This window comes from Photinus pyralis, unplaced genomic scaffold (genome assembly GCF_008802855.1).
Source record: "Photinus pyralis isolate 1611_PpyrPB1 unplaced genomic scaffold, Ppyr1.3 Ppyr1.4_LG7, whole genome shotgun sequence".
Taxonomy (NCBI): Eukaryota; Metazoa; Arthropoda; class Insecta; order Coleoptera; family Lampyridae; genus Photinus; species Photinus pyralis.
In genome coordinates, this window is record NW_022170738.1 from 39,061,030 (window position 1) to 39,166,925 (window position 105,896).

Below are 105,896 nucleotides of genomic sequence, written 5' to 3' on the forward strand. Positions count from 1 at the left end.
TGTTTCGTACCTAGACAGCTTAACACCTAGGACCATTCATATCTCGGACAATTCATTCCCTTATTTAAAAAAGTTCTAAATTTCCAAACACTTTCAACTGAACGTTTCAGCTCCTTGTTCCTGAATATTCTAGAATGTCCAATAGTCTGAGGATATTGTCTGACACATCTAGGCGAGACATGTCGTGATATGAACAGTAGCGAGTATTGGAGACTCAAACCCTCCTTTAAAATGACAACTTTGAAATCTGTGATGGATATTTCGAAGGAGCAGGGATCAGAATTTCGTTTAATTTAGGTACTTACGCCGCTTCGTTAACGAACATTTTGTTTAAAGAGGAAGCCAAACAGATGGGAATGCATCCAAACCTTTCCAACGCAACTAATTAAGATTGAAACTGGAGACCAATTAGTTTTCCTCCATCCTTCATACATTTTTGCATGGCGCATCCCTGTCTCCATAATTAGCACATATCTCGTTTCTAATTACTTATTTATCGAGGTTAAATACACACATTATGTGCCGGGGAAATTGCCGCGATCCACTTTTGAACTCGGCATTTAATTGTATCGCGTTTATAGGGCGTAACTCCCTCGAGAAGCAAGGGCTTCTATACCTGTAGATACAGAATGCGATTGGCTGTTTGGTATAACAATAAACGAGTAATCTAATTAAGATTGTATTTCCCTACGGCAATTTCGCGGAAGAATAAGATCGATTGGTACAATGGGGGTGAAATGCGGATAACTGCACTTAGAAAATCATTATCTAAAAAATCGTTTGCAGCTTAGGTAATTAAGGTGATTTGAACGTTACTTCAATTACAAGTTCTAAAATAATCTTTGCTTTGATCACAAGCCCGTCCGACACGTATTATTATTATTATACTGAGTTTTTACGAAAAAGGATATTTGTATGATTCGCGAAATTCTCCCTATAGCTTCATTAACGCGTGTGGTTTCACACATTACAAGAAGAATGGAAGGAGAAACCGTAGCTTGGAGTAATAAAATAGGTACGTGATGTAAATGCAGCATGAAAATGCAGCAAAAGCTTCAGAATTAGCAAACATTGCGCTTATAGAGGAAATGTAAAACAACAACATATTGATGGGGCAAGTGTTCCATTGCTCGTCCCCTTCACTATGACCTAGTAGGTTTAATTTACACCATTAAAGTGACACATTTCCCCATATCAATAGAACGTACGCCACTGTATAAGTCAAGCCTCTGTACCTGCCGAATGAATTTTATTGTCGATGACACCGTTCATCCATCGAGTTCCAGAAATCTGAAATACCCGACTACCACGAAATTTCGAACTCAATAGCTTCAAGACTGCATCTTATAAAGTCAAGATACTTACCGTACATGTTTCCCGATACACAGTGATATTTATTAAGAAGTAGACATAGGGAATTACATGTATTACTTTCCCCTGTCTACTTTTCAATGACAAAATCCTTTCTGGAAGCCCCTAATAAACTTAATTACATAAACATTACATAAAAGTCCGGAAAATGACACATTAGTGACGAGGAAATATTGAAGTGCAAGGGTACTTTAATTTCCGAGTCAAGTAATGTCAGTTTACTGACGAGTTTTGTATTAAATTTTACCCGAAATCGTATTGTATTATAAAATTTTAATTTTTATATAGAACTTTTGATTAATGTCAATCTGTCAGTAATGACAGGAGACGTTTAGCAATGTCACAGATGCGGCCGGTAAAGTGACAGATGCGGCCAGTAGAGTGACAAGTGGTAGGAAATGTAGTCTGCTCTGTCTCTGTCATGGAAACTAAAATTTCCTGACAGAAAGTAGGCATTAAAATGAAGGTTTCAGGACGATTTTGGGTAAAACAAATAAAGATCTACACTGCCAAATTAATTTGAATATTGCTGCTTTCGTTCCACAGAAAATAAATCTCTTAGGCTCCTTTTTCTTCAGTTGAACACATCGCAAAACGACCGAAAATAAATATAATAATAATAATAATAAATGCCTTTATTTCATTACCTTGCATAAATATATAAAGTAAATGTAAAACAAAATGTAAAACAAAAATTTTAATTAAGGTAAAGAAACCTAGTGGCGAGGTTCAGCATTGGGAGACAGCTCCTCTTGCTGATCTTCCACCTAACCACGAAAACATAACTAACCAAAAAGAAAAGAAAAAGATGACAAGTTGTAACGTTTACTTAGACAATGTAAATTACGTATAATATGCCCTGGCGAGAGGATGAAAGAAAAATTATGAAGAACAATACAGAAACACACAGTGGGAATAAAGAAAAATGCTATTAAGGGTAAAAAAAATAAAACTGGAACCAAACGAAACTTGGCAATTATCCCCTAGAGCGACAGTTTAATGTTTGCTTGAATATTCTTTTAAACGGTTTCATGTAAAGCGATGTAAGCGAACTCGGAAGACTATTACAAAGATTGGCAATTTGATAACTGAACAATCTTTTAAAAAGAGACGTTCTGTGTTTAGTAATTGATAGGCTTCCTTTGAACCTAATATTCACATTATGTACAGGGGTTTTAAACAATATACTGTGGAATAAACAGGCTTTATGTAACTCTCTCCTATCTTTCATAGTCAGCCATTTAATTTCTTTAATTTGATCTCCACAGCTATTAAATTTTTTCATACCAAATATGAGACGCACGCAGGAGTTTTGCAATGTTTGTGTTCTCTTATTATCTTTTATAGTAATACAAGCATCATAAAGTGTATCGCAGTAGTTTAAGGGCCGATTCTACAATGAAGGCATATACTGAGAATAAGCTATACCTAGAATAAATGTAGACAGTTGCGTTGGTTACCATTTTGTCAACCAATGGCATACATGTTGCTATGGCAGTTATTCCAAGAATATCTTATTCTCCGTAAAAGTGTAATTGTAAAACCGGCCCTAAATGAGATAATACTAGAGATTCACATAGTAAGGTTTTGATCTTCTTATTCAGTACGTGGCGATTCATAAATATAATTTTTAAGTTACAATATGCATTTTGTAAGACCTTAAAAATATGGTAGTTAAACCTTAAACCTTCATCCATGAGCAATCCTAAATTCCTAACGCGGGTAGATAACGGGATACGCGTGCCGTTAATATCTATCACACCCTTTCACATGCATATCTAGGACCAAATAAGATTGCACAAGATTTGTTAGGATTAACAAACAAAGAGTGCTTCTGAGAAAAACTAAATACATTATTAAGGTCTTCTTTAATCTTGTCACAAGCTGTAAGAACCTCTTTCTCATCAAACGTTAAATAAATCTGCAGATCATCTGCGTATTTATGATAATTACAGAACTTTAAACAAGAGAAGTCGCGAGGAATATAATAAGAAATAGCAGAGGGCCTAAATTCGACCCCTGCGGTACACCTCTCCCGGAAACAAACCTTTTGTTTGACAATTTGTTATGCAATTGCACAATTTGCGACCGGTGCAATAAATATGATTAAAAAATGTTGTGCAATCAAACCCAATATGTTTAAAGATAGCAAAAAGTACTTGGTGATCAATAGTGTCAAACGCACGTGTAAAATCGAGCAAAACCAAAATAGTCAATTTATTGTCATCAATCCCCTTAAAAATATTATCAGTTACGTCTAATAACGCAGTTTGACAACTGTGCAATTTACGAAATCCCGATTGGAACTTGGGCAAAATGTTTTGCCTATTCAAATAATCTTTTATTTGAACTTCAATTAATTTCTCAAAAATTTTAGACAAAAATGATAAAATACTTATAGGCATCAATTCATTGTAGCTAGTTACATGATTCTTTTTTGGTATAGGTATAACTAAGGCGTCCTTCCAGGCGTTGGGAAATATTGATCTAGATAGGCAATAATTAAATATGTGGGCTAAATGAGGTAAGATATAGGGTGTACATAGTTTAACCATTTGAGCCCCAATCCCGTCTACTCCCGGTCTCGAGTCTCTAAGTTTCCTAATCACTTCAAAGATCTCATCTGTAATATTTGAGAATACAAACTGTGTGGAATTAGGACACAACCTATTAGCATTATAATAAAAAAGTATCTCGTCCAAATCAATTACATTTGGTAATGTAGGTATATTACAAAAATGTTTGTTAATCATATTAACATCCGAAAGTTGTTAAAGGATTACTGACATATTCTTGTTCTGCGTGACTCCAGGAAGCCAAAGCAACAATATTCAAATTAATTAATATGTCAGCCGCATCTTTATTTGTTTTAAGAAGTTATTTTGGTTGCATAAAATTAGGTACCCTTTAGAAGAGATTTTGTCATTTAAAAGTCGACATACAATACACGTAAATCCCTATGTCTACTTCTTAATAAATATCACTGTACATTCGAGTGCTTCTTTGATCGAATATAGTTCGGAAATGTACACATTCAAGTTTACCAGATAATCCAAAAGATCCGATTGTATTGCACTAACGTTCCACCATCCAATTTTCTGAATGTCGGCTACCTTTCAATAGAAAAAAAATCGACTGCCATTTACGGAAAACTATCACTCATCTATAAATGTACCATCCTTTTGTGCGGTTTAAAATTTTATTTGGTATCCAGAGGTTTTTGAATAGCATCAGACTATTGTAATTAATTGCGCTCAATTAGTTACGTCGATCTAAAATACTAAGCCCCAGTTGCACCAACAAAATTAAGCCTTGCTTAAAGTTAAGTCGAAGCTATGGCAACGATTATTAGGACAAACGTTGCTATGGTATTTAAGTTATGCTTAACTTTAAGGGATACTTAATTTTGACAATACAATTGGCCCTTAGTTTATTATTTTATTTGACTTGCACCTACACGGTACATTATTACGGAGAGTTGGTTCGGTTGTAAACAAAAAATAATAAAAAAAATTGTTAAACTTAATTCAAACCATTCCTTTTGGATCGCAAGTGAAAATGTAAATGCAAATAGTGTAGGATTGTTATTATAACGTTAACTCAACGTTTGCTGCCTTTATTCCGTTACGTATGTAATAAAAGTAACCATTAACAAATATATGGAACTTACACAGATAACGGAAACAAATCTATGCCTATAGTAGAAGTTAATATCGTGTGGTATGGAGACGTTATATGGTAACAGAATTATTATTAACGACGTTTTCAGTGCGCTTTTTGGCATCATACGCGCGTAAAGCTTGCATAAGACTGATATTAAAAGTATAAAGAAACATCGTAAATCCTCTAGTTAAATTTCGGTCGAATTCTGTGTAGGTAATACGCGAAAAGTGTTGTATTCGTAAATCCTACTGTAAGGCAAAGATGGTGGGTAATTATCTATAATTCCGAAGTGAAATTACGTTAAAAAAATAAAACTATTAGCTCTATAGGTATAACTCAATTAGCGGGTGGCCAAAATGAATTAGCGTTTGGAGTATACGTACGGTAAATATTAACACAGCCGCGAAGATGATTGATCGCTGTCATAACTGGGACGGGTATTTAAAGATAAATCACGGACGTATATTTTTAACCGAACTTCACCCGCTGGCAAAGAAACGCGCCGAAAAAAGCGAGCGTGAGCTAAAAACGAATTCGGCACCCATTGAAATTTTAGTAGCGCGCCGTTCGTAATTAAATTTCATTATTAATACTTATTTTTACTTATTCTGTTTGGAAGAAAAAGGTTTTGTAAAAATATACAATGATTCGATTAATTTTATTTTGAATTTTGTATTTTCAGTTTCAATTAGGAAACGGCTCCCCTTTCTGAAGGATCCCTCCATTACTGCATTATTCTTTTTTTTTAAATTGCCAGATTTCTTTATTACGAGTGTAATTATAATCCGTTGAATTTTAAATTAAAAACATTTAATTCAAGAAGGCGAAGAGAACGAAAAGAGGAGAAGTCAACCAGTTAGTTTAGAAAAGTTGAATGAGGTAGCAGAGTCAGAAGTTAAAAGTTTTTAGCAACGAGACAAATTTCAAGACGTGAACATCAAGTATGGAAACGAATGAAGAGATTAGCCGGGAAATCGAAGTAAAGAGAAAATGAAGATTTATACTACATGATTTTTTAAGCAAAAGGTAGACAGAGAGAAGAACAAACTAGTGATAACTATAAGAAGGATAAAAGTTGATTATGAAGATAAGGAAGTGAAATTTTTTTAAAGAATTTCAAGAAAAGAGAAATATTTGAAGACCTAGTTGATGAGATAAGCTGGAACCTTATTAACAACTGAAGAAAAGGAAGAAAATATAATATTTTGACAACAAATGAACATTGAAAAGCAAAAAATTGAGTGTAAATAGTTTGCTTTTTATATATAGTTTTTGGTGAAGTTAAGGGAGGTTAAGTGAAGTTATTTGATACAGTTAATGAAGATATTGAAGATTTTTAAGGAAAAGTAATGAAGTGAAATGAAGGGAAGTGCACATAATTTATTTTTTTGTCTTTTTATTGGTTAGGTTTAGGATTTTTTAGATTTGCATATGTTCGAATTTTAGAATTTTTTGACCTTTTGGGAAATCATGATTTTCCCTAGTGGAAAAAATTAGGAGCATTCCAAAAAAATGAATTATAGTTCCGCGACACTCAGCGTAAATTACGTGCATAAATCCTGACGAATAGTTAACCAAAGAAGTGCCAGTTTACGAGAGATTAAATTGTTAAAAACCTATATCAAAGGATATTTACGCATTCCAGTGTGGGAGTTGAAGAAACTCGTGGTCATGTCGATTTCAGTTAGTAAAGAACACAGTCCGACTTTAAAAACAAAGGCTTTCATCAGACAATTCCTCAAAAATATTTACCGGGTTTTGGGATTGTAATAAAGTAAAAGGGAGATGAATTTATTTCATGTGTTAAACGAAATTACAACAAAGAAAACTGATAGTAAAATCAAATAATCGTATTTTTGCAGCTAAGAAAAAGGCAGTTAGTATAAAAGAGATTTCCTAAACACAAATTCAATCGACAGCTTTACCATCCGTTGTAAAAAGTTAAATTTTGACCTAGCGGACCTGTAAAATCAAATTTTAAGCTAATTAGGAAACAAGGCGAAGTAGGTATGTTAAATTCAATTTGCAATAGCTAATAAGCTAATAAGCTAATTTATCTTCTTTGCACTTTCAAATCGGAAGTTAGAGTTCGGCATAGACATTTTCATAGCAATTAAGAAAGAGAGAAATTTTATTGGCGAACTCGAAACACAATCGGACGCGATACTCCAGAAAACCGGAAACATGAAACCTTTTTGGACGGACGTCCGGAACAGGAGACGGCCATTACTTACGTAGCTAATTGCGAATTTCGCAAGAGATCGTCGATGTGCTTTTTTAGTCGTGAAATTGCATTCGCAGCTACTGTATGTGAATAGGGCCACAAAGGCGGAGATAAGTAAGTGTGACGGACATGAAATCGATTGACTGCATTGCTATCACTATTTTATACGCCTCGTGAAAGTACGCGAGGAAATCTAGGTCAGGAGTAAAAATTGCACATGCAAGCGCAAGTTCAGTTGGCAGTTTTCACGGTCTGAAGTGAACTGGAAATTGTTTTACGTTGTTCTTTTGATGTTACAAGTTTCATTGGCATGAGAAATAACTTCAAAAAGATGTTATGTATGACTAAATAATTACAAAAAACGGGTATAATTTGAATTTGTTGTTATAGTGGGTCTTTACCTTTATGAAAGCATCCCTGACAAAACCCTAGATCGACGAATTTCTGTGAAACAATATACCCCAAATGTGTAGATATAGTCGGTGGGCTTACAGAAATAGTGAACCGATAAGTTTTGTTTCTCCAGAGTTGATTAGATAACTTTACATAAAGTTAGCGAACTAGCCATTTTGAAAAAATAACTGAGCAACAAGAATCCTATCATCTCGATAAAATTAAACAGGAATTTCCATTTGGTGGGGAGGGGGGGGATTCCACTAAATTCTCTAGTTGGGTTCGTTGGTATTCCGCCAGAGGTCTCCCATACATAATTTTAATTATGATTGTTTTTACTTATTTTATTAGATTAACTCGTTCACGTTAATGTAACATAATTACTACGCTTGGAACGGTACTGAAGATGCAAATTGTGCAAACTAGCAAACCCCAAGCATTTTCTTCTTAATATATTAATATACCTAAATTGTACAGGGTGGAAATTTTGTCTGAAACACTGAATATATCGTCAAAACAACATTTTTTTAAAAAGCTTTTCATGGTATCCAAAATTATAAAAGGTTTGCTAATGGGATTTAAATTTGTGATTAGTGGCGTACGTCTATATGGTCAAGGGGGTGCATTTTTTTGTAATTGCAACTATAATATATTTATTACATATTCTTAAAGATTACACTTTTTTTTAAATATAGCAGCATACAAAATTTATATTCACAATCAAATTTAAGGAGACAACTCAAATTTAGGAAAATAGTTCTGTTAATTGATTTTATAATTTATGATGCTTTTTCTGTTGTCATTAAAAAGAAAACGTTCATTATTTAATAATACATAATAATAAATAGTGATCCTCTTAGTTAGTACACGCCCTTGTGAATTATTTTAAGCGTGCAGATTTACAGAAAAATTACTTTTGATACAATAAATTGATTTGACATACATGATACATGCATAAAGTACGCCACTGACCACAAATCTAAAGCACGTAGATTGGCAGTAAACTTTTTATAATTTTGTGCTTATACCATCAAAAGCATTTTTTTAAACATTTGGTTTTGCAGATATAGTCAGTGTTGCTGACAACATTTTCACCCTATATAATTATATAATATATTAATGGCGAAAGGGGAAAAACGGTTGAGCGTCGGATTATTGGCACATTCTACAAAAGTGCAAAATACCACTTTTTTGCAATAGCCTGTATATTTGTAAAGATCATCTACAATTAGCCCTCTTATTTAAGAGGTATGTAAACTTTAGGTTATCAAGGAAGTGGGTTACCTTTGATTTCTTTTAGGGTTTTAAGTACCAGTTTAAGGACCGGTTCAATTTTAATTTGTAAGTATCAGTATTAATTCCGGATACGTTTTACTATACCGACAATTCCCGTTCGACATACGAGTTTGATAACCTTGGCTTAAATTCACCGATACCTGCCAGCGCAGACACCTTTGACAGATCCTTCCACATACTGATAACGAGCGGCCATTTTCCTGTGAAATGGGCCAACGGGGCTAAAAGGAGATTTAATATCAAGATCCGATCCTCAGCAAAGGAGCAACTTCCGTAACCCTTTAGCGTCTTAGTTCAGAGCGTACTTATAAAAACAACGTCTCATTCAGTCCTTAGGTATGCTACATATTGGATACAGATAGTTGCGAATAATCCCACCTCACCTTATGCTAAAAAAATCGGAAATTTGATGGAAATGGACAGTAACCGCCACCACTGTAATTGTGGAGAAAAACCGACGACCGCACTTTTTTGTCTTGTGGCCAAATTGAGTAGTCGATTTTAGATAAAATATGTGGACAAAAGGTTGTACTTCTGAATAGAGCAAAAGCTTAAACGAGAGCATGTGGCGTTGATGGGGTCAAACGAATTGTGTAATACAAGGACCGAAGTCTCTTTACACTTGCAGATCCACCACTCGAGAGTACTACAACCCTAACCTACGCAAAAGAAACAAATATAACGCGATTTTTAACTTTGCAATATCCAGACAGGCATTTCAATTTGTAATTTAAAAGTTATTTAATTTCTCCGAAAGGCTGGAAATAATTTCCATACAGGTATTGCGGGAGACAAGGGAATTGACTTTTCAATTTGCATTTATATGAAAGTTGCATTAAATTTACATTTATCTACGTAAATTTTGTCGTCGCATAAATATTATGTTACAAATTGACGAAAATAAGAGTGATCTAAACGAGGTTAAATAATGCAAAACACGTAACCAATCGCAAGATGATTTGATGTAAGACGTATTTTTGGTTTGTCAGTTTTCCGTCGAGAAAATGGATTTTTCCCGTCGATATGTGTCATACGTTACAAATTAGAAAATGTCATCTTACGGTTCAACAAGCTGAAATATTTTGACAGGGGAAGGTACAACATGTAAATTTTTGGTGTTTTTCGCAAGAAATGTAACTAATTTTCTTTTGGCCTCATTGGATGTTTCCTTGACATGATACCTATTCAAGGGCAATTCTTCCGCCCATAATGGATGAGTTATTGATTAAACATATTCCATGTTGGAATGCCAACGAAATTCTTTGTATTAAAAAAAGTCCCCAGAATTAAACGTTTACCGATCTAACTAATAAGTAAATTTAATTTAAAACGCATTTCACAAATAATTTCAATAACAATATTTAAAGTAAATAAAAAATGTCTTCTAGCCTGAAAGAATTGCTGAAAGTTCCCATAATGCAACTTGCATTCCCTCTTTGAATTGCAATACTAATTTTCTGTTTTAAGAATAACGTTGAACGACTGTCGTAGGTTTTATGTTTAATTAACTCTCCTATAGCTTCAATAAATGATATTGCTTCATTACACCATGGTCCAAGGGTTTCGACAGCAAAGGGATGGGATCGAATAAGTAATTATCTGTGACAAGGTCCTTATATTTGTTTAGTTTTCTTTTAGCAGCTTGTTTTGCAATTGTACCCGCTTCTTTGGAAGAGGAGTGAATATATGATGGTGTAAGAGTGTCTGGTACTGTAGCATCCCAGATCAGGATTTTTCCTTTACTCCATGGAATAAGAGTTGAACCATCTACTCGTCTACCATCACTTCTACAGAGACCTGGGGTTCTAAAATAGAAGGAATGTTGGCGGATTGCAGACTTCGGCATATAATGTTATTTAATTCATTATGTCTTACTTGTCTTCCGTTGCTTTTCTTACAACTAAGTCCATGAATCCGATTCCTAGATACTGGTGCACCGCAGATGCATTGGTGTTCACGGCAAATGTCACATCCTATCATTAGGGCAATTGAGATTCTGAAAGAGTTATTATCTAATAGTGTTCCTAGGCATCTGGATGGTAAGGTGTTTAGCCAAAGACTTGACTCTCTTGATTTGGAGGCTAAATGACGGGCTTTATCAGTGTCACTTATAAAAGATAACTCATTGGAAATTCTTTTAGTAGAAATTATATCCCAATTCTTCTGTTTATCAGGAATGGTAGGTGTGCTACTCTCAGATATATTCCAACAATCCAGAGCTTCGTTGTAAAGAGCAATTTCAGCTTCATCAGGGTTATTAAGAATCAGGTTGATGAGAGCCTTATTTGCATTTACTGAACTAAGGAAAGCTGGAAGACTGATATCGGAACATCTTCGAATTCCAATACCTCCCTGGGATACGGGGAGAGACGCCTTTATCCACTGTTCGGGTGAAAGATTGCAGTTGAAAATATGTTCCATTGCGTTTTTTATTTGTGCATCAAAACTATTTGTAATATCTGTTAAAGAAAACAGATCACTGGTCCTAAGTAGATATGTTAACTTAGGTATTGCGAAGCAATTTTTAAGTAAGAAGTATCCTACATGTAACGATAGTTGATTTAAATTCGTGCAGAGTGTCATAATATCGTCAAGTTTCTTGGAGAAAAGGTTTGCATTATTTCGGGTGAGAGGACATCCAAGTAATTCAAGGTTTTCGTTAATAACCTTAATACCAGGAGACAGTTGGTTAAAATTAGTAACTATTGAATCCTTGTCCGGGTTGTCTTCGTTCAAAAAGTACAGCTCGCATTTACTTGAATTTATGTAGAGACCAATTTTAGCGCATTCATGTATTATTTTTTCAAAGTCAGATAATAAAGTGTTTGGGTCTCCTCCTAGTGTTCCATCGTCCAAAAACCAAGCATTAAGCTCAGATTCAAGGGAGCTGATTATTTCCTGAATTACTAGACTAAATATCATTGGGCCGCATGGATCTCCTTGTTGTGCACCTACCTCTGAATGGATAATGTAGTGTCCACAAGAAAGATTAGATGGAGTTCCATAACATTGAAACAAAAAAGGGTATAACGAAGGGACGATTTTCTTTACTACTGAAAGTATTTCAACCCGATCCACTGAGTTAAAGGTATTTCTGAAATCGATCTTTAGGAGTACTTTGTTTGATTTTGAATTTAAATGGATGAAAGATCTAACTGAATGTACTGCAGCTTCGCATCCTCCTTTGGTATTTACTCCTATTTGAATAGGTTGCAAGAATTCAGCAACTGGTTGATAACAGGAAATGCAGGATATTTTGGCACATAATCTTCTAAGCGTCATTCCTATTGCAATCGGTCTTTAACCACCTCCTTTTTTATTAAGGGCACATAGGTTTGCTCCATAGAGAATTGGCGTGATAGCTGAATTTACTTTTCCAAGAAGCATCAGATTCATAATGTCGCATAAAGAGGAAAGTAGTCGGCTAGCTGCGTTATCATTTGAAGGCGCCGTCAAATCACGTAGATGTTGAGGACGTAGTGAGTCTAGTCCCGAAGCAGAGCCAGGTGCGAATGACTTGATGGCTGAAGTTATTTCCTTAACATTGGTTTGGTGAGCAAGGAGTTGGTCATCCAAAGATAAAGTTGGTTTTATTTTGTTTTCGATAGCTGAAGGATGCTTGTCCAACAGAATTTTATAAATTTCTTCATTAATGGGAGCTATTTGGTCCGAAGAAGAAAGCAATTTGACAGCACCCCTGATGTCACCATCTGAGACTTTGGATTCAACTCGCATTTTGAGAGAGGTAATATTGTGAGTAAGAGGAGAGTCAATAGTCTCCTCTAAATAAGGACTTGATAGATTTTCTTTTACAAGTTTGTGAAGAGATTGTTTCGTATTATTCGACTTGGGAGGGATTTTGAAGGCTTGGTAAGGAAAAGTGAGCAAAGTCTTCCAGGAATTAAAGTCATTTTGGTTGGTACAAGAATCCAATATCTCTGCTAATTTATAAGCAGCGATTGATCTGGCTCCTTTTGGTATACGTTTTAAGATTTTTGTATTTTTCTTATATTTTGTAAGCTGTTGAAATAGTTTATTTGGGTTCTCATAGGTTTGTTTGGCACTATCACATATGGATGAAGGAATTATGTCATCCCGGTGTATACGAGCCAAATGGATTTTTAAACCATGATCGTTCTTGTAATTCTTGTTACATATTGGGCAAGTAACATGGGACTCATTTGAAGAATTATCCTGTGAAGAAGATTGCGTAACGTTCACGAAGAGACATTGATTACAGAACCATTTTTCGGTAGAGGAGCCTAAGCGTAAGATGTCCACATCAGAAAGGGCGACACACCTTCCATGAAACCAATTGTGGCAGTTATCGCAGGAAATCCACTGGCAAAGATTGTCAAAATGTTCGTTATTGCAGGGACAGGCCATTAATTAATAATAATTATTAATTATTAATAATTTTTGATTGGTTTGCAAATAACCCAAATCTTTGTGGAAGCTGTAACGGTATCTCTAAATTTGCTTTTATTTCGAATTTTATAGAGATAGATACAGTTAATTTCTTTTTTAATTTCAAGGATTAAAGATATACAACATATAGAAAATGTACAGGTTGCCGAAATTTAGAGAGCCGATTTTCCAATAAATTAATGGCTAGTAGAATTTCAAGAATAAATCTGTAATATTTGGTGGAATTGAAATTGTCCTTTCTGCGTCTTTTAATTTCTGTGGAGCATTGTTTTCATAATCGGTACCGGATGTCTGCAGACGAGATGTCGGTGTAACTAGAGTTATCCTCCCTAAACAACGGAATGAAATCATTTAGATATCGTGGAAAATGGAACGCGGTATATGTTGGTCGTACGTGCGATTTGATTTTATTTCCTCAGCTTTTATTTAATTGGTAGTTAAGATGATCGTGTTAATGAGAAAGGATAATAGGGGTCCTTACGAGACGAAAGTATAAAGATAATAATTGGATGGAAATGCAAATCATCGGACGCAAATTGATTTTAGTTAAATAGTGTTGTACAGAACACCGCAAATTATCCCTAGGATTTCTGTACAAGCGCTCGTTAATTAGCTACATTTCATTTCATCCTAGGGTGGGCGAAATGCATTAAAACACAAAACGACATCCTACGAGTTTCGCGCTTTGTGTATTTCGCACGCGTGAGTGATGAATCTACTTTGCAGGATACATTTCGCGGAAGCTTAAACTTAAACAAAAGCGTAGAATTTACATTGCAGCTCAATTTGCTTCCAAATTAGCTTAACGAGTACCTGTTGATTCCCAAAAATAACACGGAGATCTGGAAGGAAAACGCATCTACCTAATAGGTTTATGTGTTTCATTGTTTGAGAAACAAAGACACTTTGCGTCAGGATGAACGCTTTATCTTTTGAAAACAATATTTCGACACGTTTCATGTACCTTATGAGAAGGGCTCGTCAGATACAACTATCATAAACCGATTTGAAACGTGATCTGAAAATTTTAGAAGCAAACTTTGTGCAAGAATATGTTTGTAAATACGTGACTCCCACAGGTGCTAACAAGATCGCTTTTAAAAGAGATTCAATTCAGCAGAATTCTAAAATGTTTATTTTATAGTTCAGAATGAATTTTCCATGTGCCTGTTATTTTCTGCGTGTGTCAGTTATATAGAAAGCTTTTTAACTTCTAAATTTTAAAGTTTAATTCGATTGCGAGGGTTTCACGCAAATTGAAAAGGGAAATAATAGCAGGAGATTCAGAAGCTTTGGAAATGACACATGCTGTATTTATAAAGTAGCCGACAAGTCTTATTCTCTTTCTTTAATTTTCCTACTACTTGGATGGTAGATGAAAGTGGTAATTCTCAAAAACTATGCATAAGATCAATGGTACTCTTCAGCCGATAGTTTTCTGGATGGTCAGATCACATTCCAGAATCTCTGAAAATATTTGTAAATAGCGTACTTCTAACCCACAAGGAGGGCAACTTTGAAAAATTAAAAAAAAAGGCTTTTGCTTTAAGGCGAGTAACTTTAGCGAAGTGCAGTACTTACCGAAAGGTCATATAACGGACTATTTACGTGTACAAAGGAAAATAAGTTATGGCAAATTACAAATAGAAAAATTCTGCGCAAGCACACAGCTCATGTGTAAAATATGCGATATGTTTGCCTTTACTACAAAAATATTTAGTTAAAATTTCAAAAAAATGTCACTATAAATTACAAACATTTTTCTTGGTTGACGTGCTAGAGCTATTAGGTAGTGAATGCAAAGAGAAGGAACTAAATATCTTGAAAACTGTAGTAGGTACGTTAACACAGCAACATTAGGCTCACCAGCTCAGTTTCTTATTTTTTCTATTTAAGGTACACCATCAACACCATTACTCAATCAAACTCCTACTTCCACCAATTTCAAATCAACAAAACAGGATGCGATGGAATTAATGCCCAAAAGAATCGTACACCTGTTTTTTCGTAATCTCGTCTAAAGGCGGTAAAGAACACGTGCGTTAATTAAATTTGGTCCGATATCATTTTTTACCGAAAAACGACCAGATGTTACTTACATTCTAACGCACAATTTTTAGATCTTATAATTTAAATTAACAAATTGGTACGAAGAATAAAATTTATAAACAAAGTTGAAATGAACAACCAATTCCGATGAAATAAACTAATTCCATGCTTATTCCTAATAAAATTCTCCAGATTTAAACTAAATTAAAACATTCATATAAGCCAATAGAAAATATCTTCACCGCACCCTAATTGTTAGCATCCATAAGCACACATTCATTGATAAATCCAATAACCGCGTGCCAATAACAGATTCCTATATATGCGGCCTCCGGAAGTAACTGGTATTGGCATAGCTCATCATGGATACAGCAGATAATTGCTTTAACGTATCAGAAATCTACTTTATATGACTAAGGTTGCTTGGTCGGCTGATCGCAATATAAAAGCAATTAGATAATCCAGAATAATAAATTCTGCGCTCTTAAAAGCAACCCCTAATGATATTTCAACATGCGCACTTTACAGAAGTTAAACGAAACGGCTTCGACAGGATGTGCTAGTAATATTTCAGCACAAAAAGGATCGGGAAGGATGCACTTACACAAGGAAATCTGCTTCAATAAATAAACCTATCGTACTTCCTCAATTTCATACCACTTCAGCTAGTTACAAATAGATTGAGTGAGAGGATCTCTCGTTCGCAAAACTTCCCTCGCGCGTAGGCGAGGGCCAAGTCAATATTACCATTTTTACGACGCGTTTTATTACGAAATAAATAGATTATACATAACGGGATCGAAACGAAACTGAATCTTTATTTTTGAAATTGTATATCCCAATTGAACGAATTTGGGAAAAATGCTCTATAAGGATATCGTTTCGCACAAATAATTGGATATAAAGAATTCATTTTCAGTCTTTTAACGTATATGCTGACATTATTAATTCTTTCTGATTACTTCTTCATCTCGAATCGCATTTACTAAATTTCAGTGGGGTCATTACAATATTCTATTAAATTAGTAACCATTTCTTGCTTCTGTACAAATTTATTGTAAAAATAAAGAACTTGCTACCCCTAATTAATGTAAACAGATGACACGCTCTTTTAACCGCCGTTATCTTCAGTATTCAAGGAAACGCCACTTCCACCATCAAATGAACTCCTTTAAAATTGTCAAATAAATCGCCTATCACCGACGGAACGCACCAAACGTCCCCCACGTCTCTAATATTAAAAGCGTAATTCTTTGTCAAATCTCCTTATCAGTACCGCGACACGTGCGTTAATTAAATTTCGCCTGATAAGACTCCTTATGATAACGACCAGATGTGTCTTACTTCTAACACCCTCTCCAAATTGAATAAATTCCAAATCGAAAAAATCCAAACAGAATTACGCATATAGGTACAAAATTTCTAAAATGGAAAATCAACACTCGGATAGAAATTCTGATGAAACGAACTAACTCTGTACTCATTTCGAAACTAGTACCCCAGATTCGCTTCATAAATTGAAATATTCTCATATACAGGGCGTCCCCGGTCCCGTGATTATTTTTGGTGTTTAGACCGATAGAACTCAGCACGGAAAGGTCCTTCTTACGACTACAATAATGTACAAAATAAAATCTTGGAAATTTTTCGCAATTTAATTTTTTCGAAGGGCTAATCATTCGCGTTTAACCTCGCCCGAATCTTAATGACCGCCTACAACATGGCGAATTGTTAACTCGAGCGGCCATCTTTAATTTATAACTAGTTGCTTAATTTCAAATTTTCTAACTTTACAACGAAAAACACAGGTGAAGTCGCAGTCGGAAATGAAAAAGAAGTGAATGAGGAAGTCGAAGAAATGTTGGGAGGAGGTGCGTGCAAAAAATTCACGTCAATAATTTTTATTGGAGACCTGGTGAAGAAACTGTAAGCAACTTTTATTTCAAGGCGTCGTGAAAACTATCGTTCTTACGGCCTTCACTCGAGAAGCTAGCCGATTGGATGGCCTACCGAAGGAACCTACGATTCATGTAATTTTCTACAGGCGAGACTCTCAGCAAGATTCCAGACCTTGAAAACGCCTATCCCCAGATTCATTGCCTAGCCTTTGTGTATAACCGGAACAAGTCGACGAAAAATCAATAAAACTCCTAATCGAGATAGTGAGGTCCTACGCATTGTAACGAGCAGTCGCTTTAGCTGTTTTTGGAGACAAAAGTAATTTTTACAAATTTGTATTTTGGTAAGCATAGGAAGATTTGTACATGTACCGCTTTATAGGCGAACAGACGCAAAATTAAGTCTGAAATCAAAGGCGATAACAACGCGTATTTTTGGTGTGGTGTGAGAATTAATAATTGCGATAATTTTTCGCAGCTAATTGCGCAAACAGATACTTACTATCTCAGCTGTACTAATTTTTTGTTGGAAAAAACTAAACCAAGTCGAAATAATGCTCGCACTTCACGCAGAAATGTAATTAAAGGTCCGTTCAAATCGACACGGGATTGCAGGAATGGGGGCGGGTGCGAGATGGACGGGGGTATATTTGTACAGCGGGATATGCGAGTATGCATACCGACGCGGCGGTTTGTACGCATATCACGCTGTAGAAATATACCCCGCATCCGTCTCGCTCCCACTCCCGTCCCGCATTCCCGCGTCGGCTTAAGTGCACCTTTAATTGGGACGTACTCACACCATAAAGATTAATTAATTGGACAACATTTTTATATTAACACAGCGGAAAATTGGCGTTTTAACCAGTGGATAATAATAATCGACCCTGTGATGTATCAGAAACGTCAAACAAAGAGAGGATCAATAACTGAAAGAAATCTCATCCACATCAGTTACTGTAAGTAGCGGCTGGTTATTTTTAAAAATTTTTCATATTGATTTTGATATTCCTGAAGAAATCGACCTATGCGAACCATTTACATAAAAACATTTTGTATTATATTTCATTCATTGATAAGAATGAGATCCAAGCAAAGGATTTTTGGTTATTTTATTTCAGCGATTGGGACTTTTATTTGCATTTAATTTCAGTATTACAATTCCTTTCGTTTAAATTAGCATTGAGGAGCTGTATATTTCGTGGCCAAACTTTATCAAGGTAAGGGATATAAAAACACTGAGCAGGCCGAGGGTAAGTCAAAAATTAATTGTTGTATCGGGATTTCTGCCAGTGCCGTAGAGGTTCAATTTTAATTTATGCAAAATTTAGTCAGTTACAGTATCCCTCCCAAATAAACTATCAACTTATTCATTTAGCCACCCTAAATCATTCTACTACCTAAACCCTTTTCCTTCTCTCCCCCAAATCGCGTAAATAGCAAAGGCAAAAATATGTACGGACGAAACCAAAGCTTGACCTTGTAAACGATACAACATACCGAAAGGAAATAGGTCAGAGTTTGTTTGATATAGTGCTAGACTAGCAAAGCTGTGCAGAATTAGAGCTTTTGATTCTTTCTCTAGTTTTGAACTCTTCCTTTGAATGTATGAGAATTAGGTTTTCTAATCATTTTGTAGGATTCACTTGAAAGGGCTCTGATCCGATGCATTGGTCAAATTTACACTCTTTATCCTTCAAATTGGCAATCCTTTTCCGTTATCCTATAAGTATTTTCACAAAGCTTCGGAAGGTAATTTATTAACGTCACCGCCGCCGCGGGTAATCCCTACAACCGCCAGGACCTCATTATTTTTCTACCAACACGCACGTGTCACAAGCATAATCCAGCTAAATTCCGCGATGGAGATAGATACCGGATTTCGCATGCAGAACGCCCTTCATGAGTGTGTCAACAACCACAGCACCAACTTTTTCGCATTCGATCCCTACTGCTATAATAATAGACGACCCTATAAATCTGCCATCAATCACTCTTACATAAAGATGAAAAATTTGTTTTAATTTTGTTCGGTATAGCATCACAGGGATTGCATTCTTATTTAATGAAGATCCGTTTACGGTTACAGGGCTCCCTATAAATCCACTTTGAGCTTTTACAAGTTTTATTACCTCATCCGTTTCAGCGTAGCAGTTTCGCTTAAAAAATATTCGAATACCTAAAAACTTAAATAATGTGCTGCTTTGAAGTGATTTTAATATCCACGATCTAGTTCTTAGTCTGAAATTCCCGGCGGGGATAGTGAGGATTTTTGTTGGAAACTTGGTTTATTAATTATCTACCGAAATGTGCTATGGAAAGGTAAGGGCCCGTCGAGTGCAGACCAGTGTAGATCTGAGCTGTGATATTAACTCGAGTATTCAGTTTTAGAATAATTTCAGTTTCATGTATATGAAATAAAGGATTCGCAGGATGCTTGGTTGGATATTTGACGTATTTAGAGAGGCTTCGTAAAACAATTCCCTTTCAAACCTTTACCTCCTTAAACATTCGGAGAAAATGAAGAAAGAATAATAGGTAACGTCAAGTATAAGAGTCTGAAGTCGCAATTGCTATGATGTTTTAGAAATAAGCTGACAATGTCCAAAATCGTGACAAGACTGGTCCGGGGTTTGGGTGGTTTAATTAATTATGGGCGGAAAATTAATCCGGGAAAGTTTTGGAAAAGAATCGGTATCTGCGAACTCTACCAGTTAGATGCATTAATACACAGAAGCATCTTACACTACAAGAAAGGATTATTGTGCAATGGGACAAAATAAAGACTATCGCGAAATGCGTACGTTTAGTACTATATAATTTAAACAACCGTATTTCGACCAAGGACAAACTAATTTAACGCGCTAGTATATTGTTAAAAATTAAGTGTAGTTCTTTTACTGCTAGTGAAACCAAAAAGGGGCCTGATTTGTGTATATATCTAATACAAAAATTGATCTAAACATTTGCATCCAAAAAACATTCATGAACAGGTAATGTGTAACAATTGGATTTCGTAAAAATTTCTCCTTTGGCGGTGGAAAAGGTTCATAATAATCTATGAAATCCGTTAACAATAAACTTTCATTAATAAAAATGGTGCTTGCTTACATTCTAAACACCGAAGTTTTTCGTTAAAAAACTAGAGAACAATAAAATTGATTCCCCTGAGAATTTGATGGGGTGTCATTTCCCAACCGGAATTTCCGACCTACAGTTCCATTCTTTAGTTTTCCCGAAATATTGTCGAGCTTGTTTCATGTCGCCATTGTCATCAGAAGGACATTTTTCATATGAGGTACTGTATTTTATTTTTGTAAAAATTAAGGGTTGTATATTTTTAAAAAATCGTCGTAAACTGAAAGTTAAAATTTATTAAGAAAAATTGTATGCGTGTTTTTTCCTCTGGGCAAATTTCAAACCCCTTGTATTGCATTTGCTTTTACTATTTGCAGACAGAAATAGACACAATACATTGAATTGTCTTATATCTAATAAACAATTTTTTTTAAGGAAGGTCCCTCTATCTTCGTGTACCTTAGGAGAAACTTGAGTAATCGGGTTATGGGGAAATTTAGAGAAGCGTAGGAGGCAAACTAATCAATTGTAGGCATAAATGATGGAAATTCGAGCAAATTTGACAGTAAATTATGATGTTGAGGAAATTGTAACGAAGCACCCGTTTTCGTACAGGAACTATATCAGAATTAATGGACGCTACCAGCTTTAATGAACACTCGGTACTTCGATGAACTCAAACGGGCACTTCCTGTAGTTTCGGGCCTGTGTATTTATTTTGTAGGAGTGAACCATCTGCCGAACATAATTGAGAAGTTTCTAATTGTTCCAATAGAGGTACGTAAATTATCCTTGCTCTCGGTATGGAAAAGCAGGAGGCTAATATTTCCGTTAATTAGGTATTATCCGATTCTTCCTTGAACCCAGGATTCCAGGACGCGTTTGGTGCTAATTGAACTACTACCGAATTTCGGAATTGAGACCCGATCATTTAGTTGCGTTGTAGTAAACCTCGTGTGATTAGATTGCGTATAGTGTCAAAAAAGGCGCGCTTAATTGACACGAATTTTTTGGACGCTTCCTTACGAATTCGTAGGGCGAGTTGAAAATTCAGATATTCCCTTTCTCTATTTTGGGCATTTAATAAAAGGCAAGAGCTTGGTTCTTTCGATATTTTGTCGTCTTGCACAGGGCATAAGTGTGCATTTAATTTTTGGTAACCGTTTCAGTATCAAGGTAAGCTTTTGATACGTTCCATTCCGTGAATTATAAAGGGGTTTTTGGGTTGTTTTCCTGCATTTTATTTCCTTACCATTAAGGATTTATGCTTCCGTTCTCGCTTAAAAATTTTAAAATTTTGTTTTAGATTCTTCGCCAGTGACCGACCGCCCGGGCCCGTTCCCCCCGTCTGATTACTTGAGGCTTCCCCAACCGTCTAGCGGACCTCGACCAGAAGCAGGGTTTCCCAATCTCCTGGAGGAGCTCGAGTACCGTCCCGCCGACTGACGACGTGCCCACCGAAAGCTCCAAATGCGTACGAAATATCTGGTCTGCTGATTTGTGATGCATATATTAGACAGCCAATTGTCTCTTGATGAGGTGTTTCCTTTTTCTTACTATTAATTTCTTCTTCCGTAGATGGTGAAAACTCCTTGGTTAATTTGTGATTGACAACAATCGGAATATCAAAACTCTTACATTCACAACGGTCAATCTCACCTGTTGAATCTCGCTTAATCTTGAAGCACCATTTACTTTAGAGTTTCCTCTCCAGGTCATCTACCAGATTTTCGTCAGCAACGTTGTCAAATTCATCTGCATTTTAAATCTAATCTGAATTCTGTTCAACAATGTCTGAGAAACTTAGTTACTGGAACTACAACATTGACTTTAGGCTTAGGCTTAGACATTTTTATGAGAAACATGTGTAATAACAGAGTTCTTTTCACCATTTCAACTTATGATTCGGGAAAAAGATTGAATATAGGTAGTCTCCTTCTTAATCCGCATCATTTCCATAAAAGTGATTTACAAGAAAAGGGACGCTTCTACTTACATCAACTTTCTTGGTGATTGGATCGAAGCCTTTTCACGTTTACGCTTTTTTCCCTCACCGATTGGAATTCCGCTTAAGTAACTATTTGACTGCTCTTATTTTATCCTTACACCATCTGGGATATTTTCTTTGTAATCCACTAGCTTAGATATAAATTGTTCTGTAGTCAATTATTCTTGTAGTAGAGCTCTTTTGCCTAGTTCTTTGTTGTTGCCGTTAGAGACCTTTTTAGAGTTATAGGTTTCTCATACGATAGTTCTTTGTCTTGTTGCTAGAGTACACACTTTGTACCTTTCTGCCCTTTGGTCTTACGCATTCGTTGTGCTTCTTCCTCTTCAGTCAAGTTTCTGATTTCGCATATATGCAAATGTTTTCTTTTGGTACGCTATACTTTACTGACTTCGTTTTTTACCTTTAATGGGATTAGTGTTTTGCCTTTATGATATTATCTTTGAAGTGGTTTCTCTCTTTCTTCTGACGTCTGTGGTGGCTCCATTGAATCGATTTTACGAATCTAATATAGTTATCAAGACCCGATTTAAGCTACATTCCCTACGATTACTTTTGTGCGACCCCGGGAATTCATTTGTATTAGTTTAACTATGTTTGATATCCTTTATATTAGTCTGATTACCGATATTAGTTATCGTGGCTTTGAATGTTAATTTTTCTGAATTTTGAATGAAGGATCATCTAAAAGAGTTCCCAAAGAAGCAAACGGAAAGGTGTAAATCCGACGATTGATCAACATTTGGATATTGCTAGTGTAAAGTCATTCGAATGATTGCTTCTTATTGAGTATTAATTACAGTTTTTATTGCCTCCGTGTCAGACGTTACGCAATACTTTATGTGGCGCGCTATTCACTACGCCTTGTGAAATGACTTGATCTAATTGAAAAAGAAACAACGTTCTTTCTTCGACAGTTTCACACTTTTTAAAACATCTGGGGGAACCGAGGCAGGTTTTAGGTTGTAGCACAGACAGAATAGGTAATGCCGATTATAAGTACTGATCGAAGGTTACGTAATATGACTCTTTTGATATGGCCTTTCACTAAAGCCGATCGAAGAAACTCGGGAGGAGGGGGGGAGGCTTTCAACTGCCTATTGCACGTAAGCTGCCCCACATATTCGAAAACGCTGAAATAGTCCGAAAAACCTCTTGAGAAACAGGTTCGGATTTAGGATTCGATGTATAATAAAAGACGTTCAGAAGAAAAAGATTTTTAAAATTCCCAACCCTTTTTAAAATGCACCGATACTACGCTAGCACACATACCAAACGATGGCTAAAGGCTGATTTAATTCCCCTAATAAACGAAAAGCAAAAATCGTTTACGTCCAGTAAACGACACTAAACAAAATTTCAAATGGCAAGATGGAATCATAAAAGAAAACAGTCAGAAAATAAAGTCGGTATTACAATCGTCATCAAGTGTATTACTGACACAAAAATATGAAAAAAATGATCAAAGTCCTCGTGTGAGATCGAAGGGACTTCAGCGCATTTTTGTGTGGCAGATCAGTGTTTTATTAGCCAATATTGACGCCACCATCAATAAGATCTTGCCGAAAGCTACCACGTTCACTTTGTCGGTACCATTTTCTTACTTACCGTGCACTTGCAATTCGCGTTTGAAGTTTTGACTCCACCATCAGTAAAATCCTTTGGGGGTTACCATATTCCCTTTGTCGACACCCACTTCTGATCACCCGCAACAATTCGGATTTGAAGTTTCGACTCCACCATCAGTAAGATCTCGTCGGGGGTTACCACATTCCCTTTGTCGATACACAGTTCCGACGTCCCGTTCATTCGTAATTCACATTTTGGTAGATTTCGCTAAAATCCCGGCATAAAATCGTATTCAACTTTTGGGTACTTCACATAGCTCGACCTTCTATTAGTGACACGAGAAAGAGAGACCGCGATTCGCGCTGTAAGAAACTTTTGGGCGCCCAAAGTCGACTACCCCTCGAAGCGCGCCGCGCAAAAGGTGGTTTATTTCGCCCCTAGGAAAAAAAACAAAATTCCGCCACGCAGGAGTTGTGCGCGTTGACAAGATCTTCCCGACGACACCAATTTGAAAACAATCGGAGAAAAACTGTAGAAGAAGATAGATAAAAACTGAAAAATCTCCAGGTTAGTATAATACGCTCGGGGATGGCGTCCAGATGTCGTCGACTCCAAATCTTGTAGCCCCATCCCTAACGTTCTTAATTACACGGCCCCGATAGTTACATGTACACTCCTTGTCTTTTTACAAGCGTTTTTCTACGGGCGCGCATTTACTGCAAGCCAGCCAGCCAGCCGACCAGCCAGCCAGCCAGCCAGCCAGCCAAAGTGAGATTAAAAGCTACTTTTTACAAAAAAAAATTTTTGCAAAAATGCGCTAAAAAGGTCGTGAGGACGTAATGAAAACGGTAAAATACGAAAGAATGGTTGCTATAGGAATCATTAAAGTGCAATGGAAAGCATTGCCATTCCTTTAACTGTTCCATTCGGACAAAGCAGGGGGTGATGTTGACTTTCACGGTGAGGAATTTATGTAAAATTGCCCGTATAGCAACGAAATTCAAATTTAAATTTGCGACCATGCAAAAATTCAAACGATTCCTGAAAATATGCATGTGTGAATAAAATATCGCCGGCTGATGGAATTTAAAATAATGTTATTGCCTTTTTTGTTTTCATGCAATTAAACTACACAAATTACCACTTCAATTAGATTTGATGCCGCTCTGCTATTTTTATTTAAAGCAAAATTTTCCAACAGAGCAAATGATATAAATGTCGAATACCGCTTAAACCAATTTAACAAGAATCGCATTAGGATAACCTTTAAGGTCCTTCCTTCCAATCAAATTTCGACGAGAATAATCCGAAATTGAACAGTTAATAATAGATATTACGAAAATCCCATGTGATCGAAGAGATTTGGAATCGAAATCCTGCAAGCTGTTCTCGAAGATCCGCTTTACGAGCGGTTTGTCTAAACAATATTACAGGTACTCCGAAATGAGGGAGGCTAAATTAGGGGCTCAACGCGATATCACACAGATCATCAGGAAGGAGGATGTAAGGTCGAATTGTACCCCGCAACCAGTCGAAAAATCTATATTTAATTTTATATTTATTGTTTAAATTAACTTCGCACATATTTTCCGATTTTACGACGATTTTGAGTTACGCCCGTAATAAAAGTCAACTGAATTTATTTTCAAACTCGGCTTTTAAATTTATTTCCTACTAGCAGTCAGTTTATCTGTCAAGTTTTGAGCTGAAACATTTGCCCCGTGTAATTGTTATTTGGATCCCTTGCGCGTTAAGGGAGGTCGCAAACTTTGTTTCAAATTAACATGTCGCAAGGTATTTCATATCGCAATATTAAGCTCGTAAAAGTTTCACAATCTGACATACGTCTGACGTTCCTAAACGTGGGAAATGGGACGGAAGGAGACTAGACGTAAACGGCGTAAAATCCTATTGTCCCACATTGAGGTGTTTGTTTCGTATGTTGGCAGACGTATCCCTTAACGCAAATCCTTTGCCAGGTTTTCAGGCGACGACAAATCATGGTCGTATTTACATAGATTACTAAATTGTTTGAAACTGCTTTGATCCTTTATCATTTTGTTATTAACGAATTTTAGTGAAAATCACTGTAATCTCTCATTTCTCATTGTCACTAATCCTCCCGTTCTCTGTTTCGGTGCGTACCAATTCAATCAATACGCTCTGAAAGTGTTGATATCAGTTCCCTGGTTGATGACTTGCTTGACGATGACAATACACAGTGTCACATATAGATAATAATCGGCGTTATAGATACTCAGAAAAATGCGTTTTGGACCATTGATTTAAAAATAAGTTTGCTGCATAAATCTAAGGGCCAAATGGCAACAAAGTGGCAAGAGGGACAACCCACTGTGGAATTCTAGTGCACAATCTTTTGGAATTCATGGAATTCTTATGGAATTCATGGAACCCTTTTGGAATTATCTTGGAATTTAAGATATTATTTTTTATCTTTTTACAAGCTACGGTTTAGATTGTGGCTTAATTGAGTTTTACATAATTACCTGGAATTCAGCTAGATAACATTTTTAAAGTGAGTATTTCTTATCGCTCGGTATGACTGTATGTTTTGCACGGGACTAAATTCATTTCATCTGTCATGACTCGCTTCAAGTATAATATACTTACTCATCGACTTATTTTTATAATACAACGCGGCAACAATAAGGGAACAAAGGGGAGAGACAGAAGTAGTCACTTCTGTCGGCACTCAACAAATCAACCTTTAAGTTCACAAACAATTGAATACTTTTTCTTTGTACATGTTTGGCATCCACTATAAACAAAAATCCGAATGTTCACTTTATTAATTTAAAAGACACAGTAGCCTCGATCAACTCCCGACAATTCCAAAGAATTAACTAAACAAATTTTAATTAACACCTTACATAACAATCAGGCGCGAATAAAAAAATCTGACGTGAAAACTCTATCTGGATCGCACTTTGGGTTCGATTTAATTGACAAAGGCAAAAATTTACTCCGCAAAACATAAAAAAAAATTGTTGATTTACAACAATGCTGGAAGAAAGGAACGCGATCGGGGTCTATTTTTACATATACCACGCTGGAATTGTGGAATTCAATGGGACAGTTTTGGAATTTTGGTGTAGTTTACCCCTAGCTGCAACTGATGCTGTTTTTCTTCGACTGCACTCTTTCACATGATTTGATTGTATTACTGTAATCAATGAATAAAAGTTGGGCTTTTATTCAATCACCTAATTGAATGTAGGAAGGCTATTTGAAGTAGGCCCCGGAGACAAAGGCCCCGGAAAAAATGTTTCAAATTCCGATGTTTGTTATAACGTTAAAGTCCATTTTTGCGATGAAATACGCCTCTAAAGTATAAAAAGTTCGTTTAGCACCCACAACAAAAAGATTCCAATTACCACGTTTAATAAAAGATTAATATTCACCTTTAATACTAACAAAGAAATTAGCATTCACTTAGCGACCCCACGAGGGGGTGAAATTCGCCACTAAAAAAATTCGTTTAACCTCCAAAAGGTTTCAAGTTCTTATGGTGCGCATAAACAACAGTTCGAGAGGGTGAAATCTGCATATTATGATGTACAGAAAAATTCGGGTAACACCTACGAAAAGAAGGTTTCAAAATTCTCATGGTCAGCATTCAAACTTTCCCAGAGACTTCGCCAACTCGTATGGGGTTCTTTAGGAGATCTTGAGAGACCGCTCAGACGTTTTTTGAGCTTATTCGGGCATTATTCAAAAATTTTGCAGAAACTACTCAGGGGTTTTTAAAGATTCCTCCGAATATTTTCTAAATATTCTTTGTAAGACCTTACTAAATTACTAATAGAGTGTTATTAACCCAATGAGATTATTCATAAGATTCTGCTTAAGCTTGATTCATAAAAAAACTGTAAGCAATTTAATTGTTATTTATTTGTCTGTCGAATGCTTGCGTGCGGAGTAATATGTCCAAACAATCTGCAACATTTTCTTTCTTTCATGGGTTTTGTTTTAATTTTTTTCATTGTGTTTCGGAATAAATGTTTGTCATTGTCATTCAATTAATTATGTGTTTATTCGAATCCAGTATGCGACCCGGATAAGAATTTTCATGTCAGATTTTATGGGACTCTTGCAAGATCCTTAGAGTTTTTCAGAGATAATTCAAGGGTGCTTCAGGGATTCTTGTAACGTTAAGGTTGTAAATCTTAATGCCCACCCAAGCAAATCATACACGAGATAGAATTCGGTCGGGGATTATCGTATATTTCAAACCCGGTACGTTACCGACAATTCGCAGATTGTTAACTGATAATATTTATTGTAAGTGTTTACATGCTATTTATATCACAGATTTAGTTTCCTTAACCTGCGTCAATTGCGCTGGTATGCAGGAAATGCTGATACGTCATCCTTCCCAATAATGTGCTTAGTATTGTTTTACTAGCTCTGCAGTTTACTTTCTTGTAGTAAAGTAGTACGCACATTTCCCTATTAATTGTTCAGTATTTCCTTGTTATTCTAAAAGAATATGTTTCCTTAATTTGCATTATTTTTTGAGATTACATTAACATCGTATTTCTCAAAAACTTCTTCTTTGAGGGGTGCTTTGTGTAGGAGAAATTTTATTTGGTGTATTTACGAGGATTTTCGCGAAAGAATTTAAGAAGCGCGAGGGATTGGTGACAAAGTGCGAGTTAACTGCAAGCTTAACCATTGTGACGGTAGTTTTAGTTTAATTGGTAACAAGGCCGTTCATGAACCCGCGAGTAAGTAAACTGATATCGTGATAAACAGAAGATTCTTTTTCGAAATGCTAACGGTAACGGCTGATTAAAGTGTTCGATTACTCTTAGCAATTTGCATATTAATTTTGTTTGAAGTAATTTAATATTCCTAAAGGAATTGGCCTATGAGAACCATGCATGAACAGATTTTGTATTAGTATTGATACTGTTATTTTATTGGAAAATTTTCAAATAATTTCAGTGACACCATTCCTTTGGTTGGATGAGAATTTTGTTTAGTATTCAGAGGTGGGTGTATATTTTTAAACACGAGAATGTACCGGGAATTCATTATGTGGTAAAGATAAAATATTTAAGTAAGCATCAAATTTAGCATGGGCACGTGATCACGGAATAGGCATTGTCTTTTTTTTATTTATCAAAACGGTATTTGTAATCATCTAAAGTCGCAGGCGTATTTATTCAAGCCAAAGCACCAGATTTTAAATTTCAGGTTTTAATAGAAGATACATTTTTATTACTGAGCTAGCTGTGGGTAAAATAAAAATTAATGGTCATATTGAAAGTTTAATTTTATTGTATGCAAGTATGGTCTTTGACCCTTGTAAATGTGACTACTTCGTTACAAGATAATCCTCGACCAGCTTGAGATTCAAAAATGTATTAAATTGTTTCTGGAATATTTTTAAAAATTGTAAGGTTAGTTAGAGAGTAACTGAGGACCTTTTTATGAGTCATGGAAAATTGTAATGAAAAATATCTTCTTTGAAATGCCTTGGATATCTGTAAAAATTTGTAAATAATCTCTTAAGAACCTCTTTAGCAAACATCTTATCCCTAGGGATAAAAAAAATTGTGGAAAATCAGCTGAAAAGTGTGTAAATACTTCCGCAAAAATTGACACTCACTTAGCGACCTCCGAGGAGGTAATGTATAAAACAATTCGTTTAAGACTCACAAATAGACGTTTCAAATTCGTTACAGAAAAACTGCATTCATTTATTTAGCATTGTCCGAAAGATAAAATCCTTCTCTATGTAATGTATTTTATAGTAGATGTTAATTTGCCTTTTTAATGGGTTTGAACAGCTAAGCTAAGTATCCTTTTATCGGTACGGGTAGATAAAGTTATCACTTTAACCGCAAGTGAGACAAATCATTGTAAAATCCAATGACATCTGTCATTTTTATTAAAGATGGGACACGGAACACGATTATAAATGAAGTTCAGAACAGAACAAAACAGACCCTAAGCTTGCTGTTTTGGACATCTAAATTAAATACCTACAGAATTTTTAGAAGTTCTATGATTTCCACGGCTTCTGCTATAAAATAAAGTGTTGTACTATCCACGAAGGGAAACACACCATCCCTTCATCGTCTTGTATAATAAATATCTATTACTTTGCGTTCACGAAATAAAGGTTTCAAATTCTTGCATCTTTTGCGTCAAAGAGAAAAAGATGCGAAGCGGATTTCAATTACGTAACAATTTTAAACAACACAATTTAAAGAATCCGCGTTTTCGCTTTGAAATACTACCTTACCTCAGATGTCTCTGAAGTTACCCTAAATTACGTGGGACACTGTTTCACTCTGCGCGATTACATTCGTCTTTTTGTATAAAAATCTGGAGCACAGCAAGCGAAATCTGCTGTTTATTTATACATGATACCCGTATGATATTTGTTTTTGCAATATACATCACGTGGTTAAATGCAAAAATGAACTACTCACCCCGATCATCGTATTTATATCCCAAAAATTCGGAAAAGCACTTCAAGTAGGCCGTAGTGTTGGCAGGGGTTGGAGGCCAGCAAAGGACCAGATCCGACGACGCGTTGCAATACTTTCCCTCGCCTAAATTTGTGAAGTTCTCGTTGTCTTTATGCTTTATTTTACAGTACAAATCGAAGAGGTCCTTCTTGTCACTACTATTAAAATCGGGAAACTCCACGTTTATTAAATGGCTGTTGTTATTCAAACCCATCTCGATTAGGAGGTCGCGCGAATCCTGCGGGAGATTCGCCAGTTCCAACTCCAAATCCATAATAAAGTTCGCGCACTTTTTACTAATTATTCACATAACTGAACTTTAATTAAGACACTTATCTTTACAAGCTCCATTGTACTTCTACAACATTCAGATTGTTGTACGTTTGCCATGGCCTTTATCACTTATTTGCTTAGATGTTTAACCAACCGCTGGTGTATCTCAGTATATTGTTGAGCCCTAAAAGTACTAATAATAGTTTATCTTAATTACCACAATGAAAACTAAGTCCTTGATTTGAAAATCATCGCTAACATCAGATTAAAACGTTTCGTTTTAGTGGTCGCTGTATTTTATCAAGGAGGTGGAAAAGGATTGCCTGGAACCCCTAAATTAAGCTCTAAATTTTACATAATTCGGTTAGAAGCAAAATGGATGTGTAACAAGGTTTGTCGCTTACGTTTTTTTGTCGTCTATATTTAAAAGACACTATTTACTTTACATCTACGATAAGATTTGTTGATGTTTAGCATGACTATCTGTATCACACCAAAGATTAATGATCCGCTACCGTTTAACGTAGGTATGTAGTAACTACAACTTTCCCAATAGTATATCTTAAACACCATTATCTTTTAATTAAACCTGACTTCCAGCATTTTTCATCTTGTAGGAGGTATAAGGAAGCTTGTTTGAGTTCAAAAAAGAACTTGATAACTTTATTTCGGGTTAATTAACTTCGAAATGTTTCAAGACATTTAGTGCATAGCTAATGGCCTCTTTAAAATAGAACGTTAATCTTGTAAGATTGTTGAATTTTCGGAAGAGGGAACAAAGCGATCTTTTGTGGGGATGAAATATATTTTTGTTAGCATTGCTACCAGATTCGTACTTTATCCTGATGAAATTGCTCTTAATCTCGTCTCTAATTCTTCTAGTAACTACATAACAGTAATTGACTATAGTGACATGGCACAACCCTCTAAAAGACGGATCAACAACTAGTCATTGGTAAAGGATGCAGAGGTAATGGCCGCACGGGGAACCATTGAATTAAAGATCTGTTCATATCCCTAGTTGGCAGTGGCGGAAATGAGAAATGAAAAAACAAGATACGAAGAATCGCATACGATTTTCAGTAGGGGAATTTTTCGCCAATCGGCTCGTGTTCGAAAACCAGACTTTTGATCCGGCTCACTGATCCTTGAACTTGTAGAAATCGATTGCCATCGTTATCTTTTTTCGTTCTCGAGGTAGAAGAGGAACAGACGGACAGCGGACAAAACCATCAGTTACGGAGAATTTTTTTTCTTTCGAAAAATTTCCCTGAATAGGATACTTTTTATATTAATTAAAGTTAATATCGGAAGAAAAAATATCTGCTCAATCGGATTTCGTGTGCATCCACGAATAAAGAGAGGAATAGGATTGGATTCGAAACGTTGAACCCTTTTTCAAAGCGAAAAACTAGAAAACCTAAACGCTCAGAACTGATTTGGACTTTATTGGTGTCAGAGAAGTGAGATGGAGTGGATGTGGAATAGAAACAGTAGAACATTTCACCTTCTACTAGTGGGAATCAAAAGTATAAATTGTGCACAACTCTTGTGCACATAAAGCGCATGTTTTAAACCAAAATAGCTAAATGGTTGGGTTATAAGGTAGTAGTATGCTATCGATGTGTACTTTCTTGGTAGATGATTAATGAGGAGGAAGCTCTTTACACATATAAAGTTTTAAAGGCCGCCTGGCATACATTCACAATCCTCCGACACTCTATTCTGCACCAATAGATTGCCTTTTATAAGTACCCCCTTCAGACACTTCGTTGTCAAGGTATTTGCTTCGACTTCACCAGCAGATATGTCTCGTCCAGTCGATTCATTTAGTCTTTGAGAGTACTTTCCTCCGACGAACAGTTTTCGAGATATTCCCTCTTAAAGTTTTGACATCACCCCCCTCCCTTTAAGACAGCCAAATTTGATGGCTGTTTGGCACAGCTTCGAGGTATAGCCCTATTACAAAAAATTCCAGGACTCTAGAATCATTCCTAGCCTAGAAGTAGTTCAAAATGGCCGGACGGACAAAAAGCAAACAATAGGTAGCCCATTTTTTTTTCTTAAAAAAATGCGCTAAAAATAGAACAAGATACAAAGAATCGCATATGATTTTCAGTAGGAGACATTTTTTCCACTCAGCTCGCATTCGGAAAGCAGACTCTTAATCCGGCTCATATTCACCAGCACTGATCCTTGAACTCATAGAAATCGATTGGCGAAGGTTTGATATCGGTGTCACTTTACTTTTTTCGAGTTATACGAGGAACAGACAGACAGTCAGACAGAGGAACAGACGGACAAAACCACCACATAAAGGAAATTGTTTTTCTTTCGCAAAATTCCCCTAAAAACTGTACGGAAGAATTAGGACAGAGGAAGGACAGAGATGCTGTAATATTGTGATTCAAAAATGCCAGTATGGGTAAGGAGGAGGTTGCGGGAGTGGTTGGAAAATACGGACTTGAAAAAAGAAGCTGATTGAGTGCAAAGAAAATAACTTGATTGCTTCGAACACATGGTTTGAGAACCATAGAGAAGGCGCTACACCTGGGAAGCACCTTTTTAGCACATTTTATATTGGTTTTATAACTATTTTGATACGAGGCCGGAATTCCGGTAGAGCCCTTAACGTTCGCGACACGATTAAAAACTATAAATTCACAATTTTGCAAAATCAAAAGAACGCCATGAGAGTACTTTCCAACTCTAAAAATTGGTGCAGTGAGAGAGAGTGCGAAAAAATCAAGAAACAATGCACCCTTAAAGTTCGTTGTGACAAATGGGAGGCTCAAAAAGTGAATGAGTGTATCTGGTTCTGAATTCAATATACCATTTTCTTTCTTGGAAAACATAGTTTCGAAAAATTACAGCCAACACGAACAGTCGATAATGATAGCATACAACTTAGCCCATAAAGATTGGTTAGAAAGGCTCCCCAACCGCATTAATCGTTCATTGATTTATTCTAAATCCTTTCAAAAAGTTGGCCGTGGTCTTTTGTAGCAGGATTTTCCGAAGAGGGTATGTGCACAACAAAAACGGCTTATACTACATTAACGTACATTAAATCCTGAAGACAAGATACATTAAACGATTTTTGAACATTTGTAGGCTGGAAAATGTAGAACTTTTTTTTACTTTCTTAACTGCGGTTTTGAAATTCTTTGTACTTCCCTTCCCTTTTGCATTAAACATCCCTCCTTCTCCATTCCTTGTAGCATAAAAATTCTAACCGTTTGCTAGCAAATTTTTGAAAATTTTACCCAAAAAAGAAGGATCAACCCCAATGTGAATAGTTAACGATAATTTTCAAAATCAAGTCTACGACATATTTAAGGTATACTTACATAGCACTAACGGGCACTCCAATACTGAGGTACAAGGTAGCCATCTGAAAAAAAACAAGAATATTAATAGATTAAATGATTAAGGTGATGATGAATTAAATGATTTTGCTTATAAGTTTCCAAAACTTTGAAAATGCAATTCTACACTGGTTACTTCAAATGGCCCGACTTCGTATTATGCTAAATTCGATAAAGATTATTCCCCAAAAACAGAAATTCAGACTCATCAAACGCTGTTCGTCAAAAATAAGTTTTTTTTAAATTCGGAAACTTTCACAATTGCCCTTTCTGTCAAAGCTCACCTTTTTCAGGTGTGTCAGGAACCATCAATGAATTATTTTGACATTTTGTGAACGCTTACTACACCAAATTTAATAACAAGACTTTTTTTTCAAACTTAAATAAACAATTTTTAGCATTTTGGAGTGGTAGAGGTGAGAAAATGTCAAAATAACCAAATGACAAAAAAAGCTTTATTTAGGTTATTTACTGCATTTATTTATCATTTAATTGTGTTCTGTATACATTTTATAGTTTTTTTTTATAATTTTTTAAATCGTTTTCATTTTTAGTGTAAATGTTTGCTGAATTTATGGTAATGTTTGGATTACATGGTCTTGGTCTGAAGTTCATATTTATATATTTGGTCATTCGTTTAAATATGTGGAATTTATCGAATTGTTGCTAACGAAAACCCTTTGGTTTAGACCACATATTTTGTTGTTAACTTTGAATTTGCCTTACAAGGCCATGTAATTTTCCACGTGTCTTTTAACGAAGGAAAGATGGAAGGAAGGCAGTGACCAACCACCACACCTGTCTGTGTTGGTCATGCCCTCCCACTTTGGGACTAGGTCAAGAATAGGAAAATTTCAGGAGTAATATCTCCAAGGTTACAGTATGGTGCGTAAGGATCGCCTACCTTTAGGCTTATCCCCATAAGTAAGGGTAAAAATCCAAGATGAGAGGATTGGAATTGTAACTAAAGTTAGGCAGGAATTACCGTAGTAGCTTAAAGAGGAAACTGAACTAAAATTAAAATATGTTCTAAATATATGCAAATAAACTGTTTCAAACCAATATAGAAAGCGAGCGACAAAGACGGACGGACAGAAAGTTCAAATGACAAATTTAACAGTTACTCCCATGACCATTGTGCACCTATCCCTAAAAACACAATTCAAAAATTAATTCGAAACCGTTCGCGAGTTCATTAATGATTCAAAACAGCACAAATTAGGGTTCAAAACACCGTTGGTAACAATTATAATGATTCAATTACACAATTTAGTGTATTTAAAATCGCTTCAAACCAAAACGGGCGCGATTTCTAAGAATGTATACCTGTAAATAGGATTAATTATTGTAATTCAATGGCATAATTTAATTTATTATTGTATTCCATATTTATTAGATTTAGCGCCCCCTCTGATACATGAGATTCAGTGCAAACAGCAACCTCGTAAATATAATAGGACGGTTACATTATCGGAAAAATAAACCCACGAAAGGATATAAGCGAGTTGAGCGAGCATAGGTTTTGTGTCGCCTGCCTTAGGGGGTTAATCCACGAAGCCCGAAATTTAATCAATGTCATGACCTATCTGTGTATCAATTATACGGAGAAACAAGACAATGTAAGGGGGTGCTACGCCAGTCGTAAGAAACTTAACACCGCTAAAACAAAAAAAAGTTTACATAAATCTGAAGAATCGAAGACTAAGAAGTGGATGCGTCTCTTCTTCACCTGGTGTTCCAAATTTGTGTTTATTTTATGTTTTTCTTTTTACGCACTCTCGTAATATTAACATTTAATCCAAAACCCAAAAAGTGAAGTAAAGATTTCTCGCGAAGAACGTTTTTCGAAATTGAAGTTCGAATCTCTTCGAAAACTTTCGTCTTAATTACCCGCAAGGATGTCTCTCGCTTTCTCGCTGCCCAAACTTCAACATTTTTCCCCAGATTCATTTCTACTTATTATTTTTGAATTAATTAACACCCACAAAATGGCATCATATGAATGAAAAGGGAAAAGAACTAACGTTTCATGTATATGGTTCACGTTGCGTTCCAATATAATAATATAATAAAATCACTTAAGATACTCCTGTCGTCAGATTTTCTAAAGATATTAAAAGCTCAACACACTATAGAGTTCAAATGAGGCAGAAAAACAATCGCTAAATTTTAATTAAAAGCTTCTAACTTCCCTACAATTTGAAATTACCAACCCTATACTTCGACACCCTGTACACATTCAAATGTTATGATAGCGAATAAACGTTCACATTATTGCTTCCTTCCTTTCGGCCCGTTACGTGGTTTTTTCGAATGAAATAAGAACGCTTTCAGAAAGTTTTAAATTATTCTGCCAGTACGAGAAGTGCTTTTTCAAAATGCAGTGTCTTCTTATTTTGCTTGAAACATTATCCTGGTTCGTTCCTATTGATTGATAGTGCATTACTAGTTTTAAATAAGTGAGTAGTTGGTATGGCTTTAGAAAATTTGTAGGTTTGTTTGTTTCAAAAGATCAGATTTCTCATATTTATTTATTAAATTTTGGAGGTTTCCGGAATGGAAACTCATCTCAATGTAACGAATTCTGATTTAGTCTCATCCCATTTGATTCCTTCGATGCCACAAAATTGATTAAAGCCAAATTGCGCGTAAACGTCTCGTCTACATTATTTATTCCTTCCAATTAACCGCTTTTATATCGTTTGGGACGTAAGCGTAAAGTAGAGTTACCGTCTTTCAAGTTCGTTAACGAAATTACTTTATAGGCGTAGTTTGTTCAACTTTTTAAATTTTAGAGCAATATCAATTTGTGAACATTACGAAAACCGTGGAAACTTTCCCGTTGCTTGATATTGAACCTAAACTCTCACTTCATATTGCAAAGTTAAGGTTACATAAAGTACTAAGGATTCTTGTTAGAAGTTGGCCAAAACAGGATTTGTAGAAATAAAGTCAAGTAAAATATTGCTTCATACATAACGTATTCTTAATTTCAGTTTAAGTACGCATAGAATTTGCTACAAATTGCAAATAGTCTGCTTGATACATGCCAGACATACATTTTGTGCAAATTAGTCGAACACATTTCTATTTCAAGTTCTTGTTAAAATTTACAGTAGATTACGAGTTAATTTTAATGCCGCTCGTTTATTCTTAATTTAAAACTTATCTATTATAGTTGAACGAGTACAAATATTTGCAAACAGTAGAGCTTAGATTCATGCCAAAAAGATCAAGAACAATCCGATTACCGTCTTTATTTTTTTTCAGATATAAACGATTGTAGTTTTTTACAATGGCTAGAAATAGGTAGTATATACAACACGTGTTTTTTACTTACCTATTTTAGTAAGCTATACATACATTTCCATTTCTGATATATATAATAGCTATTTATATATCAAGTACATAAACTGGGTCTTTATGGACGAGCCGTTTATTTAGCCGAGCGAGCTTGCGAGCGAGGCACAAAAAAACAAGGCGAGTCCCCATAAAGCCTATTTATGGACGCGATATATACAAAGATTTATGTACGACTGCAACAACCCCAAATGAAAATTTCATGGAATTCAATAAACGATAAAATCTATATATCATTGACAACAGATGTCAAGTATTTCTAAAATTCTTGAATTTACCTTGGATTGACACCTAAGTACGACTGTCACATTGACAGGCGGCCGTTTTACTTTATCCTTATGGACTAAGCCATAATATTACAAATTATGGCCACTAATTGCGACTGTAATCACCGCATTATCAAGCAGTCGTACATAAAGTTTGTTTTAGAAACACTTGACAAGAAGAATTGTAACCAAGGTTAGTTGAATTTAGTTAACTCATCATAGTAAACATTGAATATCTTTAAGATCCGCTGTCAGAAAAAATATTAATCTGTATAAAAAATGGGATGTAAACTTGGAATTAACGACACTTGGATGCAATTTGCAATTTTGGTATTTGAATGTATTTAGCCAGTCATAGAGGCCGTTGAATATTTCATTTCTGTCAGGAATCAGGGGATTCCGTAACACTTTTATTGAATGTAACCAAATTCAATGTTTTTACTTATATCGTGATATTAATAACGAATACAAAAAGAGTGTAACCGTATTTACCTGTATTAGTACAAGTCAAATACAGTGTGTCCCAGGTAGAACCACGCGGACTCCCTGGGACACACTGTATAAAAAGTTAAGGTATTTAAACGTAAAAAATGAGATGCAAAAAAGAAGGTGATGGAATCTTTTCTAATGATAAACTGCTTTATACACAAATTCGAGAGATTTCGAGTTTGTACTTACCATTTTAAATATTCATTGCGTGTTCCCTTACTAGAACGATTTCATATTTACGAATGTGTAGTAATTAACAAAACCGATGTTTTATATCACAATGAATAAAATCGGATATAAAACAAATACACACGATCAGGGTTGCCAATAAAGATTTTACAATCCCTTAGTCGTACTGGTTTGACCCTACTCGATGTACGTAGTAACCACGCTAGCGCTCTCTTTAATAATTGATTCCGACACCCTTTAGAAACTAACATTTGGACTTCTTTGTTTTTTACCTGAAAATTTAGAAATCTGACTGTCCGTTTTCAGACACCATGATGAAAGTTAGATAGGTACTCGTAGATACACTGAATTGAAAGTAGCTGGGGGTAAAATAAACATTTTTTCACAAATAAACTAAGATTTAAAAGTGTTTTTCGTTTTAAAGCTCCGGAAGAAAAAGTGTCTATACACAGCAACGATAATCCATAGAAGGATACACTAACCCCTTACTTACGATTTTGCGTATGCCCTCTTCGAAAATTATTCTAAATGCTGGCCCCAAACCCCCCTAAACTTTGCAATTGTAGTGTACAGATTATGCTCATTTAACCCTAGAAGATTAAATAAATTATTTCCGCTTTGTAAGTTCGCTCATGAGCACCCTATATTTTTCCTTAACATTTTCTGTGCGCCCAGTTGTCCCAGCGCCCAGTTGGCCGCCCCCAATGGTCTTACACTGTGCCTGCTACCCGATCATAGACCCTTTTTTGTGTTAACTTTTCTCTCTCAGTGGAGGGGACCAGCCAAAATTGTAAAAATCGCGAAGAGAAATCTCCTGCTTGTCCCTTATAACATAATGTAAACTGGTGTCCCATACCTCATCCCAAAGAAAGAGTTAATTCACTTTCTAATGGTTCGTTTGCGGTACGTAACGTTGAAGATGAGCATGAGAAGGTACAAATTTGCATTAAAAGGTTGGGAAAAAGAGATAAAACCTAAATCCAAGACTTGCACAATTTTGTATTTCTTGCAACAATTATTTGCCGGTTTTGGGTTTAGTTATATTTTGTCACACTGTACTATGGTACTTTTTTTAATCGTATAAGTTATTCAATAAATTCACTTACCCTACTGAACCGTATTCGTAGTGTAAATTCAGCCATAAAACAGCTAAAACAGTCAGATCGCACAAGCACGGGTACTGTTCGACATTTAAATTAATACTAATATTTCTCTTTTGGAAATGCATTGTTCAAATCATGCGCGTGCCTAAATGAATCATGATCTAGTAACTAGTTATTGACCTTCAAGAGTATAAACGATATCAAACGTTTAAGCGATAAAGATTTTAATTTGCGGGGTATTTTTCTACCATCTACAAATATTCTAACCGGGGAGATGCAGATAATTAAACATTATTGTTATTATAGTCCAGTACAAATTTAGAGCACAATTTGGGACAAAAGTTTAGTTTACATAATGTCGACCACATTAAATAGACAGGGTACAAATACACAGCGTCCGGCAACAGTGCGTCGGTCTTTCCTAGCTCCTAGATCCTTGCGCAAGCACTTTAACAAAAGTAAAATCGGAATCGGAATGCCTTGAAACAAAAACTAGATTATTTAAAGCCGTTGTGTCCTTAGTACTACTGTATGGTGCAGAGATATAGTTCAGGCTATATATTTTTTGACAAAAAAAAATTAGTCGCCGATTCAAACCGGGTTTTTCATGCAGGCGAAATGATTAGAAATTGGGAAAAAATAATTAAAACAGCTGAATTTTTCCGCGGGTGAAATCCCGGGGATCGAAAGGGGTGGAAAGTGATATTTTGCAATTTGTGACAAAACTATTAATTTTAGGCGAAAATGTTCAATGTAAAAGTTATAGAGAATAAAACCTCTTTTTCAAGGAGATGAAAAACCTATTTTTTTCGTCGTACAGCGGTGCGCGGGGTAGCAAAATTTTCGGGAAGACTTAAATTTTAATAAACAAAAATAAAAAAAATATTATTCCTATAGAAAAACTTCAAGAAAATCGCCAAAAACTGGAAAAACATATTTAAGATATACACGGTTTTTAACATGATAAATCAACGTGTTGGATGTGAATAAAGATTTTTTTGAAATCTGTCTTCTCGCTTCTCGTTAATGTTTGTTTAAATATTCTCTTTTGTTTCCTATGCCCAACTGTTTTAGTTAAAACATCTTTATTATTTCTTTTTTCCGCCTTTTTACCGCAATAAAAGCAAAGTAAAATCGAACTATCTTGCTTCCTGAACAATTTGTTTTTGGTCATTTACTCTTCTTCCTGACTGTTTTACGGCTGATGCAATTGCGTTGGGCCTGTTGATAAACTTACAAAATCTGCAATAATAAGGATGTCAGTTTTACCGGCCAAATCAATAAATGATTTGAGATACAAATCCTGGAATAAACTTCATGAGGATTTTATTCATAATTCCTGTAAATTAACGATCAACAGGCCAAGCGCAATCGCATCAGGTGTAAAACAGGCAGGGAGAAGAGTTAGTGAATAAAAACAATTGTTTAGGAAACAAAAGAATTCGATTTTACTGCGAATTGCTATTATTGCGGTAAAAATGCAGAAAAAACAAATAATGAAGATGTTTTAATTAAGGCACTTGGGCACTAGGAAACAAACAGAAAATATTTTAGCAACATTAAAGAGAAAAGAGAAGACAGATATCAAAAACTCTTTATTAGCGGGGATCCAATACGTTAATTTTGTTGCAGAAAAAGCTAGTTATTTCCTATGTCAAAAACCGTGTATGTCTTAAAACTCTTCACCCAGTTTTTTCTGCTTTTCTTGAAATGTTTCTATTAGAATAATATTTTTTATTTTTGATTATTAAAATATAAGTCCTTACGAAAATTTTGCTCCCTGGAACGATGGACGATGAAAAAAAAATAGATTTTCATTGCCTTGAAAAAGAGGTAGTTTTTTCTGAAATCTTCAGATCTCGGAAACGGTTATGCGAAAATAGTCCACATACAAAAGTTGTTCATTTTTAGCGCATTTCCACAAAAATAAAAAAAAAATGCGCTATTGTGGCCACTTTGTCCGTCCGTCCGTCCGTCCGTCCGTCCGCTAATTTTGCGACGCTACTAGTTTTTTATCTTAAGAGCTATTGTTCTACTTTTTTCGCTATTTGGTTCGTTATGGTGTCGAGTCTTGTACCAAGGAAGGAATTTTTTCTGTACCGCTTACAAAAAAAGTTATTGTAAAAAAAACAAAAAACCGTTTTTTACATGTTCCATAATTTTACACTTTTGCCGTTTATTAACGATCCTAGAGATCGTTTATAATTTTGCATTGCTATCTGTCGCCTGCCGGTTGGTCTGTCCGTCTGTTCCTTTGTTGTCTGTCCATCTATCTGTCCGTGTGAACGATAACTTTGTTTAGAAATGTTCGATCGCTTTTACATCTCCGTTAGTTATGAACTGAATTGCATGAAATTCAATATGGGCATAGATTTAGCCATATAATACGCAATGCCAAAAGTTGAATCGAATCGATTCAAAATTCACAGTGCCCTTTTCGCATCTCGACCATTTATAAGCCGAATTGCAAACTTTTTTACTTATAAAAGTATTTGAATGAAATTTGATACATAGGCACTTGGGATAAAGGAAAATCAAACGCCAATTTCAAAATTTGGTTTTGCGCATGCGCAGTGCCAACTTTTTTATTTATGGAAGAATTTAAACGAAATTTGATACATAAGCACTTCGAATAAAGGAAAATCAAACGCCAATTTCAAAATTTGGTTTTGCGCATGCGCAGTGCCAACTTTTTTTATTTATGGAAGAATTTAAACGAAATTTGATACATAGGCACTTGGGATAAAGGAAAATCAAACGCCAATTTCAAAATTTGGTTTTGCGCATGCGCAGTGCCAACTTTTTTATTTATGGAAGAATTTAAACGAAATTTGATACATAGGCACTTGGGATAAAGGAAAATCAAACGCCAATTTCAAAATTTGGTTTTGCGCATGCGCAGTGCCAACTTTTTTATTTATGGAAGAATTTAAACGAAATTTGATACATAGGCACTTGGGATAAGGGAAAATCAAACGCCAATTTCAAAATTTGGTTTTGCGCATGCGCAGTGCCAACTTTTTTATTTATGGAAGAATTTAAATGAAATGTGATACATAGGCACAATAAAGGAAAATCTAGCGCTAGTTTCAAAATTTTATTTTGCGAATGCGCAGTGCCAACTTTTTTATCTATGGAACTATTTAAGTGAAATTTGATACTTAGGCGCTTGGAACAAAGGAAAAGCTAACATTAGTTTTAAAATTTAGGTTTGCGCATGCGCAGTTCCAACTTTCTTATTTAGAAAAGCATTGAAATGAAATTCTTCTCATAAACTGAAATTGAAGTTGCACGTCAACAATGGATTGCCCATGAGCAACGCTATCTTTCATATTTGTGGCCGGATTTTTACGATTTTAACAGAAGTTGCATCTTACAAATGTGAAATGAATGCAAGTGGAAATGCGCTTTATGTAAATCGTTTACGATTACTTTTTAACTTGTTTTATTCGCTATAACCTTTACATTGACCATCAACCCTCGGGACTTCACCCGCGGAAAAATTCAACTGTTTTAATTATTTTCCCCCAATTTCAAATCATTTTACCTGCCTGAAAAATAAATTATTTTAGAACTATTTAGCCTGAACTAATATGGGCGCTGAGATATTTAGAGATGGCGGAGAGAGTTCAAGTTAAATATTATCAGAGCTGGGCAGTATTCGATTTTGTAAATACTTTTTAGTATTCAAATCCTATAAAGTATTCAAATACTTTGTAATTAAATACTTTTTTTCACTACTAGCGTCTGATGACATGATTATTAACCTTTTTTCCACTTGTAAAGTAGGCTTTCTCGGCATTTGTTCAAAGTGGTTAATAATTTTTTATTATTAACTAGTAGTCAATAATGAGAACTGTCTCGCTGTCACTTTTAGAAAACACAACCCGAAATTTCGCTCAATGAACGTTTAGACAAGTTCTCTAAAACGAATAATTGCCACCATTCGCAATTTCCAGAGAAATTACATACCTAAAATTATCACATTTTGAAAAAATTCGAACAAAATTACTCTTTGAAAAATCTCAATGACAGAACAAAATACGGCCTGTTTGACTTGTACTTCCACGTACTTGATTGACATGTTAAATTAAGAAACAAACAATTCTGTCCAACCGTTAACTCTCTTATCAATATAATATGTTAATTTAGAGGATTTCAAGTGCTAGTATAGTGAAAAAAATAGTATATATACCACGGTAGAGAAGTCTATTATTGCCTTCGCACCTTACACCCCTCGGCGCAAGCGCCTCGAGATGTAATCTTGGTGCTCAGGCAATAATAGTGGACTTCTCTACCTTGATATATAATGTACTATTTTCGTCGACCTCTCGATAACAAAATAAATTACACCTTAGTTACAGGTGTAACAATGAAGCTCATTAATGGTTAGAAACCATTATACGTTAGCAACCATTAATTGTTAGCAACCACTTATATATAACCATTATGCATTAGCAACCATTAATCGTTAGCAACAACTTATACATAACAACCATTTTATTAAAGGGAATGACATTTATATAACAATTCACTTTCGGCATCAGCTGAGAACCTAACTATTTTAATCTCGCTTTTAATGTAGTGAGATCAGTAGTCAGTATGGTCACCAACGATCTCAGCAAAGCATATCCTGATGTGTAGCTTCTCGGATAAGGTATTGTTAAGGTATTCAGTTACTTTACCTTCAACAGTGAGTACGTCGACCACACGATTTTGTAAATACTTTTTAGTATTCAAATCCTATAAAGTATTCAAATACTTTGTAATTAAATACTTTTATGGAAGCAGTATTTGTATTTGTAACTCAAATACTTTCACAAATATTTAGTATTCGAATACTTCGCAAGGTATTTGAATACTTTGAGAAGTATTCAAATACTTCGCATAGTATTTGAATACTTAACCTTCCTTTTTTTTACCAAAAATCGACTGCACCAAAATTTCTCGGGAAAACACTTTTTCTTATTAATTTTGGTGCGTAGAATCCAAAACAATTCGTACTTTTTCGATGAGACTTCTCAATCAAAAGTTATAGACTAGAAACCAATTTCGAAAGAAAATTCAAAGGGCTGTAACTTTTGAACTAGTAGCTCAATCTTGGAACTGTTTGAAATTATGGATTCTACGGGCCACATTCTATAAGAAAATGTTTTTTCCCGGTCGATCTCAGACAATTTTTTTTCCGGCCTCAAAAAAAGGCAGTACTTTTAAGTTATTCAAATATTTGAGGACAATTTAGATATGTTTAGGGAAAGTTTCCATTGTCACAAAATCAAATATAAACATCCGATACATCTGAATACCGAACTCGATAGTCTACGTAACTTAAAAGCAATAGGGACCTTTTAAGACCATGTGTACCGATTTTCAAAGCGATCGCACGTTTCTAAACAAGTTATCATGCACACGGACAAACGGATGGTCAAAAATTGATCTGTTCCAAAATCGCTAGGATTAATTTCAGAAAGGCGTATGTATCATGTGCACGACGTACGATCGCTTTGAAAACTGGTACACGTATTCTTAAGGATATAACTGGTATAAGAAAGGTCCTGGTAGGTACCTCCTATATAATAATATAATAATAATAATACGCTTTTACTCCCCTTAAATTTGTATATAACAATAGAAATATAAAAAAAGCTAACCCCATACAAAGTATAACTTGATTTTTTAAGTAGTATTAAGCCTTTCATCTAGAATACTATTTAAATTTTTAATGTATTTGAGTGACAAGTATACTTTTTATTGTATTCGAATACTTTTCAAAGTATTCGAATACTTATTTTTTTAAGAATTTGAATACTTTTCAATGTATCTGTATCTAGTATTCGCTTGTGCTGGACGTAAAAGTATTTAGTATTCAAATACCTTTGATTTGTGTAAAGTATATTTACTATTTAGTATTCAAATACATTTTGAAAGTATTCTGTCCAGCTCTGAATATTATCAACAAATATTTCATTGGCCAAGCAAGAGCGTAGTGTGTGTAACGATAGTTGCAAATGTGCATTTAATTAAATTATTTCGAATTCTTGTTGCGAAGTTAGACATTTAGGGGTTTTAAAAGATTTATAGGTTCGAGATTATTTTCCAAATGGAAACTTTACAGAATAAATTGTTCAAATGCAGTAAAATAGTCGTGGATTTATTCCTGCGTTGTTTCTTTTCTATGAAGCTTTGTTGCTTAATTTTAGGAAACCGGTAGATTGATCATGATGAAAATTGGCATATTTAGGGAACGATTTATAGTCATTCAATTTGATTCGTAACGCGAGATTTAAACGAACGAATTAACAATTATAAACGTCCAATCAGTCATTTTAATTGGTGTTAATTAACCACAAAGTGAGAAGAAGATCATTCCGGAAGATCAACATCGCAACTCAATATTTTATTTTTTCCGTTGAGGTTGAGAACTAACAAGGTGGTTTATTTTCATTGTAAAATTTGGGCAAAGAGTCGTGTTCCGAGTGCCGCTGTTACGAGTACGAAACCACAATGCAAATTGGAATGCGTGCACCTTTTGATTTTTTTAAATACACTCAAAACGTAGTGCTAATGTGGTGCTTAAATTTGCAAGCAAACTATAAACAGTCAAATTTTGAAGTTAATTTCGTTGACGAAGAACTCCATTGTGTTTTGAGTAAATTTAAAAACACATAGAAAAAATCGACATTCAAAAATTTAATTTTTATATAAATATTATATAAATTTTTGAGTCTCGATTTTTCCTATTCGTTTATTGAAGTTAAATATCAGAAAATTGGAGAAAAGGAGAAATTTTCAATACATCAATTAATCATACCAAAATTGCCTATAGACCTAGCAAATAATTATTACAGTAAAGAATCTGCGAGTTCCTTTAGAAACCCCAAAATTTGATTTCGAACAATAAAAGAAGTTCAACCCCGTTTTATTGAAAAAGGCTATTTCATGTAGAAATGGTTAAATTTTGCCTCTGAATATTTTCTCAATTTGTCAATTTTCCTAGCCTTCAGATACCAATACAAGGTTTTTGACAGTTTTTTTTAATAAAACGAGGCAAGATTTAAGGGTGATCAAGGGAACTAAAGATGATTATGGACCATTTTAGGAGCGCATCTCCCAAAAACAATTTAAATCCTAGGTTTACTTATATGGAAATAATGTTTGTTTTATCTTCTCTGCCGTCCAATTTTCATTCGCATTTCCATAATAATTCCACTAATTCTGAAGAGCTACACACTAAAATTCTATTGAGGTTCCCCCCAACAATGTATAATTTCTACAACTCCTCGAAAAGTACACAACGTCCTTGGCAGGTGAATAAAAGCTGGCCTTTACACCGTTCGTTAATTACTGAGCATCACGATGACACTTAAATTGAACGCTTCGCCGAAGAAAAGATTATCCTCGGTTCATCTAAGTCTACGACACGTAGGATCATAAATGCTTAATTCGCAGATGAAGGACATTGCCAAGATTAAATCTAGCAATAAGGACGCATTTTACGAGCCGTCTTCCTTGCGACATTTACACTAAACAAACTACTTCAAAACGTCTGGACAAACGCTAGGCAAATGTTGCATTTTAAATCGGGAAAGCTTCGTTACTAACACAAAGGGCACGTAAGCTCTCGTCTATGCGATTTGTAGGATAGGTAAGCTCTCTTTATTTCGTTTTTTAATGTAATTGCATTCCTCTCGATCCTTTGTGTAGATACTTTCTCATGTAAAGATAGTAGTAATTGAAAGGTATAAGGGTTTTCTCTTTTCTTTAATTCTTTCAGGTTGTTTTCAGTTAAGCACTCAAACGCGCATAACGTGTAATTATAATCTCGGTTTAAATGAGTATTGTACCCGTTTCCTTGCGCAGTTTATTGAAGTTTGCTTTTAAATGTAAAGTTGGGAAACGCTCCCCTTTCGCATGAATACGTAATTTTTCCATTAACGCAAGATTTGCTAAGGCTGCCAATTTTTAAGAAATTATTGGGATTATGCCGAAATTAGAAGAACCTCGATGAGTAAATCGCAATTATTTTGTATCCTTTCTTGGGCGAATTGTTTATATTGTTGGTTTACACCGTCGGCGTTGTGTTTCTTCTTCTTCTTCTTTCATTCATGGCGCCTCGATGCCTATCAGAACTTCTGGAATATTCAAGCCAACAGTAGTCCCTAATATAAATTATGATCTTGAATCTTGATTTTTCCTAGTTTAGAACACAATCCGTTGCTAAGGAATTATCGTCAAACCATCACTATCTCCTAATTACAGTGTCATGTTGAGTGCCTTAATTTACCTAAGCGAATATCTTAATGTTGTGTATCAGTGTATCTATAATTAGCCGTCCAACTTCTCAAACCAAATTACGTCCCCTTCCGGCACATCTCCCAGAGATTGAGCGTAGAAATTTCGATGGTGTTTACTCACGAAAAATAAACAAATTTCTATTTACTTCTCTGTTGTTTGTTCCAGTTTGCCAATTTGTATTCGAAAACTCAACTTATTTCGTTTAACTAAATTGAGGAAAGAGACGATGTAAAAACGACTATTGAAAAACGCCACCCGTTCCGTTACGCGTTTCGCAGCAAGTAGAATATAATGATAGGGGTATGAGTGAATACCAAAAGTTTAAATTCGCTTTGAAGTTTCGAAAATGCAATCGTAATTACAATGAGTTTCACAACGAAACAAAATTGCTGTTTTAATTGTAACTACCCACCGAAAGATTTGTTTTTTGTAGTTTGAACAATGTGTCGGTAGGAAATTGAACATTTTGCTCCAATATGAATCCCTGAGGGGCTGTTTGCTCTCCTTTCAGTTTATTTCGAAACAATGTGGCTTTAATTCAATTTGAAGTAACGGAATATTGTGCTGCGAACGTACTTTGAACTTTTTACGGTTGCGATAAAGGCCATAATAAAAATGAAGTGGATTAGTACTAGGGTTACGTACTCGTTTTATCCTTTAACGTCTTTGAAAAGTCACGTTTCTAAATCAGACAAGATGGGAGCGGTGTAGTATGTTGAAGGGTTTCTTAGGCTAAAGATTAATTGCAGGTTCTTACAATGTAAGTTCCGCGATTGTAAATCCAGTCTTCGGTTAACCCAAAGATTAAATGTAACTTCCAAACCTATTAAGTGCGCCTGTTGATGTTGTGTTAAACAAGATGCCAAGAACCGGAAATGGAGTTATATTTTCAAATATTAACTATCAGTGCAATAATGGGCAAAATTTAATGTTCGAAGTTGGAGGAAATGAAGTACACGCTTGGATATTTTCCAATCAGATCTGGGCAAATAGAAGCAGTCTCCGCACTTCTTTGTACCACGTTTCTGATTTATATTAAAAGCTGTCATTTCTCTGAAAGTATGTTAAGTGAATCTAATATGACTTGATGAAATCAATCTCTTAAATGATTTGGGTAGAAGCCCAATCTTGGAACTGTTTGAAATTATGGATTCTACAGGCCACATTCTATAAGAAAATTTTTTTCCGGGTCGATCTGAGACATTTTTTTTTAGGGGCTCAAAAAAAGGCAGTGTATAACCTTCCTTTTTTACCAAAAATCGACTACACCAAAATTTCTCGGGAAAACACTTTTTCTTATTAATTTTGGTGCGTGGAATCCAAAACAATTCGTACTTTTTCGATCAGACTTCTCAATCAAAAGTTATAGACTAGAAACCAATTTCGAAAGAACATTCAAAGGGCTGTAACTTTTGAACTAGTAGCCCAATCTTGGAACTGTTTGAAATTATGGATTCTACAGGCCACATTCTATAAGAAAAATTTTTTTCCGGGTCGATCTGAGACAATTTTTTTGCGGGCCTCAAAAAAAGGCAGTGTATAACCTTCCTTTTTTACCAAAAATCGACTACACCAAAATTTCTCGGGAAAACACTTTTTCTGATTAATTTTGGTGCGTAGAATCCAAAACAATTCGTACGTTTTCGATTAGACCTCTCAATAAAAAGTTATGGACAAAAAACAAATTTCGAAAAAAAATTCAAAGGGCTGTAACTTTTGATCTAGTAGCCCAATCTTCAAACTGTATGAAATTATGGATTCTACAGGTCAAATTCTATAAGAAAATGTTTTTTCCCGGTCGATCTCAGACAATTTTTTCCGGCCTCAAAAAAAGGCAGTACTTTTAAGTTATTAAAATATTGGAAAACAAGTTAGAAATGTTTAGGGAAAGTTTCCATTGTCACAAAATCAAATATGAAAATCCGATACAACAGAATACCGAACGATCCTGGAGTGAAACTTTTTGACCCGATAGTCTACGTAACTTAAAAACAATAGGGACCTTTCTTATATCCTTAAGACCATGTGTACCAATTTTCAAAGCGATCGCACGTTTCTAAACAAGTTATCATGCACACGGACAAACGGATGGTCAAAAATGGATCTGCTCCAAAATCGCTAGGATTAATTTCAGAAAGGCGTACGTATATCAGTGCACGACGTACGATCGCTTTGAAAACTGGTACACGTATTCTTAAGGATATAACTGGTATAAGAAAGGTCCTGGTAGGTACCTCCTATATAATAATATAATAATAATAATACGCTTTTATTCCCCTTAAATTTGTATATAACAATAGAAATATAAAAAAAGCTAACCCCATACAAAGTATAACTTGATTTTTTAAGTAGTATTAAGACTTTTATCTAGTATACTATTTTACATTTTTAATGTATTTGAGTCACAAGTATTTGAATACTTTTTACTGTATTCGAATACTTTTTATAGTATTCGAATACCTTTGATAGTATTAGAATACTTTTGAAAGTATTCGAATACCTTTGAAAGTATTCGAATACTTTTGAAAGTATTCGAATACATTCTAAAGTATTTGAATACTTATTTTTTAAAGTATTTGAATACTTTTCAATGTATCTGTATCTAGTATTCGCTTGTGTTGGACGTAAAAGTATTTAGTATTCAAATACCTTTGATTTGTGTAAAGTATTTACCATTTAGTATTCAAATACTTTTTGAAAGTATTCTGTCCAGCTCTGGGTATAGTTAACATTATATAACAAAAGTAAAGCCGACCCCTACAATGTGTTTACATTCAATTACTTGGATTCTTTATTTGCCTACCACCAGCGAAACAATAAAAAGTAATTGATTTCATACAAAGGAAGGATAAAATGTCAAGGAGAACCGAATTAGCATATTATTGGGTTGATTCCTCAGTGCTTACATGGAAATTTACTACTTTTATAAGGAACGCGTGATAATATCATGTAAATTTTCTGAAATATTTACCTAAACGTTCTGTGGCAGTAGGTACCTTTTACTACTTCACTAAACATTTCTCATGTTGGCTGATCTGATCAATTATTTGTGTTCCAAATTCTGGTAGTAGGTACCAAAAACAATCATAAAATCTCTGATATGAGCAGTGAGTTAGGGCAAAAAATTGCAAGTGTAATTCCCTATTTAATCGTGTTTTTATGTCTAGCTATGTACAACATGTAAATGGGTGTAACGCGATACTGAAATTACACGTGTACTGAACCCCGTAAGCGAGCGGCGTTATCTATTATAAATGGAAACGATCGGCAAGGGTGCATTAATAAATACTTGTCGTTCCGGGAAAAGTATGGAACGAAAATGTATATGACATTTTTTCAATTCTCATCTGATCAATCGAAAAAAAAGAAGTGCGTACAATTTAATTTTGCAATTACCCCATTTATTCAGCCACCTACGATTTAAGTCCAAGCGGCACTTGTCGGCCGAAACTAAAGCATAACTTTTAATTAAAAAAATATTTATGGAAGTTTTATACGTATAATAGTACAAGCGTGCTTCAGAATTAAATAACTTGGTTTGGCGTAATGAGCGGTTTCACTTTCATGTATTTAGCGGGTAACTTTTAAAGGCGGGAAATAAATCGGAAAAGCAAGATGTTTTGCAATGTAGTAGAGAGTGTCTTAATTAACAAACATGTATAGCAGTGTAGGCTACTTTCAAATGTTTGCCGGCAAAACAAGAATGAAGGTCCTATTTACAATTTACATTCATCCTTTTCGAGTTTAACATTTGCCGTTGTGCTTTTTTCAGATTGTCAGACCGACCGTAAATTTACATGTCTGTACCTATTTTATTAGACACAAACACAACCGTTGCTTTGATACACATGTACGAGATCAAACAGAATTTAAGGTTTATTTGTAGTAAAAGCGGTTATTATCAAGTTTGGTTCTATAAAGACTTTATTCCTATCAAAAGACACAAGCGTTTCTCGCATGGAGACTTTTTTTGTATGTTGTTGGAAATTTTATACAATAGTTCCACACTAATTAAGTTGAGAGAGTTATTCTTCACAAACAAATTTGGTTGTGATGATAAAGAATTTATGTGGATGATTGCGGTCAACGAAATATGTGTCATTTCTAACTAGTAATTTCCAATGGGTTTTTGTTCTTTAATTACTTGAGGCGTCAAGACAGCGGTGATCGGTTTGCAGATTCAGTCATTTGCATTAGTAAACTCATCATGAGATAAAGTCAATGTTGAAATTTTTGAGTCAGCTTGTTTTAGTAAAGAGATGGGATTTATTAACGGCTCTGAAAATCAACTAGGATTGGTAGTAGAAAAACACAAAACCAATTAAAAAATTAAACGTCGCCATTTTGTAAGATAATTCGCCATTTATGGGCTCAGTAAATAAAGAGGGGAGCATTCGGAATTGGAAAAATGAACAGATGAAGTCTCTTCGTAGTCAGAGAGAGAGAGAGAGGGAGATCTTTTTCATTAAAAATGGGAATTAAACAAAAATATTTCGGTGTGAAGTTGAGTTTAGTTAGGCGTAGAATTATATTTTTCGAAGAAGATCAGTTTCGGGAACGTTATGGTGTGTAAAATTTAATTCGAAGAATAACCTAAGTAAATGATACTTCCTTTGAACACGGAAGTACATGTGCTGACCGAAAGAGTTTATCATTACGTGTTAAAGAAACACTTTGCGTTGTATTTCGTACGTATTTAAAAAATCGCGAAAGATTTAAATTAACTCGTACAGAGTGGCGAAATTATAACACTGTCAACATTTCAACAATAAACTTACTTCAATCGCTCCCCTTGTTGGAGACGTATTTTTTGCAACTGCTTACTGAGGATTTTTTCCAATTATGTTAAACCGTAACAAACTTCAGTAAAAGTGAGTAGTGTATTGAAATGACGTTCTGGGAAGTTAAATTTCCGCTTACCAAAACACCGAAAGTGGAGTCCATTGCAATAAAAAATGGCCCAATTGGAGAACCTATTACCAGAATTCATTATCGGCGGGTTATTCGAAAGGAAACATCTCATAACGACCCGATTCCACTATCTAGCTGCACTAATGCTAAGAACTTCCACGAAGAGAAAGTCGGAGTCGAAGGTTAGCTTTATTTATTTCAATTTAAGCTGTCAAAAGTTATCGAACACCTTTGTAGAAAAGTTAACGTAAAAACTTTCTTTCGCACATCACATCAAAGACGTTTTTGTTTATATTTACGTTTGGTATTGAAGTTTTAGGTATGTTTTTTTAATGATTTTTTACTATGCGTTTCCATGACGTTTCTTCGTATCTATGACCAATAGCTCAATTGTTGAGTGACAGAAAATGGTGAATGTCAATGATATTATGCAATTATGGGTATTAAGGATCACTATGCAAAAAAAATTCGTATACAACACTTGTTGAACGTGTCTTTTTTTCGTGAATTTGCTTGATTAACTCGGCCTTCGCCCTCATTAATCAAACTGCAAATTCATGAAAAAAAAAACTATTTCTATTCTAATGCCAAGGCAACCCAAAACATTCCTAAAACTTCAATACCAAACGTAAATATAAACAAAAACGTCTTTGATGTGAAAAAATACATATCAGGTCTTGATACTGGACTTTCAAATTATGATATTAATATTAATGTGTAAATTTAAGATTCGTGTTTGGTTCAAGAATTTAATTTTTATTCCATAATTTCAAGAATCAATCTGCCAAATTCTAGGGTTCATTGATTGTTAGTATTTTATCTTTTATAAAGAAGGGAATAAAAAATTGTTTAGGTGCGCATATAAATATATGTTTTTTTCAAATTTGAGAATTTTTAAAAAAATAAAGAGACCATTACAATTGAAATTACGTTAAAAGGTTATAACAAAAAATTGATTGTACAAATTGAAGTGCATGTGGAAATATTTTAATTTTGAAGTCATTTCATTATACAGTTATATGGCCATTTGGTGTTTCTTTTTGCTGACAAGTGGAATGAAGTAACAAATTTTTGTAGCACATTTACAAAAAGTTAAGGGATCAATTTCTACAGTAAACAAGAGGTAAAATTTTGGAAAGCTTTGGGCTGTCCGAAGGACAAATAACAATGCATTTAATTTTTGTATACAGTTTCAGTTCAGAATTTCAAAACTTGGTTCAATTTCGTGAAATACCCTCATTTTTTTAAGAAGTTTCATGCAACACCCCCATTGTTGTTGCTATGTAATTCAAGCGACATCTACTTGCACAGTACCTACAATTTAAATGGAATCTTTATAATTAAATAATAATAATAAATGTATTATGAACCCGTATAATGCAAAAAAGTTAAAGTAATACTTCAATGAAACTATAAGATTCAATAGAAGTTAATCCAGGCAAAAATAAATCACATTCATGTTAAAAATTATTATGGTTGCAAAAATAGAGATGATGATGAGGTTTTGATTCCATAAAAATCCTTGGTAATCGCGGTATTGATAAAAGTGCAAGTCCCTTATAGGTAGGTAACAGTTATATGACAAGGAAAAATGAAGACTAATAACAATAACCCTAATGATCTAAGAAAATTGGTCTCTAAAAAAATCGTTAATGTAAAATTGGAGGGAATATCAAAAATTTTCCAGCGAATTTTGCCTAATACTGTTAAGAGCTCGATCAGTATGTTATCGTACGGTAACAAGAAAAGTGTTTATACATAGTTTTACATTTTACTAATTCGTGAAATGGTTAACAAACACTAGTAAAATTTACCAGAAAAATCACGTACAATTGTCCCGTAGGGCAATTCCACGTATCCGCTAGCCTGCGTTAATTTCAGCATAGGTAGCAACCCCAAACGTTGTTTTTAGTTCTGTTAATAAAAGCACAATAAAACTTACACGGCTGTACTGAGCGGGCTTTTTCTAACGTTTATGTTAAATTAACTTTCCGGTTCAATTAAAAGCGAATAACAAAAAATAACCGCGGCCGCAGTTCTGGTTCCCGACCTAGATGTGTGGGGGTTTAACCGTTCCGTCGCAATTTATTTTGGTCAAAAAAAGAAACAGCCGAGTCGAAAACTTCACAGATTTATTTCAAAGTAAATGTTTGACATGTCCGTTTCATTTGTATATTTGTATAATCTAAATAAAGATTACCGAAAGATTTACTTATAGTTTACGATGCGTTGAATAGAAAGTCTGGAATTAGGTTACGGCTTAATAATTTAATTGAGTTTGCTATTAGTCACTAAATTTAAGATGCTAGGAATAGCGCCCGTCATTCTCTTTCTCTAAGAGATACATTTTAAAAACGAGACAATTGTGCAACAAATTCTTTCCATCACTTAGGACACGTCAATTTGGTAATGTGCCATATGACACATGTAATGACTTGTAACACACGGTGTTTGTATGATCCCAGTTTCGGGATTTTACTAGGATAAATTTTCGTAGGTTTAAAACTTTGACTTCAACCTTAGGCAAGGTACAGTCCAAATAACCAAACACAGTTCGATTTAGGTGTACTACCACTTATAGTCCATTGTCCATTTAATTTATTTATGTATTGTAGATCTAAACATAATAACGCGTATGAAGCAGTACCTAATGAATAAGCGAAAATCGTTACTTCCAATGAAAGTTAGTGAGGAAAAGTTGATCAGGATTTAACAGATACGAATTGAATGATACTCGAGGAAAATGTAATCACATTTTAATAACACCTCTTATGTAGCGTCCCGTTGTTCGTTGAATGCACTCTTAGTTCACTAACTGACTGGCTGCGCTTTTAGTGTGAGGAATAGTTGACAAAATTGGGATTGGGGGGACATCACTTTTGCTTTTTCGTTGAAATCACAGGATCTTTAAGGGAATGCTTAAATAAAAAAAGAAGTGAAGTTCACGAAGGAGTCAGTTTGTGGGAAACCTAATTTTTGCGGTTCCCCTAATTAAGAAATTGATAGCATACACATCGGATACAGAACACTTTTAGTGAAGAAGACGCAAAATAAGTTGAAACCGTCCTCGTTCAAAGTTTACTTAGTTTCTAACGAGACATTGGAGTAACGAAAGAATGTGCTTGAAGCTTAACTTTCAATATGAAACCTTAAATGGGATAGATATAGATGCTGCTTTTATTACGGCAATTAGCCCGACACATACTTCGCCTCCGTCGTAAATGATAATCACATACATTTAGGAAACCTTTTTATTGAGCAACCTTTTGTTGACTTGATTAAGTCTTTCAATGATCTAGGAAACTTCACCTTTCCTTAATTATATTTCAATAACATACAATATTTACTGTACTATACTGTACTTATTGCCCTGTAGAGATATTTATGGGGTAGAATTTAATGTGATAGTTAAAGAAATAATTAGATTGTAATAGAATGAATCAGGTTTTTTTTGTTACAATCAGAGCTGGGCAGAATACTTTCAAAAAGTATTTGAATACTAAATAGTAAATACTTTACACAAATCAAAGGTATTTGAATACTAAATACTTTTACGTCCAGCACAAGCGAATACTAGATACAGATACATTGAAAAGTATTCAAATACTTTAAAAAATAAGTATTCAAATACTTTAGAATGTATTCAAATACTTTCAAAAGTATTCTAATACTATCAAAGGTATTCGAATACTTTGAAAAGTATTTCATTAACTTACTTTGAAAAGTATTCGAATACAGTAAAAAGTATTCAAATACTTGTCACTCAAATACATTAAAAATTTAAAATAGTATACTAGATAAAAGTCTTAATACTACTTAAAAAATCAAGTTATACTTTGTATGGGGTTAGCTTTTTTATATTTCTATTGTTATATACAAATTTAAGGGGAGTAAAAGCGTATTATTGTTATTATATTATTATATAGGAGGTACCTGCCAGGACCTTTCTTATACCAGAATACGTGTACCAGTTTTCAAAGCGTCGTGCACATGATACGTACGCCTTTCTGAAATGAATCCTAGCGATTTTGGAACAGTTCCATTTTTGACGATCCGTTTGTCCGTGTGCATGATAACTTGTTTAGAAACGTGCGATCGCTTTCAAAAATTGGTACACATCGCTTTGAAAATTGGTACACAATGGTCTTAAGGATATAAGAAAGGTTATTGTTTTTAAGTTACGTGGACTATCGAGTCAAAAAGTTTCACTCCAGGATCGTTCGGTATTCAGTTGTATCGGATTTTTATATTTGATTTTGTGACAATGGAAACTTTCCCTAAACATTTCTAAATTGTTCTCAAATCTTTGAATAACTTAAAAGTACTGCCTTTTTTGAGGCCGGAAAAAAAATTTGTCTGATATCGACGGGGAAAAATCATTTTCCCATAGAATTTGGCCCGTAGAATCCATATTTTCAAACAGCTTGAAGATTGGGCTACTAGTTCAAAAGTTACAGCCCTTTGAATTTTTTTTCGAAATTGGTTTCTATTCTATAACTTTTGATTGAGAAGTTCTGATCGGAAAAAGTACGAATTGTTTTAGATTCGTACGCACCAAAATTAATTAGAAAAAGTGATTTCCAGAAATTTTGGTGCAGTCGATTTTTGGTAAAAAAGGAAGCTTATTACACTGCCTTTTTTTTGAGCCCCGAAGAAAAAAAATTGTCTCAGATCGACCGGAAAAAAAATTTACATTTCTTATCGAATGTGGCCTGTAGATCCATAATAATCTACAATTTCAAACAGTTCCAAGATTGGGCTACTAGTTCAAAAGTTACAGCCCTTTGAATTTTCTTTCGAAATTGGTTTCTAGTCTCTAACTTTTGATTGAGAAGTCTGATCGAAAAAGTACGAATTGTTTTGGATTCTACGCACCAAAATTAATAAGAAAAAGTGTTTTCCCGAGAAATTTTGGAGTAGTCGATTTTTGATAAAAATAGAAAGGTTAAGTATTCAAATACTATGCGAAGTATTCGAATACTTCTCAAAGTATTCAAATACCTTGCGAAGTATTCGAATACTAAATATTTGTGAAAGTATTTGAGTTACAAATACAAATACTGCTTCCATAAAAGTATTTCATTACAAAGTATTTGAATACTTTAAAGGATTTGAATACTAAAAAGTATTTACAAAATCGAATACTGCCCAACTCTGGTTATAACAACTTTTTCCCTGAAAAAAGCACTAAACCTTATTTTGACTAATATCGTGAAAAAATCCTTACGCATCGTTGGCAACGTCGGTATCATCATCTCAAATATTATATTTTAAAGTAATTCTTATGCGATGATGCGATGATTAGCTATTCTTCTAAGAGATTTAGTGAACTGCAATAGCATATGCAATACCTGATCTTGTACCTGCCATGAGATACATCGGTGCTCCAACTTCCTGTCTATATGGAAAGTCAATTTCTTAATTCGACTCTTCCATTTCCTTTCCTGGTTCATTTTGTATACCCACTTTCAGGGAATTGCTTCCTTACCTTTTGGTAATTTCTCAAGAACCTAAGTTTCGATATCTTTGTTCGAGTACTTGTAACCATTGAAGCCGCTGATTACTTCTCATGGATTCATTATAATCCCGTGGTTCTTTGATTTCCAATATATCTGTGGATAAATTCATTACTAAATCATCAAGCTTTGATTTTGATTTGAAATCGATCTCTCAATCTCTTTCACTACCAGAGTAGGATCGGGACTGACTTGACGTAGGTTGCTGCCTGGATTTATTGCTGAGGTCTTCAGCCAGACTGTGCGCTTAATCAGAAGCGAAAACGATTTCGAGCGTGGTCCATGCTGAGAATATTCTAGAGCTATTTTCTTTCCAGTTGGATGGGGAATGTCTTGGACTCTTCATTTTTATGTAACTATTTTAAACATGAGGTGCAGGGGGTTTGAGGAAAAGTACTCGGTCGATAAAAAAAATCGTCCATCCGCTTTAGGAGAAAGTAGCGTAACATTAGAGTTGCGACTACTCAAGACAAAAGGTCAATCAAATTAAAACTAAGTAGAAAATTTCCCTTTAAACTCGCGTCTTTGTAAGAGAAAGAAGATTTAATTGAATCCTCGAACGTTTTATCTTTACTTGTAGTACTTTTGAATTTATATTCATTCCCGTTTAATTACTACCTACACCGCCGTCCGGTGTGTTGAACGTGAAATTAAGTCATTTGTTTCTAACATTTTAGTTTCTTTTTCACAAACTAATTTTCACCCTCAAACAGCGCTCTGTATGGACCGTTCGCAATTATTTTACTATTTAATCTGCTAAGGGTTGCATAATCGTAATTAAAATTCATGGCTGGATGATTGCAGAAAAAGGGTTTAATTTAATACTGCCCTTGTAAGCATTTCATTTTATTTTTCAGGGTACCTACACCTAATTATGAATTACCATTTATAGTTAAAAAGTTTACTAAACTATGGTTTTCTGATTATCCACTATCGTCTCTGTAGCTTATGAGGAAGCGAAAAGCTGAAAAGCTTTATAATGGAATCATATTTTCTGTCCGTCAAGAATTGTTAAAACGATAACTGGAAAAAGGGAGAGAGATTTTTTTAATTCTGTCATTCCACGTGCCCTCTTGATGTTAGCCTTCACGCCTACAAATCTCCCTCACGCTTTGTTATCCTCTTTCTTGTTTTTTTCTATGCTCATTCACGTTTACTACACGACTACTTTCACGCTTGCGGTTTTTCCACCTTCTTTGAAAATAAAATAAAGTTTATTTTGTATTATTTGCAATTTTATGCAATTCTGTAAATTTACGTTTATGTATTCACTGAAAATTCTCGGTTTTTATGCTTTCTCTGAAATATATAACTTTAAAATTGATTTTTTATATTCTGAATTGCTTGCTTGTAAACAATCAAACACCAAATTACCGTAAAATTGTTGATATACTGACGAAAAGTTATACCAAAGATGCGCCTCTAAAGTACCTACGTTTCCATTTTACACTAGATGAATTTCTACAATTTACCTAAAATAATTCGGTAGAATTTGGAGATTCTCTTTAATTGAAATCAGAACAAAATAACTTAAAAGGAAAAAATCACTTTTGTTTGAACTACCAAATCCAATTCGAGTGACTTTTAAATGGAAAAATAAACATCGATCACAGCGGCTTAAATTACCAATAGGCCTGAATCTCTTTACGAAAATATAAATAGCTGTGATGTGAAGTTACGCCACTGTCCCGTACATAATTTTCTTCTTGGAGTGTACGAAAAATTGATTTAGGTTGATTTTCTATGATTTCAACCTTTGATACCTTATACAGGCTGTTTCGCGTAAACTGTAAGCTAACCGAATTTAGGAATTCATTGATAAATTTTCATAACAACATAGTTTTTCATGATCCATTGAAAGAAAATATCATAATCGTTTCACTACCGCTTTTACAGGATAGCAACTTTCTTATTTTAGATAGAACACCCTATATTTTATTGCATTTTCGAAATATACATGAAAATTTACATCGTTTGATACCACACTTTCCTATAGCCAGCATCAAAGGTTTTCAAGTTCTATACAAGGTTTTTCAAAATTTTCGACGTTTAACTGCTGTTCTTGCCGTTGACTTGAATTTCAAAAAATCTTTCAAAAGCTACAATACTGACCTGATTCTACATGAGAATGTTTTACATTTTGATCACCCTTCTACAGGGTGTTTTAAAGTAATAGTTCATTTTAATAACTTCAAACCTTAAAAATTAGATTCCTTCATGCTTTATTTTTTTTGCACTTTCGAATGTCGTAGAAATACATCGACCAAATATTAGATTTCGTATACCTATCTGTTATGCTTTCCGTTTTATTTTAGGTTTTCTAAATTTGTGACCGTTATGTATAGCTAGGAAATAAATCGGTGGCTAAAAAGAATACTTGCAGAGACTGTTAGGATTTGCACTGACATTCAGGATTTTCAGAAGTATCTAAGGTTAAAGTTTAAAGTTCAAGTTTCGCATTTCTTTTTACACACGAAGACGATTCTGCGGATATAAAAGAAAGACGAATGAAATAAGTACTATTTCAGTCTTTGTGCGCCTGAATATTGCAAACCTTTCACGACCAGATTGTTTGGATTAGTAGAGAAAAAAAACTGTAAATAATTTAAGATTTCTTTAATTTTAATTATCGAGCGCCTGCGTGCGAGGTATTATGTCCAAACAAGCTTTGTAAGTTTGTCTTTCTTTTAGGAATTTTGTTTTAATTGTTTCATGTATTTCGGAATAAATGTCAAACAATTAATTGTGTGTTTACTCGATTTTTCTATTTGTGCCTAAGATTTATTTCAGGTGTCGATTTGAGAATTTTTAAATCACTATTGGGATTCTTTCTTCTGGCAGATATCGGATGTGAACGAGGAGAGATTATAAAATTCTAAGTTTCAAATTTGTGATATGCTTTGAGCTAGCTGGATAGGTGTTTTGTGGGTGGCGTAGCGATAGCACGCCATTGCATACAGTACTATATAACAATAGCTAACAAAAATCATGATAACGACTTACAGATAATCTTCAGATTTCAATTTTACAGGGAGAAAATGGTTCACATATTCAAAATTACGCTTGCGTGACACGTTCTCAATGCACCTACCCCCGGAGCCCGTTTACAAAAGGAAAAGAAAACTCTCATTAGCTAAAAAATCAACAACGTCCAGTGATTCCGTTGTATAATCGCAATTCCGATAGGGTTGCGAGTTGTTACACCCACCCTTTTCAGTTCAGAGTATCAAGTTAAGAGAACGTTTTGTAATAAAAATTAATTATTTCATTTAACATTAGGATACTACGTAACTAAGGGTTAAGCACACTAATAAAGATAACGACAAGTAGGAAATTCAGAAAGGTAATTAGCATCGCTAAAGGTAGGTTTTCATTACAATCCGCAATTAGAAAGGAACTAGGAAGTGTTATCAGAAACTGGATAATGACGTTCCGCAACCCCGTTTCGTATATGAAAGGTATAAATGGACTATAGAGGTATCCAATGTCTCCATATACCACAAGGAAAAAATTAATATAGTATCAAATTTCAATTACCTCGGCGCTATGAGATTTGTATTAGAGACGGCTGTCCCTTTCGCAAGGTCATCCTTACTTGGTTCAAGGATCGTAATGTTCTCTAATTTGTTTCATTGCGAGGGTTTATCTATACTAACTAACCTACGCACTTATCTATAAAACCGACTCGCGTAACTTCCCATTAATAGCTTTGTCTTTCACCCAGTCTCGCGTTTTTCCCTTCGAACACGAGAGCAGTAGCTAAAAAATGTATACAGTGCTATTTATTAAGAAGTAGACATAGGGATTTATGGGTATTTTCCCTGTGTGTTTCTAAATGACAAAATTTCTTCTGAAGCAATTTTATGCAACAAAAATACTTCTTAAAACAATCTGGCTGTCAAATTAATTAATATTGTTGTTTTGGCTAAAGACTTTGACTAAAGAAATAGATATTGTCAATTGGTATAGTGCCGGTAACAGTTTAAGGAGCATAAGAGTATTCAAACTAATTAATATGACAGTCAGATGTTATTTTGGATGCATAAAATTAGGCGCCCTTCAGAAGAGATTTCGTCTTTTGAAAGTAGACTTAGGAAAAAACAATATACGTAAATCCCTATGTCTACTTCTAAATAAACGTCAATGTATATTGCTTACCTGCTTGTACGGTAAAAATCCCGAATCGGTATAATTACCCGTTTTCTCAAATTTGCGATAAGTCCCCCTACTAACAAAATGGGCATGTTCCTGGTACCGGTTTTATTATTAGTGGGGAGATTTATTTTCATCAACATTGAAATAAAGGCCTTGCAAGTTGTGTAAAAATGAAAACGTACGCCCGAAAGTACAATCATTACATTTATATCCATAAAAGAAAAAAAGTAATAGCAACAGTGAAAAATGCCCCTATTTTTCTAATCTCTGTGTAATAAACCGCACTTCACACGGTTTATCTAGCTTTCGCACCTTCATAATTGAGTATGGGAAGTGCTTTTAATACACTAGATTTTCCTAGAAAATGTTACATTTAATCGTTTTGATATCCATCTTAATCTTTAATTTCTTTGATAACTAGTGGTGTATATTAAGAGAACTCTTTCGCATTAGCAGTTAGATTCACAAAATTATTTTGTAAGGTAAATTTAAATCAACATACAGTTCAAGGAAATTGTTTTATTTGTAAGAAATCAGGTCACTCAGCTTCAAATTGTTTTTTATAAAAACTATAGTGTTAAATCTAATGATTCGTGTGTTGAAAATTATGCCATAACTATACAGATGTTAATTAATTTGCAATAGGTGGTTATTATCTCAAGGAGATATTGGAGCCCATAAATTTCCTGTATCCGCGCAAAAACCACCCGCTGAAGAAATTCGTTTTTCTTGGAAAATATACTTCGCATAATTTGATAGCTAACGTTTAATTGAATTTAATAAATAAAAAAAAGAGCACATTTTGAAAAACTTTTCAGTTTTTTATCCTTTCGCCTGAGAACAGGTGACTTTCGGTTCAGTGGTTTGGCAGGAAATGAGTACACACACAGACTGACAATCATTGAGATCTGGATTCATAGGGATCCAAAACGCAAATGTGTGTTACAAAAATAAAGTTGTAAGTAAGTAAGTTGTTGGTAGTAAAAATGATAATAATCTATGTATATCATTTATGCCCCCACTCCTTGGGTTAACAGGAAAATACACAATAAACCTTACTCATTTAATAACAAACTATTAAACTCCATCTTTCATCATAAACACTTTCTTGATTAATATCGCCACTTAAAGTAGTTGGCGTTCTTTTGCTAATTTTTTGAAGAAATCCAAAGGCTAAAAAGATCAAATCGGCCATTCCTTTGTAAGACATCGAAAACCTTTGTAGATTTTTGATTCGCCTCATTGTGGAAAATGAAAATCATTCACAGCAGTCGAACAACTGCAACTGTTGCATATACCTCGTACTTTTTTTTTAAAAAAAGCTTCATTTTGAGCATATAACTTTTGAAAACATTCTGACAAAAACTCGATGTTGAAAATGAAATTGGCCTATACAATCTTTTAAAATCATTATACGGGGTCAGGTAAAGGAATTATCGCACCTAACCTCATCTTTTAAAGGATTTAATTTAAAAAATATTAGAAAGAAGTTTTTAAAGAGATTATTTGAACATTTTTATCTTTAAAATTTTTTTAAAATTCTTTTTGAATCTTTTCCATTTTTTTTAATCACGTGAACCTTTTTTTTAATAGAAGAATTTAATATGCAGACTGTGTGGATTAAAATATATAGGGTGTTTCATTTAAAAAACGATAACATTTTTAATTGACCCCGAGTACTTATTTTGAAAACGGTAGATTTTGCAACAATCATTTGTAATAAACACATTTCCAATAACTTATTCAACAATGAAATTATAGGCTTTTATTTAAGGAATGGAAAAATGCACCAGTATATAACACAAAAACAAAAAAACTGTTTGATTTTCAACATCGAGTTTAACTCAAAAAATACATCGAGATTGCAATGTCAATTTTTCTATTATATACTTATCATTTACAAGTTACCCCATACAAACAACCAAATTTGGCCACCCTGTACAGAGAAAATAATTTATAGACAATCGTGAATGTAATCCAATTAAAATTGGATATTTGACATAATTTCGAATGCACATTTCTTTATATCTGATTATTTATGAGCATGCTTTATTAATTTTCAAGAGCGAACAAAGTGAGTTCCAAGAGCGAGTAGCCAGGGGGCAAGAGCGGGCTCAAAACTGGACTAGAACTTCCCCCATTTGACCACCCTACATTGTGTTACCAGTACCTAGTGCTGAGAGGAATAAAAATGTTCGTACACTATTTAGAATGAAAAAAATTCAGTATTCAGCATTTAATCCAGTTAAATTGTATTTTTACCAGGAAAGTTGTGGGGTAGTTTTGATTTCTTTGATTCTATATGTTTTTTGGGGTGCTGAATCCGAATCTGAGCTTTGCCAACAAAATTTCTTGACGCAACATTGAAAAAAACACAAAAGAAGTTGAAAAAGATATTTTTTTGGCAGTTTTGTGCTTACAACTTGAAAACTATCAACTATTCGAAAATAACCTTTCCTATTCAAAATGAAAGTACATAAAATTTCCTACAGACCCCACTATTTAGTTTTTTTCCTCGATGAACCGTTCGGGCTCGAGCGCCAGTTGAAAATTGGCGTATTTTGGCTGTCTCCAGTTCTCCACAAAACATAGTTTTTTCGCACTAAAACCCTAAATTAATATTAAGCGTTGTCAATAAGTCAATTCCTTGCATTTACCTACTAATATTTGAATTTCATATGTGAGGGTGGTTTTTTCTCATTTTCATAACGTTCAAGGTGTTTATTGTAGTCCAGAATTGTATGAAAAGTTAATTTCTAAAGAACAACAGTATATCATATTATTATATTATTTATAATATATGTAATACTTATACTGTGCTATCTAAAACTATTCCCACTCTCTTCCGAACCAGATAAAGAAATCACAAAACCCTACCGTAGCATGTTTGGATAATTATTGTTGAATTTGGGAAAGTGGCGCTGTGGTCATTATTAATTTAAAAAATTCAAATGGCAAAAGGGGTATATTGATTTCCTATTCAACGGCATTATCCCTCTTGCTCCGGTGTTCTGAAGAATCACGTACTTCTACTCCTCGGAGTGCGTTACCCCAGCTTAAATTTGTCTGCTATCAACTGAACCCGATTTAATTCTTTTCTGTTTACTAACCAGCGACAAAAAGCGAGTTCATGATTTTGGACTGTCCGTCCGTCCATCTGTGTAACTGTGAGGGTGTGTATGTATGTGTATGCGAGGAGAGCCTCGAGACTGCAAACGTAGGTCAAAGAGTAACGTACTCTTTGCGTAGGTACACGGTGACGTAATGGGCCTTGGCTCATCTGTGAAGGAGTGGGAGAGTTTTATACCAGACGGAACTGTTATAAAATCTTTTGAGGAGACCGATAGACAATGAAAAGTACGGATTTATATTTGCACAGAATAATAATAAAACAATAATAAAAGATGAGTATTTGCGGATACAGCCGAAATACGCCAATTTTCAACTGGCGCTCGAGCCCGAACGGTTCATCGAGGAAAAAACTAAATAGTGGGGTCTGTAGGAAATTTTATGTACTTTCATTTTGAATAGAAAAGTTGATAGTTTTCAAGTTGTAAGCACAAAACTGCCAAACAAATATCTTTTTCAACTTCTTTTGTATTTTTTTCAATGTTGCGTCATGAAATTTTGTTGGCAAAGCTCAGATTCGGATTCAGCACCCCAAAAAACATATAGAATCAAAGAAATCAAAACTACCCCACAACTTTCCCGCTAGATGCCCGTTTGAGCACAAATGGTCTGTATTAATTTCATTCAGAATAAAAGTGCAATTAGTTTTTGGGATTTTACCAGAAAACTACACTCTATCAAAAAAGGGAATGGTTATCTTTTTTGTAGAGCATACAATCCTTTATCGATTAAGTGTATCAACTTTTGTTCTATCGCCATTCTAACCACTAAAACAAATCCATAAATCCGTTAACATTTTTAGATTTGAAAAAAACCCGTTTGAGGATAATTTTATTTGAATATTTTACTCAAAAAGATATTCAGGCAAAATAATTATTGTTATCAAATACGTTTGACTAAAAAAGGTACGTTCCCCCCCTCCACTCTCATCGCCGGAGCCGTCTACATCAGAATCTTTAATTATGTCAAACAATTAACTATGACACCAAGACATTGGAAGGAGGAATTGTAAAATAATCTTTGAGTTAACCATTTTTTGAGTTGATTTTATGCAAACTGTACGTACACTTCACTTCAAATATGGTTACCAAGCCAGCAGTGTATGAAGCAATCAAAGAAATGACTTAGAGCCAATTGCACCGTCAAAATTAAGTATCCCTTAAAGTTAAGCATACCATAGCAACGATTGTCTTAATAATCGTTGCCATAGATTTTAAGTTCGACTTAACTTTAAGCAAGGCTTAATTTTGTTGGTGCAACTGGGGCTTAAGGCAAGTATACAGACGAGGTTATTCTTGTGTAAATCCTCAAATTTAAGTGTACCTATCTTTTTCCTGCACGATATGCAAGTATTTTCATATCTCTATTGTCAAATAAAGAGGAGCTATCGATTTTGATGAAGAAATATACATAATGTATTTGCGCCATCTAGACCTTCCCTATTTTAACATCGAATAACTCCGCTATATCTCAGCCGATTTTGACAGATGAGCAAGATTCTGAAACGTCATTCAGTGCTATTTTAGACATGAATCAATTCACGCCGAAACAGCCCGCTGAAATTGTACATTGAAATCAATCGTCCCTTGTCACTTTGTTCGGAAATGCGTAAACACGTTCTGGAGAACTTCTATTTTCAACAAGACGGCGCACCTTGCCACACCGCTATAGTATGAAGTTTTTGCAGAGCAAGTTCCCGAATTTGATGGAACCGGATTAATTGAATTTATTTTCAATAAATGGCTTTGTCTCCAAATAAATTTTGTTCATTTGTCAAAATTGGCAGAGAGCGGAATTATTCAATGTATAAATGGTGCACTCTGTACAGACTCCCACTTTTAGTTAATTTGTTAATGTTTTATAAATTATTTCATCTAAAAATTGGTTATCAAATGTAAGCTGAAGATCGATGCAAAACACAAATTTTGGAGAGACAGATGCCCAAACCGAGCACCAACAACGTAGTGTTTAAATTTCTTGGAAGTGAAAGGATTCCCAGCTTAGGTATCACTGTAAGCCATTAATAGGTACGTAATCCGTAACTCTCCTGAATTCAGCAAAAACCAAACAGAGCTTACGAAATTATCAAAATTCAAAGAAAAGCACCAGAACTTAAGCTGTTTCCTACTATATGTTAGATCCTATTTAGACGAATGTATCAAATCACCGAAGACTTCTTCCACGCAAAAGTACTTAGTGGATTGAAGTCTTACATAAAAATATAATTAAACTTTACGATACTGCAATATTTCGGGGGTAATACATCTTGAATAGAAATGTCTTTCCTCCTTCTCGAAAACTTTGCCTGACTGATCTCGACTCGTTTCTAACGCGTCTCCGTGAGTCCCTTTTTTCCCTGCAGAATTGTGATTGTTAGTCGACGAATTTTCAATTGCAAATTGAATATCGAACTCGCATTTCCAATATTCACAGGATTAAACTTTAAATTTGTCTTGATTTCGGCAAACACGCTTATTTACATTTACTCAAGCGGTGCTTAACACATGGAAGTATTTTAAACATTCGCAAAAGACTTTATTGTGCAGATAAGCCACCGTGTATAGAAGATTGTACACTTTGCGCTTATTCAAAACTCTACTTATTTATTCATTTGAATTCAGTGCTTATATTGCCCTCTGAAGTACCTACTTTACATTGCTTTGAATTCCTACGACACAATCTGCCTATTTAATCTCTTTATTCACTCTCTTTTTTGACACTCGACGCGAATTAATCAAAGACTAAATGAAAGATATAATTATTATCGAGGCGAGTGAATTGTACTCGAAAAATCAATTGCAATTACAGTGAAATTTGCATTAGATTGAGGCAATCATTTTCCCTTCCCTTCACACTTTTCCGCCTGAAATCAATCTTCTTCCATCCACTCGACGTTTTATCCTCAAAATTTGTCCCAATTAAGAATATTTCCACTAAACCAATTTAAATAAAAATCTCGCCGGCTTACGTACCTATAAAGAACTCCTCGGAGAGCTTAAATGGCGTTTGTTATGCCCGGCCTGAGATCGCTAATGTCCGGATTACAGCTCAATCCTCGTGTTTTTAAGTTAATTAAAAACGTGAAATGAGTTGAAATTTGAAAATCTCGGCCTCGTGAGAAACTTTCCCTTAAGAGTTAATGGAATGCGAAACGGGGAACTTGTATCTGCTGCATAAATCGAAATTGGGAGTTACTTAATTACTGCTTATTAATTTATCGCTCAATAAAGTATTTTAACCATTTTCCCTAGAAATTGTATTGGGAGATGTTTGTCCAATGGTCAAAAATAAACGAGAACGAAATTCTTAAGGGGAGATTCCAGTAGGTTCACTTCATATTTCTAGGAAAGTTTACGTCGTGACATCTGTCTTCGTTCTTTAACGCCAATGACTAATCGTTCATGGCGCCTCAATGTCTATCGGGATTTCTGGAATATTCGCTACATTTAGGTACGTTATTATACGAGGGCTGTGTAAAAATTAAGGTTCCCAACGCTGGACCGTTTCCGCACGAGATACTAGGTGAAATCCCGCGACACCTCCGTGTTCGCCAATTCCCTGACGCCAGATCCCGCCGTGGTAGAGCTCGCTGCGACGCTCAGTATTCGTGCAGTGATCCGATTTTTGAACGCTAAAAGGTTACGTGACGTTATTAGGCCCCCCTCCCACGGTACGATCATGAAATTGATAAAAATGTCTAGAAGGCCTGAATTAAGCGTTTTCAACAAAAAAATTTACGGGGGAAATCCTACATTTTCAACAATCTTAATACAAAGTTCACATAATTTCATCGAAATGTGAGGTTATGTTATTTATATTTCATGATTACTTTTATGTTGGAAAGATTGTGAGCAACATTTCAACTTCAATTTCTTAAGAGGTTATGATATTTTCCACGATTCGATAAACGTTAATGTGTTTCTAATTAGTAAGTACACATGTTTTACATAATTCATGCGTGTACATTAAAATGTCCCTTCCTTTCGAGTGATGAGGCTGGTACAAAAAAGGAGTTCGAAGTTAATCGGCGGGATGTAACAAAAAGGACGTCTATGGAAGATGCGAAAGATGTCCCTTCCCCTTTCGGGTAATAAGGCGGTCGATGCTAGTCACAGGTTGATACAGAAAATGCGTTCGAAGTTAATCGGCAGGATGGAAGATGCGAAAGATGCCTCTATCTCTTTTGACTCGGTAGTCGGTATGGAAAAGGCAATCCTTGCCAGATGCAAAATGTAACCCTCTCTACGACATTCTTCTTTCTTTAGATAATTTAAGTGCACTTCCAAAAGTGGTTTTATTAAAGTGTATCCTTATTGAACATAGAAGGGTCGCTTATTTTGTGTATAAGTCGAATTGAACCTAAAACTGTACTGTGTATTGTACCTATTATACTACTTTTATTACATTAACTGTAGTAAAGAAAGAAGTTAACGTAACCTTTTACAAATGTCACTTAAACAATCACATTTTAGGGTTTTACCAACCTAAGAAACGAAATATAAGTAGCATTTATTACTCTTTTAGTATTGAAATTATTATTTGTTTTTAATTCCATGTGACTTTTTTTACGTTTACATCTGACGAACTTAAAATTTCTAAGAAAAGAGTGATCAGCGTTTCACAATTCGATTCACGATTTCCACAATTTACCCAAAAGGTTGCCACAAAATCAAATCTAATTAAAATGTTGGTTTTCCCGAACGTATTCACTTCATCGGAGCGTTTCCAATTAATTTTCCTAAATACGGTTACTCGCTCATTTTTTTTCCTAATGTATACAATCCAATGTAAATAAAAGAAGTTGCGATCTCGTAAATGTTCTTAAAAACCTTTGCCTCTTCAAGTCAAATTTAAAAAAATTGTGCATAAACTTGTGGATTTTCGCCACTAAGCCAAGCAAAAACTAGATAAGAAATGTGGAAAGGAATTATAAAAGCTTGTGGGTAGCAATAATTTATCGGAAATGGAATCCATGTGAAAGTATAAAATGAAAGTGGAAAGAGTTTCTAATGAATAAATTTAAGCCCTTCGGTATAGGTTTTCGGTTGATGTAGTAGTAACCAAGCAATTTCCATTAATTTTGCGGAAACGGTAACCGCGTACATGTTATTTATTAAAATTTATATTGAATGCTAACTGCCTTACAGTTTTCGGAAAAATAGCTTGTCAAGATTTTCTTTAATTTGCTCCTTTGATTTTTTAGGTTGGTATTAGCAAAATTTCAGTTAAAAGTGAAATAGAATATCAGCATTTAAAGCACATTTGTCACTTTTTCGACATGTAAAACGGAATTTATTAAATTATGTGCACAACAAAAAATTAAAACGCGGACCCAACTTCCATCTGTAGATATTCGCAAGAGCATATCCGAAAAAATATAGGTTCAATATGAAACAAAATTTATAAGTGGGAAGCTACAATCCTCACTTTCGATATGTAGGTAGAAATATACGGATTTATGTAAGTTGAAGGATCAATTTTCTTAAAATGATTGACGGTGTTGATGCTTTGGCATAAACTTCCCCATCCAAAATGACAGACGGTCTTTTCGTTTCCTGAATTTGATCTATAGAATAAAGCTGTCACGGCGGTATTGTTTCAGTTTGAACAGATTGTAGGTAATTGTAGCGTTGTATCTAGCTAGCGTGTTTCTTGATAATTATTCTTATGCGTTTTACGTCCATTAAATCTTATGTCTCAGTACAGTTGGCCCACTTTCAATTAATGTCAAAATTTCTTGTACAGCATAATATGTTTAAATAAACAGTTGAAATCAAGTACCTAATCCTATATGATTTTGGATTTACCCTAACGTTAATTAATTTTTTTTGCTACATTCGTGATAGCTAAATTTTAATCAAATATGGCAATGTTGCCATTGATAAACTTAAAAGATTTGGACTTGAAACTGAATCCCTTACGACAGGTAGGTAATCAATATGTCTTTCGTAATGCATTGTAAAGCCGCATTTGCTATACGTATTTGGAACATCCAAAGTGTTACCTGAATCTGGGAAAATTGGTTCAAGCGTTCTTAAGCCTGTTTGATATTATTCCTGCTTCCAACTTGACATTTAAACTACCTACTTCATTAAGTTGTGTGTACCTACTTATTTATTCGCTAAGAATTTATCCGAATCGGACACATTAAAGTCCCGCATTTATGAAGAAGCTGATGAGAGTCGAAGCAAAGAGCCAGTTAGTACTCGAAAAGAAAAGTATAAAGGAACTTTTAAAACACACCGCGATACGAGATTTTGATGTATTAGAAGATATTGAAATTCAAATTATTTAATATCGGCCTTTCTCTACAGCCTTCAAAGTCGGTTTGTTTTACACACAAATTGAAAATCTTAAATTTTATAATTTACTCCGGCTCTTAATACTGATGCTTCTGGCCGAGTTCATACGCAAACATGAATTACAATTGAAAAAATCCCTTTTACGCAACCGCAGGGAAATTTAGTTCCAAAATTATGAGATCGTAAGGAAATACAAGATATAAGTTATCAGTTTACCTTATTTACATGGCGTCTGAATCTACCCGTGGAGCAGTTCGATTTGGATAACTGGAACACTCTCCAATTTTAGCGTTGGTGAACCTGAAACAAAACAGATGTCGCGTTAATTTCTCATCTCGAGTAAATCACTGTTTTTTACCTGTATTTTAATCTTGAAAAATACAACCAAAGTTATTTTTGGTGTGCTTTTAGTGCTACACTGCATTTAATGTTATCAACCTGACTGCAGTTGCTTCCTCTCTACTGAACTCAGAACCCACTTACACAAATGCCATACTTCTATAAACACCCTACCAGCCCTAGCAATCGTCCTTTCGACAGTATAAGGGGAAAAAGTCCATGATTACATTATAGCTACAGGAAATGTAATCCTACCGAAAATGTTCTCTGCGCTTCCAGAATTGCAAAAAGTACATTTTGCTTTTACTTATGATCCAAAGGTACGGTGGACAACTTACTTAATACCCACAAACTCGTCCACCGTCAATGGAACAAATATCGAAATCAGAAGATTATCATATCTGCAAAGGCACAGAAAGGACACAAAAGTTGTAAATTTCCAGAGGCTTAGAGCAAAAACTAGACGTCTAATCGAAAAAATCAAAAAAGATTCGTGGTCAACTTACACCTCTTCTATCCCAATAAAAGTATATGGAACAAAATTCGAAAAAACGTAACGCAAATTATAAACACGCTCTCAGATAACAACAAACTCATATCGTGTAAAATGAAAATCCCCGAAATCTTAGCGAATACTTACGAAAAGAATTCCAGCGACGATAACTTAAATACCTCCTTCCTAAAACACAAAAAAATCTCAGAATTTAACAATCTCTCAATTACTGAATCCGAATGCCACCTAAACTCCTCCCTCACACAGCCAAACTAATTATAACATTTTCCAGAAACATTTTTCCTAGGCCAATTTAATAGTAATACCAGTCCTCAAACCCAAAAAACCAAAAACAACCCCACCTCTTACCGCCCAATGTCTCTAACATGTAATATGAGCAAACTATTAGAAAAGATCATAAACCACAGGCTAATATGGCATCTAGAAAGCAAAAAACTATTTCTAATCTTTACGCCCACGACCTTGCCATATACATCAAAACCAAAAACGTCGAAAATACTGCAAGATTTCTTAGACGAACTGGAAAAATGATGACTCAAAACAGGATTTGTCTTCTCCACTGAAAAAACACGCTACATTTTGTAAAAGAAGAAATATGCCTTCTTTCAAGCTCACTTAGAACGGCTCATCTCACACATGTGTAAGAAATCAACTTCAAAGGACTCGCTGGCGATTCTGCCCTGACATGGAAATCCCTAACGGACAGGCCGACAGACCGATCGACATCATCGAGATTTTGTTTCAGATTCCTAGTACTTCAAAGCGTGCATTTCCGTAAAAAAAGGAGGGGGTCATTTTTTACCCCAATGCAATACCCCCCTTACTAACCGTGTGGGGTCAAATGCATGGTACCATGATACTTTGATGCTAATAACAAAATTAAAGGTTAATATCTAACCCTAATTTGACATTAGATAATCAAGTTATTGTTTCCATAGCAGACGCAGATTATCATTTAAAACAAATTCGTGTATTTGCCTATTTTAGCCATCTATTCCATGCATTTGATCCGTTTTTACCACAATTAGTAAGGGACGCATTGCAATGAGGTAAAAAATTACTCCCCACTTTTTTTACTGAAATATGTACACGTTTTGAAGCACTAGGAATCCGAATCAAACAAAATCTCGTTGATGTCGGTCTGTGCTCTCATTTTCGGCTAAAGGACTGAATAGAATAACCCACTGTCTAATAGAACCACTCTGCATAAACACTGATCCACTTTCACCATCCACCTTCGAGAAGGGGTACTAACAGTGATACAATGTTTGTTCGTGGAGAGGAAACCGAACCCACTACATTTCGCATCAGGTTTAGTGGCTATAATTTGCTGGAGATGTGGGAGTGTGATTTTCGGGCATTACACCAATTGTATCATCGTGCCAAACAGGGTAAATCAATTCGATAAGTTGACGTTTGTTCGCTTTATCCATATGTTAATAAGTATGAGAAATGCCCTATCTGACACCCTTACGTGTTTGCAACACCCGAAGATCTGCGTGCCGTCAATTTGGAAACCCGATTTATACCAGATCAAATCCAACCCCATTAAAAGCTCACGTTGCAATGCGTTATATCAAATTAATAATTAAAATCAGCCAGCGTTAGCCTCCAGCTGTGTATTTTATTTTTCGTTTTTCTGTGTTACTTTGAAGTACAACATACCACTTTAACCTAATCTATGCTAATTTATTATTGAGGGTAAAGTAAAATGCTGTTGATGCGACCCGAAAACGTCTGTACCCAGGGAGTGCCGACCATACAATACGATACGATTATAAAAATAATGTTTATCAAAGGTATAAGATTGCAATAAACGAAATATGTAAATTACATTTTAAACTCACAAGTACAACGATACCTTCTTTTCCTATTGGAATAATGCGTATAAAGGAAAAAGGAATTGATACATAATCTCCTCCTCTATGACGCATTTCAAGCAAAATTGGATGAGATGCGCCACTGTTCGTCTGTAATTACTACCTTCAAATTGTGTCGAGCCAAATGTCAGACAGCGCCTCCCCTTTAAGCCCTCATTAAGATCCATAGCGGTCCCATAGAAGGTGGAGAAAGGGGTAGAGGGTAAAGTTTTCGAGATCTTCGAGCCTTTTTATTGCGAAGCTCATACCTGAAGTACGTAAACTACGAACTATTTGAACAATTACATCAATATGTGCCCTGCAATTTCAGATTAGTTCTACGCTAAACAAGTGGATTTAATGGATTTTTTCTTGACGACATGCGTTTTAGTCAAATTGAATGAATATGAATATTCTGGTAATCCACGGGTTTAGATGTAAATTATTCCTCTACTAAATTGGTTATTATCATAGTATAGATTTCTTATTACAATAGTTCCTTGTTTCGTCGTTCGAGGTCGTGCAGATTTTCTTTAATTTCTTGGGCGCACGCACGTCTTTGTACAAAGACGAGATTGGATCATTACTTGTAGAAAAATACCATTACGGTTACTCGACATTTTTTGGCAGCCTTTTTGGGATTTATTGGTGCTGTATAAGTTTAGTGAAGTTTTAAACTTGTCATTTTGCTTTCAACACTTCGCTGATGCATTTATGGATATATTTTGCAAGTTTTAAGGTCGTTTCTTACTTCTGGTTTATTCTTTTTTTCATTATTATTTATTCCCTACCGGATTGTGCTTTCTACATCGATATTCCGTCGAATTTTGGATTTTGTCAATATTGCGCAAGTAAAACAGAATCCCTTGAAATTAATCTCGTAATACCGCCGTTTGAGTTTCATTTATAGTTATTTATTATACAAGACGATAAAGGGATATTTTAACCATTGAGTGAACGATATTAATTCACAAGATGGTTAGTTTCCGTTTATCGTCGTGTATAATACAAAACTTTATTTTATTGCAGAAGCCATATAAATCATTGTAAAGTTTCTGACAATTCTGAATTTAATTTAGAGATGTCAAAAATAGCAAGCTTAAGTTCTGTCGCCGCGATCGTTTCTGTAGAAACTAAATTGTCATATCTGAACGTCATTTTATATCGTGCATTTGAAATAAGAATGACAGATGTCATTAGAATGCACAATCATTTTTTTCACTTTATCTACCTTTACGGTTAAAGTGATCTCTTTTTCTATCCTTACGGTTAAAGAACGACTTAGCCTACTCATTCAAACCTACTAAAATGTCATTTTAACATAATATGCTATAAAATAAACAATTATAGCTCCGTTGTCCGCATTTAAATATTGACATAGCAGATACAGGGTGTAGCACCTAAGACCCCTCACATCTTAATTCGTTTACCATAAAAGATACCGAAAAAAAGTTTTAGAGCAAAATTCTACACATTTACCGTCGCCATATTTCTGAATATTTTTGATCACCAGGGGCGTGCTGTATTCCAGTGGCGTATCAAACGCGTTTTTTTTAAATGGAACACCTCATATTTTATTACTGATTTGGAACGTACTTGAAAAATACTTATTTTTTTCAGTAACATTTTATACCCCTAACTTTCCCGATTTCGCTGTTATAACTTTTTTCGTCAAAATTTGACAGTTTCGCCATTTGACAATTTTGACACTTGGGTTTAGAAAAGAACCTTTTTTTACAAATTGGCGTTTCGACTTGGTTTTTCTCTGAAATTTTCTTATAGAATGTTTTTGTTTATATCAGTGGAAAATTTATAGTTTTGGCTACCCAGAGGTGAGGTATAATTTATTGAGGAGGGTGCCATTTGAAATTTTTAAAAAAGATGCCATTTGGTGAAGGTCAATCAAAAATTTAATTTTTTCGATAAAGTACCTAAAAAATGATGTAACAGTGGAGGGGGTTTTAACCTGTGGCTTAATTAAAAAATTAGCCGCCTGCACGATTGTTTCTCTCAAAAAAATTTCGAAAAACTGTCAAATTTTGACCAAAAACGGTATAACAGCGAAATCGTTAAAGTTGGGGTTACATTTAACCGACCTTGTATCATAATAATGAAGTTAGCAATAGTGTCGACTTAAGTAGAGTTTCAATAAACTTTTAAATGTATACTCGTAAATCATATTTTAAAGTTCAAGTCAATTTGTTGGTGTTTTAGGTTGTAACATTTTGCCCTAAAAGAAATGCCTTATTGTAGTTGCAATGAAGGGTTGAAACTTCTCTTGGTTTAACAAAGTTTTAAAATTCTGAACCAAAGCTGTACAAAATAAAATGAATTACTCTTTCACCGTCGGCTAGCCAATTCTTCACCAACTTTTACCTTCTTTTTTTGTTTTCCTTACTGCAGGGTTTTTCTTTTGTTCTCTGAAGATTACTACAAAAGTTCTAAACCTCATTCCCACTCGTCAGCAAAAAGAAGAACATTAAATGAACATAGAAGTATATTGAAGGTAATTCAATTTCCAAATAGTTTCCACATGCACCTCCCTTTGTATTTTTGATCTATTTAATTTTTCAACTCTAAATGATTCCTCTTTAATTACTCAGTAAATCTTTCACACCCACAAATGGAAACGTTCTAAATTTTCTGTGGGTTAGTATCCTTTTTGGTTTTTAAGGTAGTTAATAATTCAAAAAAAAAGTTAATTAATTTAAACAACAAGAGCCCATTGAAAATGACTAGTTATTTATCATCCAGATAAATTCTTTACATAATCACGACCAATATTTGTCTGGGAAGACTCTTCAGAACTTTGACACTTTTGTCAACCAGAAAAAATTCAACAATTTTAATCCAAACGTCGCACTACACAGTCGTATATTAGAAACGGATAAAAAGTGGGCTTCGAAAAGCTCCTGCAATCCAACGTTATAACTTTTAACAGACGAATAAAGGGTAGGGAATGGTAAAAATACCGCGTGCCCTAATCTCCACTTTATTGGATGTTGATGAGGGGGATTTTGGCAGAACAATAAACAGGTATGTATAAAGTACTATTCATCCAAACAGGAATGCGTCTCAAAGAAGACATTGAATTTAAACACTCCAAATTCAAAATGGTTTATTTATTTACGATGCCTCTATTTCAGTTGCCAATTATAAATTTCTTTTGAAAATTTGCAAGTGAAAGGTTACTATAAAGACAGAACTTTGTGTCTGTATTAAAAGAAGATTTTACAAATGCAACATTTTCCAAAATATGTTCGTTTCCTTCATCAGAATCTGCAATTTTGATTACTCCTTAGCACATTTTTGTCGTGTAAATAACGACGATGGCTTGCTGCCTTCCTCTTATATAACAACCCTCAATTTTTCGATGTACATATAAAACGTGCTCCAAAAACCGAAAAGGTTTAGTATGTAAACAGCCAAAGCGCTTTAATTGAGATATACGATCAAAGGCTGATTTTGTAGCTAGTAAATTGCAAAGTGCAGAAATGCAAGTCGATTAATTTTATGTATAACGCCAAGAAGGCTGCTGCGTCACAACTAAATTTAGGTACCTATAGATGTCAAGTACAGTTTCACGTTTCCAAACGAACGTATTGATTGAAAAGGGCGCGAATATAGAACGAAAAATACGTCATGTAATGATTATTGCGGTAATTTGAATTAGTCACTTTATTCTAAGTGCACTTACAAAGTAATATTTCAGGATAGTTATGTAATATTCAAAATGAGTCGGTGCTTCTTACAACCTTTACCTACATAGGTTCATTGATCAATACAGAATAATACCCAAAATTATATTGGACTGTAGGTAAATAACGTCGTCGAAATTTCCTACTTAAAGCCCATTTTACAAATTGGATTAGACACTTTACAATATTCCCCGATTAATATACTACTGTTTCTCCGCTAAATGAAATCTAAAAATTGCCATATCAAACTTGAAACTATACCGATATAAGAAATTCACCAGTTTAACTCGAATCCTGTTCACATTACATGGAATGCAATGAAACTTAAGTTGTATCGCACAAAAAAACAGGCAACGTTAATAGGACAACCTAATTTTCTGTCAACCTCAATTGACAATGCTTTTAAAGTTCCAACTCTTTTATAGAAAGTCTCACAGTTTACCGAGCTCTTAAAAAAAAAGTTTTTTCTACGAACTTTTAAGAAGAAGAAACTGTGGTCTGCTATTAACTTCGATTAAATTCGTGTATTGAACGGGCTATAGTTACATTTACAGGGAGAAAATAAATTTTATTCTCTACGGCACTGTTAAAAATTTTTTATTATACCTGAATCACAATCTCCGTTTTAAACACTCAAATGCGTGCGAAAAAGGGCCTTTAAAACACACGTGCTTTAAAGTTGCTAAGTAACGATACTTCAAGTATGACTTTTGAAACTGTCATCTGGATGAAATAAAAAATCCTCTTAGGTCGCTTTCTGTAAATGCAGAACATTTCTTTGGCTTTTGTACCTATCCTTTGGTTGAAGCTTTCACAAACGCGCGTAATTTAGGGTATGCTTCCAAATCTGTTCCACTTTTTAATCGCAGCATTGCTTTAAAGTTTTGAATGAATGCACCAAAATATAGAAGATTTAAATACCTTTGACATTTCCTTCATATATGCCAGCATTATGGATGCATTTAAGACTGTATTCGTAAGTAACTTCCTATTCATCCATGGAAACAACTTTTCATATTCTTTATAATAGGCTTTACTGGAGTTGGATTTTACACCTACCAACGTTTGTTTAGATTTTACAACAATCGATTTAATGGACGGTGTATTATCTTTTTCAACGGAAATCGTTTAATTCACAAAGACGATGATTTTTATAAGCAAACGTCAAGTGACATTTCCATGGCAATCGTGAAATTACGAACACCCAGCCCACTTAATTAGACATGTATTCGAGTATAACGTCAATATGACTTCATTGTATTTCCTATTTTTAAATTATACTGCAGGTATAATAAAAAATACTATAAGATACACGTGTATAATTGGTCTTTAAAGCACTTGCAACGTTAAAGGCACTCCGCTTTGCGTCGTGCCCTTAAACTCGTTGCGCGTGCTTTAAAGACTTGATTATACACTTGTATCTTAATATACTATTACGGTATCATTTAATTTTTTGTAATGAAATATTAAATCCTCGGCTAGCTCAGTAATAAATAATTCTTACCTTGCGGAAAGTTGGTTACTTATCTCCTTGCTCTGGTTTGAACATTATCAAATAAGTAGGTACTCAATAAGTACTACATATTCCGTGATCACGTCCAATGTAAAGAAAACTGGAGCTGAAACGATATTATTTTCAACAATATTCAAACAATTCAATTTACATGAGTACTTATTTGAAAAAGGTCAAACCAGGACATCAGGGTTTAATTTTGAGATTATAATTGGAGATTTCAGTTCAGTTTCGTTGCACTATTTTTGGAGTGACTGGTTACGTGGAAAAACTAGTTGTGCACCAAATTTTGTTATGAAAGGTGCTAATAACATTATAAATACGACAACCGGAAAAAAGGTTAAAGGCTATTAATTCGTGCTTTTGTCAAAACCTTAAGTTATAAGGGTAATTTTGGACATTTTCATCTAAGATAGGTACATCTCACTTGTAAAATCAAGAATTGTTTCGACTATATATATTTGATTGTAAATCTTGAACCAATCGCAATAATCACGAAATAATCACAGACTTTCATCTCGAAAAAGGAAATTTCCGCATGGGTCACGAATTATGCTTCTGAAAAGGCTTTAGGATTAAAGAGAATTAAAAATTTTGACTTTTCGACTAGTTATGGGTGCAAACTTCCAATTAAATGAATCTGGTTGAAACCTAATTAAAAGCGTCGAATTCTGAAAGCTCGAAATATTGAGAATTGCGACCGCGGTGAAATACGCCCTCAAATTGTTTACAGATGGAACGCTTAATCGTATAATGATTGCAAATCCGAAATTGCAAAAAAACGGTCGCAAAAAATAGATTGGAATACTGCCGAGTGTCCTTCTGTGGGATGGAAACCTATTGATTTGCATTGTGTGTTCTTTCGAATGTATTGTTTCCTTTCTTTGGAGCATTGCAGTGAGAATTGTACGATCCGTTTCATGTTAAATCAAATGTGTAATTTAGTATGATTTTTCTGCTCGTAAAATACTTAAAGTGTTCATAAAGATATCAACTTCTTTATTTTGTTTCTACACTGGGTCGTGTTTTCCATGTTTCTGTATCTACCACTCATTTAAAGTACCACAAATAAATTAACAAATCTGGATTATAGCCAATGCTATTTCCAAATAGGCGACGTATAAAGCTTTACGATCAGTTTTAGTTAAAATCTAAATAATGAACATATATAAATAAGTCAGAAATAATCGTTAGCGACATAGCAAATGGAAGTGTGATCATTAGTGTCACGATTGTATCACCATCGACATGCCAAGATTATCATCAACAGATACGCAGTTTGGGGTTTGGGTGGCGAGGAGAGTGTAGCAATTGTATTAATGGCTTGGTCCTTGCCGAGCCCAATCTTTTTACACCAAAACCAACAAATATCTGCACAAATTGCACCAATATCTTATAAGAGACCAGTTATCCTTGAATTTGTCTGTCACGGAGCTACAAATTTCAAACAAAATAACCTACAACGCCGCCAATAAACAGCAGCTAATTTTAAACAATAGGTCATTTTGTATTTCTGAGAGAAACAAACGACGACTTTACATTAAATATATAGCAGCATTATAAAGCGATGACAAAATTAGAGGGTAGTAACAAAAGCCTTGTTTTGTTTCTATTTATTTAACGAGCTTGACCTGTTATTTCGTATACCATAGAAATGATTGGTTTAATCTGCTCAAGCGACATGAGGTCATTTATTTAGCGTGGGAAATGCAACGTGGCATATTTGCCTTGTACGTGGGATTGATTTATGAGCCTACTTTCATTTGATTCGGGCTGCATAAACGACACAAACGCATCAAGGATTAAAGGTGATCGTGTTTTCATTAAAAAGAAGCAATTTTTAGACGTTAATTAATTAGGACCCACCTTGTAGTTCAATGGCAGAGCGTTAGGCTATAAAGCCGGCGTTTGAGTGTTCGAACCTGGGCTGAGGTGAGAATTTTTCATGACAGAGATGGAAATTTCCTTATACCAGTTTCGAGCATTCTGCCGGCTACGCCAAGGCAAGGTTTTCCTGCAGTTTTCCTAGTTCGCAGAGCTGGGCAGAATACTTTCAAAAAGTATTTGAATACTAAATAGTAAATACTTTACATAAATCAAAGTTATTTGAATACTAAATATTTTTACGTCCAGCACAAGCGAATACTAGATACAGAGACATTGAAAAGTATTCAAATACTTTAAAAAATAAGTATTCTAATACTATCAAAGGTATTCGAATAGTTTTCCAAACAAGCAATTTTACGGTTAAAAAGTGTAAAATACATCATTACAACCGTTTCGGGAATATGAAGTAGGAAATCCAATTTTTTATGAAGGTCTCCATTTTTTGCTAGAGTAATTTCAGGTGAGCGAAGGGTGGTGCAAGCAAAATTTATTTATTTTCTAGATTTCGGGCTTGCCCATCATCAGTATCATCAGGCATCAGCAGGGCAAATTATAAACCCGAAATCGACCGCCCTATTAGAAAATAAATAAATTTTGCCTGCACTATTCTTCACTTACTAGGAAATCCAAGTTTTTTTTGTCACGTGTTGTCAAGTGCATATTTTTCGTTAATTTAATTAGTGTTTTGGTGTTTTCGGAATATAATTTGACTGGAAAACTGTAACTAATTTTAAGTTTCTCTCTCTTTCAATGTTTGTATTTGAACACTCATGGGGGTTTTGGTTCGTCGGACATTGTGGTCCAATTGCATTTTAATAGGGGTGTATTGGTTTCACGTGTTTGTAAATTAAATTTTATTTGTGTGAAATTACGCAAATTGTGTGTTCATTCGGACCCTTTATCGACGAAAAGAGAAATCTTATGCTCTATTATGATTGATTTTATAGATTCACGCCTAAAATTCATTTTAACTGTTTGTCAAAGTTTAGTAACAGGCTGTATGGAATTGAAGGATTTGATCTGCCTGGAATCAGGAATTTTTAAGGTCAAAATTATTCTGCTGTGTCGGGGTGCGGATCTCTACCGAGAAAAATTTTCACTAAAGAGCTACCTAGGTTTGAAACGTGTTGTATTTGGCCTGAATTTCGAAGATCACAGCATTTTGCTCAACCAACGTGGGACATTGCAGTTATTTTTTGTGTATGGTTCTTTTTGGCCGGAACCAATTGACACAGCAATAGAAAATACTATTTCTAATGAAATCGGTGCATAAATATCGATTCCGACCATACGATCACGAGGCAACTCGAGAAGTGAAATTGAGAAATACTACGATTAAGTAAAAACAATGGCGATATAAATAATACTCGAGTGTAATAAACGTGAAAGTTTCCATTTATACGGGTTAAAAGAGCCGTTCGTGCGGAGTGTTTTTTTAATAGAATTTCTCATTAGGAGAACTTAATTAACTAAACCCTACTGTCTGAAATTACGTACGTCACGTATTCTGTAATTACGGTGGACGTCGAAGCCTTTATTTTTTTTATTAACGCAATACTGAAAATTGGAAAATCCTTTTAAATTCCGGCGCTCATTAATTTATGAAAACTTTATGGAAGTTTCAGTACAATCAGGTTCTTGAGGGGAGTATTTTCGTTAAAACTGTTGTATTAACTGTTGTTTAAGGGTAATAATCGTAAGCATCTGGAAAAATTGCCACGTTTCGTATAAATAAGAGGATTACTTTGGACCATAGGTCTTTGAAACATTAAGATGCTTACGAAAGATACAGTAAGTGCTTTAAAATTAGGGCGATAATTAACGCTTGAGTTTCTGAAATTGAAATTAATTTTAAAACCTTCTAGGTAATTCCGTCCGATTATTTCAATTGAAAACTGTCCACGTCAAATTTCTACTAAAGCGAAACAGCACATAGAGTTTTACCAGGAGTTTGAATTTACTTTAAAAAGAAACAGAAGAGTTTGTTATGGCAAGAAGTATGGAATTAGCATAGTTGAAATAAGGTCATCTATGTGTAGGGAAGTTTGGTTGATAAATAAAATATTCTTCCGACATGTAATCAAATGCTATATAAAACTGGAAGTTTATTGCGTTTTCATCTTGACATACACATATATTTTTGGTACCTTCCAGAACCTGTGTTTTACACTTACCCTATACGCCCCAATGACTTACAAAAATAAAGCGAATCGACGTTTCTGGAGGATTGAAAGTAAAGTCAATTTTATTTTCGAAATTCTTGCATTACGGACTGTAATGGGCTTTACGTATTAAAAGGGTTGAAGACCCTGTTTAGTTCTTTCCAGCTTCCACTTCCTATTTCGGACCTGAATTATTAATTAATTCCCGGTTAGCCTTAAACGAAGTGATGCTTTATAAAGGAACAAAACTGATAAATAAACGGATCCTTTCCCTTTTTTACTGAAAACTTTCATTGAATTTGATGATTACTTTCCTGACAATAACGATTCCAACGGAATATTGATACGAACATATTGATAAATAAAACAAACCCCAATCAACAGTTTGCGTCTTGTACATATTTATTATCTCGACTAATTTTTTATAATGTGAAACTGCCCTTATATTTCGCTATTATAAAACGCTTATCTTAAATCAATATCTCCAGACCTATTCACGTGGACAATTTTATTGACTGAAATGAGCGAAATAGAAAACACTTAGACAAAGTACATAATATCCTTGTCAATAGGTCCTTAAGTAAAAACATGCACATAATTCTGCATACTTCCAATATCAATACGACAGAAATTTGTTCTCTTATAATTTACATTATTAAACGGATCCAACCGAAAACAATTTGATTTTTTATAATAAAGTTTTGAAAATTGGAATTTTTTTCCGGATAACGACTGGTTGGGGGTCTCCTTTATTATTTATTATATGGGCAGGAAAATTTCGTTTTTTTAAGAAACGCAAAATGAAAAACTATAAATCTTCCCTTCTGCAGAGGCACCTCTAAAATAATAAATAAATTATGTTCACAGTCCCATAAGCCCATCAGTGATTTCAAGATTTAATTTCCTACATCTTTTCCAATATAAACTGTAAGATATCTTATGGGGTATTTTCCGTATTTGTTCACATATATAGTATAGTTTTGGGCGTCCTAATGAACGTTTAATTATTTAGATTTGTTTGCTTAAAAATAATCGTTATATTGTAGAACTATTTTTTTTTCAATTAGGATTAGGCTTTTCGCTTCTTTTTGGAAACTTGTAGGAATTTGGTTGAATTCAGTGTTTACTTACAATAAATGTATTCTATTTAAGTTGATCCTTATGACAGTTATGCTTATTTGAGAAAAACAGTTTTGTTTTAAAGACATACCAAATTGGTAGTTGCGTAAATTCTTCAAAACTCTAAATAATTTGCTAATCAGTTTGATTATTAATGAGATTATCTGTGAAGGAAAGATGGATTTAATTCTTACCTATTCTTGGCCCAATTTTATCTGAACTAGCCTGGGAAGAAAATGTACGAAAGGTAAGTTTCAACGTACAAAAAAGAAGGAAACGAAGAAATTTACAAGAAGAATTTCATCGTTAAAAATCACGAACCCTACCCTGCTACAGTTGCACCTGGCTCGTATGTAAACAACTAAACAGGTAAGTAAGTTTCGCCAGTTTCCCTAACAAAGTTGATTAATGAAGTGAGCTTTGGATAGCTGCTAGGCTCAAATCTCTACCATGATCATAAATGTACCGTATGAACTCGGTTTGCCTGCCTTGGAGGTGCGATATACCTCTTCTGCTATAAAATTAAAAATCAAATTCGCCATTCGCATGTTGTTTGATTGTTCTTTTTTGCAGTGTTTATTTCAGAATTTCTCTCTTCTGTCATTAAAAGTTGGAGACTTGGTACCTTAGTGGAAAGTGACAATTAGTAATGGCGACTTTTTCAGAGTTTGTAAATACATAAAAATTTATGTATTTATGTCTTAGATCAGCCCAGAGCGCTTTCGTCATCAAACACAAATCTCCTTATTACTTTTCAAAGAAATAATGCGTATCCAGTTCGAAAAAGTACCTCTGAAAGGAACCTAGAAGGTTTTCGGAAGAGCCTAACGCTTTGAACGTTGCAAACCGCTTTAGAAAGAACCTAGAAAATTCTGAATTCAGGGATTTGAAGGGGCCCCATGTCGTTTTGGAAAACCGAATAATATTCTGGAAAAACGTTTAACGTCCCTGGAGTGTATAAAATACCTGACGTCATGACTTATTTTTGTAGAGTTTAAAACCTTTCTCAAAACTTATCGCGTTCTTCAGAATCCTGGTGACTTAAAATATATTCTTCCCATAGGCTTATAGTTTATTTTTAGCATTTCCTAGAGCTGCATAGGATCGATTAGTTCTGTAAACTGTAAACTGAAACTAGAGAGTGCTTTCCAAAGCAATCTAAAGTTATCCAAAGCAATTAAACGCATATAAAGCATTTCTACAAGCTTCACATATACCTTTAGGCCCTTTTCTTAGTTCAGCAACGGGATCCGGGCATATATACAAGTTAAACTTTGAAATATGCCCGAAATTTATTTACAAAGGTAAAACAAATATATGTCTAGAAAAGACCCCTTCAAAAGTACCAGAAAACTATGGGGACTAACTAGTATTGTAGGAACTAAAAATCTTGGACGTTCTGGGATAGCGCCGGATGTTCTGTAAAGGGAACAAAAGCTCCAGGAGTTTGCTTTGGGAAGCCTTTCAGTGTTCTGGTAAGCGTTTACAAGGCCCCAATGAAAACATGGGGGTTACGGGCGAAAGATCTACTATACCCTAAACAAACGCAAGGGAAAGGCCCATTTAAGTGGAGAGGAAGTCAAAAATCAGAACGAACTTAAGCTGTATCCATTGTACAGAAGAAACCCAGTTACTTTTTTGTGTCCGTCGAAAAACATCAACTGCAGGAAACATGTTTTAAAAATTCAATTTTCACATCCCTCTTGTAAACATTAATTGTTTTTAGTTGAATTTGTTTAATAATGTAAATTACAATCGAAAGGATTTGTATTCATGTAATTTGAAAATTGTGAAATTTTACATATTAAACGACGCCAATTTGAATTGGAATTTCGTATTTATTGCCATCATACGATTATCGCACCCTTATAAAAGCTAGCGTAGTCTGGAAAAGGCGAATTCCCTTCCGACTGTTCAAAAACTCCTTTTTGCGCTCATCTTCAATTTTTATCGGTCTTGCGATTCTATAAGGCGACATTGAAAGCAAAACACTCTCTTTAATCTGCATACCTCAATCTCATTAACAATTCCTAAGACATCATCAAACACTAGAATTTGAAAATGTACCTACTCGTACTTGTTTTTCAGTTTCCCTCGACAGTAAAAGTAGGCAAACAAATAAATCTTGCTACAATGATGCGGCATATCCAACCAAACAATGGGCAAGTAATGGCCGTCCGTCCATTTGGCGCGTAACGCGAATGTATCGACAAGTTTCAAGCATCATTTGTCACTTTTCTGCAATAAGATCGATGCTCGAATACAAGAATGAAGAAAAATGACGACACGGACACATATCGACATTTAAAATTTGGTCGGCCATTATAAACGACATGGACGAGAAATATTTAAATGGTACAATGAGAATTTCCTTTTTATTGGGGTAGATGTACTATGGCCTAAATAAACGCGAGGGAAAGATCAATTTAAGTGGAGAGGACGTCAAAGATTACACCGGCCTAGATAATAGATTGGTTTGCAGGATTTCATAAAGTCGCGGCGTAGGTATACAGCTCATTGGGGGCACTAAACTATGGCTTTCCTCCTTTAGTATTAAGACAACGGCGTAATGCTTTTTGAGCTTTTCTACACACAGATAAAAGCTACTTGAACAAATGTGGCAAGTGCCAATTTTAATTAAAGTATGCAAAGTAGGATTTTGCTCAGCCATTAATTCTGTTTTTGAGTCCAAAGTATTAACAAAATTTAAAAAAAACCGCCAACGTTAGAATTGCGTTTTATGTTAGTGCCATCGGGTTTACCACGAAAAAGTAAGCAACGTTGGAAGAATAAAAGTCGATCGTCAAGAGGCAGAAGTCGGTTGCCGAACAGCTATCCTGTAGATACTAGAACGCCGACTAAAACATCCTGGTTTCCAGTTTGTAATAGTTTACGACACAAATTAGGTCAGTAAGCAAAATATAGATCAAACTGTCTAAGGTGCGGCGAAATTCGCAGAGCCATTCCGGATTCTGTCGGTTTACGGACTCCTTAAGCGTATATTAATATGCATTAAGAGAGAATACATTTCCCAGCGATGCATATAGTAATCTGCGTCTAATAGGAAAGTTGAATTTTGCATGAAACAGAAATGGAACATTAATATTAATGGCCATTACGCGCAATTACCGTAATCATTTATATTCATTAAATTTATGAATTTTTACGTTTACCCACATGGGTTGTGTCCACTTCTTTTTCATTTCACCCTAATGCGTTCGATACATAATATAATTTTATGAAAATACGGAAATGAACTAATCTATGTAGGTACAAAGGAGGCAGAGATCTAAAGCGTATTTCTCATGTAATTAATAATGGTAATGCGATAAATTTGCTTTCACGATACACACGCCGTCTTTTGTATGGAGCTGATGTTTAGATTATATTAGCTTAGCATTGTCTCTGTTTAATAGAATAACCTAATTAATTGTGTAACATACCTGAGCATTGTTTACATTTTACTTAGCATTTGTATTCGTACTGTTTTGTACAGCAACTGTTACACTAAGATGATTATTCAAACAATGTATTTGTACCTAAAAAGTTCTCTTTTGTATAGAGATATCGAAATGTACTCTTTTACAGAAAACAATCGCTACCTTTATTGTAATACAGGCATTGTTACCTTTCTCTTAGAAATTGGCTAAACTCCTGTATTTATTCAAGAAAAGCGAGAGATCATAAATTATGATAATAGTTTGAATTTGTGAAGTAATTATTTATTTTGAAAGTTCATAATAATAATTTATTAATTTTTAAAAGCACTAACGTTTAATGGCAGTCAACAGTAGCAGTACTTATTGACATATAATCCGAGGTATTTCTTTGAGAATTTGACTCGATCCAGGTAAATACAAGTTTCATTATCCTGAAAATTTCCATAGCACTCGAAGTTCAACTGTATCACCCCAAAAGCGATCCAGTTTTAATTTTTCTTGGAGGGAGCTTTTTGAAAGGAGGCTCTTGATATTTGTAACTTAAAGAAAGCCACCGATTTCACCGATATCTGTAAGTTACTTTAATTTCTTTGTATAAAGATACCTTTAAGCACTTGCAGGGATGTTTACTTAACGTAATCATGATATCCCTAATGGAACGGATCTGTGCGTTTTATCAGTACCGTAGAGGATCAGTTTCATTTAGTACGAATGTAAACCGCACACATAAAGAGAAAAAATTAACATGGAAAAAGAAAAAATAAAATAAAATATACCTGAACAATATTAAAAGCCTAAGGCTATTTAATTTGAATTTTAGATCCATTAACAGTATAAAGTAGTTAAGATATTAGAATTGCTCCTGAATAATTTATCGAATTTGTTAAATTGAATTAGCCTGCAAATATAAAAGTTGTTCCTTTAGGGCGCGACAACTTTTAACCTCATTGGAGTGATTTATTTGTCAATTAACTTCATTTTTCCAAGAATGGCTACACACCTACCCTTAGTTCACGTTGTAATAAAACTACAGAACGAAAAATCGAAGCTCTAGTGAGTTTTAGGGTTTTAATTGTTTTCATCACTCACATAATGGACGCGTTGATCTTGATGCGATGCGTGTCCTGAAAAACTGATGCGAACAGATTATCCTAATCTTTCATTATCAGTTCCCTCGCGAAAAAGGTAATAATACGATATTGCGTTTAGGAAAAAAAGTTTTAGCGACTGAAACACAGTACTCCATTCGAATGTGGTACAAGCCATGAAATATGATAACGAGCGTACAACTAGACGAGCCGTTTCAACTAACTTAATCCTAATTGGGGTTGTGAACATCCGACTCGCTTTGAGTTCGTTTTCAGCGAACCGCTACCTCTGTTGCTAAGAGCAAAACTTGCGGAATTTCGCTCTTCAAAATATAAAGTGCACGGAGAGGCTCTTCAGTTTAGTCAAAGGGAGATCGATGCTGCGGCTACGAGTCTGGTGATGTGCGGTAGGCTGAAAGAGTTTTTGAGTTTGCTATATTGAGATTTTAAGAAGATTTTAAGAAACTAACACTTTTCAAGAGCTTTCTAATACTGATAGTGATACAAAACAAAAGGAAACATCAGTTTTGAGGTGTAGTCAGTTACAATGGAGTTGTAACCAGACTTCCGAATGTACAGAAAATTAGAGTTTAGCAAAAATGCATAATTTAAAAGTAGATGTGCAACGATAAGCTTATGTGAGCAAATGTGTGGTTTAGCATTGTAAGGAAATTAATGATTTATTCATAACCACAGGTTTTTCTTTAACCGTAAAGAAGCCAACACTGAATTAGCAATATAAAGTAACAATCGCGGTTCAAAATTTCAGATGCAAATAAAGTAAATGAATACATAAACTGCACTACATAATATACATTATATTTAGGATTGGGTAAATGAAGCGGGTCATTGTAATTTAAATGAAAGCAAAAAGAGTTTACTCGTTACCGATGTTAAATGACAAATAACTTATGCTAGCGAGGGTAATCAAACGATTGGTCGTTGTAAGATAAATCGGTTCAGATAAAATGCGGTATTTATAAATATGAGTGTAAATAGTGGGAATGTGGCGATTGTAGGCGGTGTCGAACCTAAACCAGTTGTTTTCGCGGAGCGCACCTTGCAATTTTAAGCCAATCGGTCCATTAGGCTGAGCTTGAAGAAATAAATTAAGCCATGAGCGAGCCATCGTCTGAATCAAGTAATGTTAACGGTGCGGACGAAGATTTTCGCAGTATTTTCAAGAAAGAAGTAAAGTTACAGATTTCCACGGCAGAGCACCTCAAAGAGAAGCCTGGCCCTAGCAGTCTGTAGTCGGTCCCAGGGGCGGAACCACACCCATTCCACATTGAAGCATCTAGCTGGTGCACGAACATTATAATTATGTAGTTTGACTATTTGCTCTACCCCACTTAATAATGTGTTATTCTATTGCACCTTAAAGGAAATACCAACCGTTTCACAATTTAATTAAGACTATTGAGTTATTATTTGTCCCTTTACCCTTTCCTTAAGAGACCAGAAGAGGATTACTGGCAGTCAGCTGACGTTATATAATTACATAGAAAAAAACTACTCCCAATTGTTGCTCGTTTTCGGGTATTTAAAAAACCGTCTTAGGAATCATTTTAATAATCTTCCTAGACCTCAAAAAAAAACCTTTAAATCTCTAGCCCTTTACACACCGTGTCCAAGATCATGGGGATCTCCGAAACCATAAAAGACACCAAGATGGTCAAATTAGAGAGAAGTGAGGGAATTACAGAGTAATTATCATGCGTTAAAGAAAACCAGAAAATTCCGATTACTTCCAAAGATATGCCATAAAACCGAAATTTGCAGATGTCTTTATTTTATTAATTTTTTATTAACAGAACGAAAAAATTTTTAAAAAAACATATTCTCGTTGCCACTTCTTAAGCTGTACAAGAAACTTTCAATACAACGTTTCGTTTCGGAGAAATCATCTTCAACTTTATTTTTCACATGGCTCATAACAGTCATTGTGTAGCATTTTTTTTATAACCAATTCAACGATGTACGGTACACAAACAAACAAAAGTTGAAAACTGTGGGATTCAACAGGGTGGTGCACCCGCGCACAACTCGCTAATCGTGATAGAATACCTATCGCAAAAATTTCATGAAAAATTGACAATTTGGACGTTAAACTGTTTTTAGACTACTTCACTACAACGTAAATTCTTGTCAATTACTATTTATTAATTGAATTACTTAGATATAGTATTTGCAATTAGCCTTTATAATCATAATATTAATATTCGCGGTGGAGACAGGGACAGACATAATTAATCTAGACGTTGCATGTTACGTTGTACGTTATTGAGTAATTAGAATTAAACCCTTAGGAATTATGCGTCTGGATGTCAATTATTGGTCATTGAATTTAAGTTGACAAAACATGCGAATTAACATAATTTATATTAAATTTAACTGGAGGGAATTTTGCTTTTGCTTGCTTGTCTTCTAGTTAACATTATTTTAATTTTATTATTGCATGATTCATACAGTTCCTTCAAGTAATTTTGAGCTGCATTAGAGCAGTTGAAAAGATTAATATTACAATTGACAGTAATCTGTGATCTGGATCAGGATGTTACATCTCCTAATACCAGTTCCGCGGTCCCGTGGCCCTCCGGTCCCGAATGCTGTCATTTATTGCTCGTTCGTAAGTAGATCGAAAACTAAGGGCTCAGTCAACGAAAATAAGTGAGCGAACCCTCACCTTCAAATGAAATAAGTTGAGCTTAACTCGAAATCTCGGCTCGTTTTCCCATGGCGCATTAAAATGTTTGTGAGCATTTTAAATGAAAAGACTTCATTTTAAAAATGGTAATTTTGGAATGAACCTAAATAGCTCTATATATCTTCAATTTATCTTGACTATGTGCTACTTCAAATCAAAGAATTGGCCGACGACGGCCTCTAAAAATGAAACTTAGGGTACCACAAGACACAACGTAAGATCTAGGGTTCCTAACACTATCATCTAGGAGGTCGGAGTTTGGGAGAAGGTGAGTGGTATAATAAAGTTACAAACTATCCCTATCCTATCGCACTACAGTAATACTCTTTAAAATGTGGATGTATAGTTAGGTTTAACCATCATACATTACAAAAGCGAAAACTATTATAAGTAAAAACAGCATATTTCTCTAACGATTTTTAAATGGTTATATTCCAACTAGCAGCCACTGTAACAGTTACAGAATTCGTCAAAACATATAAAAAATAGTAATCAGCTTTGCCTCCAATAATAAAATTATACAGGGTGAGTTTTTCAAAGCGTTACAAGGCGATGGAAATATTTTTATAAAATGTTGCTGACTTAACAAGGATGACGGGGGAAGGGGGGGGATTTAACATCAATTTTTAGGAATGGGGGTGACTTCGACATTTTAAATGAAATGATGCTCCTTTGTTTTTAAAATATGAATCTACATACATACAATTTTTTTCCATGGTTACGGCGCTATGGTTATTTTAGATAATGGGTTTGTAATTAAGTTGTAAATTTTTTTATTGTAATACTGAAAATAACCACAGCTACAGAACCATGGCAGCAAATAAACAAAAAAATATTAGCACATAGTAGTTGTTGATGTAGATTCGAATTTTAAAAGCAAAAGTGCATCACTTCATGTCGCTCCCTAAAAATTAAAAAAAGAAAAGCATTTTTAAAAAGATGTTAAAATTTGTCCCCCTATAGCCTTATTATTTTATTTTATTTTATTTTATTTTGTATTAAGTCACCAAAGGTCGTTGTTCCCTCAATGTTGAGAAGAAAACGTTTTATTTCGTTCTGTAAAGAGAACAATTTCTCAAATAATTATAATTATTTATTGAGGTTGCAGCAGGGGGCATAAGCATATTTTGTGTTGAAAAAGCAATTACTCGCTTTTTCACATATTTAGGAAACCTTTTAATTAAAATGCCAAAATTTTACAAGTAATATTCTAATGAAGTTCTGAAGGTGACAGTTTTTAATATTGCTTGTCTAACGTTCATTAATTGTTAAGTTGCCAAACCATGACGTTTTGACCGGCAGGTATGGAAGTTTTAAAATAAGTCTGTCTGATGGGTATTTATTAACAATAGGAACGTTTTTCGCTCCGGCGGCACATCATGCATTGTACCATTGTAACGTAATTGAATACAATTAACTTACCATTTGTTAAAATCGTCCCTGGATCGTCCTCGAATAACCTGCAACAAAAGAAAAATAAATGTTATTATATGTGAGTTAATAACAGATAAAGGCGCCTCGATCAACAGGTTAGAGAAATTATACAGAAAGGAAAATTAAGTTAACTCTGGCGTGGACATCAATCTTAATCAGAAGCGCACAATTTAATCTTCAAAACAGCATGGCCAATAAAACACGTACCTTGTAAATTTTCAAAGTTTTTATGTTCCATTCAACCCTAAATAGTACCTACTTCGTAAGTTTCGTAATAAAAATTTGGAACTAACACATTTTGCGACAATGCGCTCTTTTCACATTCTGTTCTGCGAAAGTTTCGTATGAATACAAAAAAAATTACTTAATCCACTTCGAGTTAATTAAAATAATAACGTATGCCGTTTAATTATGAGTTAGTGCTAAAAGTTCAGCGCGCACTAATTTAACGGGGGGTTGTAAATTTCATTAGATGATGCGATATTAACTGACGTCGAAATTAATAACATCGCGGCGTCGGCGTCGTCGCTAGGGTGAAAATAATCCCGTCAGGCTGCAACAGCGACGCTAACAACTCTGATCTGGACGCCGCCGAACTGCGTTTCGTATTTCGAGGTCCATTGGCATGCGTATTTACCTGCCACACGATGCTTGATTATCGCACGCTTTTCAAAAAAAAAGTCGGGATTGAGGAGGATATTAAGTGAGCCCGTGTTGATACGGTTTACGTTGATTGAATTTTAGCAAATCGGCAGGAAAAAAACCGGAGGCAACAGGTAGAAATGGTGCGTCGGGCATGCCTTCAAACGATTTATTTTAATTTTGTTTATTGATTTCACACGTCAGTTTGCTCGTTTATAAACATTTCTATACACAAAATAGAAACTGAAAAATGCCTTTGAATTTCTTTTGCATGTTACAAGAAAACTTTTCAAATCAAATTCGCAATATTAGGGCTTTCCTTACAGAAGGCTAAACATTTTCTCATTCTTTTATAGGAACATTCAAATATCAAATAGTAATTGACACGCAGGTAACTGAAAAAGGTGTAACCTACATGCCGAAGGTGTATTATCCTTGCGATACTTATAGTATTTATATGAAGTATAAGATATCTCCCTATCAATAACAGTTTGTGAAACAAAGCAAAAGATAACTTAAACGTTGTATTTCATTTACCTAAACAAAGAAAAACAAAACTTACATATATCGCTTTTCTAGTTGCTGTTGTTTAAAAATCCTTATTTTTAAGTTTACAAGTAACGTCAAACTTAACGTCCAGGTTATCTGCGAAAAACGTTATTTTGTGTTATGTGGGCAAAATAACTGATAACCTGCACGTTAAGTTTAGCGTTAGTTAAACTCTAGGATAATTTCTTAATGTTTACGCGCCTTTAGACAACCGAATGCTAACAAGAAATAAAAAGTAACTCTTTTAGAGTGCAATGATTTTCCAAGCGCATTCGCAAAACCAGTCACCTTGCAAAATCTAATGACCTATCAGAAGCTGACGAGTTTCGGTCACGTGGTCGATGATTTTTTCGGAAACTTATTTTGATTACCTCTGAGAGTTTAGAATAATTTAGTGAAATTTGCACTTTTGATTCGATCGACTAATTTATTTCGCTATTTAATCCCCGGTTTGTAATTTGATTCGCGTTTTGTTTATGTTCTTGCTTTTAATAGCTACAAATAATTTATGTGTTTCTAATGAAAATTACTTCTTTGAAATTAATATACGGATAGTTTTCAAAAACTGTAACGTTGTAAAAGCCTTTTATTTGTATTCTATTTAAATAAGCAGTGTCGTAATTGCTCTAAGAAAACCAAATTAGTTAGGCAAATCGCAAATAATTCGGGTTGCATTTAGAAACGTGGACTAGTTGGCGAAGGTAATAATGTTATTGCTAGAAGAAGTAATGCAGATCAATGCAATTTTTTTTCTCTACTGACTTGATTAATTAATTAAAAGACAAACTAGGATTTTTTATTATGAATAGTTTCTATGGGCGATTGATTTATTTTAAGGTCGATAAAAAAGATTATTAAAATCTTTCTCGGCCAGTTGCACAAAAAAAATAATCCAGGATTATTGTTTAATCCGGTATTAAGACATTTGATTGACTTTATATTGCAGTAGGCAGCCAATCAAATATCAAAATTCTTGTTTAAACTCAGATTTGGCAAATAATCCAGGATTTTGATTATAAATCACTTTCCTGCAATCGGTCGTCTGTCTCTTAAATAAAATTTTGGTTTAAGAAGATATTTTTTTCACTACTAGCGTCTGATGACATGATTATTAACCTTTTTTCCACTTATAAAGTAGGCTTTCTCGGCATTTGTTCAAAGTGGTTAATAATGTGGACATTATTAACTAGTAGTCAATAATGAGAACAGTCACGCTGTCACTTTTAGAAAACACAACCCGAAATTTCGCTCAATAAACGTTTAGACAAGTTCTCTAAAATGAATAATTGCCACCATCCGCCATTTCCAGAGAAATTACATACCCTAAAATTATCACATTTTGAAAAAATTCGAACGAAATTACTCTTTGAAAATATCTCAATGACAGAACAAAATACGGCCTGTTTGACTACTTACTTAATTGACATGTTAAATTAATAAACAAAAAATTCTGTCCAACCGTTCACTTTCTTATCAATATAATATGTTAATTTAGAGGACTTCAAGTGCTAGTAGTGAAAAAATAGTATATATACCACGGTAGAGAAGTCTATTATTGCCTTCGCACCTTACACCCCTCGGCGCAAGCGCCTCGAGATGTAATCTTGGTGCTCAGGCAATAATACTGTACTTTTCGAGTTTACTTGAATTGGCTGATCGTCTCGTTTTACAATTAGGATAACGCTTCGAGCAAAATATGATCAAACGACGTATCCTGTCAATATTTAAATCAAGACTGAACTAAAGCGAGACAATTAGAAAATTCATAGAAACCTCAAACATTTTTCCCAGTTTTGAAACGTATTTAAAATATCTTCCTAAACTTCAAACCTCAGAATTGATTTAAGAAACAGAGGTAGTGCACCTTTATATAAATCTGTATACAATTAAACCTTGCCTATTTTATAGGTTTACATGTTTCATTGAAAGAATAATTAAACATAATCATTTCAAGCTTGATTATTGCTATGAGGGCTTAAAAAACGAAATGTTTATGTAAAGCTTGAAGGCAAAGGTATTTCTATTTTTCGCCAGTTCTGACTTGCAAAAGTTAATAATGCAATTATTTCGCATAAATAGTGTATTATCTTTTGCTTTTGAAATTTATAATGAAAAGTTGGAGCTGAACGATGTTTGTTAAATGCCTTAAGGGCTCAAACGGCAAAAACTAGATCGTGTAGTATATTTCAAAGCAACAAAGTTGTAAACTTCCCGGCAGCTTTGAGGAAGTTACACATCTGGATCAAAGAATCGCAGATGAAAATTCTAGCAGCTCGTCTTATCTCTACCAACTTTTCTCGGTAATTATCATCAGAAAGCGCTTATGATAAGGTATACTACCTACAGTACAGACGAAAGTTTGGAACGGAAGCAGCCAATGTCAATTGACATGAAGAAAGTAGGGAAAGAAAATGCGAAAGAAGTTTGTATGCAGGAAAGATACTCCAAATCAAGAAGGTGCCCTTCAAAATATCCTAATGGTTTCCAAACCTAAAAAGGAAATACTTATAATTTAGTAAAATAAAATCTTTATCAAAAGGCGCCGGATTAGAAATTTTACAGAGCGTTTACTACTGAAGTCTTTTGCTCATTAGTGAGCTACTTAAACTTAAAAAAAATTTATCGATTCGCTACAATCTTTAGATCACAAGTTATTAGCAGCCCGAATTCCGCCCACTTTCTTTTAATTATAATTGTTAAGAAATTGCCATTTTAGAATCCGCACGAGTGAAACTGAAAAACATGAGAATTATCAAAGCAAAGGAAATTGGAAACTTAAAGGAAGGCAATCAAAGTTAACTTTAGGAATCACGATTTGAGTAGATTGCCTTGTAAAACATTTTTTATTCCTTTTTATACATTTACTTCGCTTGTTCGGTCATTACATAAAATTCATTACGGTTGAAGTACTCGGTTTTATGTTCTTTGCTATTTGAATTAAACTGTTTGTAGGTGAAACTCATTTATTGTTGTAATAATCTTTATTTATTTTTATAGTTGTGTTTATTTTTGTGGGGGAGGGATGGGTCTCGGTTGCTGTAAAGGTTTAGAAAACGAAGGAACCTTTGAGGTCTCCTCAGAGCTTCTGAAAGCTGTCAAATTCTCTTGAAAGAACTTGTAATGAGATCTGTACATGTACCTACAGAAAGATGGGCACTCCCACTTTTGCCCAAATCAAGTAAAAATATGCCTATAATTTAGGACTAATGAAAGACTAATTTGTACTCGCTTACTTCTGCCGGAAAACCAATTAAAGTGGAGGTGCTAACTTCAAATCGCGTTAGCACTCCCACTTGGCCCGATTGAAATTTTCTTAGTTGCATCAAAAACTCTGAATTTGACTAACTTGTACCCAAATTAGATTTTAATTGTTTAAACAATTTGTACACTATTTAAACAATTTTTAACTAAAATACGATTTTCAGTACTTTTTCAGACTTTTAATCCTTGAACTCGTAGAAATCGATTGGCGAAAATTTGACATCGCGGCCTCTTTCCGTTCTCGAGTTAAGACGAGGAACAGACGGACAGACGGAGAGACGGAGGAAACCATCACATAAGAGGAAATTTTTTTCTTGTACATGAGGTATACATATTTGAATTATTAATATATATTTTGGAACAAAAAAGTACTCGTAATTTATTAAATAAGTCAAAAGGCGTAAATATGCATCTAGAGGACTGAATTTCCACATCCCACTCCATCGCCTATTTTTTTGCCCACTTCCGGAACCAACCACACATCCTCAAGATAGCCCTGTTTAGCCTTACCACTCACAATCATTTCAATATTATTTCAATATGCGCTTGCGAAGCGCCTTCACTGATAGGCAATTTCCGACTAGAACGTCCTTTTCTGGGAAAAACACCTCAAAAGTAGAAAACCAATTACTGTTCATGGGCAGGTGCTGCGTTGCACCGAAATCTGTAATCCAAACATTGGGGCAATCCACAGATTTGACGATGTCCTCTTGACTAACAAACGCAGACCCTTTCTGACACTTCGCAGACTTGGTCTCCTTGCAATTCTTGCAGTTCCGCTTATAGTGGCCTAACTCGCCACATTTGTAGCATTTTGTCACCACTTCTACCGCCCTTACCGTAACAATTCCACTGATTGAGTTTGTTGGGCTTATTTTTAGTGGGAAAATAGGCAGCATCCTCACAAGAACTAGTTGAACCTCTCCCTAAGATTATCCAACTTTCGATTTTCCTTTATTTGGGGGTGGTAAAACCGACAGTGCGAGGAGAGTGCAGTGATACTTTGAGAGGAACTATGTTTTACATACAGGGTGGTGCAGTTGAAAGGTTTCCAACAACATTTCGAGTGCGGATAACTTCAGTTTTCAGGAGAATGTCCCAATTACTCTATCAAATTTAACAAGGAAAAGACCAAAACTTTTCATTCGCCTAGTTTTAGTTGAATTTGACTGTCATTTTAGAGTTATGCAATTATTTGTGACCCATTTTACAGTGATAGCGTACGAGCGATAAGAATAAGACATCAGTTCGATTACACTTAACCGTATGCTTTTGATGGACGTAGTAGTGAGTGAATTTAAATTCGTGTATTTTTTGTGTTAATCGTATACGCTGAAACCATGGATCAAATTCTAGTCAGTGTCAAACAAGGACATTTGAGAGGAAAGGAATGCAAAGACTACTACGGAAGGAAATACTACAGTTTTCAAGGTATTCCGTATGCCAGGCCACCTGTTAACGAATTGAGATTTAAGGCAAGTTCTTGAAAACTTATGATTTTCTTAGTAACTTAATTTAATTATAATTTCAGGCTCCTCTCCCGCTTGATAAATGGGAAGGTGTCTTAGACGCAACTAAGGAAGGCAACAGATGCTATGCTAGGCATAATTTTTTTCAAAAACTCATGGGATCAGAGGATTGTCTCTTCCTAAACATATATACTCCCTCTGTGCGTATACTTATTCATTTTTCCTACTACCGTAGGGAATTTTTCTTACATGTGTACATATGGGCCATGTATATTTTTAAGAAAACCATGTCAATGTCTATAGGCAACCAACATTATCCGCGACAAACGAGAGTTATTTTTAAAATTCCTTCTCCCTTTAACATTAGCTCGATTAACAAACTTTGCCCTTTTTATCCATTTTAAAATCCGTGTCCACATTTACTACCCCTACCGATTACTATTTCCTTTTTCTTTCTAGCAATCAAATAAATATTCCGGTGACCCTTAATTTTTTCACTATTAAAAATACCTATCTAACATAAATCACAACAGACCCTTTCAGATGGACGCTTTTGAACTCTGTTTTTCTGTACAATGGAAAATTGGAAACTCCGAGAAAAATTTTGAGGATAACGAACCGTTGGGGTTTTCTTTAGTGTTATAGTAATAGTAATAGTAATAGTAATATAATTGCTTGTTAATTGCTGCCATGGATATTAGTCGCTTGTTACGGGTGCAAAATTTATCGGATCTAGTATCGGATACAGTCAAAAAAGCACCGACAATTCTACTGATTTTTTTACAAAAGGGGTAGTTTTCGCTTCCTTGAAATATCGTACAAACTTATACACTATACACAACATTCTTCATTTGAAACTAAATAATTGTTCTTTTTACAGTACAATTTGACTCTTATTCTTAATTTCCGAATATGTTTATCGGAAATCAAAGCATAAGTTCCTTTTGCCTTTTTTAATGAAGTCAAAATCACAACTGAATGACAAACCAGGAAAATTGCTCAATGACAAAAAAGAAAGTTGTAAATTTTAAGTATGTAATCCGGTTGTGAAAGTTCGAGATCTAGATATGGAAGAGGAAATTAGAGATCAAGTTGAAAACTCTGAATTTATTTTTTGGCATTTTTTCTCAGTCGACTTGCTAATTCCACTCGAATCGCAGAGGAAAAATACCTCTCCGCTTTTTGCTTTTATAAAAGATCGCCCCCCATTAATAACATTGTTTGATATCACATTACAATCCACGCATAAGGCGAATAAAATAAATCATTCTAGCTACCTTATAAATAGCTAATAGATGTGCTCGTTGCGTGTGTCCAGTTGATTACAAGCACATAATCCATTATGTAAATGTTTTTTTTCCAGTTACATTCCCCTTTATTGCCCGTAATGTTCTGGATACACGGCGGTGGGTACGTTTCCGATTCCGGGAGCTCGGAGCTGTACGCGCCCGATTTTTTGGTACCCGAAGACGTCGTGCTTGTCACCATTAACTATAGATTAGGAATGCTGGGTACGATAACTTGCATAGCGAGCTATAAAACGAACACTAACTGCAGGTTTTCTAAGTCTGAAAGATCCCAGCTTAGGTATACCAGGAAATGCGGGGTTAAAGGATCAAGTCTTGGCTTTAAAATGGGTGAAGAGCAACATTGAGCAATTCGGAGGTGATCCTAATAATATAACGATTTTTGGACAAAGTGTAGGCGGTGGGTCCGTGCACTATCTAATGTTGTCACCGTTGAGTAAAGGTATGCGCTTACGGTGTGCATATACAATAGTACAAAAAGGCTGTAGGGATATTCCACAAGGCCATAATTCAGAGTGGAAGTGCGCTGAGCAACAGAGGCCGTGGCCAGTATTCGACTCCGTTAATATCCAAAGCGTTGAAGCTCAATTCCATGACAGATGTAGAACTACTCCACGTGCTCAAAGAACTGGCTGTAGAAGAACTCTTTGAATTGCAAGAAAAAATTCCTGAAGTAAGTTTGGGCTTTTCAAAAACTGAAGTGATGAATAAACTTGTAGCCGTACCTCGTGAGCGTCCACCGACCCTTTGGTTTTGTTGTAGAGCCATACCTGACCGAAGGAACTTTCTTAGCTGAGGAACCTATAGATATAATCAAATCAGGTAGATACCACGACGTTCCTTTAATGATAGGATTTACATCCAGAGAGGGATTCTACGCTACGGTCAGATACAACAATGTGCAAATGGTCGGAGACTTTGAAGATGAAATCGCATGCAGCTTGCAGGTTGCCAAAGGAACGGAACTGTCCAAACAGATCGCGAACAAAATCAAGAAGTTCTTCTACAATAACGAAATGCCATCTATGTTAAACACAGATGCCTTCCACCTTGTAATCCTTGGGTCAGATTGTTTTATACTATCTGTAGATTTTTGTTTTAGTTACAAACGGACAACATGTTCTTGAGGCCCGTATACAACACCGTTCGATACCATCGCGATACCGCAAGGTGTCCGATTTATTTCTATCGAGTGTCGATTGACTCACAACTGAATGCCGAGAAACGGTTTATGGGGATTACTAAACCAGGTAGGGTATTTCCTTAGTCGAGTACGTAATAATTAATCGGACACGTTTCGGCAGCAAATTTGCTATCATCGGCACACTACGATGGATACCTTTATTACCTTAGCTAACATGAAACTTGTGTATGTTTCGAAAAACCGAACACGTTTTTTATAAGAATTTTAATGAGTTTTCATTTTGTAAATGTAAGTGGTTATGAAAAAGTAGGTAATTTTCGAAATGACCTAAAATTCAAAATGACGGCATGTTACGCACCTCAAAATCCACTAAACATAATTTTTATCGACCAAATTAGTTGGTTCTATATGTAATCCTTCATCAACTCTGAGAAAATGTTTCAATCATCATTAAAAGCATGCTGTAAATGTGTCTATTTTGAATGTTTGCTTCTTTTACACACACCTCTACTATAAAAACATAAAGAACCAAAAGTATTACAAATTAAAAATTACATTTGGCGATTGTTTTACCACAGCCCGAATGTCCACAGGTTAATACCAGAAACAGCCAATTAGGAACCAACTTATATGAGTGGGTGTATTGGAGTAATTAGATGACTTGTGCTATAAGAGCGAATGCCAATGCCCCCAATGTTTCCACCAGGTTAACATACGAATCATTTTCTGAATTTTTCTTCAAACTTTTTTATTTACAAAATCTGAAGTGTTTTCCGACGAAAATTGCACATTTTCTGTACTTCTTCAGAACAAGTTTAGATAGGAGGTTTTGATTTGAATAGATTTTGTTGGTTTTGTTGCGATTTTTACAATAAAAAGACAAAACGAAGTATTGGAAAAAATCAGCAAATCCGGATACGTTGTAACTACTCTAAAATTTTGAGAAAAAGGTTCAAGTGCTGAAAGTCGACAAAATGCTCGTGTTGATGGAAAAAAGGTTTTAAATTGCCATAAGCTTGCTGTTTTACCTGATTTTGTTATTCTAACAGTTCGAGTAAGAGGTGTCTGATTTTTACACTTCATCAATTAGCAATTTTAAGAAATGAATGACTTTCTTACATAACATGGCGGAAATAATTAGTCTCCAATAAACTTAAAAATCAGAGTAAGCAGATTACTAAATGCTGATTCAAGATAAGCAGAAACAAACAATTAAATAGAAAATAGGACAGTGGTGTGTTTTTTAAATAAAGGCGTAGGATATAATTAAAAAATTTGCTGTGGCTAGCACAGATACCACCCACAAGTAATGTTACATGCCTGGCAGTTTTGAATTGAACAGTTCTCGCTGTAAATTTTGTGCACTTCATAAAAGGTGAAAAGCGCAAGTGTTACGCCAATGGATATTCTGTTTGGCGGGAATCTGAATATTCAAGCTGCATAATTGGTAACCCCTTATTTATCTAGAAAGTATGTTTATAGATTTCTGTGTAACTATACAAAATGGACTCATATTTGAATTTCTTATTGATTAGCACCTTGCTATGAAACTCTGGAAATATTTTCTTGATTTTGCCCATTCCTGTCTATAGGACATAGTAGATTTGGTACGAATTTGCGATCCGATTAATCGCAGACTTTATGTGGCTGTTATTTCAAAAAGATCTACGAACGGTGTCTGATTTCAGGCGTGTGTCATGCAGACGAACTGGGTTACCTGTTTATGAGCGAGAGTACCGCGAAGATTGCTCCCGGCAGTATTGAAGACAACGGAATCAAAGTATTTACTACTCTGTGGACTTCATTTGCAAAAACCGACAACCCAAACCCCACGGAAAAACATCCTCTGATCGACGTGCTCTGGAAACCGGTAAAGGAGGGGCCGATTGACTTCCTCGATATCGGTGAAAACCTGACAGTCGGCGTGAACCCCGAAAAAATTCGTATGGCGTTTTGGGACGGAATTGATCGAATGTGTTCAGTGCGATAAACCATGGTTTTTTTAATTTCGGATTCAGTGTTTTTTTTGTCTAATAAAAAATATACAATTGCTTACAGTAGAACGATCACATCCTGAATGTCCACAGATTAATAATAGAAATATCTACTGAGGAGCCAACTTAAGTGTAATTTAAGTGGAATTTTTAATTTCCATGTAAGGTCTAAAAATTAAAAAAATATATTTTAGAAATTAAATTAAAAGTAATAAATTGATTAAAAAACAGTATTTTATATCCGAGAAACAAATTTCAAAAAAAATTCTAAATGAACATAAAAAAATCAAAAGTAATGGGAAAAAATGATCAAGCAATAGGAACAGCGATCGTTGTATTAATTAAAAATCACCAAAATCTATTAAATTATTTTGAAGAATTTTAAAAAATCTGCTGTATCAATAAATTATAGGAAAAATAGTTTCTCCTACTATAAAAACATGCATAAAGAAATTATTCGCTTCTAAATTTTTAGAAATTAAAAACGGTGAAGATCAAAACAGTAACGTAGATTTCACTCTTTATATACAAAAATAAATTACAAGGATATGAAAGAAAAATCGAATATCAGAGATGAAGAGATTTCTTGCATAGTAGAGGTAGATGGGAACGTGATATTTTTTATAAATGAGTGGGTGTATTGTAGTAATTCAATGACGATCCATTAAACTAACAACTTATGCAATAGGAATCATTTTCTGGCGTTGTGCGCGGGTGCACCATCCTGTTGAAACTGACAGTTTCCAACTGGTGTTTTTGGTTGTGTGCCGTGCATCTTTGTATTCGTAATTAAAAATGCGACTCAATACAGTAAGTACTTTTTAGCCTTAAATACATTTCGTGAAAGGTGGTGGCAGATGATATTGTAAATGTTTAAGCATGATTATAGGAGAAATAATTTTCCCCGAAGTTTGTCGTACAGGTGGAAAACTATTGTAATTGTAAAATGCAAATTGGAAAAGAAGCAAGAAAGTATATGAGCACATATCCTGGAAGGTTTTCTGTAGCTTTATGTAATTTGTATGCAGAGATGAGCAAAAGTGTGGAATCAAGTAAATATCTCTAGTGTTTTAAGAGATTTGTTACGAGATCTGAAACTCAAATTTGTTAAAAGCTATTATTACTGAAAATTCACAATATCTCTTAAGAGTCCAGAGATATTAGCTTGGTTCCTCATTTTTGCCCATTTCTACCTAGGGGCCAGTCGTTATTTTTCAATTTGAATTGGGTTACCTTTTTAAGAATGTGGGTACCCCGAAATTCTCCCGACAGCATCGAAGAAAACGTAATGAAAATATTTGTTACTTGTGGACTTCGCTTGCAAAAACTGGCAACGCAAACCCCACGGGAAAAAAATGGAAAAAAAACCAAATTCTTCACTACTTTTTGATGAAATGAGGTAATTTGCTATTCTTTTTTCAGGTCAACGCCCTTAGGCTATAAAATCAATCAAAATCTAATGCTAATGAGAATATTGGGTAGTTTTCTTATCATTAATTTAAATTAACTAAGGCAATGGCGAACTAAATGTATACGTAATTTATATGTACATCCAGCGAGTCGTGTTGCCTATTTTACAAATTAACGTTCTGGTGGAATTAATAAATAAATTTATTTTTAGCATTTGTCCTGGCAAGTTTCCACACAGTACCTTGATATCTTATCTGTAGACATAGCATAACAGCCGTGTCCGTTCAGTTCAAGTGGAAATGTCTAACGAACCGATTGTGACCGTAAAACAAGGAAAGCTAAAGGGAAAAGTATGCAAGGATTATGATGGCAGACCGTTTTACAGTTTTCAAGGGATCCCCTACGCGTTGCCGCCGACGGGGACCTTAAGATTTAAGGTTAGTGTATAATAAACGAGCCACTTTCGCTACCATTGCTACTAGGCGCCCAAACCGGCTGAACCATGGTGTGGAATCCGAGACGCGACG

The 105,896-nt window shown here is 34.7% G+C and overlaps 1 protein-coding gene and 1 long non-coding RNA gene across 3 annotated transcripts; one reads left to right on the top strand and one right to left on the bottom strand.

Moving 5' to 3' along the window:
• Positions 1 to 30,438: 30,438 nt before the first annotated feature.
• Positions 30,439 to 94,154, bottom strand: LOC116176641. The gene is made up of 5 exons (XR_004146481.1): positions 93,801 to 94,154; positions 93,582 to 93,619; positions 72,050 to 72,133; positions 34,101 to 34,144; positions 30,439 to 30,934 (listed from the first exon to the last, which is right to left on the bottom strand). It is a non-coding gene; the product is annotated as an uncharacterized LOC116176641 (long non-coding RNA).
• A 5,132-nt stretch (positions 94,155 to 99,286) lies between these two features.
• LOC116176450 (carboxylesterase 4A-like) lies at positions 99,287 to 104,114 on the top strand. 2 transcript variants are annotated; one of them, XM_031495030.1, is made up of 8 exons: positions 99,287 to 99,520; positions 99,577 to 99,714; positions 100,878 to 101,025; positions 101,072 to 101,263; positions 101,310 to 101,494; positions 101,541 to 101,873; positions 101,924 to 102,071; positions 103,654 to 104,114. In XM_031495030.1, exons 1-8 carry the CDS (start codon positions 99,386 to 99,388, stop codon positions 103,953 to 103,955), a joined length of 1,581 nt encoding a protein of 526 aa, XP_031350890.1. In that variant the 5' UTR covers positions 99,287 to 99,385; the 3' UTR covers positions 103,956 to 104,114. The 2 variants fall into 2 exon arrangements, with proteins under 2 accessions (XP_031350890.1, XP_031350891.1); XM_031495031.1 differs by lacking the exon at positions 101,541 to 101,873.
• Positions 104,115 to 105,896: the final 1,782 nt, after the last annotated feature.

Bases quoted from the DNA above. Each gene is read 5' to 3' on its own strand.
- LOC116176450 (XM_031495030.1), top strand. From the start codon at position 99,386: ATGGATCAAATTCTAGTCAGTGTCAAACAAGGACATTTGAGAGGAAAG. The intron at 99,715-100,877 runs GTGCGTATACTT...TTTTTTTTCCAG, and splicing joins TAAACATATATACTCCCTCT to TTACATTCCCCTTTATTGCC. The intron at 101,026-101,071 runs GTACGATAACTT...CACTAACTGCAG, and splicing joins CTATAGATTAGGAATGCTGG to GTTTTCTAAGTCTGAAAGAT.